This window comes from Ruditapes philippinarum, unplaced genomic scaffold, assembly GCF_026571515.1.
Source record: "Ruditapes philippinarum isolate M1 unplaced genomic scaffold, ASM2657151v2 ctg3846_1_1_1_1, whole genome shotgun sequence".
Classification (NCBI taxonomy): domain Eukaryota; kingdom Metazoa; phylum Mollusca; class Bivalvia; order Venerida; family Veneridae; genus Ruditapes; species Ruditapes philippinarum.
In genome coordinates, this window is record NW_026865494.1 from 7,840 (window position 1) to 152,018 (window position 144,179).

Genomic DNA, 144,179 nt, shown 5'->3' on the forward strand with positions numbered 1-144,179 from the left:
TATATAAAAAACGAAATGAAAATATAAAAAACACGACATGGAAATATAAAAACGAACAAGATTAATTGCTATACACAAATGGGATAAGTTTTTGCCATCAGAAAATAAAGTATGATTATTTCATCTGGCCAATCAAGTTGAATGAATACGGATTTAACAATAATAAACGCACAGAAATCTTAGTTTTTGTAACTGTTTGTTTCAATGAACAAATTGGATTTGTAAATGAAAATTTTTATTTCAAGTTTATACCAAAAACAAAGTAAGACTCATAGCTTATGAGCATGACTGAAATCAGTATAGGATTGTTTTAATGTTATTTTGTCCGGATGGTTTTGCAAAAGCAGCAATGTATACTAATTGTAATATACATTTGTAAATGTATACTTAATATATATCAATAAATCACAGTTGCAGGGGCAAGCCTTGGTTTCCTTGGGCAAGAAACTTTTCATACCCATTGCTCAGTACTGGTTGGTTCCAAGAACAGATTCGAGTGTTGACTTTTTTTAATTAGCATAAAAAAATTTGTTACATAAAGTTGTCAAAAAGTGATAAATGATAGTAAGTTAATGATACGTTTTTATATAAATACATTTTACAAACATAATTAAAAGAATCTCACGTAAAGATTTGCATTTAATGCAATATTTAATTAGTAAAGGTTAACGTTCTCTAAGATCTGATTGTAATTAAATTGACTGACACAAACTAATGGCCATTGCCGATAGAAATATGGAAAAAAGAATATGTTGCAAATAGTCTAAAAGGCATCATGATAAAATTTCCGTTTAGCAATTTTCATGTAATGTTGTTTTCAGTGCCCGATCAAATAAGAAAGTAGTGCCGTTCTGTATTATCACGAGATAACTGTGGTGTGAAGGACACACAAAAAGGGGATTGTTTATAAAATTAGTAAATGTTTGCACCAAGACATTTGATATGGTTTGCATGTAACACCTTTGGAACTCATACGACGACCGCAGTTGCTCAAGTCAATGATTTATGTATAAAACTTACTTACGTCTATTTCTTTCGAATTATGATTCTATAAAGATTATATTAAAAGTACTAGGTTTATTTCAAGCTTGTTAAGTATACTGGGTCTCATGGTTGACCTTTACTTGATCGATCTCGTAGTTCTCATTTTCATAACTGACATGATTTTACTTTAAATTAAACAATACAAAATATGATAATATGAATTACTATAATAGGCATGTGTGTTACAATTTTGTGATTATATATACGAATGAGTGTTTAAAAAAAATATTACATAAAGTTGTCAAAATGTTAATAAAGGTGATAAATGATAGTAATTTAATGATACATTTCTTTAAAGGCATTTAAAAAAAATAATTAAAGGATTTCACGTCAAGATTTGCATGTAACGCAATAATGAGTAAAGGTTAACGGTCTAAAAGATTTAATTGTAATTAAATTGACTGACACTTACAAAATTCCATTGATGAAAAGAGTAGAGGAAAAACAAGAATGTGTTGCAAATAGTCTTAAAGGTACCATGCTTAAAATTATGTAATTTTCATATACAATTTTTCCAGATTATAGCAGAATAAGTTTTGACTTATACATGTAACTGTAATAAATGCCGACATAAGTTCAGACTCGATCAAATAAGAAAGTAGTGACGTTCTGTATTATCACGGTGAAGGACACACAAAAAGGGGATTGTTTATAAAATAAGTAAATTTTGGCACCAAGACAAGCTATTTTGGTATGGTTTTCATGTAACACCTTTTGAACTCATATGGCAACCGCAGTCAGTTGTTCAGTCAATGATTTATGTATTCTTTCGAATTATGATTCTTAAAAGATTGAATTAAAATAAAATTAATTAAAAGTTTTATGTTTATTTCAAATTAGTTAAGTACATTGAGACTTATTGTTAACCTTTACTTGATCGATCTCATAACAGTCATTTGCATGATTGACATAATTTCAATTTAATTTCAGTAGTCTTAGTCAATAAGATGAATGACATGGTAGCTAGCTGTAATTATATTAACCTAATTGTGAAAAAGATATCTTTTAATAAATATGATATTCATACCTAACCAATATATTAAAAAGAGATGTTTATTAAAACAAAACTTAATACACTATTAAAATCCATCTTTATTGCACTTTAATGTATTCAGTGCAAAAGAAATAAGTGTATTTTGTTATGCAATTTGATAAACAACAACAAGCTTCCATGGTTCAAGCAAATAATTATTTCCGTAGCTTTACAGTTGCGATACGTCATTTAAACAATATAACAATGCACTTTCGGTGATATGCGTAGTATGTAAATTACAATCATTATGCATATTTGATTGATTATTGGTAAACTAATTGTTTTAGCAATATAATTACTAAACCAATTGGTCGTTCTTTTGTTAACATCAAGCCGTATGTTAACAGTGTACTATTTTTACTGGAGATACAGACTTTAATTTATTTTATATTCAAATTATTTGAATTTACGTGTGTTACTGAACGTTCATGGCACACAAGTTTTCATCAGACACACTCGCACCAACTTAGTAAAGGCCGTATTGCGCCGAAACATGAAATATAATTTTGGCCAACCTCTAGCATTCCAGACTTTAAAGAAACACAAGGGGTCAAAACTACCTCACCTGCCGGAGCTTAGAAATGCATAGACTCTGTTATTTGAAGTCATTTAGCCGCCTCTGTATGATCACGCAGGGATAGACGATGGCTGCAATTTTTATGCCTCAACCATTAAAGGCGGACCCTCAGCCACATGTGGTATAGGTTTACGTGTTTGACTACCACACAGTAGTTAAGTACTGTGAATTGTGTTACGGAAATCACATCATAAACTTTAATGTCTTATGTCTATTTAGAAAATGCTTCTGTTGCATGTAGTAGATAGAACATGTACTATAGCAAAAGTCTACCTGTCTATGAAATGGAATGAAACAGACAAAGTGGTAAAATGGAACCAAAATCTTAAGTATCCTTTTTTTGAAGTCGTTTTTTTTTAAATGTAAGTTAATGCTGATACTGAAAAACAAAACGTTTTATTTATATTCTGGACTAACAAAGGTATACAGATGTACAAGATCTCAATGTTATAAAACAAGCAATAAATTCATTATAACTCACTTCATTATTACCAACATATTTTCACACAAAAGACGTTTATATAATTTACAATTTATTAATTCAAAACAATGTTTCTGACTAACAAATGTCATTTATTTGAAAATTGAAAAAGAGCACCTGTTGCTGTTATACTGTCAGATAGCGTTGGTTTAAATCGCCGACCATTGCTAGGACAACATAACGACTTTTCGTTATAATAGTCAAATTGAAAAGTCTTACATGTAAGACACCATGGTGTCAGTGATTCAGGTGCCCGTTCGTGCCCGAAATAATGTAAAAAATTACATATACATGTATATAAAAGATAATAAATGTTCTAGAAAAAAAAAATTATTATTCATCATATTATTGTTCATTCTAAATTACTTAGACATTTAACAACATATTTTCTTCAAGCAATTTTTATAAGAATATCCAAATTGTTTTTATCAATATTTTGAATGCTTATGGAAAATGTATACATTTTAGACTTATCCACTTTGAGTTACGGTGTTTTTTTGACAGAACTGTCATGTTTATGCGCAAATAGCTAATGGACATGTATGTATTCCAACATATGTACTGTCAGATTTTTTAAACTTACTTGTGTCTTAAAAATCATCTTGGTGCAACAAAGCTCTTGTATTAAAAAGTCATTAAAAACGGATGAGTTGTGTAAACGATAGATCAGCGTAGTGATTTATGTTATAATATATAATATATTTTAAATGTAACTTTACCTGTTTTAATTGCAATAAATTTACCTTACGTGACTTTGTCTGTTTAATTGACATTTGAATGTATTACTTAACAATTCGTGATATCACTTTGTGTTTTTACATTTTCACCCTCTCGAGTCTTTACAAAAAGTCATAACAAAACTACTTTTGCATTAATCTTTATATGAAAATACGAATTTTAGAAAAAAAGGTTTGCATTGAACAGACGCTAATAAATATTTATTCCGGTAGGTGATTGGTATTTCATGCTGAGGTTACTGCTTTTGTCATATTTATGATCTATTAGAGTTTTATTTTTACTTTCAATTTTGGTCATATATAAAGGCGAAATCTATATCAGTCTACCATTTCCTATGATATTTTTCTTCTATCTTTCGTAAGGTCTTGATGTATAAAAACCAATGTCTAGCTCTCTTTGTGCAAAAGAAATTCAAAATTCCAATAAACATATTTTAGTTTCAACATCAGGAAAACTACTTGTAGTCAACAGTACTATCAAAATCTATAATTGTCCTAGCATCTATTTTTGTATCTGAAATGGTCAAAAAAATTATCTTTGAATTGTGAAGGTACCTATAGAAATCTTCTTCTTATAAGATATTAAATTGATGTTTTTGTATTGTTTTTTTTAAAGCCGTAATTATGTACATTCGGTTAAAATGACCATGAATATCATTACTCGTAGAAAAGTAGTAACTTCATAGTTTAAGCATTCAATGTCTTTCATTTAAAGATTCGTTTTTTGTATGTTCGTTTTTTCGTTTTATTTGTATGATTAAAAACGAAAATTTATTAGAATCTTATCAATAATATACATGTACATAATTTGTCAAATGTCAACACGTGAATAGATGAACAAATATTAATGTCAAATTTCAAATGTCAAAGACTATTAGTTTAATCATAATGATGTCTACAAAACTGTCTTTTTCAGTCCAATGGTAGAGCACTAAATTCGCTTACTCCATCTTTCCTGAAATGTCATGGAATCGGATCGGTTTAGTTTAATTTTGACTAAAAGCTTTGACTTAGTTTATACGAATTTATTTTAGCTCGATTATGTTGGGAGCTTATTGAAACTTTCTCTAGAATCCGTTCCTGGAACCAAGCAGTACTAAGCAATTAAGAAAAAAATTCTTGCTCAAGGAAACAACGGTATGACCCTGACCAGGTTTGAATTTACCGACCATACTAACCCGACATGTGAACCACAGTGGACTATGGCGCAAAATATCTATTGATAAGCATGAAGAGCAAGTTTTTAAGGGTATTGCTGGTTAAGCTAATCTTTTTGTAAGTATATAAAGCAATTTCAAGGTAGTCACATACTAATTTAGCTAAGCGTAGCCTAAAAAATAGGATAAACACAGAAGCCACATTTAGTATTTCAAACATAGATTAATCGATTTCTAAGTTTCGGTATGATATTTGTATTTCTTATTTTATGGGTTGACAATTTGATTTTGTATAAACGTTATAGATGAATTCGTCAAAGTTTAAAACCCGTTAAAGCTAACGAGATAAACAAAAGCAAACGCATCTTTTAAGAAACGCTTGACAAAACAAACAAATTAAAACAGCATTTTTTTGCGTGCAGTACAAATTAAAACGTAGACAGATTAAACATTGCGGATTTTATTATTATCAAAAACTATTGTTGCAAATTTATGTAAAGCATGTAAAGTGTGGGTGACAAAATTTTGTTGAATTGTGAAACAAAAAATATAAGAAACTGTTAACCCTATGTTCCATGTTCTAAATACCGTTCCAACATCATCAGGTAATGCCTTTAAGGCGTATGCAAAAATTACATATAGAAATAGAATAGAATTTGATTGGCATAAAACAAATAACAGGTTTATAGCCATATATAAACTGTGCATGATCTTAGATAATGATGCTAAAAACAGTAAATGTCTGCTATCTCCATTTTTTGGCTTCAAATTAGATGCCATTGAATTGAAAACTTGTTAATTCAAATGCAAACAATTTACTAAAAGGTAAACAATGTCTTTATTTGTCTGCATTTCAAGAAACTGACTATTTTTAGGAATTTTCAGACTCCATACTTAAACTGAATGAAAACAGCTTTCTCATACGAAAGAATCCGAAGTCTTTTGCGGTGTTTGAACCCACATCGAACCCACAGGGTTTGCAGCTTAAAACATAAACTACTCGGCTTCCGACGGTGTGATACATATTTAAGACAGATTTTAAATTTTTTATTCATAACTTTGTAATAATTTTAACTGCAATTTATTTTCATTTACAACGAATAGTTTACAACATTGACCCATATAAAATTATATAAAAAATCAAAGCATTTTATACACTCTTCCAAATAAGCGGGTCGCAAATTACCTCCCTTTGTGTGACGTCAAATGAGGACTACTGCAAAATATGGCGAAGCTGTCATAAAAACTCGAAAACAGGGCTATTGGAAATTCTTGTAGGTAGTATTACGACTTATATCAATTTTTATGGCAGTACTCGATTGTTATCCAGAGTAATTTTATTTCGGTTTTATATCGAATCGCGTCTAACGCTAAAACATTATGAATGTCACATGTTTTCGCGACATGCATAGTAAATAAAAAAAATCCGATAACGCTCTTTGGATCGTTGTGTGAATTTTACTATATGATAGAAATGAATTATTTAAAAACATCTGCAGTAGGCTCATGTATAAAATTATTGATCGAGAAAAAGTGTTACACAAATTATGATTTCAATGTTTTTGTAGGCTAATTCAAGATGGACCTAGACTATAGCTTAGACCACAACTACTGTCAATTCTCTGAAGAATCAGAAGAGATCTACATTGCCACACCAATTACTATTACCTTACCACAGTCAGCATCAGATGAACATGGATCTCCAAGAAACAAAAAGGTATATTTTCATGTACAAAAACTTACTTTATGGTAAGGGAAATAAATCATATATTGAGTGTAGGACAAAAGCCCCCCCCCCCCGGACGAAAGCCCCCCCCCCCCATCTAAAAATGACAAGGTGGACAAAAGCCCCCCCCCATGAATTTTCCACATAGGACAAAAGCCCCCCCCCCCAATAAAAAAGTAAAGGTAGGACAAAAGCCCCCCCATGGTCCATCACATTTACATTTAGTGTCAATGAATTAATATTTGCCTTTTTTTCAATTAATTTGGTTATTTTGTTATATACGTATATTTAATTAACAAATAGAAAACATATACATGTATTTGTATATGCATGTTTTTTTCAATAAAATTGTTTATTTTGTTAATTTGTTCAAAATGATACATTGTGACATGGCATACAGAAATTGTGCCATAGTCTTCTCACCCTTGTTGAACTGCTGACAAAGAGCCTTCACTCTGTTCTGGTGGATGATGAAATAACCAAATTAATTGAAAAAAGGCAGATATTCATTCATTGACACTACATGTAAATGTGATGGACCATGGGGGTGGGCTTTTGTCCTACCTTTACTTTTTTATGGGGGGGGGGGGCTTTTGTCCTACATGTATGTGGAAAATTCATGGGGGGGGGGCTTTTGTCCACCATGTCATTTTTCGTCCGGGGGGGGAGGACTTTTGTCCGTATCCCCAGTAGAGTAAAGTGATTTTATCAAAACAAACAAATAACATCAAATAAGCTGTTTTCTGTTAAATTATTCAGACTAATGTTAGCTTACATTGTATTAGAAATTTGAATAATATTAAAATATTGCTAGTCTTTTGTAGATTTCATTCAACCAACTTCACATATATATATTAATGAAAGCCATTACAATTGTTGTAGGACAGCCTTATAATATCAAAATTTTATTTTTCAGTGTAAACGCATATGCTGTGTGCCACATTGTCATACAACAGGCTACGAAGTGATAGAAGGCCATGGCAAACCCAGCTATCATAGATTCCCCCCAATTGGCAATCCTTTGCGGGAGGTGTGGTTACAGAAAATAAGACGAAGTGAAGGAGAATTTTTCAAGGTAGAAATAGTGTGTGTTTTTTAAACAGTTATTGGTTCATTAGGTTATGGCTGTACAGGAAGCATTGAAAACAAATCGTATAAAAATAAATATTAAAAAATGCCAGAAAAGTTAGAAGATTTGTTCATTAGTATGCTGTGACCAAATATAAATCTGTATAAAATTTGCCATAACATATATACAGATTTTAATCCCACACTGTTTAAGAGAAACATCACTGAATATTGTGTTAGATCTTTCTTTTTCAAAACCAATATTTCCCTAGTTTTATATATTTTCTCAATTAACTGTCATATACATTCTTACTTTGCAATGTACAACTAATTAAACAAAACAAAACACTATTTTTCAGGTTAACAGCTCTACAGTGGTATGCTCCCTTCACTTTCCTACAGATATGACAGAAGTGTCGGGTTACGGTAAAAGAAGGTGTCTGTTGACTGGAGCTGTGCCAACAATATTCGAATGCTGGAAGGACATAAAGCACATATACAAGCCAACTCGTACAAGACCACAAAACAAGATGCAGATAAACAAGACCATTAACTTAACGGAAGATGATCAGATGCCCCAAGCTGTTGAAATTAACAGTGAAAGTGACACCTTAAGTGACTTAAATAAGGAAAATGTAAACCCTATGACTGAAATTCAGACTTGTGAAGTTGAACTGCAAAATAATTACATGATTGAGCATATAAAATTACTTGAAAACAAAATTGCTTTCTTGGAACAGAGGCAGCTTAAGCTCGTTACTGATAACCAAGCTCTTCAAGATGATCTGAATCAGTCTGTTTTCTGTGTTGAAAATTTGAAGCCACAGGAATTTCCATTTTATACAGGATTTCAATCTCAAGATGTTTTTAATGTGGTACTTGGGCTTCTAAATCCAGGTGAAAATGGAGAAAATATTTCAGTTGTTCAAGAGAAAGAAAATGTTGTAAGGGATGTCGAAAGGAAAACTAGGTCAAGAAAATTGTCTCCTTCAAATCAGTTTTTCCTTTTTTTATGCAGAATTAAATTAGGATTATTTGAAATGGATCTTGCAAGGCGTTTTAACATTTCTGTTTCCACTGTCAGCAACATAATTATTTCATGGGCAAACTTTTGTTATTTAAGGCTAGGAACATTGATTATCTGGCCTTCACGTGAGATGGTAGACAAGTCTATGCCCAGTTCATTCAAAATGAAATATCCATCTACTCGTGCAATCATAGACTGTACAGAAATAAAAGTGAATATGCCTTCTTCATTGTTGTTGAAAAGTCAAACATACAGTAACTATAAAAGCACAAATACATTGAAGGGCTTAATTGGCATCGCCCCCTGTGGTAGTATTACATTTGTTAGCCAATTGTACCATGGTAGTATATCAGATAGAGAAATTACCATCAGGAGTGGATTCTTAGATCTTCCTTTTAATGAGGGTGACAGTTTAATGGCAGACAAAGGGTTTGATATCCAGGACTTATTGGATGAGAAACGAGTACGACTGAATATCCCACCGTTTCTTGGAAAGTATGGGCAAATGACAGACATTGAAGTGTTTCAGACCCAAAGTATTGCTGCTGAGAGAATACATGTTGAGAGAGCCATCAATAAAATAAAAAATTTCCACATATTTGACCAGGCCATTCCAGTATCTCTATTTGGAACAATTAATCAAATCTGGACTGTCTGTGCCTTGTTGACTCTATTCCAGGAGCCAATCATTTCATGTCCTGGTTCTGATTAAAGACAGTGATGGCTGAATAGCAACATACTAAGTGTTAGTTGTACACTGGGAAACTTACTTTAAAATCAATTTAAATTTTTGTCAAAATGAATATCAAACATTTGGTAAGGTTTAATATGACACTTGTAAGTCCTTCATTGAAAGAAATAAACAGTATTTTGTTGTTTCTACTTATTTGACTCAATGCTGTGATGTTATGTGCAAACTTTTTTTATATTTGAGCCGTGTCACGACAAAACCAACATAATGGGTTTGCGACCAGCATGGATCCAGACCAGCCTTCGCATCCGCGCAGTCTGATCAGGATCCATGCTGTTCGCTTACAGACCCTATAACAAGTAAAGAAACGGATAGCCAACAGCATGGACCATGATCAGACTGTGCGGATGCGCAGGCTGGTCTGGATCCATGCTGGTCGCAAACCCATTATGTTGGTTTTGTCATGACACGGCTCATTTCAAGTTTAACTGGAAACTAAACTGATCTATTGAACAATACGCTTGTCATACCACTTGTTTGTGTTAAATACATTTTAGTTGGGTATAAGCATGTCAATAAATAACATATAAAACAAGATTTTGTGAATTCATTTTCTTTTATTTAAAAAAACAAACAAAATTTCAATATTTACACAAAAAACTCTGTAGTTATGATGACTTTGGGCAGAAAAAGTTTATACATAAAGAAAGTCAATACATTGTGTCCCATATCTAATTGAAACCTTTATAAAGTATGAACAACAATGTAATAAAAAAAAAATACACAACAGAAGTCAGTTAGGCTAGTTTCACATGGTCAATATAGTCTACCAGAAACCTTCCCTTAAAAAAGCACATATTTACATGTATAGAAAGCACATATTTACATGTTAATTAGAAGCAAAGTATTGTATTGTACTCACACTCTAAAAAAATCACACATTTACTTAAAAAGTAAAGCACCTTTGGAAGTAAGTCATTGTGAGATAGCACATAAATAAACCAGGGTATTTACCGGCCTGGAAAATACTCCCAAAAGAGGAAAATAATGGCAAATACTACAAAGATGAGTTTTTTTGCCTTAAAATACTACAGAAATCTCAATTTAGTTGACAGTTATTAATGTATAATCATAATAATAATTCAATAACTCAGACATTTTATTTAAATATCATATGCCTAGGTGCAAGCAAGTGGTTGTATATTGGTATGACATGAGCTACAGTGTCATCTGCATGGCTTCATTCTTGAGTTTAATTTATAACAGACAGAAATTCCATTGTCATCACCATTCCTATAAGTGCACTCCATACTATTACCAAGCTACTATGAAAAAAGGGATAAAAGTGTAATACTTAAGTATAAATAAAATGGCAATTGATGGGTAAACTTGAAATTATCCATATGAATGAAGATTATTTAATAGGGAATGTTGTATTTATTATATACTTATAAATGAAATATTGAGTAATATTGATGAAATAAAATGTGTATTTTGATTTTCCGTATTTTCACTGCAAAAAAATATTTTCACTGCAGTGAAACATATTTTGTCGGACTTTCTTTTAAGTTCTGCAGTACACAAAATTTATGGATAAGTCTTTCAAATTGTAACGTCAAAAAGAAGAAAATGTATATAATAAACAGAAAATTCAAGTTTATTCTATAAATACATGATTTATTTTCATTTTGTGGCATGAAAATTACTATATTTCACTTGTGGCTACCGCCACTCATGAAATATTAATTTTCATACCACTCGATGAAAATAAATCATGTATTCATAGAAAAAAGTTATATCCTCTATATATTCCAGACCGTGGTCAATTCAATCGACCAGTATTTGCCGGTAAATACCGCCGGCATGGAAAATACTCATACATTGTATTTGCAGGCATTTTGCCAACCCTGAAAAAAACACAACCTGTGTTTAAGAACAATCAGAACATATATTACACATATATCTTGGAAACTGACATTAATTGAATATTTTGTTTCATGTGATAGCAACTACCCATCAACACCTACACTGTATTTCAATCAATAGAACTATTAATAAAAAATAAACAAATTGTATAAATGTCTAGCACTGTCATCTTATAAAGTGTTTAATAGTTATTGCGATCGAGGCAATAGCTGATGTCAATATTGCATTTGGTGAATTATATCACAACTGGGGCATCACTAAAAAATAATTGGTTTGCATTTGCGCGACCCACCTTTTTAACAGTGAGTCGGTTGGCCGGGATTTTGTTCTTCTTATATCTTAGTGAAGATTTAAACAAGCATATGGTTATGTTTTGATAAAAAAATTTAGTCCAACTTTTTTTTAAGTGGACCAATTGCATTGAGTCAGTCGAGCAACTGCAAACTAACTATTTTTTTAGTTATGGCACTGGAAACTATTTGATTATAATGTCTACCATAAAAGGTTTTGTTTTCCATATACAGTCATGTAGAGATTTTAAGAGGACACATTATTATTATTATCTAGCAAAATTTGTGTTTTGGCAACTGATTGAAAATGGTCCAAAAAGAAATCTTTCAATTTCCTAACCATATCTAAAAAAAATATTTCATCATAGAGTATTCTGTGCACTCCGAGGCCTTTGTTGGTGTAAACAATAAAGTCACAATAACTGGCTCCACAAATTCCTAGCTGGCCTTGAACTTGGGCAAAGTAGTCATGCTCTATTTTTAAGGAAAACAGGCCGTCCTTCAATGTGCAAAAGAATCCAGGATCACAACAAGCGTCTTTTGGGGTCACACTCTTCTTTGAATAAGCACATTTTACCTCCAACAGTCCAAAACCTACATCATTGTTATATACCAGTCTGTCAGGGGATGCAGCCAACCATGGTAATGCAGTATTCACGACAACACCAGATTTGTATACTGCTGTTTTCATGTTGCTTTTTGTCATATAGTTGAGGTACTTCTTTACCGCAACCTCCTCGTTGTGAATTCCATACAGAACTGCAGGAACATCCTGTACGAAATTTTCTGCACGGAAATGAGGCGGAATTCAATAGCAGATTCCGCCCAGAAATTTAAATTCTCCCCCAAATATACAAGTGTTAAACCATTTGCTTTTGGCACGGATTCCGGCCGGATTCCAGGCGGAAACAGGACGGATTCCGGGCGGAATTCGGACGAAATATGCAAATGAGTTGGGGCGGAATTTTGAAGCGGAATCTTGGGGCGGAATTTTGAAGCGGAATCTCGGGGCGGAATTTTGAAGTGGAATCTCGGGGCGGAATTTCGGAACGGAATTTTGGAACGGAATTGTCAAACAAAATTCTGGGCGGAATTTTGGGACAGAATTCATGGGGGAGGAATTTTTATGAGTTTAACATGATCACATTTTTTTGGGATAAAATTATCAATAATGTATCAGAGTTTAACATGATCACATTTTTTTGGGATAAAATTATCAATAATGTATCACATTAAATTTTCTTTCACAAAATTTAATACATATCCTTTAGTCCAAATACAGAATAGAATACCATACATTCACTATAACACAAACAGTTTTTTTCTACCTGCAGGTTTTGGTAGTTACTGGTTTTCTTAGAATCCAACACTTTGTTTTTTTGCAATTTTTTTGCTGAGAGTGTTTCAATCATAAATTTGTTTCAAATGTTTCTGATTATTTAAATTACTATTTCTTTAATTGATGTCTGTTTTAAGTCCACTGCCTGTGTTTCCAAGAACTTCTTGTGGTTGTGCTCACCTTTAATAATAAAATTAATAATTAATTAAACAAAAATGTAGTAATGAATTATGTTTGATGCATAATTATATGCAGTTATATTTCATATTTTTTGATAATATCATATTTTATGTTTCAACAGTATTAAATATTAACAGTGCTTATGAATATTCAAAAATACTAAAGCTTACGCAGTATCTTATTTCAGTGCACAAGTGTTTAAGAATTGCTCTGTATAAGAATTAATTAACTGCTTTATTTGTGACACTATTTATTACTAGTTATGTATTTTTTCAAGGAAAGATGTTGAATAGTAAAGTATTGAGATTTTAAAAATAATTACCTTTTCAGGATTAATACTGCACATCTTTATTAAAACATCTTGCATCTCACAGTCAGCACTTAACTCCCAGTCTGAAAATATGAGTGTAAAATGTAATTTTAGATTGTTCCATTGGAAACACAACACATACATGTAAAATAATAAATGATTATGATGACCCTGTTCAGCTGTACAAAACTTCTGAATTTGTACCATTTATTCAAGTTTAATCAAATTGATTTAATTTGTTTAATTTCCAGGAAATGAAAAAGATCTACTACATGCTATTATTATACAATATACACATAATCATTATATAGAATCATTGAATAATTTATATTTTACAGTCATTATACATGTATTAAAGATTTAAAACAATTATCAGAAAAAAACAAATGTATGAAGTTGAAAATATAAAAACAACATTGACCTCTGTTACAAATTTTAGTTTGCTACCATTGATAGTTTGATATAAAACTTGTTTCAGCATTGATGTAACTAAAGGTTTATAATTACCTGATTATGTTGTTCATCTCCTTGTCCCATGTTTTCACACTTATTTATCATACCAATACTAAAACACTTTGAGATCTTAAACAAAAGTATATCTCCAAAATTGTTAAAATATCAAGTAGACATCCTCTGTTATTTGCACTCTTTTTGCAGACCCAGATATCTTAGAATTCAAAATTCACAACTGTATAACTGCATGGACAGGTCAATCATTATGTAAAACAGGGTTAATTTACTCATCATCTCAACCTCCATTCATTGAATGTAACAAAAATGCAAGTAACAAATAGATATATATTTAGAATTTAAAAATCATTACATATTTCTGAACAAAAAAAAAATTGCAATGTCCTAGACAAATTCTGCATATGAAATTTATAATGTTATCTCTCCCCAAAATAATTCAATGGAACAGCCTGATCTGTTGGAATGACCAGTGGAGTAAATTAGTCATGCAAAGAGTTTAAGATGGTGGGAAACTGCTGGTCAGTTGAGTTTTATCAGAGCTCTGATCTGTGTAGTGTAAAATCTCAGTGGATATATATTGTAGTATTTATTTACCTAAATGAAAGCAATTATTGGGCATATTGGCTGATCAATTCTATATAGATTAAAAGGGCATAATATATGAGATTATTTCATGCACTGTTTTTGTTTTGTTTTTGTTTATTTTTTTATAACAAAATCATGATTTCTTAGAGTTTAAAATGGCAAGCACACTATCTTGTCCTGTGGCTGTCCTGATACTCAAATTTAAACAGCATTCTTATTTCAATGTTGCTAATTTTATAAACTTAAGCATTTTGGAGGTGAATGTTTTCAAGTTCTACACTAAGATTATTACAGTTGTTTTTCAGTACAAAAAAGATTTGCTAAATTAGTCTGACAATATATCATTTGCCACAATATTTAAAAACATTGTTTAGGCATATTTTAATGTCTAAAAAATAACCCTATTTATTCTAAAAATACACCTGTAATTATTGGTCAAGTATCAATTGCTTCAACAAAAATAATAAGTACAGTTGGTAAAATTTCAATGTCTGCAAGTGCAAAAACAAGAGTTAACAGTTATGATTTAGACATCTTATATGTGAAATTCTGTTCAAGAAAAATGTTTAAGTATAGAATTCCGCCCATAGTGAAGACCATTCCTTCCCAAGAAAATTTCAAAGTTGAAAATTCTGTCCAAGATGAAATGTTTAAGTATAAATTCTGCTCCAAATAAAATTCCAGCCGGAATTTTTCTAGTTTTCCGCCCAGAAAAGTGAACAAAATATTTTTCTTGTGAGACAGAATGACACGGAATTTGCGTTTCCGTTCCTGGTCCGCCCAGAAATCACTGATTCCGTGTCAATTCCGTGCCAATTCCGCCCAGAATCCGTGCCAAAATTTCGTACAGGATGTGACAGATTCTTTGGTGTAAACAAATAATCTTTGATGAATGTGTCTTTGTCCTTCTTTCTTGAAAGTATACGCCCAAACTTACTTGCTGTTAACCGATATTTTCTTGCTTGAAACCATGCTTCTGATTGTGCTTGTTCTTTTGTATCCTTCTCAAGCTGTATGGCATCTTGTTCTGTAATTTCTAAATTCAGGTCTCTCAATATGGTATTCTCAACACTATCTGGGAAATGTCTTCTAATCCAAGGGAAATTTTGTGCCTTTTCATCATTAACAATTGTTTCTGGATTACTTTCAAGGTTTAAAGTTACAACAAAGTCTCCTTCTGTTTTACTAAGCTGATAAGATAGCACAGAGCCAACTGGGGTGCTTAATTCCAATCTGGTGTCTACCATCGGGGTTTTTCTCAAAGCTGGTTACTTGGCACAGTCCTATCAAAGGATTAATCTCTTTCAGTTTATCCACTGCTCCTTTCACATTCAGTTCATTCCTAGCTTCTTTCAACCGCGTGTCTTGAAGAAGGGGTCTTATACCACAAAAGTTTATTTTCCAAATTTGGGCTTTACCACAGTTGCAGCCATAACAGGTTCGGCCCGGACTCCTTCTGTTCTAGCTTTGGTCCATTGTGAAGGCCTTTCAGTGCAGGTTTTCAATTTACTAAATTCTGTTAATTTTATCTTCACTGAGTGGTCAATGGTGTAGAGCAGGGCAAACACATGATTGCAGAACCCACTAGCACCTGCAACACAAGAACATTTCCCACACTTCACATGGCCCTTGGAATCTAATGTCACTCTACTGTCATGGGGTTGTTCATTTTTCTTCATAGATTTGAAACACTTACATTTTACAATAATGTTATTTGAGTTTGTACTAGTAGAGACATCATGAACATATCCATCAAAAAATAAAGTGTATCCTCGATTAATGGGTTTTTCAACAATGTCTTTTGTCTTCTTTCCTGACAGTTTTGAGTAGTCCAAAATGTTCACATAGTTAAATGTCTCTGGCAGGCACTTTGCATCTTTCGTCCAATTTACAGTCTCAGTTTCAGTTTCTTTGGAGTTTTGTTGTCTTGTTTTTGTTTGGCAGTTTGGGCAGGCAGATTTCTTTTTCTCAAGATACGGCTGTCCAGGATAAGGATCAGTGATGTCAAAAACAGCACCTGTTTCTACGCACTTCTTCACCCTAAAAATAAACAAAGTCATATTTCAGATAGGGATCACAATATATAATGAACTTAATTTATAGTAACGTAATATATCATATGATATAGCAAATATCGGTCACCTTTTAACTTTACAAATATCATATCCATAATTTTACAGATACCGAGCCCTAGTATGAATCATCAAAGACAAAATAAAATTTTTAAAATTAACATTCAAATCAACAATTCATTTCATTAACTTTTAGATCTAGGTACATGTATATCATGTCATCCCTGACTTTAGCATAAGTAACTTTAAACTAAATATATCAAAAAGACTTGTGCATAAAAATAAAGCATTTAAAATAAAACAAGCAAAACTGCACCAGCCCAGTGCAGCCTGTACAGATCTAGATCTACAAATAAATGAGCCGCGTCATGACAAAACCAACATAATGGGTTTGCGACCAGCATGAATCCAGACCAGCCTGCGCATCCGCGCAGTCTGATCAGGATCCATGCTGTTAGCTATCAGTTTCTCTACTTGTTATAGGGTCTGTAAGCGAACAGCATGGATCCTGATCAGACTGCGCGGACGCGCAGGCTGGTCTGGATCCATGCTGGTTGCAAACACACTATGTTGGTTTTGTCATGACGCGGCTCAAATGTCCTTCAGCTTTGATTTACATCCATACAGCTTCACAGTACAAGTAATATTCTATACAGACTGTAGTGTAAAACATATTCCTACATAATTATACATGAATATGTTTACACATTAATATACACATGTAGTTAGTTAAAAATTGTAAGCAACTACTTCACAAACCTGACACAAAGTTCAGCCTTGTTCTCTTTAGATTTGACTTTTTGACCTCGGCACTTTAACCACACCCTCAGGTCTGTCACTCTGCATTTCTCTGGTACAGTGCTTAATGTTGCTCCTGGTATGTCCTTTTCTGTCAGCTGTTAAAATAAAATTGATAAATAACAACCTACAATTACAAGTATAAAGTAATTGTCTATGTAAAAGGTGAGAAAATCATATACATGAATATTGTACTGCAATTAAGTTTGACCTTAATCTTTTCTTTTGATTTTCCCCTTTTTATATACTTTTATAAAACATACTTTGTAATAACTTTGAAGTATCAAGAAGTTATAAATAATATATGCATGCTATTTGTACATAAAACTTCCAACGAAATGGTATTGTCAATAGAAATTTATGTTTTCCATGTAAATACCGCTATTTAATGTCACAATACACATTCATTAATGATGATCAGAGCTGCATTACTGGTACTGGTACTGCATTATGTACAGCAGCGATTTTGCAAGTACTGCTACTGAATTACTCTTACAAAATTTTCATACTACTGGTACTGGTACTGCATTACTGTCTTAAAAAGTGGTACTGCTACTGCATTACTAGACAGTACTTTTGGATTTGATAAAAAAAAAAGCATCAATTTTTCTCATAAAATAAAGCTGTAAATTACATTATTTTACTTTTGTGAAAAAGTAAGTTATCAAATCTATAGATAATTTGCGGCAATATTCCTTCAAATGTTAACATAGTATTCATCATAAAAAAGCACCAAAGACTTTAAGTAAAAATGAAATTGAGATAAACAGACTCAATAACTCTTTACCCTAAAATATCCTTATTCAAATCTTTTGTTACTTTGTATTTACTAGTAAAAGAGCAAAATAATCACTAATTTATTGCTTCTATTCTAAATAATCCTACTTCAAGTGATATCGTTTGCACTATAAAAAGTTGTTATTTACTTTGGTGTAAATTGAACAGAGGTGTGAATGTGTGAAAGGCAACAAAACACTGTTGTGTTTTAAATGAAAGATGATTGCATTGTATTACAGTTGACTGTTTACTAAACAATAATTAAGATGACATAAATATATGTTGTAAATAGTGTTGGTAAAAAAGTATGTTAAAACTATAAAGTTGTAAAAATGTTATGATTTTTTTATATTAATGTAAATTATGATTTTATTTCTTTGTTGAATAATATTTGCAATGATTTGTAACGTTTGACACTGTGTATTTATTCCAACTGTGATGAACATATAAAAGTAATGGTTCTGATACTTAATTACTTCACCAAAAAAAGTACTGGTACTGCTGTACCGAGCTAAAATCTAGTACGGGTACTGGTAATGGTACTGCATAATTTGCCAAGTACTGGTACTTAAGTACTACACCATTAGTACTGATGCAGCTCTGATGATGATTTGTCAATTCATTTATCTGGAAATCATTATAAAGTTTGAGGTATCATACCTTTGAACAACTACATTTTTGTAGGACTCAGTTTGTATCCACATCTGCCAGGACACTTGCCATTGTCATGAATATTTATGTAGTCAGTATTGACGTTTGGCAATACAAAGTTAAAATACACAGAAAGCTTTCACATCCTGATATCAGCTGTAAAATAGAAAAAAAAAGTATTTTTACTCTTAAATATTTTTTAAGCTCATCATGCATATCATGTTGGATTCATTTAGCAAATGCAACATTTTTCTTAAGTAAATTACTGATAGGTTTCTTATCATTTGTATTGTTTTTTTTTAATTAGCTGTGGTAAAACAACCCGCTAAGCAAATATAAAAAACAACAGATCTGTCTGAATTAAACAATACAGTACATTGAATGAACATTGTTAATGATGTATTAAGCTGTAATTAAAAGAATACACACAGCAATTGTACGTAATACTCGTAATGATTTTTATCCGAATTTATTGCGTATCCGAAACGAGGGTCAGTAAAAAAGAAAACTGTTATTTTCGCCTACGAATCCTTGCAAAAACGACAAAAACACCGTTACTGGGTTGTTTGAAGTTAAATCAATGATAAAGTTTTGAAAATGTAAGAAAAAAATAATGTTACCTTGTTTAAAATTGAATAATTTAACGTTTTTCTGTTTTGAATTAGTTTTGGTATCAAGTCCTCACTCTACGTCACTTCCGGTAAGCGAAGATAACTCCGAATAGCTCACGATCGCTTATTTGGAAGAGTGTATAGTCGTCGCAGTTATATAGATAAAAGCTGTCGTTTTTTTCTATAAAAATGTGTCTGTTGTCAATTTCAGTGGATGTATATTAATGACACATAGTTTCTTTATTCTGATAAGAATGAACAAAAGGCATACATGTAACAGATTTACTAAATAACTCTGTGTAATAAGACAGGTAATAAAATAATAATTGCTCACTCGATCTTCAATACAATTTATGGGGTTCACAAGGTCTTATATCAAAAACAATATTTTTTTTTCACACAAAAGATGTTTGAATACAATATTCATTGTCAATTCAAAAAGCAGTCTCTGGTTCACATTTATTATTCATTTTAAAATTTTGAAAAAATACATGGTACAGCTGTTGCAAATATGATGTTGTTTTGTAATTCCATAATACCTCGTCATTGTTATTAGCTCGACTATTCGATAAGAATAAGTTGAGCTATTGTAGTCACCCGAGCGTCGGCGTAACCACTTATGTTAAAGTTTTTGTAATAGTTTAAATATTTTCAAAGTCCATTGACATATGGCTTTGAAACTTTGCACTCTTGTTCACCATCATTACCCAACCTGTAGACAGGAGGAGGTAACTGTATCAAGCATTTTGACAGAATAATGCCCCTTTTTCGACTTAAAATTTACGTTAAAGTTTTTGTAATAGTTCAAATATTTTCAAAGTCCATTGACATATGGCTTTGAAACTTTGCACACTTGTTCACCATTATTACCCCAACCTGTAAACAGGAGGAGGTAACTATATCAAGCATTTTGACAGAATTATGCCCATTTTTTCACTTAGAATTTACGTTAAAGTTTTTGTAATACCTCAAATATTTTCAAAGTCCATTGACATATGGCTTTGAAACTTTGCACACTTGTTCACCATCATTACCCCAACCTGTAAACAGGAGGAGGTAACTGTATCAAGCATTTTTTTTTACAATCAAGCACTAAGAATAGTCGACCGTTGCTGTCCTACCGACAGCTCTTGTTGCTGCAGCTAGTCTACTTCGGGGTTTTTCCCGATTATATGAAAAGTTAGTTTACTAATATCACACCGCTTTGAAAAACACCGTTGAAAATAATTAAGGTTTTATTTTGAACAATTCATTCAAATAATTTATCTTTTAAGTCAATATGATTATCATAAATATTAGATAACATAACAGTTCTATTTGATTCTTGATTTGTGTCTCCTGCATTTGTATTGGACAAAGTCCTTTCAGATATGAAAAAAAGTAACTTAGCACTAGCATAAAATAGATTTTTTCTTTATTTAGTGCCTAAGGTAATGCAAATGCAAATATATGAGGAAAATGGTAACTTTAGATTAGTGAAATGATTGAGATTTTATTTACATAGTGTCGTAGGTAATGCACTCACTTGTGCACAAAGTTATGAGAAAATTACCTCTTATCAATAAGAAACTGTTTTAGAATGAAATAATATATAATTTCTTTTCCGTTAAATTGTTACTGGCTTTAATAACTTTTTTATGTATAAGATATACAATTATTGTTCTATTCAATACTTGATGTTTCTATTTAATCGATCTTGAACATAACTTCAAAACCTACGTCTCAAATTCTACAATCTATGATTTGGTAAGTTCATTTTGTTATAAATGCTTTCAGTTTGATTAAAAATCAGCTGTTTTAATTGTATGAGTCACATCAATAAAATGTATATTTAGAACTACCATCACTAAATTTATATACATGAACATAATTTGTCCAACGTCATTACTTGAATATATCAATAAAAAATGACAAACTGAACATTAAAATTATACCATAAAAAATGATTATAAAATAAAAGCAAGTGTTTTATTTCTGTGTTGAATTACATATAGCTGTGACTACAAAGTATCTTGTTAATCAATTGTTCGTGAGTTAAAGACCAACGATTATCTTACCAAATGTTTCATCGAAATTAACCAGTTATAGTTCATGACGCTAAAGTGTTAATGAAATTTACCAAAAAGCAATTGTATCCTGCGTTCAAATAATGAAGCTTAAATTTAGCTAAAACTTAGCTTCTGTACGTAAGCTTTAATGGTTTTTGTGGAATACACAACTAAAAGTGCAATGGCAGTGTTGCACGTATCTCAGTATCAAAGTAAGACGTTATTATTTCAATTTCCGTCATGGTCTTCGACTTCATGTTTAATTACCATTTATTATTATAATAGAATTTTTTTTTCGCTTAAAGTTTTGATAATTAAAACGTGTGTGTGCTTCTTCATAATAATCAAATGTGTTTTGTATGGTGCATGCAAGTGTTGATCACCATATTTACAATCGAGCTTATTTAGTTTATACATCAACATATCTAAGCATAATTATGTACATTGATGCCTTTAAACACTTCTGTCTCCAAATGTTTCAAACGCATAATGATGTGTAGTATTGTCTATGTTTGTACAATTTATCTCTCATTTTTACATTACGTTTTCCTTCTTATCAAAATTATCTGAAAGGTTTAGAGTTATGTATCAACCTAAGATTGATAAGTTTTGGTTAAGATTTTTTTGTTGATTGTCAATATAAGGAAATAACTATTTCGCCAGCACAAATAAAGATATTATTTTAAAAAGTAAACAAAGTATTTAATGCCGTTAGTTTAATTTTCAACGTAAATCTATTTTACTTGTCATCCAGTAAATTATCTGTTTGTCTTGGTTTTATTTTGTCGTTAACAAAATGTAATACTAGTGTGATGTATACATAAACGTTACAATTTCAAGATCTATAAAAAACGAAATGAAAATAAAAAAAACACGACATGAAAATATAAAAACGAACAAGATTAATCGCTTTACAAAATGAGATAAGTTTTTTGCCATCAGAAAAAACAATGATTATTTCATTTGGCCAATGAAGTTGAATAAAAACGGATTTTACAATAATAAACGCACAAACATCTTATTTTTTGTAACTGTTTGTTTAAATGAACCAATTTGATTTGTCAATGAAGAGTTTTATTTCAAGTATATATAACAAAAAAATGTCCCAAGATTCATGGCTTATGATAATGACAGAAATCAATATAGGATTGTTTAAACATTTTTTGAATGGTTTTGCAAAAACAATAACGAAGTTAAGACATTTTTGCTACTTGAAATATACATTTGTTATGTATACACAAAATATTTTAAGAAATCACATTTACAGGGGCAAGCCTTGGTTTCCTTGAGCAAGAAACTGATCACACTCATTGCTCAGTATTGGTTGGTACCAGGAATCTTTCTTTAAAGCTTATAGATTCCAGGACAGATAAAGCTAAAATAAATTCAATGTAAAGTGAACTAACTAACAAGCATATACATGTAAATATCATGTAAATATATGCATAGTTTAAAAAACACGTGAAGAAAACAATACAAAATATGATAATTATATATGAATTACTTATGATATATTTTACTTAAGCATGTGTGTTACCATTTTGTGATTATATATATGAATGAGTGTTGAAAAAAAACACACAAAATGTTGTCAAAATGTTAATAAAAGTGATAAATGATAGTAATATAAAGACATTTTACAAAAATAATTAAAAGAATCTCACGTCAAGATTTGCATGTAACGCAATAATTACTAAAGGTTAACGTTCTCTAAAATTTGATTCTTATTAAATTGACTGACACTTACTAATGGCCATTGCTGAAAGAAATAGAGATAAAAAAAGGTATCATGCTAAAAATTCTGTTTAGCAATTTTCATAAAATATTGTTGTTTTCGCTGCTCCCGAGACACCACCAATTTTTCCAGATTTTAACAGAATAAGTTTTTACTTATGATTGTAATAAAAGCCGACATAAGTTCAGACCCGATCAAATAAGAAAGTAGTGCCGTTCTGTTTTATCACGAGATAAGAGTGGTGTGAAGGAAACACACAAAAGGGGATAATTTATAAAATTAGTAAACTTTGACACCGAGGCAAGCTATTTTGGTATGGTTTTCATGTAACACCTTTGGAACTCATATGACAACCGCAGTCAGTTGTTCAGTCAATGATTTATGTATTCTTTCGAATTATGATTCTTAAAAGATTAAATTAAAATGAAATTAATTATGAGTTTTATGTTTATTTCAAATAAGTTAAGTACATTGAGTTTTATTGTTAACCTTTACTTGATCGATCTCGTAACAGTCATTTGCATGATTGAAATCATTTTAAATTAATTTCAATCTTAGTCAATAGGATGAATGACATGGTAGCTAGCTGGTAATTATATTAACATCATTGTGAAAAAGATATCTTTTAATAAATATGATATTCATACCTAACCTATATATTCAAAAGAGATGTTTATTTAAAACAAAACAATACATAAGTCGATTTATGTATTAAAATCAATCTTTATTGCACTTTAATGTATTCAGTGCAAAACAAATAAGTGTATTTTGTTATGCGATTTGATAAACAGCAACAAGCTTGCATTGTATATGCAAATAATTATTTTCGTATATTTACAGTTGCGGTAAGTCATGTAAACTATACAACGTTGCACTTTCGGTGATATACGTAGTATGTAAATTAGAATCATTATGCATATTTGATTGATTATTGGTAAACTAATTGTTTTAGCAATAAATCAAATAGATAAATACAGAATCCCTAAAGAAAGCCCAACACGGCAAAATTGAAAATGTTGCAGGCTCGGTTTGATTGAGCCTGTTCATGGACGGTAATGGAAAGTGCAAGTTACCGTCCACGCCCCCTAGCACCGGCTTAAGCAGAATTCAACATTTAAACATGAAATAGTAAAATTTTGAATTTAGAAACATCCGCAGATGTGTTCATACGGCGGTTATCATGGAACCTTCAATGTGTCACTTCCGTGCCATTCCATGAAAAGCGGCGTATGGTCCCCAAGTAATAGAAAGCGTGTGCCCTAAACGAGAAAACAATGGGCGGAACTAAATAAAAAGGAATTTTGAAAGGGGATCAGAGGTTATGAAGCCTGCGTATCACAGATAAGACGTCAAAAGACAAATTTAAAAAGCAGGCAACATATCCTAAGGGTGATTCAACATTATTCAAGTAGGAATATTGGAACCACCCGACTAGAAAATGCCGAAAATTTAAAACTAAAAATACCACAAGCACAACAATAATGTCGTGCTGAACGATTTTCAAGGATCGAAAATATAACATCATTGATTAAATGTACGGGGAGACTTTTTAGAGCCGCCAAACGGCACAAATAACACGGATGTGATCATAAAATAGATAAATACAGAATCCCTAAAGAGAGCCCAACACGGCAAAATTGAAAATGTTGCAGGCTCGGTTTGATTGAGCCTGTATTAACAGTATGCTATTTTCACTGAAGATACAGACTTAAATTTATTTTATATTCAAATTATTTGAATTAACGTGTGTTACCAAACGTTTATGATACACACAGGGATAAACGATGGCGGCAATTTTTATGCCTCAACCATTAAAGGCGGCCCCTCCGCCACAAGTAGTATAGGTGTACTTGTTCGACCACCACAAAGTTTTAAAGTACTCTAATTGAGTTAAGGACAACACGTAAAAACCTTTAAGATAATATGCAGCTGTCTAATTCATTTGGCTTAAGAAAATGCTTCTGCTGCCTGTGGTAGATAGAACATGTATAATAGCAAAATTTGTTTCGGAAAGTCTACCTGTCTGTGCAATGGAATAACAGACAAAGTGGTAAAATGGCAACAAAGTCAAAAGTATCCTTTTTCAAAGCCGTTCTTTTTTAAATGCTGATACTGAAAAACAAAACGTTTTATTTATATTCTGAACCAGATGTACTAGATCTCAATGTTATAAAACAAGCAATAAATGTATTATAACACACTTCATTATTAAGTGTTCTTAAATATGATTTATAGAGTTACCATCATTTTCACACAAAAGACGTTTATATAATTTACATTTTATTACTTCAAAACAATGTTTCTGACTCACAAATGTCATTTATTTGAAAATTGCAAAAGAACACCTGCTGCTGTAATACGGTCAGTTGTCTTAGGTTTCAATCACCGACCATTGCTAGGACAATTTAACGAATTTTCGTTATAATACTTAGTCAAATTAAAAAGTCTTACAGACACCACGCTTATTTCATGGTTAGAATAAAAACGAATGTCAGTGGTTCATGTTCCCGAAATAATGTAAACATTTACATATACATGTATATAACAGATAATAAATGTTCGAGAACAAAATATTATTATTCATCATATTAATGTTCATTCGTAATTACTTAGACATTTAACAACAGATTTTTTCAAGCAATTTGTTATAAGAAAATCAAAAAGATACATTTCTATTGTTTTTATAAATATTTTGAATACTTATGGAAAAATGAGTACATTGTAGACTTATCCTTTTTAAGTAACGGTGTTTTCTTTTTACAGAAATGTCTTTTTTATGCGCAAATAGCTAATGTACATGATTGTATGTATTTCAACATTTGTTCCGTCAGATTTTTTTAAACTTATGTCTCTAAAATTCATCTAAGTGAAACAAAGCTCTTGTATTAATAAATCATCGGAATAGTTGTGTAAACGATAGATCAGTGTCAATCATCCAGTTAGTGATATATGTTATAATATACAATATATTTTAAATGTGACTTTACCTGTTTTAATTGCAATAAATTTATCTAACGTGACTTTGTCTGTTTAATTGACATTTGTATGTATTACTTCACAATTCTTTGTGTTTTTACATTTTCAACCTCTCGAGTCTTTACAAAAAGTCATAACAAAAACCACTTTGGCATAAATTTTATATGAAAATAAGACTTTTAGAAAAAAATGTGTTTGCATTGAACAGGCGCTAATAAATATTTTTTCCGGTAGGTGATTTGTTTTTTTTATGCTGAGGTTACTGCTTTTGTCATAGAGTCGTATTTTTACTTTCAACTTTAGTCATAATTATACATAGGCGCAATATTTCTCAGTCTACCGTTTTCTATGATTTTTTTCTTCTATCTTTCGTAAGATCTTGATGTATAAAAACCAATGTCTAGCTCTCTTTGTGCAAAATAAATTCAAAATATAAATCAAAATATATTCGTTTAGTATGTATGCAAGCATACGCAACGGCTTGATGCTCTCTGACAAGACGTTAAAATACGGATTCCGAAGTTTTTTCTATAAGAAGATACTGTAACAATATTAGACAAATTACTTGTACTTAACAGTACTATCAAAAACTGCAATTGTTCTAACATCTATTTTTGTATCTGAACTGGTAAAAAAAGTCGCTTTGAATTTTGAAGGTTGCTATAGAAACCTGTCCAAGATATTAAATTTAGGTTATTTTTTTTGAAACCATATATACTCGTATGTAAATTCTTTTTAGAATGATTATTGCCATCATTAGAAAAGTAGCAACTTCATTGTTCAAGCATTTAATGTCTTCTATTTCAAATTTTGTTTTCTTTATTTGATTTGTATGATAACAATATAGGACATTTATTAGAATCTTATCAATAATATACATGTATATCATTTGTCAAATGTCAACACGTGAATAGATCGATAATGTTAATGTGAAATTTTAAATGTCAAAGAACAGCTTTTTTCTGTTATTGGTTTACTCATTATGATGTCTACAAAACTGGCTTCTTTTTAGTCCATTTGTCGAGCACTAAAGCCATTAGTCCACTTACTCCATCTTTCCTCATGTTTCATTGGATCGGACTGGTTTAGAATAATTTTGACTTTAGTTTATACTTATTTATTTTAGTACGATAGTGTTGAAAGCTTTAAGCTTATTGAAACTTTCTCTCGAATGCGTTCCTGGAACCAACCAGTACTGTGCAATGAAGAAAAAAGTTTCTTGCTCAAGGAAACAACGGCTTGCCGCTGACGGGGTTTGAATTAACGCTGCTTTCAATGCAAATAGTACTAGTGCGACGTGTTAACCACACTCTGACTGATTTGGTCGACTTTGGTGCAAAATATTAAAAGATAAGTACAAAGAGCAATAATTTTATGTAATTGCTAATCTTAACCTAAATAGGTAGGTTATTTATTAAAAGATATTGATTTATTAACAAATATATCTGTATGCAACGACACCATTATTTCACTTGAATTGCCTTGCCTTGAATTGATGTTCGACTTCATTTATTAATATTTGTACTATCAAGGAAATCAATTGTTTCGATTTTGGTTTTGATATTAAACAGCGTGTAATCACTTTATGATAAGAAAACTGCCTCTCTTGTTTACAACTTGTATGATCACCCAAGTTTTATTGCACCAAATAACTACTTATTAAACGTGTGTTTAAAGCTTATTTAATTATTTTTAATAAAATTGTTTTTTAAAAAGAGCTTACATGTACCACACTATACATAATCTATTCGTTCAACATTTCGTCCAAAACTGCATTTCTGTATAAACTGCATTGTTCAATATACGGTTCATAATTATGGCGGTTCTTGCTGGTGATTTTTCCTATGTGAACAGATCCATAACATTTTCAACAAAACAACATTTAATTTACAAAAAGTAAAACCCAATGTATTTTTAAGTCTTACACATTCTTCGTTTCTACAAGGCCATTTTGTTTTCCTAAAATTGCTTATTAGCCTTAACCCAAATTAAATTTTTTTTCATGTTAAAGGGTCGGTTTTTAGTATTAAAACATGACATGTTTAATTTTTAACGTTTGATTTTTTTTAATGTTGAAATTGGCCCATCATTATTCAGTTACATTTAGAAAAAAATAAAAACAACAATATTATTTCTTGTAAATGTCACTATGAGGAAATGCCTTGTACAAAATCATGAAAAAGTAATTGAATAAAAGTAAGCGAAGTGTTTAATGCCACATTTAGCATTTCAAACATAGATTTATCGATTTCTTAGTTTAGTGTTGATATTTGTACTTCTTGTTTTATGGGTTGACAATTTGATTTTGTATAAACGTTATAAATGAATTCGTCAAAGTTTAAAGCCCATCAAAGCTAACGAGAAAAGCAAAAACATCTTTCAAGATATGCTTGACAAAACAAACAAGTAAAAACAGCATTTTTTTGCCTGCAGTACAAATTAAAACGTAGGCAGATTAAAAATTGCGGATGTCAATATTTATCAAAAACTATTGTTGCAAATTTAGGTAAAGTGTGGCTGACAAAATTTTGTAAAATTTTGAACAAAAAATATAAGAAACTGTTAACCTTATGCTCAATGTTTCTAAACACTGTGTCCACATCATCAGGTAATGCCTTTAAGGCGTTTGCTAAAATAACATATAGAAATAGCATTGATATAAACTTTGCATGATCTTTGATAATGATACTTGAAACAGTTAAAGTAGAAAAACTCGGCTGTGTTCATTTTTCGAGTTATTTCAAAGGCAAACAATTTACTATTGAGGTAAGCAATTCCTTTATTTGTCTTCATTTCATGAATCTGACTATTTTTAGGAGTTTTCAGACTCCATGAAGGAAGGTTTATTTAATAAATGTACACGTTACGAGGTATGATCAAAAAGTTCTCGGCCCGATATACTTCTAGCCACTACACTGACATTTACACACAATACGTGGATAACGATATTTCATTGAAGATTACTGACCGAGTTACACGCGATTTTACACAGATTATGTAACATAAAACACACTCTGATCAGTAGAGGGGTGTGTTCTTTAGACCAAATGGAAAAAGTTGAAATCAGAGCCCTTATTAAGTACCTCTGTAAGAAAGTGATGTCCCCAAAGGAAATCCTTGAACACCTCATGGATACACTTTTTAAGGAGTCTCCTTCCTATAGCACTGTAAAACAATGGGCTGCTGAATTTAAGGGGGCAGGGAGAGTATTGGACATGATGACCGGCCAGGGCGACCAAAAGGGGCCATCAACGATGAACCCGCCGAATTTTGCACGATCTGATCATGTTCGACAGAAAGTGACACCTGCGAATCATTGCAAGGGAAGTGGGTATAATGTTTGGTTCAGTTTAAGCAATTCTGCCTGATGTCTATGACATGTCAATGGTTTCCGCTAGATGGGTCCTCACACAGATGACTGACGACCAGAAACGGACCAGGCTTGACATTTCAAGATATCTTTTGTCTCCCTACGAGGATGAACCTGATTTTATCTACCGGATAGTAACTCAGGATGAAACATGAGTCCATCACTTATATCCAGAAGAAAAAACAGAGCATGTCGTGGAAGCACCCTAGCGCGCCCTCCAAAGAAATTAAAGAGGGTGCCATCAGCAGGGAAGATGATGGCTTTAATTTTTTGGGATAGTCAGGCGATAATCATGATTGACTATCTTGAGCAAGGTCATACCATAAACGGTACGTACTATGCAGACGAATTGAGACGTCTGCGTCAAGAACCGCGCGTAAAAGAAGGGGCAAACTGACATAAGGCGTTCTGCACCTGTGAGACCATGCGCCGCCAGCTCACACATCCCAAGTTGCAATGGCTGCTGCAACTGACTGCGGCTTTGAATTTCTTCCAAATCCACCAAATTCTCCGGACTTGGCGCCCTCTGACTTCTACCTGTTTCCGAAACTGTAATCCAAACTTCGTGGTAGACGTTTTGGAAGCAAGCAATGAAGGTGTCTTGGAGGCGGTCAATAAGTTCTTTGAGGACCAAAATAGAGATTTCTATTATGAGGGGTTAAAAAAGTTGGAGCAAATGTGGGCAAAGTGCATTGATGTAGGAGGAGATTATATAGAACAGTAAGTCCATTAGTTGACTACTGGAAGTACATCGGGCCAAGAATTTTTTTTATCAATCCTCGTATATGCCTTTGAAATGACCTTAAATAACACAAAAATCAAATTCACAGGCAGGTACTTCGGACAGGAGGTCGATTACTCTTTTATTGTTTCGGTTATTAAAATAGAATATGATCAAGCAAAGTTTGAATAAATAAAATGTAGTTTTCAATCTGCTATATGTAAAGGTAGCACAGTAATTGCGCTTTTAAGCTATTGTATTGCATATATGATAAGGATTGAAAAGGCACATTTTAGCTATTCAGAAAAACGGGCATTATATGAGATGTAAAGCGATTCATGTTGTACATTTCTATAAATGATAAACCAGTTTCGATATATACAAGCCTATTAGAAATAACAAGCATATTATAATAACAAGCATATTGAACACATAGAAAAACGAAATAGAAAATATGTACATTGCAATAAGATGAACATAACATACAGTGTAAAAATACCGATTGGTTAGTTTAAATAAAAATCAAATTAAATAAAAGTATTAGGTATACATTTTTGGAATCGAGTTTGGTCTACAACAATACCATGAAATTCATATGAAAAATTTATGGCAAGATATGCACACAGCATGTTTATAAACTAATTAAGATATGTACGCATCTTGAATACTCGAACAACACATCATGATAGTTGCCTCTCCGAGCATCATTTCAAGTTCGAACGATTACCTTGAGTAGAACCACTGAAATCCAGTAATCTTGTCAGAAAACGTTCTCGCACGAAGGACAAAATTTAAATGTTTTATTCATAACTGTATAATACTTTAAACTGCAATTTATCTTCATTCACTGCGCAAAGTTTACAATATTGACCTAGCATGCCTCCTAAAATAACTGATTATTAACGATATAATGATAAAATTTTAATTAAATATAAATAAACACTCTTACATTTTATGATAAATGACGACCCGGTTTTAGACACAAGCGTTTGATCTGACGAACAGCTGGGTACAGCTGTGCATATCAAAGACATTTTGATTCATACCTTTCTCAGAAAAAAGATTGTACAACTGTAATTAGTTTCTAAATCTTTTAAAAGGATATAAGTGTGACAGATTATTTTGAAAGTTTTGAGTAGCCAAGAAAGCAGTAGATAATAGTGATAAATAGGTTTATTACTTGTTTGTATTAAGAATAAGTGTCTATTCTGAAAGATGATCAATAACACCGGAAGGCTATTTTTATAAAATATATAATTCTTATCTCCGAGAAGTAAGTTCAGACACCATAAATTGAAATCAAATTTTTAAACTAAGTTTTGAACTTTGACCTGGCTTTGAGATCGTTGTCGATTTTAGTTGAGAAAAATTTCGAGCTTTTTTTAAATACCGAACCAGCTCTAAAATCGAATTTATTTTTAAATATTTTGCGATTATCATGATTGCATTTTCAGATCGATATTCACAAGTCAATAAAAGATTATATGACGCTATGCAATATATCGCCTAAAATTGATGGAAAGTGCATAAACAATTGATCAGCGTTCATCAGTTAGGTTGGCCAAATTGCTCACCATTAAATCAAAGTGCTGAGACATCGATTGTTTTAAAAAGTACATTGATGTCTAGACTTTGTATTTTCTGCATATTTGTATTTAGAAGTAAAATTTAAGAAAATTTTGCCCTGCTATAACATTTAAAACAGTTAATTTTTTCGATATTGACTTTGTTTGTTTGGGTCTTACACCGAGCCGACACAGCAGAGGTCAAACGGTGAAATTCCAGCTTTAGTGAATGAGGAAAGCCCCAGGTGCCCCTCCATGCATTTTTTCAGGCATGAGCGGAGGTTTTATACTGTACAATAATTGTATAGCCATTTAAGTGATTGTGTCCTTTGACAGAAAATGTCTTTTTTATGGGTAAAGACAGATTAAATGTATGTTAATGTAACATTAATTTTGTCCTATCAGATTTTAATCTTTTTCCTTGTTATTGGTTTCTTAAAATCACTTCGTGATCCAAAACTTTTGTTTTTTTAACAAGTCATTGAAACAATGAAATGTGTAAACGATAAATCAGTGTCAATTAACAAATAATGCAATCTATTTTACTATATATAATTGTAAAATTTGACTTTACTTTTTTATAGTAATTAATTTACCTCACGTGACTTTGTATATGTGTGTATCAATTCCACTCTGTATTCTTTTATTTTATCCCTCTCGAATCTTTACAAAATTCGTAACAAAATTACTTTGGCATTGTTTTTATTAAGGAGAGACTTTTGAAAATTTTTTGAAAAAAAAAGTTTTCATTGAACAGACGCTAATCAAAATTTATTCCGGTAAGTAATCTGAATTTTATACCGAGGTATTTTTTTTGTCATATATATGACCTCTTGGAGATTAATTGCACATTCAATTTTGTCATTATATAAAGGCGCAATCCATTTGATAATACAATTTCCTTTTGTTGTTTTTTCTTTCGAAATATATATTTTTGTGTTGAAAACAATTCCGACCTCTCTTTGTATAACCGCATTCGAAATACAAATAAAAATATTTTCGTTTAGTATAAACAAATGCATACCTAATTGCTATATAATCTGGAAAGAAATTACAATAGGGAAGTTTTTTCTCTAACAACACCGTGTAAACTTTTTGGTTGGGTTTTATGTCGCACCAACACAGTATAGGTCAAATTGCGACTGCTAGATGAAGACCCCAGGTGTCCCTCTATATTATTTCAATTCGTTAATGATGAGAAATCTGCGTCTTTTGGGGTTGCTTATGATGACCTGATATTTTGTTGGAATAAATTGAAAATAAATGTGTGATAAAAGCAAATTTAATTCTTTTTACAGAAGAAAGAGCTAATCGCTCTAAGTATGCATGAATAGTTTACTAGTTGAACTTTCGTCCTTAGCAAAACTGCAATCTACAATGTATATGGTTCATAATTATGGCGGTTTTTCCTTGTTAACTTTCCTATGTGAGCAGATTTATAAAATATCACAAAAGTCTATTCCCAATGTATTTGAAATCTACACTTTCCCTCTGATTATACAGGAGAGTTTGTTTTTTTCCTTCTCGCGTATTTTGCTAATAACCCCATTTCCCTTAAGTTTTTTCAACCCTTAATTTTTAAAAATTTTTAAAATTTTTTGTTTTAAAACGTACAAATTTAGTTTATTTTTTATTTTATTTTAAATTTTTAAAATTTGCCCCTATCTTACTCAATCATTAAAACAATTTTGTGAACGTCATTATGAGGAAATGCCTAGTACGAAATCATGAAAAGATAATTTAATTAAATGTAAACAAAGTGTTTAATGCCATATTCAGCATTTCAAACATAGATTTATCGATTTCTAAGTTTAGTTTTGATATTTGTACTTCTTGTTTTATGGGTTGACAATTTGATTTTGTATAAACATTATAGATTAATTCGTCAAAGTTTAAAACCCATTAAAGCCAACAAGATAAACAAAAGCAAAAAAAGAAGATCTTTCAAGATACGCTTGACGAAATAAATAAATAAATAAAAACAGCAGTTTTTGCCTGAAGTACAAATTACAACGCAGGCTGAATTCATTATTTCTCGCAAATTTACTAAAATTGTGAAACAAAAATCATAAGAAACTGTTAACCATATGCTCCATGTTCAAAATACAGTGTCAAAAATGGACAAAATCGACTGTCATTCGAGTTATTTGCCATTAAATTGAAAACTTGTTATTTCAAAGGCAAAGAATTCACTACTAAGTTAAGCAAATGTTTTTTATTTGCCCTTTTATTTATAAGCTACTACAATCGAGATGATTTGCAAAAAATTTTAAAAATTTTTTAAAACGGTTTTATTTTTTTAAACCCTTTAAAATGTATCTAATTGTCTTTAAGGAATTTTCGACTCCCTACCCCCAAAAGAATGGGAAAATTTTTATTAGATTTTTCCTTCGGCTACGAAGACAAACAAATACGGTACGTATTTAAGACAGAATCTAAAAGTTTTATTCATAACGTTCTGCAATTTATCTTCATTCACAGCGCAAAGTTTACAATATTGACCTAGCATGCCCACTAAAATAACTGATTGTTAACGATATAATAATAAGATTTTAATTAAATATAAATAAAGACGTTTACATTTTATGATAAATGACGAGCCGTTTTTAGACACAATCGTTTGATCTGACGAACAGCTGGGTACATCTTTGCATATCAAAGGCATTTTGATTCATAACTTTCCTAGAAAAAGTTTTGTTGAAATGCAATTCGTTTCTTAATCTTTCACAAGGATATAAGTATGACCGATTAATTTGAAAGTGTTGAATGGCCAATAAAACAGTAGATAATAGTGATAAATAGGTTTATTACTTGTTTGTTTTAAGAATAAGTGTCTGGTTCGACAGATGATTTATCACATCGGAAAGTCATTTTTATAAAATATATACTTTTAGCTCCAAGAAGTCAGCTCAGACATCGTAAATCGAAATCAAATGTTTAACCAACCTTGGAACTTCGACGTGGACCTGAGATCATCGTCTAATTTAAATGAAAGAGGAAACTTCAAGCTTGGTAAATAGGTTATAGTATACAGAAACGCGGTAACGTTATATCCTGAACAGGACCATATTAAACAGAAGAAGAAGAGAAAAGGAAAAAAAAGAAAGAAGAAGAAAGAAGAATCTCCTTCCGTGAATCATCTAATTAAATTTAATTTTTATTTTCATCATATATATCACGGGAAATTTATTTAGAACTATTCATTAAATCGACTCAAATTTTTATGGCAAGTGTAAGCAATTGATCGGCCGGCAAAAAAAAAATTTTCGTTGATCACCACTAAATCAAAGTTTGAAGACAATCGTTGTTTTTAAAAAATTTCATTGATTTTGTTTTAAAATGAATATTTTTTTACTTCGACTATTTTGGCCTGCTTTAAAATTTGAAAACAGTCATGTTTTCCATATTGTTTTTGTTTTGTTTGGGCTTTACGGTCCGACCGAACCAGCAGAGGTCAAACGGCGACTTGCAAGCGGTATTGATTGAGGAAAGCCCAACGGGACTCCTCATTGCATTTTTAGGGCACGGGCGGGCGTTTTAGAATCAACATGTTAAATACTTTCGTTTTAACATCGTGGAACTATTTTATTTCAACTTTATTGTGCATTTCCTCATTTTGTTTATTAAATTCATATTTATATTCTTTCTTCATACATTGGTAATAACAATAACATATATATGGCTTTTCCTTCGGTTCAGTCAAGTAAACAAAGCAATGAGGAAATAAATAAATAAATTTATTTCTCAGCAGCGCTTCTTTCTTTGAGAATAATTGCTACATTCGAAAAGATGATTGGCAAGTAGAATTTATACAGTTTTGTGTGAGAAGTTATATAATCCATCACGCTCTTTATATTCTTATATCTAAAATGCAATATGCTCATTGGTACGTTTTTTTGACTTCAATTACGTTCGTGACGGAACGTTTTGGGATCTTGAAGTTTTTGTTATAGCAAGAAATAAACAATGATAAATCTTATTTATGTTTGATTACTTTTTCAGGGTTGATTGTGTGCAACTGAATTTAATTAAAGTAAAATTTTACAGGTCGGAAAAGTTCCCATACATGAAAAATGGAATTGATTAAAAGGAAATAAACGTCAACAAAACAAAAACCCGTAGTAGCAGTTTTTGGTTGCCAATACGTTTGTTAGAACGTCAACTGTGAAGTATGTACCTTAAGAAACTAAACATTTTCTACTAATAGGGAGCGGTGACCTAAAGGGACGGTTTGAGCCGTACTGGGTCACCATTTAATGCCTCAAAATGACACTAGAAAAATGTTAGTTAAATATGGTGGCTGATTTGTGCCATGTCGTTTTTTATTTGCTCCGCGGGGCGCCAGACGCAAACACGAAAATATGACGATATGACCACTTTAATGCCGTTCTGTCGCTCTACGGGGTGCCAGGAAGCGGATCACAGCATGGTGTAAGGAACAAGTTTTAGTCATTATTGAGTTTGGAATAAATGACATTAAAATTAACTGAATACCTCAACTCCCTAGTAAAGTGAACATAAATTCGGGCGAAGGTTATATAAGAGACAGCTGTAATGATGTAGTCGTATATACGGACAACAAAGAAGAATTATTATCCAATGAGAGACGACATTTTAATCGCACAATATTTTTTTATGTTTTTTTTTCCACAGGTCCAGAGATAAGGGATATCGACACTTACATCTTGTATGATTTTATAATCCGAAAATGTATACAAAATGAGATATTGAGTGGTAAGAAAATGGCAAAAAGACATTTAAGATACTAAAAAGCAACGTTTATAATCTAAACAGCATTCTTGTTGGGTGATCCCAGTATTCCTCACTTGATTACTGTTGAATGACCCTTAGGATATGTGACCTGCTTTTTAAATTTGTCTTTTGACGTCTTATCTGTGATATGCAGGCTTCATAACATCTGATCCCCTTTCAAAATTCCATTTTGTTTAGTTCCGCCCATTGTTTTCTAGTTTAGGGCACACGCATTATTTTTTACTTGGAGACCATATGCCACTTTTCATAGAATGGCACTTACGTGTCACATTGAAGGTTCCATGATAACCGCCATATGAACACATCTGCGGATGTTTCAAAATTCAAATTTGTACCAGTTTATGTTAAATGTTGAATTCTGCTTAAGCCGGTGCTAGGGGGCGTGGACGGTAGTTTGCGTTTGACAGTACCGTCCATGAACAGGCTCAATCAAACAGAGCCTGCAACCTTTTCAATTTTCATTGCCGTGTTGGGCTTTCTTTAGGATTTCTTATTTTCTCTATTTTACAAATGGAACATTCGTTGTGTTTTTACTTAAACTAGGGTGAAAATCAAAATGAAAAACGTTTGTTCCAGTCCACGGACAAAATAAATTTCCATTACATGCTGTAAAAGGCATTATAGAGCTGCATTGCTTATTTCTTAGATGATTTTATGTACTTTTAATGTTAAACAGTAGTGTAAGCGTTTAAATTACAAACACTAATGCCCATTAAGACATTAAATATTTAAATTGCTTGACAGCTACATTGTTTCACTAGGACATTTGAGTTCACAAATCACCTGTCAAAAAAGAACTTAATATAACTTAAGGTGATAGTGTCATAACGTGAATATATTATAATTTATTTCAGTTTACTTGAACTTTGGTGATTTAATTTATAAAAAAAATCTTCATAACAAATAAAGAATACAAGACATCTGACCGATTCTATGTTGCTACGTTCACATTTATGTAATTTTAAGCTTAAAGGCCCATCACGCCCCTACCTCCACCACCCCGAAGAAAAAATGTAATTTTAATTTCTCAAAACTCCTTTGTTTTATTTTCAAAACTATATCAATGGCAATAAAGCCGAGCCATAACTGGCTTCTGTTGGACATTGGCCAGCAGTATAGTTTTAGTGATATTAAGTATTTTGTATGGAAGTCAAAATACTACTATGCTTACACTTTGCTACTTTAATGAAACATTTCTTTCACATTGAACGCCATTTTTTCCCAATTGATAAGCATCTAAAATGTCCTTTATTCATTATAATAAAAAAACAATATTTAACACATGTTTGCATTATCTGGAGGGCTTCTGAGGCTTTATGTACCTTTAAAATATCTTTTTGTCTGTATACGTATCTATACACTAAAGAATTGTCCTAAATCTTTAGTACCTTCTTTACTATGTAGGCAATAAATGTAATGAACTTCAAAGAGTTCATAATTCAAATTCATACTGCCTATCATAACAATGAAACAATAGACCACAAATAAGCAAAAAATTTGGTTATAATTACGCTGGCTATTCAACTGACAACTGTACGCCTGAGGACATTTGACGGAGTTTTATACGTCTTCACGTTAACAACGTTGACAGTCCGCGATTTTACGTTGAAGACAGCGAAAGATTCTCTTCAGCGTTCTCATAAAATAACAAGGACTGCATATATTTATTTATTTATTTAACATATCCAGTTCAGATAGAAATAATTTAATTGAAGTTAAAAAAGGGAATATTTCGAATTTTGTTATAAATTAAGAACGGACTAAATGTGATTTTAACGGATAATTTAAATTATAAAGGTAGGAAATGTTCAGTAGAACCTTTATTTTAATCTCTTTTTGTTATATTAATATTTTTTCTCGCTTATTTCAACACATTATTATTTTGGTAATAATTCGGCGGACTCTACCTAACTGGGTTTTCTAGATTACTAACCAGTAGTTACCAATTTCTCCTCAAGTGATCTACAACTTATCCCACATTCCCTTTTTTAAGAGCGGTGAGAGGGCAAAAAAAGAAAACCCTTTAGGGCTTTAATGATCCCAATTTTTCAAGGGAAAAAATTTCGTCTTGGGGAAAGGAATTTTAATAAACTACCCCTAAATAACTAACCTGATGTTCTTATTATTTAACTAAACGCGGATAGTAGCAGTGTCAAAATAATTTTGTATACTCAGTTGTATATTAAATAATAACAAAGTAGTTACTCGTACATCTATGCTTTTGCTTAAAATATCGCAACCGAGTTGTACACAATTGATAAATTGATATATGTTTTTGATACTAACCAACGACTCTGTAAATGTGTTTGATGAGAACTTTGTCACATGTGTTGATGCCTTTTTCTTTATAAAAATACACCTTGTCATAATAACACAATATGACGCTACGGACTTCAAGAACAGTTATTTGATAATTTGGACATAAAAAAATAATGTCACAGAAAAAAGTTTTCCTCACATAGTTTCACCTAGAATCATTTTATGACCATTAAAATGTTGTCCCAATTGTAATCAGTTGTGCACACAATAACAAATATTTAATATAATGAAATTCCGATTACAAATTATTTTGTATTAAATGTTCTGAAATAATAGCTGTTAAAATTGTATTGTAACTTTCAAATCATTTATGTTAAACGTTCTGAAATAATAGCTGTTAAATTGTATTGATAACTTTAAATATTTTATTCGAAATTAAAAACATTGTAAACTTGCTATTATTATTTATTCTTATCTTGCTTTTGATTATTGTTAACTTGCTATTAGGTAATGTTATCTAGCTATAAAGTTATGTAAACTTGCTTTTAGAATTTGCTATCTAATAAGTACAAGGAATTGTTAACTTGCCATTAGGTTATGTTAATTTGATATCTATAAAGTGGTATTACATTGCTATTAAGTGACGGTATCTTGCTATTAAGTGGTGATATCTTGCTATTAAAGGCCAATTACGCCCCAGAAATGCTTTTATCTTATGTCACAGAACAGAATTAATTTCGGTCTCTTGTAACAGCTTCCAAAACATCTTTAGCACTGAGACAATTGCAAAATTATAGTGAATTAGTATTTTGTATGGATGTCAAAATACTACGTGTTTACATCGTGATACATTTCAACACATAACTGCATGTTAAACAATATTTTGCAGTTGAAAAACATCTCATATGCTCTTAATCCATTCAAAATTCAAACATTTTGACATTTAAAAAAAATATTATTGAAACATATTACGCGACAAGAACAAAGAACTTTAGCTTAATAGGGCAATAATCCAGTAGTTACATTTTGTTTCTTTATTGACAAACTATAATATATTAAGAGCTATTTTCTTCAGTTGTTCAGCATCCGACGTGACCCAAGACTATTATTTAAACATCATAAAACTAGTGTTTGCCTTTTTTTTTTTAAAAAAAAGAAACATTTTTTTTGTTTACTAGGCATAATGTGCCTTTAAAGACAAAATATGAATAATGCATGATTGTTTTAATTTCTATATTATGTTAGCGGTCAAATAAATATAAATTATTTATTAATTAGCAATAAAGCGTGAAATTTAAATAATTATAAACAATTGACACTTGGTAATAAAGCATGCACGTGGTTTAAATTTGACTAAAATTCAAAAGTGATTTACAATTGTAATGAACTTGAAATGATCAAAGCTATAAATCTTAATTAAGATAATTTAAATATCTGTCAGATACATTACTCATAATTATATACTGGAAGCATATTGAATACATTTAAATACATATACTTGACCTTATGGCATGTCAAACAATGCATTTCTCCAATCGTTGATGTCAGTAAGCTTTCATAAAAACTGCATTAAACGATAGACTGAATTTCTGTTCGTAAAATTATAATATTATGCTAATTTCTATTTCCTTTGCATCATTACACACCAACCATTTTATATGCATACTTTATACATACATGTGCTCGTATTATAAGTTAAAACCTAATTCCGATTTAAAACAATCAATTTCAACACTCATTCCTCCACCATTAAACATAACAAGAATATATTTCGTTTTGTAGAAAAGTATTGAACTCACCAACGGTTATTTGCAATGATGCGTTGTAAACATCAAATCTTAGCTAGCTGTGGCTTAAACCCAGTCTTTCAATTGTCGATTTTAAACAATGTGTCTTTTACCCAGGATCTACTTCATTTTAAACAATGTGAGTTAAACCTTGGCTCTTCTCTGTTTCATGTTCTTCCCCATATCAAACAATACGGCTTTAACTTGGTCTCCACTCAGTTTCAAACAATTTAGCCTTAACTGAGGCTGTGCTCTATTTCCAACGATGTAGACCTTCCAATAATTTATGAAGATAGATTGACATGCTGTTTTAGACCATGGCATTTTACAAAAACAATGAGTTGATAAAGTGAGCCATGTCTTTCCTCTCAGTTAATATGTGTGGCTCTCAACCAAAGTGTAATGTTTTACTCGGGTCACGACCATGGATTCTTATAGATAGGATCAGGAAGCGAACTCGAGATTGATTCATATGAGCCGCGTCACAACAAAACCAACATAATGGGTTTGCGACCAGCATGGATCCAGACCAGCCTGCGCATCCGCGCAGTCTGATCAGGATCCATGCTGTTCGCTATCAGTTTCTCTACTTGTGATAGGGTTTGTAAGCGAACAACATGGATCCTGATCAGACTGCGCGGATGCGCAGGCTGGTCTGGATCCATGCTGGTCGCAAACCCATTATGTTGGTTTTGTCTTGACGCGGCTCATATTAGCTTTCACCGCAGACGACAATACGAACATGTATGTTAAAAACAATGTCGTCCTTGCACAAATGATTCAACTATTTTTGTAAAACGTGTTCATCAAAAGGGAGCAATAAGTGTCGTCTGCCCCAGCGTCGTTTGTAAAGGTTCTTGATAGTATCTTTACTTTGTCACAAAAACATATAGCAGATGATCTTTATAGGTGTCTTTATATACGACTGTCTCCAGTCATTTGTCGTTAATATTCAGTTAACACCTTTACTCATGTAATATGTCATTTACTTGACCATAACAAATAAAAACATCATTAACAATTATGCTGGTATTAGTGCATTAATGAGATACGCTCCAGGCATATTTACACATAATAGACATATAGGTCAGAATAGTATGTCAAGAATGACTTTTACACGTGTAAAAATAAATTGAACAATCCATGTATCTACATTATAAATACATCTGTGCATTTAGCTATTTCAATCTTTTAAAAAGAAATAGCTTTCTAATCACTTATATCTGTTTGGGGCTATATAAGTATAAGATATATTTAATTATTTATGTAGATATATCAGACAAAACAACCGCTGCCAATCAGGTATTTGCCGCGCAATTAAATTGGCAAAATGTACACCGCTGCATGACTGTCTCTAAGAACTAAGATAACTTAAGCAATACGATTTACTGGGATAGTATGTCCTAAGAATGAAAAGGAATTTAACAAACATATTTATTTTATTTATTTCAGATGTCTACAGTTTTATCACTAGTAACTTTAGTGTCAATACTTTTACAAACAGTCGTTTCACAAGGTATGTATGATTTGAAAATGTATGTACAAAACACAACTTATTTGTCGTTGTCTGTATGTGGTGTAGCAAGTAGGAGTAATTTATGAATTCTGCTTACACTGGTGCTAGGGGCGTAGACGGAAGCAACCGCTTCCAGTACCGTCCATGAACAGAACAGGGTTTTCAAACCGTGCCTGCAATATTTTCAATTTTACCGTTTAGGTATATCTAAGGTATTCCGTTTTTTCTCTATTCTAACACAAAACTCTTACTTGGCTGTCAATTCATGAATTTATAATGTTTAAAACATGTACTAATATGATAAATCATTGGGCTAGATAGGGGATTGGGAAATCCCTACCCGTTGATGATGAATTCCATCAGGAACGCGTCTTTCCATGCTTTTGTTTGTTTGTTTCATTTTGCGCCTTTTCCCAACAGTATTTCAGTCATATAGGCGGGAAGTTTCCTAACCATCAAAGTGTCAATAATAATGTTTATGAAGAGTTCTGTCAAATCAAAAATTGTGCAAATTTTAGTAACAACCGGAAGGAAAATACTGTAGGATAAAAGTTAGAATTAATTTGCTTCAACTCCGTTGACCCTCTAGCACTCACTTTAAGCATTTAGCCATAATGAAGTTTTATTAGTGTTTAAAGAGAATTGAACATTTCGTAAGTGTAGCAGATTATATAATGTAGCTCCTATGAGATATATCTTTAGTAACATTTCCGGTTTTCTTTGCCCGGTTAGTGAAAATATATAAATGTTGGTCAAGGTTATCCAGTTTGAACTTTGTCCTTTAAGTGCTTTTCGTAATAAGAAATAAACGATCAGTCTTTCCACACAACAAACATTTATCTTATGACTTCGCTGCGGTCACTGAACATTGCGGTAACTATGTCGGTTGATACCAACTCATAAACAATGACTATGTCGATGAACGCTTTCTATATATCAGTTATATTTGAGCCGCGTCACGACAAAACCGCTTACAGACCCTATAACAAGTAAAGAAACTGATGGCGAACAGCATGAATTCTGATCTGACTGCGCGGATGCGCATGCTGGTCTGGATCCATGCTGGTCGCAAACCCATTATGTTGGTTTTATCGTAATGCGGCTCATTTAACTTTCTTTGTAATGAATCTACTGGAAAATGAAGTTTAGGTTTAGTAAAGAGATAATTTGCCAGAAAATTGACATTGAGAGAAACCCCTTAATATATATGTTTACATAAACAGAAAGTAAAAATTCAAGGAAAGCTGTCCTTATAAAAAAAAGGTTGTAAAAAGAAAGAAATTGAAGGAAAGCCCTGTGATATAAGAAAACGTGTTATCCGGAAATATTAATTGACGTAAAATATAAATGAAAACCCGTCAGCATATAAACGTGTTGTTAAAAATAGATGTTGAGGGAAACATGTCTATATATAGATATGTTGTCAGACAAAAACGGAGTTGAAGAAAAACATTGCGCAATGGACTATATTTTATTGTTACTTTAAATTACATCTGAATGTGACATAATACTGACAATTTAAAGCTTAAACATTGAAAATAAATGCTTTCTTACGTTGCCTATGACATATGCAGTCATCTTTTTTTATGATCATTTATGCAGAAGTTTGCATACATTTGCATTTTAAATACAATTATTTTTGATGATTCATTTCGGGATTATTCGGAACTATTTTAAACATACTTTTGCTTATTTATAACAAAGAAACCCACGTTTTACCATTTATATTACACGGCTATGACGCAACTAAGAACGATGGGAAGGAGAATTCCCCTAGAGCAGAGTACACATGCACGTAATCGACGCGATTTTCTCTCTAGTTGTTTTCAATAAAAAACGAGTTAATACAACAATAAACTGCAGATCACATTTAATTCAATAAAATGAAAATCAAAAATGCATAATGAACTCAAAATTACAATATATTTGACTTAGAAACGTCTACATCATCGTTGAAACTAGCTCTTGCATGTTCAGCCTTGTCACGTGATTCACTTAATATATTGGTAGACCGTAGAACCAATAGAATGTTGGTCATTTCTGAGGATGAAATGAAACATATTTCGCATTTTCCCCATTGAACAGGTTTCATTTTTCTGTACGCTTTGTGCGGCTTTTATAGTCGACATACACATAAATAAAGAACAATAAACAAAGAAGTGAAAAGCAACACTCTCCGGGAGGCAAGGATTTAGGTTGTTCATGGGAGGTATTTCTCTAGAGAAGTTAGATATAATAATTATTGTGAACCATAATTTTGGGAAGAAATGATACTGTTGTTGTAGAGAGCCTACGGCTAACGGCCTACAGAAGGCCTTGCAGAGGATGTAATGTAAAATACAAATAATTAATCACGAACAATGTTTATGTTCCAAACTGTAATTTATTATTATACCTTGAAATATGCTAATATAGCACGCTTATTTTCAGGCGGATACAAACGAGTATGTTATTACACCAACTGGGCTCAATATAGACCAAAGGAAGGCAAATACCTGCCAGAAGATGTCGATGCAAACCTATGTACACATATTGTCTATGCATTTGCAAAGTTGAAAGGCAACAGACTTGAACCTTTCGAATGGAATGACGACTCCACAGACTGGATGAAAGGAATGTAAGGAATTATTGTTATCTATAGATTTTATGGATTGATTTCTCAATTTATATAATTCAGTTTGATTAATAAAACACATTTCATAAAACTTTATAGGTTTGATTTATACTGACAGAACAGCACTGTTGGAATCATATTAGAACGGCATTTTGGTCAATTCCAAATATGTTAAGAAGTGTCATATTCACTGAACAAATTCCAAACAAAAACGTCGACATATTTGCGGAAAAAACAGTTGTATCATTTTCATAAGTTTTTATTTTTTGCCTTTGTCTGTATAAACTTTCAAAATCTTCTTTAAAAGCATTATGCTTTCTTGGATTTGAGCACCTTACGTCATTTTCGACTTTTCGGCCTTTTCCGTAAATAATCGGATAAAAAAATACTCGCATCATACGTGGGGAAATATTTTAATAACATAGATCGGATTCATTGTTTGCATTAAAAAATAAACTCAACTTGTAAATATCACTAAATTGAATTGTAGTTTTGCATAATAAAATTAAATTTATTTGGCAAAATTTACTTAATAGTTGCAATTATGATAAATCATTGAACTTTACGAACTGAAGTATATAAATATTATAGAGGATGATAGAACAAAATGTTCTCCCGAGACAAAGAATGTCTATTAAGGAAAAGAACATCTTCATTTACCAATAAATTCATCTTTAATTGTTTGTTTGATAAATGTATTTGACAAGGAACTAAAGTAATAAAAGGAAAACTATGAAAAGATGTATGTATTAAATTGACAAGGAACGAACTGATAAAAAGAAGAAAGCATGTATCATTTTGTTTATCACGATCCTTCATCCGAAATATACCAGGAAGCCATCACTCATATGTTCTCAACAATTTCTTACCTAGATGTCCAGATGTTCAAGTTACACATTATTTAATCCTTATAATGGTTAAGAATAACTTGGAAATAAATAACATCAAACGAAACTTCGTAAATGTCATCCAAATTTTGGTATGTCCTGGCGTTCAACTAATAAAAAAATCAACAACGCCACAAGCAAAAAGGAAACAAAACTCCATCTACACATAGCCTTCGTTTTGTTGCTGAATTTGCCGAATATAAACGAGCTAGTTAAAATGATATACTTTGAAAATATGCATTAAATATGCTAGTTCAAATTGAAAATTCATATTTTTGGTCTCACATTGTGAAATGAAGAGGCGGTGTACTACCCTTAGGTTATAATATTAGATTCCTTAATAATATACCAAACGATCAAAGAATATGTCCTCTTTGTTTTACGGATCTAGATGATGAATATCACATTCTATTGATAATCATTCGCTTGCTATTTATCGTTTAACAGGTATAATAGATTAAATGACCTGAAAATGAAAAACCCAAGTCTGAAGACATTACTGGCAGTAGGTGGCTGGAACATGGCATCTAAACCTTTCACAGCAATGGTTGCCACTCCGGCAAGCCGCCGGGAATTTGCAACAACATCTGTACAGTTTCTCAGGTAAGAATTTATCACTCTATCTTTTTAATGCAAATTAGCGGTTAGTGTGTCCTTAAGCATTGTTTTCTTAGTATGAAAAAGTAAAATTATAAATGTAGTATACCGGGAAATGGTTTAAAATGCTTGAAGAATACTGTCCTTCGTGAAGTTTGTGTCATCCTTGTACTTCAAATTGTGATAAATTGTTGCGTGTCCTTAAAAATACATAAATATATAAATTTCATGTGAAGGCAAGAAAGAGAATATTACACTTTTTATTATAATTAAATAGATACTTTTAAATACAATTCTGAAAATTAAGCATTACAAAGAAAATCTTAAATATTACTACGTCACGAGGATAAACCTCATTCGGAGTAAATTACTCTAATGCTTGTAGTATTTTAAAAAGCGGGATAGATAAGGATAAGTAAATGATAATGTTCTCCCACAACCTTCTCCCCTGTAATAGAGAACTCGGTTGACTGGCAACTCGTAGTCATCCTAATAAAATAATAATAATAATAATAATAATAATAATAATAATAAAAGTAATACTTAGTGATAATAATAATAATAATGAAACAACACAAAACGTTACAAAAACATTTTATTGGAAACAATGGCTACCTGTTTCAAACTGTTACCGATTAAAGAGTCAAGTAAATTTCTTTTTTCATTCAGTTTTGTTTTGTTTAATGTGCGACTTTTATTGTTTTCCATGATTACCTTCATTTGTCACTTCAACAAAAACATGATGAATTTGCATGTTACAGAAGTGACAAATGGTAGAAAGTAACAATTGGCAATAAATTGTCTACCAAAAAAATTGTCTACCAAAAAGAAATTTTCAAAAGACTGGCTGAATTTGTACAAGTTTTGGTTGTGTAAGCCTTGGTTTTTTTATGTTTGTTTTTTGTGTTTTTTTAATCCTTGCATAAACATAAATAATAGTTAGAGAATAACAAGTTTCCCTCAAGTCTCATTTCTAATCATCTGGAAAAAATATGTAAATTGCTTTCTATTTTTGTATTTTGATTGACTGCATAGATTTCTATATAATCTGCTTTAATAAAATTTTAACTGTACAATTTTAACTATTTATCACTTTCTATAATTGGCCAAATAGAAGCACTTCTACGTAAATGAGTGTATGCATGCTACAGTTATATAATATTCAATAAGATACCTTAGAAGTATGGCTTTGTTAAGCTTATGCCTTAAAATGTCTCATTCAAAATCAAGGGCAGATAACTCGGAAACAAGCTTATTTACCCGCAATTGATTTTTCCCTTACATGTAGAAGATCATGCAAAGTGTAAATAAAAATTTTGTTATTTAGTTTTCAACATTTCTTCATGTCTATTATGTTACTTAAGCACATACATTTTACACATTAGTTCAATATCATCTCTAGCAGTACAACTAGACTAGTACTACACCAAAACTGTTACTATAAGTGTACATGGTGTATGTTCATTGTAATAAAGTGATGAACCTAATTGGCTACATTGCTTTTCTTTCTTTAGATGTAATTTATTCGTATTTTTGTTTCAACTTAGATAGATTTATTAATGTCTACTTATTTGGTTACAATTGTTGAACATGCAATTATGATGTAATCGAAAAGGCAAACCGTCACATAAAATTTTATTTGAAATTGCATAAATTTTACTTCCTGCTGCAACCTTTTGTTGCAGAAATGTCAAATTTTATAATCAGTTTAAATGATATAAAATCTAGAAAGGTAAGCGATAAGTAAACTCTTTAACTTTAATGAATGTTTCTACATTTGCATTTATAGAATAGGAACAATAGCATTAAAACTGAAATATTGCTTCCATGGCATTTCAAGAGGAAACAATGCAACTAAGAGCGAACGAATGAAAAATCAAACTTTATGATATTGCATTTTAAATTAATTAAATATTTTTATAACGAGATTTCGTGCCGATATGAGTTGTCTTAAGTCAAAGGCTAAACAAATTTCTTACGTACCATTTTGCTAATCTATATCAAACATCACATGGCATAATATATGTACGTAGTTGCTATATTGTTGGTACTTAAGATGTTTAGATGTATTTATATGAATTTGTTTAGATGGATAACGGTCTGAAGCTTTGAAAAAAAAATAACTTCAAAAAATACGTTTAAGCAGCATGCCTTCAAATTAATGCTTATTTTTCATGAAAAGTACTAAAAAGAAAAGTGTGAACATAAAAAGTAATTTCTCATATTGAAAGGCACTTGCAATCCATGTAAATTATCGGAAATAGGTTAAAATATTCAAAAAAGCCATAACTGCGTAGTAGAAATATGGTAATAAATACGATAAAATCAGTCATTAATTGCCCATACCATGTTAAATATTACCTAAATCTTGAATCTTTTTTACTATTTCTAAAATCTTAGTACATTTTTCTCAAGTGGCTTATTCTGGAGGTATGGAGCTTTACAAAAAAAATAGACCATTAATGTTCATATTGTGTAAATAGAAACTGGATAAGGAGCAATTTAAATATTGTTTCTACATCAGTTTTTTTATTACGTTTGTGTGTGTTATTTCGGTTCTATTGGTTTTATACAACCACTTGATTTATTGATTTCCGTTTAAATTGCCTTTATGAAATGCTTTGTCAATTTGACGAGAATTATATGGTAAAATTGATAACTAACATAGCTATTTGCCTTTACAGAGACCGTAAATTTGATGGTTTGGACTTGGATTGGGAGTACCCTGCAAACAGAGGTAGCCCGCCCGAGGACAAACAAAGGTACTCGGAACTTGTTACGGTAAGTAAAGACTTTTATCACATACATTACTCAAATTGTAGATTAAAATGAGAAATTTTGCAACCAGGAGTAAATAATTGTTCGCAATTTCAGAATTCTACCAGACTCTATATACTTCCGGTTACTCAAATTTTGCATTTTAATATTTCAACCCCTAGCAATGATAAATATACTGTCCAAAGTAGGACTCTTCCGTTTCAAGAAATCGTGGATAAAAATTTTAAACGCAGTGAATAAGAGGAAGCGAATTTACGCGCTTACGATTTTCAAATAAAAGCTTTTTTATTTAACATGTGAAGAAAGCTGACAGGTCACGTCAACTTTATCTTTATATATTATTCTCATAAAAAATGTATAAATAATCGCAACCAAAATGATTTAGGAGAAAGGCTGCTAGGGTTAAATGAAAGAACTAATTTGTTAATTTGAAATTTTAAGAAAACTTTGAGGCAATAAACCTGTTAAAGGAACTTAGAAAAAACAACAATTCTGATGCAATATACGGATTAAGAAAACTCATAACTAATTGAGAGCGGAAACTTATTGCGGAAAATAAACAACAAGGCTTTAAGAAAAGCAAAACTAAAGAAAGGAAGACAAACATAAACACATAAACAACATACCCCCCCCCCCCCTCAAAAAAAAAGAAAAAAAAGAAAGAAGCCCCCCCCCCCAAAAAAAAGACAGAAAAACACACCAAAACAACAAACAAACAGAAAAAGCTAAGTGATATATGTACATGTATAAATGCCTGTAATAAGAGGATTAACTCGGGTTCAATTAAGACTATGTTATGTATATAAATAAACATAATTTACGTTTTTCTTTTATGACAGCGTAAGTTATAACTCTGCATTATCCGGTGTCACTGTGATAAATTGATGTATGTATTTACTTTGCTTTCCCGTATTTAATGCATATCTGCAATAAATTGCTAAGAGAATACGAAAGACCGGTGGTGACATTTCAACTTCTTGAACTTCAAAAATTCACAACTGTAACTTCACAAATTCAACGTCGTGAATTAACATTTTGAACTTCACGATTTCTACTTCGAAATTTACGATTTCAACTTCGTGAATTCACTATTTCAACTTCGTGAATTCACGATTTCAACTTTGTGAAGGTGACATTTTGAATTCATGTAGTTGAAATCGTGAAGCCCAAACCCTGAATTTATGAAGTTAAATTCATGAAGTTGAAATCGTAAATTCGTGAAGCTGGAATCAGGAAGTCACGAATTTTAAATGGTCGTGAAGACCCAATGTATAACACAGACAAAAAACGGATAAAAAATTAAAAGAATTAAAAAATGACGTCACCCTTAGTACATCCAATCCATTATGTCTGAAACAAATTGTTTATTTTTTGTAGGAAATACGCCGAGCTTTCGACGAGGACGCCAGGAGAACTGGTAGAGAACCTCTGTTGCTGACGTCAGCTGTCGCCGCCGGGAAAGATAAAATTGATACAGCCTACGATATTCCGTCCGTCTGCAGGTATAAACCTTAAATATTTCATACGCAAAGACGCCTAAAACCCACCTTCCCCGCCCTACAATCCAATGTGACTGTAACGTAACCCAACCAAACCTTGCGATTACTCGGACAAGAAGAAAAAACAACAACAATATTGACATTCAGTTTTTTATTCTATATAGACAACGTTTTATAGGCAACAAAATTTTTATATTGCCCAATAGGGTGTTTATTCCGTTAAACTACTATTACATATTATTGAAAACAACATCCAAATTAAGTGCATTATTGTTGTCTGTTGTTACGTCTTTTAATTTCGATTCTTCGGTATTCTTGACAACGAATAGCGTCATTTTTAGACACTAAGCATGCACCAAAGTTTGAATATAATCTGTTAAATCAAGTTCATGGAACTAAATATCATAATAAAAGTACATATATTTTAATATCTGTTCAGTTATTAAGACATTTATGTTAATCTGAAAATTTGTTTAACCGCGCATATTAATATTGATTTTTGTAAATAATTTACTTTGATCTCGAAAGCCGCAAGCGTCACCAAATCAGCATTAACGTTTCCTGTTTGTTAAGAAAATGTAAATGTTTTGTTTAAATTTAATCGTAAATCTTATTTACCGCAATACCTAATGCAATATTTTCCCATTAACCATCTCTTTAAATTCATGAATTGCATCGGTTCAAAAGGGTAGACTGATCCCCAGGTTTATTTATTTCCTGTGTGACGTGAAGGTCAAAATTAAAACCCATTTGCCTGCCTACATAAAATGTTTACCTATTTACAACGAGACATATTTAAGCGTTCACATAACCCATTGCTTGACGGTTAGGGTGAAATAAGGAATAAATAATAAACAACACGTTTAACTTAGCTGTAAGGGCCTTACTTAATCTGTTTTGACGTGCCTTTAGTAGAATGATGACATCAGGAACGTTTCAGTATACACTTTTCAATAAATCTTATTGTTTAAAATTTATGACTATCATTAATTGAAACCAAAAAAAAATATGAACGTCATTTGCATGCATCTAATGGTTATAATTAGTGGATTCAAATATGCTGATAAAGCGTTTTTGAAATGAATGGCACTGAAGTTCAATCGGTCCTTGTGCATATTTTCATTTATTTTATGTGCACATCATATATTAAACGCATGCGTATTAATTTTTTGAGACATATTTTAACAGTAACATTTACAAAAGAATGGTAAACGAATGGCACGTCAAAGTTAATAAATGATGTAAGCGTGTAAGTAACGCAATCATAACACCAGGCTTAACTATCAAATATATCTTAATTTACGGCTACTGAGTAAAATGCAATCATACAGCACGTTTCTCTGATTTTATTTGCACGTGCGATATATTTTAACGTGACATCTCGTGCAGAAAAAAATAAGATAATAATTATGAAATTATAATATTATAGTAAACATGATGACAACGTACATGTAATATTTGCGATGTATAATGTTAATAAAAATCCAACCTTTGCCATTTGGTCACTAAGCATTCCGGCTTGGGTATACAAAGGAAACTTATGTCAATTACAGTCCTCTGTAGTCAATTGCTGTAAACGGTTTATATATCGCATCGAATCACATCTAACATTAAAATACGGTAAGTAATTAAGTAATATGGTTATTTATTGAAATTATAATCTTATTAAATAAATCTTTTCAGAGATATGGATTTTATCAGTATCATGACGTATGATTTACACGGCAGCTGGGAGGACGTGACAGGACACAACAGTCCATTATATGCTCACTCTGGTGAAACAGGCAAACAACGTTATCTCAATATGGTAAGACTGACCTTAACACTGACCCATTTTTGTTTCCAAATACGTTATAAGATTGTTCTTTTAACTGATTTAGATTTAATTTTAAATTAACTATCACTACATTTCTAATTTTAGCCTGTTTATCTGTTTTTGGAAAATATATTGACGTATATAAAAGTTTCAGAAGCTTTCTTGTCACATTGTCACGTTGTTATCACACCCTTTTAATTATATCTAGCGAGATTTATAATCAAACGGGAATTCATTATATAAAAAAACAGAAGAGAAATTAATGTTTTTCAAAATATTCCTTTGTTATCTTTTTAGAAGAAACGATGATATTGCACATGCGCAACACACATTTCTCAATCGAAAATATGTAAACATATTTCTGTCAATTGTGATACTAGTAGTTTAGTGTAGTAATTTCAGGATGCAAACAAATCATCTACCAATTGCATGAATCCAATTTAATACATTTGTTTTACCTTTTTAAGATATATAACTATGTAAGGCATTAGTCTGCATCTTTTAATACTTTTCATATCCTTGAATACATATTAAATGCATTAATGACAACATTGTTTAGATAATTAATTAGTATACATTTCACGTTTTGTAAACCTTCTCTTTTTAAACATAATATTTTATTACAGGATTGGGCGTCAAATTACTGGGTACAAAGTGGTTGCCCAAAACATAAACTTGTTATAGGATTGGGTCTATACGGCAGATCATTCACACTTAGAGACCCGACAAAAAACGGCCTGATGGCAGCAGCTAAAGGCAAAGGAAAGGCTGGAAAATACACACGAGAAGGCGGATTCCTTGCTTACTACGAGGTAGGCGCTCTGATTTCAGATCTAAATTTTGATCAATAATTTGCTCACAAAACAAAAACTTTTATGTTCTTAAAGATATGTTAAAAATCTGGAAACAAAGTGATTCCTCGGAAGCATTAATCACAATAAAATTACACGAGAATTGCAGACTCGGTTTGATTGAGTCTGTACATGAGGGATAATGAATATGTGCAACATCCCTCACGCCCCCTAGCACCGGCTTGAGCGGTACTCAATTCTCAACACTTAATAGTGCTGGCATCAATGATCCCGAAGGACCAGAGAAATATAACAACACTGAAGTGAAGTACGGGGCAACTGTAAACCCTGCTCAATATTTTGGTCTGTGACCTTTAAAAAACATCTTTAACAAGGAAAAATGTACATTGCTGTCAGAATATATACAAATGTATGTGACATGTTGTTGAACGTTCACTTACTGTTCACAGATATATGACATGATGACAGTATACTTGTTATTTACAGAATGATATGTAACACAATGAAAATATTATTAAGAGGTTTGTGACAAAGTGAAAGAAAACTTATAATAATTATACATTTATGTGCCATGATGAAAATATTATTTACAGATATTTGACAGAATGAAAGTATCATTTAAAATTTTACAATCGGACATGATCAAGTATCATTTACAGATATGTGCCATGATCAAAGTAGTATTTGCATAGATGTGACATGATGAAAGTATCATTGATATTTACAGATATTTGACATGATGAAAATATTATATATAGATATGTGACATGACGACAGTATTATTTACAGATACATGTATGTAACATACTGAGAGTATTATTAATAGATATGCAACATAATGAAAGTATCTTATTATTTACAGATATGTGATATGATAAATAAAGGTGCACAGTCACATTACATAAAAGAACAAGAAGCCCCATATGCGGTACAGAACGATCTGTGGGTTGGATACGATGATGTTGACAGTCTTAGAATAAAAGTAAGTAGAGACATGTCAATCTTAATTATGCATTATAATTTACTTAGGCTAAATTTTCATGCAAAATTTGTCACTCTGTGAATAAACTGGAAAGAATGCTTTTGCATGTTGGCCATACATACGGAAATATGTGTCAGGTATAATTCCCAGTTGCATATGACCTTATCAGTCAGTCAAGCTGGCCCAAAAGATATAATCTTTAATTTTGGCAGCAACACATTATTTTTATCCATGACACTTATAATGGTCTCAAAAAATAATACTGATTCAAAATTTATAGGTCACTTTTTGACATGAATGTTGACATGTCCGGGGTTCCTACTCGCAGTGCCTGAAAGGGCGGATGGGTGGCGGATCATAAACAATAGAATACACACACAGAAACATGTTAATCAGTCAACTTAACGTAACCTCATTACAAAGAAAGAAATTTATTTGACATGTTTCAATTTTAATCACAAATTGTCTTAATACCAAATTATTTACTACATTGATCGTCAAACAACAACATAAAATTAAAAAAAAAACATAACCCATCAAACAAACATTTTATTTGAACAAAACATTTTATTAGAACGACATTGGTGGAAATTAGCGTGACACGCAACATTAACGTCACAACAAGAAAACACGCGCAAAAAAGCAAGGAAAAGCCCGAATCAAATAAGGAAATTTGCTGAAAAATGTGTTTCTATAAATTATTACAAAGAATATAAATCTAATTTTGATATTGACTTTAGACTTCCCACAGATCAATCAAGTAAAAAAGTCCTTGTAAAAGTGAAAGGTTACCATAATGTTTAAATGACAAATCGAGAGTTTTCTGACATTTGACGCTATATACGTCTTCAAATAAATATTGAGAATTAAAATCACCAAGCTGCGAATATGAATGATGTAAAACCTTGTTACAAATTTGCTTTTAATGTACGTTTTTCCGGTGACAGATTATTTTCCTTGTTTGATTCGGTAACCTCTTTACATCAATAACCAATTGCTTTACAGACATAACCACAAATAGAATATAACGCTATAAAAACCCATTTTATATGTATTTCAAAATTAATATTATTTTTGTACCGGTTAACTGACAGTTTGTGTTAATTGCCTATTTATAGATGTTTTGTAAATATATTTAAATTTATAAGTTAGAACTATTAAATACACGTTAAATACATTTAAGGTATGTGTGTCACATGCTTTGTATTTCAAAACGTTTGGAACGACACATTTCCTGTTGGCAATGTTTTTTTTCTTCTGGTTGATATTCTTCTCGGGGTACACATCCATGCTTTGGCTAAGGCAACAGGGGGATCAGCGGCAGTCATGTTATGTAATCCACGAACTATTGCATGGAAATAATTTCTCGTACAAGTTTTTACCTCAGGCTATCACGGGCGATCCGTCTATTCAAAACCGGTGAAACTTATTATTCAATCAGTACTAATTGCCTAACCTATATGTTTCATCAAATAGACTTATTGGATTTCTGTTGCGTATTTAGTGAAGTCACAATGCTTGAAGATTTTATCATCCAAAATCAACTTCTTCCTCTTTCGGTTATTAGGTCCAGTGGATGAAGAAGAACGGATTTTCAGGAATAATGGTTTGGGCACTGGATCTTGATGACTTCAAAGGGACAACCTGTGGACAAGGACAATATCCGCTGATGAATGCAATCAACCAGGAACTAATGGGTACAAGTGTTGTACCTCCAAAAACCAGACCGTAAGTACGATAAGATATTACTTTGTCCTTCCCCATACAAAGAACACATACAACATACAGTAACCATTCAAAAAATGATAATTATTATAGTAAAACTCAAAATGATCAACGTTTTAATCAGTTTCTTAAATATATTCTTAAATTCTTCAACATAAGAAGAAATTAGAGCTGCGGTTTGTTATTGCTTGGATATAACCTGACGATTTGGAGTTATGTAACGAAGTAGTTAACAAAAATCGCGTTAAATAATTCACGTACAATGTAAAAGAAGCTTTGAATCATGAACACAAACACTTGAGATAATGCAATATGCTCTTCATACTGATATTTATATATATGTGTGACGGAATCAAAAGGTCTAATAGTACTTTTTCTACTAATAATTGTAGTAACAGGGTGCAACCAGATTTGTCTCAAATGCAAACAAACGAAAACCATAACAATAACTGGAACAATAATGAGCAGAATGCCTGGGAACAGCATCATCAAAATTATCATCACCAGCCGACTAACAACTGGAATCAGGCTTCCGTCAACACCAATGTAATGACGTCACCTCCAACAACACCCCCAGCAAGTAGGTGTCGCTTTGTTTTTTGTTTTTTTAAATAATTGACACTTTCTTTCTCTCAATTGACGTAAACACGTATAATTATTATTTGCTGCAACAGACAGACAACATAGCAAGCGCAGATTCTTTTCAGTCACTTGATATCACAACAAATGCTAAGGCCATTTGCTACCCAATTTCAACCATTTCTTTTTGTGAAAATGTTCATCAATCCATCGAGCAATAAACGAACATAATCCGCATCATTGAGAATAAGATGTAAAATACCCTCACTCAGCTTATGTTCAGGCAAAAGCAAATTCCACTACAGTGAGGCAATAAATAGTACTGCACGCACTTCGTGAATATTTCTGCCGTGCCTTCACTGCTCCTGTGTTGACCCACACTACTTTAAAACTATATGATTATAGATTTTTTGTATTTTATTTGTGTTGTAATTTAAAGATATTGGTTTTAAAGGATCAACATTATTGCAAATGATGTTCGATATAAATACCCTTAATAGACCTAGTTGGTGTTTGTAACAAAGCATTTCCCCCCTGAATTTCATGGAAAATGCATTTGTTAGCAATCGTCCCTACATACCAGATGGTTTGATTTTGTGCATTGTCCCCAATTGTTAAATAAAGTTGGCGTTCGTGTCCGGGTGCTTATGATCGTTTACTTTTTGAAACCCATCAGTTAATGCATCTTGAGATATTTGATGTTAATATAGTACAGCATGGCAAAAGTACGAAGAACGCATTTAAAATATGTGCCTTTTTATTGCAGATTTACCTCATTTAACAAACGAGTTCAAGTGTCCACCAAATGAGAATACCTACTTCCCAAGTCCAACGTCATGCGAGGACTACTTCATCTGTGCCAGCGGGTTATCATTCAAGTTTACCTGCTCACCGCCACTAAAATGGAACGCTGTAAACAACTTCTGTGACTGGCCGGAAAATGTTCAATGTAATAAGAAACCAGTTAAAACTAGACCGGCGCCAGTTCCAACCAAACCAGCACCAATTCCAACGAAACCGATTCCTCCGGTTTTGACACCTTCCACAAGAAGGCCAGTACCAAGGAGACCACCTCCAGGAAGACGAATGCCAAAACGTCCGACACGTCAGACAACGCTACCTCCAACCGTACCAACCACACAAGGTAGTTTTACACAACCAACACCACCATGGGTAGACTGGTCAGCATGGATAGCAGAATTTTGGAAAGCTTTAACATCGATGACAGGTGGACAGAGCGACTGGATGAGTAAGTTATCGTTAACATTCAATAAAAAGTTTTATGTTTGTTTTAAAAGTTTTCGTTCAGTCTGTACAAATATTTCTCAGGTCCGTTTACAAGGTGCCTTTACAAACTTATATACTAAATCATCATGATTATTCTTCAGTGTTCAATCTAAATTATTAAAAATAAGCAATTATGAGAGTAACTGTACAAGTATTATTGTCTCCTTTTTTGCAGAACAAACCTTGCAATCTGCAGCAAACCAGGCAACATCTCAAATGATGGGTCCAGGTGGAGCGCTTATTGGTCCTGATGTTCCAGCAATAGGCCCTAATGTTCCACCAGGTGCTATTGTCCCACCGGTAATGGGTCCCGGAGCAGCACCAGTGATTGCACCTGTTCCTAAAAAGTTTTGTGACGGTAAAAATGATGGAATACACCCAGACCCAACCGATTGCAGTAAATATGTAGATTGTGTACAAGGAAGAGACTATCAAGGGTCCTGCCCTTCAGGCACATCATTTGACGCTACAAATGGAGTTTGTGATTATACTCATAAAATTAGCAGATGTGCAACTCAACCTGCGCCAGCATGGTAGTGACTGACTTTTATTTATGAATGGTAAACTTAATACTTAACGCGGAGACCATATGTCCCTGTTTCACTGTTTACCTTTTATAGGCTAGACACAATATTTTGAAATAACATTGTTTCAATTCAGTACACCACATATACTCGGCGGTAAGCCCTGATAAATGAGCTTACGGCCAAACCAGTCACACATGTGCCTATTAAACCAAACGTATCAAGAAAGACATTAAGGAAAAAGTTCCTTTTGATTAAATACAGATATAAATATTTGAACAAATTAAGCGTAACAAGACCATGATAAGCCGTTGAAATATCTTTCGTTATCTTAGCTTTAAGTTTATCAGATGCATTTGCTTTTGTAGTTCAGTAGATTTAAAAGCGAAGCTTATTCTGTGTCCTTTGATCATCAACCCACATTGTTTTGTATGACTGGCTTGCTAACATCATGTTTAACATATTGGTCTGTATATAACGCCCTCGTTGCTTGAGATCCTCATGTCGCCACCTGGAGACATTGTTGTTTAGATGCAAAATGTATTTTTTTGTAATTTATTTTCCGACTTGAAATATGTTTCTATCATTGTTGACCTGCTTTTGTTATCTGTTGGCGAATTATAAATGATTTTTTTTAATTACAAGAGAGAAATATATTTCTTGGGTCCTCATCATTCCTGTGTTGTTGTCATGTTTTAAACCCATCAAAAGTTCATAATCGGGTTTCAAAATTAATGTTCGACAATTCCTCGAAATATTGACGTCAAAATAGTACATATAACAACCTAAGTACTGAACTTAATATTTATTTATTTCATATGTAAATCTCCATGATGTATATATCATACATTTAAAATAATGCATGGAATATGTATGCAGCAACTCAATAATAACTTATAAGCATTAAAAAGTGACTTTAATAGACTTTGTTGCTACTTTTTAATTTTGTTTAAATCAATCAAAAGTAGTACATTTACACGAACAATCTAACCATATTGTCTTCTTATGCATCTTTCGTCATTGGTCATTTTCTTAACCCCATGTGATAGCTTCAAATTACTTAAGAGTTTATGATAATCTTCCAGAAAAATCACAACATAATTGTCGACATGTACATTTTATTATTTTCCGGTTTATATTATCTCAAATGCGTCTTATCTTATAATTCGTAATTTATGATAAGCAATATAAGGATAATTTAAATGTCAACAGACATTTTAACTTATTGTCCGGTTTTATACTCAATGACGTCCTTATCTTATAGATATCGCAATAATTAGAACAGTATAAGGATATTTTGAAATTCAACAGCTGATGGATAGCCTTTTCTTTTATCTCGCATTCCGCCCAATGTTGAGTATTGCAAAATTTAGCCCATATACATGTAAATCTTACTTATCTGAAGAACAATATCCATTCATGAGCTCATCTGACTTGAAGAATACGTAAAGTATTTCGTAATACAAAACTTGCAAATTGAAAACAAATTGAATGTACAATTTAAAGGAAACCAAAAATTTCTTCCAATGCACCAAAATGTGATCATGACATTAAAAATCGTCATCATAATACGAGATATATTTGTCGTATTAACCAGGTGTTATTAATCACGAAGTAGACTAAATATATCCCCTTTTGCCTCACCTTATTATAAAAATAGCACGTTGTCTTTATATATATATGTGTATGCATGTACTCTGCTAACGCACTTTCGAAAGCTTTGTAACCTTTGTTTTGTTGGATTCCAAGTCACACTTACACTGTAAAGATCATTTAGCGACTTTCCCAACTCTACAGGTAGATAGAGACCTTAGGTGCCCCTTCTGGCAGTATTTAAGAAACAAGCAGGCATTTGAGTAGAGCCACCGATATTTCGTTAGCAAGCTGGACGCCTTCCTCAAATAACAAACAAATCTAAGTCCATGACGCGATACCAACCAACGGCGATGACGGACAAGCGATTTTTAACCGGCAACCTAAAACACTCGAATAATATAAAGGGCAACGAAGATCATATTTTGTTTACTCTTGTTAAGTTTTATAGTACATTTCAATTACATATAGAATAGAATGAGTCCTTTTTAGTACTGGTATGGATAACCAGCCTCCTCCATGGTTTTCTTGATCCACTCAGTGTACATGGTTACGTCCTCGAATATTCCTGGTTCGTCAGCTGTAGTACAGTTACCACCCGAGGAAGCGATTCCTGAAATGGATTGCAGAATGCAGTTAATAACATATGGATCTTACACAGGCTGTCGGTACAGATCGAATATCTAGCTCGAGAGTAAATGTTTACTGCGGTAACGAGAGCTTGATATTCCAGTCTGTTATGGCAGTCAGTGTTTGACTTTTACAGCACGCACCTTGTCTTACACGGTGAATGTAAGACAGGGGATGTAATACAGGTATTTCTAGCACCGGTGAAAATAGCAGATAATCCTGTCATATAAACAAGAACATTCCTTAATGCATCAGGTCGAATATCAAAGCTGCTAAAGACAAGTGTTTATGCAAATTAACAGCATGCATGGTAGTTTAGCACGGAGGAAGGTAGTCTTGTACTGGTGTAACTCTCCAGGAACGATGGTTAGGAAACTACCCGCCTGTATGACTGAAATACTTTTAGGAAAAGGAGTAAAATGAAACAAACAATCAAACATATATACATGTATAGATACTTCTTAAAAGCATTCCCCACCATTACATTGCTTCACATGTACATTTATGATAATGTTTAAAATGGCAAGTCCATGTTGACGCTAATTATACTCTCAAACTGATAACGTAGCAATTCTAAAGGCTACACTGTAAACTTAAATATGAGTTTACTATTATAACGATTTAAATGAAAAAAGAAAACAATAATAACAACAATAACAACAAAAGAAAATAAAAAAGAAACAAACCAACAAAAGAATCGGAAAATTGTTAACTTACCCATTGCATACCATGGACCATTTTGGCTCCTGCACATCAAAGGGCTTCCAATATCATCCTAATAGAAACAACAGACAATTAAAGTAAAATGCAACATTTGGTAAAGCATTCAATATAATAGAACTAAATACATCTTTTACTGTGTAAGAACCACATGTTCATCGCTTATTTCGAGAAAAATGGATCTTACATTAACCAAAGGGAATTTCCTTTGATGACTGGAAGCAAATAGTTGTACCAATAGAGAAAAACAGAGTTCCTAAAGAACGTTCCAAAACGATAAAATTGTACATTTGCAGGCTCGGTTTGATTGAGCCTGTTCATGGGACGAAACTGGAAAGTGCAAGTTACCGTCTACGCCACCTAGTGCTGGCCTAAGCAGAATTCAACATTCAACAAAGAGGGCTGTGTTCAGAAACGTTGTGATGTCATTTAGATCACCTTTAATTTATCACTACCAAAATGACGTCAACTGGCAATACCTAGAGATTTAGACACTAGACATTTCAGAAAAAATAGACGTATGATATATATGTTTATGAGTACAGTTTATTGTAAGGCGTGTAATTCAACCATCATAAGAAGCTCATTTCATTTCCAGGTTACGTTCTGTGCCTTTATAAGCAAAATTGAAAAGAAACGTACATTCAGTATATTCAATTTGTATTTGAAAAGAGTTAAATATTTACCCCACAGAAGTCTTTTTTCTGGTTTTCGTATCCAGCACAAATCTCCGTGTTAGGTAGGAAATCATCCCAATGATTTGCGCAAATGCTGTCGTCCAAAATAGGGTACTTGAGCTGGTTCAAAGTTTCTTCATTTCCGGTTGCTTAAAAAAGAAAATTATACAGAGTTATGCCTTTAAAATTTACATTTCAACCGTTTGTTTTGAATTAAAAGTTTAAAGTTACAGCTAATTTGATACCCATTAGTGCGTGCTTATCACAGCCAACAAACACTTTTTTTAAAATTTATTTATAAAGATTTTAACTATTATTATTATTATTAATTATTATTTTTATTATTATTATTATTATTAATCGTATACTTTCGGTGCTTCCCCAGCCTGGAAGGTAGCACTGGTCTCCTACAGCATACGTGTGAGAATAGTCGGCTATACATGCTGGACGAGTATGATCATTCCACCTGTTAAGTTTATAATTATGTTATTAGCAAACAGTCTTTACTTGATTTTAGCAAAATGAGCTTCCATAGTTTGTTCTATGCTGTATGTTAACTGGTTAATGGAACTGAGTCAATCTAATATTTGTTTTGGTTTGAATGTGTCACTAGGATATTTCAAATCAGATTATCAAGGTATGTTCTGGCGGTAAAGAGGCACCTAGGTAAGCTTTTACTATAACCTTTATCATTTCGAGTTAACTTATTCAGTTAGAAGAAAAAAAACATTTCAAAATGCAAACAGTTATCTTAAGCTAATACATATTTTACGACCATCTTGTTACATAGAAATTCTATTATTTAAAAGGTTATACATTCTAATGCTTTATGCAATATTTGATTATCAAGCTATATATATAAATTGTCTCTAAAGCCTACAGACACATATATCTCGTAATGAAAAACTGATACGATGACTTTTCTTTTTAAAATTAATTATATAAATTAATCTTTATTATCCCATTATTTTTTATATTAATCAGGACTGTAATTGTAATGAAGTACATGTAACTACATTAATAAGGACTGTAATTGTAATGAGGTAACTACATTAATCAGGACTGTCATTGTAATGAGGTAACTACATTTATCAGGACTGTAATAGTAATAAGGTAACTACATTAATCAGGACTGTAATTGTTATGAAGTAAATACATTTATTCAGGACTGTAATTGTAATGAGGTAACTACATTAATCAACACTGTAATTGTAATGGGGTAAGTACATTAATCAGGACTGTCATTGTAATGAGGTAATTACATTAATCAGGACTGTAATTACAATGAGGTAATTACATTAATCAGTACTGTAATTGTAATGAGGTAACTACATTAATCAGGACTGTAATTGAAATTGTAGTGAGGTAACTACATACATGATAGGTTCAACAGTGATGATAAGGGCAATGTCGTTTTCGAGACTGGTCGTATTATATCCTGGATGGAGAACGACACGTCTAATGTGGTATGACTTCTCATGAGGATCATTTACGTTGATGTTGTATTCCCCGGCCCACACACGCCACAGATGTAGGTTCAAGTCGAACACACTGTATCCAACACTGTGGAGAGAAACTATTACGTATGATTATGATATTTGGTTATGATATTGGACTACGATATATGACTATGCTATATAATTATGCTACATAAATTATTATGTATGGTTATGATATATGATTATGATAAATATGATTATGACAATATGATATGTGATTGTCAAATATGATTATGACAATACGACTATGATATATATCATATATGACAATGATATATGACAATATGACAACAAGTTTTTTCCAAATTTGCTGTAGTGAAAATATATTTATAGTTAAGACATGTTCGGCATAAGGCAATTCCTTTGGGAAAGTTGTATATTACTTTGACGTTAATAGTGCGCCAGGCTTTCGGACCAAAGGTGTAGATCCAAATTGTCAGAACTAGCACATGAGCCATATCGCATGGCGATATTCGATGAATTCAATTTCACAATACTAATTTGGCATGCTGTTATTGATACGAAAGAGAGTATTTAAATCGACTTAATTTAAAGAGCTTTTAATCCTAAGATCTGTGTTTGATGCGTATTTACATCATGTTAACAATATTAACACTTCAACAATTATATTTGCTTAAATTTGTATACAGTTATATAAGCTAAATACAAACTGTACCCTTCAAAGTGCTGTGCAGAGGTGAGAATGACATTTGAGTCAATGATAACACCCGATCCGGAAATGAATCCTAAACTGTCTGCAATCAATGTCTGAAAGTATAAACAAGAGAACCCATAAGTAAAAAAGGGGCTGTTTGTGTGGAACAAGAAAGGCGTCCATTAGCGTAAACAGTTGCTTTTTAGAAGAAAGGATGCCCATTAACGTTAACAGTTGCTTTTTAGAAGAAAATGTGCCCATTAACGTTAACAGTTGCTTTTTAGAAGAAAATGTGCCCATTAACGTTAACAGTTGCTCCTTAGAAGAAAAGGTGCACATTAACGTTAACAGTTGCTTTTTAGAAGAAAAGGTGCCCATTAACGTAATCAGTTGCTTCTTAGAAGAAAAGGTGCCGATTAACGTTAACAGTTGCTCCTTAGAAAAATTTGTTGTGAACATTTGCTCCCTAGGCGCCCTTTGGCATAAGAAAGACACCAATTTGCACAAAAAAGCATTAGAAAAAAAACGCTTTTTAGCAAATGACTGTTGCACACACTTAATATATAGTTCCACGAACAGTTAAAAATATGTGTAAAATGAATGTTTATATCGAGAAGTAAACTATAAGTTAACTTTAACTAAATTTACAATATCTGCAATTGACCTATACTATTATGAGTCCAAACATTTTAATCTTTAAACATGAATTATTTGAAATATGTTCTGGTTAAGCTGTAAGATATAAATATCTTACGTGTGCAGTATAGAAAGTTAATGTTATGCAAGCACCATTATACGAAAGTACATGTATTAGTAAAACAAAGTTGTTTCTTTTAAATACGTGTGTCTTCTACATAGAAATAAAATTGCAATCATTGGTATATGTACAATAACAAGAGCTATATCGGTTCGTGATAAGGACCTAACTAGCTAAATTGACTGTCACAGTTTGCATTAATGATAAGAAATCATGTTCTACTAAATATACTGTAATACATACCACCCAGGGCCAGGAGCCAGGCACGGCAACTGTGCCTCCAACAATACGGCTCATTTGTGGTTGTACAGTTGGCACACCGCATTGCACATTCACTGAAATAACGTACAATATCAACTAAGTTATTTCTTACATTAAGATAATCATTTCTGTTTTCTACCTAACTTCTGTACACTTATTAGTGCACAGATTTCGTTATTTTGAAACAATACATATTTGATGTTAAGTGCTCAGCTAACATTAAAGGCCAATTTTGCCTCAGAAATGCTATCATTTTTATTTCTCAAAAATTCAAATTTTTTTTCTCGGTATCTTGTTAAGATGCCAAAACAATACATATTTTGCTATATACATGTAAATTTACTGTCTTTGCTCTTTTAGCTCTTTTGGCAATGGATTATAGTGGGTTAGTATTTTGTATGGAAGTCCAAATACATGTACTACAATGTACTTTATTTACATTTTGCTACCTTTACGACACATTTCTGCACATTCAGAGCTATGTTTGTTTTTCAGTTGATAAGCATCTAAAATGTTTTTAATCCACTATTTAATCATTATTATACACATGTTTGAAAGTCCTAATGAAATAAAAAAATGGATTTCTGAATCATAATTTGCCTTTACTTCCACATAGAAATCGTCCAATATAACTTGACGTCTTAAGTTAAATCCAGTTTAACATTTACAAATGCCTAGTCTAGCAATATTTATAATCACATATATTTTTGGTGTTATTTTGGACAGGAGAAAATAACAAGAACTGTTTTTGTTTTTTTTTGTTTTTTTTTTGGCTTAGTGAACTTTACCTGTTTTTGAAACAATGAAACGACTGAGCACTGACAAAGAACATAATAACGCTGCATAACCAAACACGTCTGAACATTATATTTATAATATACTTATAAATAAAATATTTTTAAAAAAACGGCGTGCTTTCATTTTCCGTATTTTCACTTTAAAAGTAAATTTTTCACTGCAGTGAAACATAGTTTCCGTATTTTCACTGGTGTCTTGCATGACTTCTTTAACATAAATTAAGCCAATTCACAAAAATTAAAGTAGAAGTGTGGTGAAAGAAAATTATCACATTACACTGGTGACTCCTGCAACTCCTGAAATATTTATTTTCATAACACTGGATGATTATAAATACTGTATTTATAGATAAACTTGAATATCTTCAATATACAAATGAGCCGCGTCATGACAAAACCAACATAATGGGTTTGTGACCAGCATGGATCCAGACCAGCCTGCGCATCCGTGCAGTCTGATCAGGATCCATGCTGTTCACTTACAGACCGTATAACAAGTAGAGAAACTGATAGCGAACAGCATGGATCCTGATCAGACTGCGCGGATGCGCAGGCTGGTCTGGATCCATGCTGGTCGCAAACCCATTATGTTGGTTTTGTCGTGACACGGCTCAAATGTATTATCAATATTGTAAATATATGATACATGTATATAAGAATACATACTTTGCTGAGCTTGCGCAGCAGCGACAAGACATAGGATTATTACTGCCTTCATATTTCTGAAAATGACAACATAAAACATGAATTATAACAGTGAAGAAACAATATTACTCTTCTACTGTACAACAACATTTTCCGGCACCAACACTTTAATATATAAACTTATCTTTACTTATATAACATGTGGAGGGATCAAATTGTATATTATAGATATGTAAGACAAAAAGCAGCAATATTGATAGAAGCAACATCAGCATCAAAATAACAGCAGGAGCAGGAGCAGCAGCAGCAGCAACAACAACAACGACAACAACAACAACAACAACAACAAAAAACAAAAACAAAAAATGATAACAGCAATTACTATATAGAAATGACTATGTGTAATTAAAAAAAGGTTATTTTTCATGTATCAAAATTAACAAAACAATGTAACTGAATTTACACACGACAGACTTCCCTAAAAGATATAAAAAAAACTGAAATACCATGCCAACGTGTGAATAATTTCGCAAACCTCACCTTATCCCGTGTATAAATGCTCTGTATAACCTCTATCTACTAAATGAATGATTGTATAAAATATGTAAAGATAAGAAACTATATTACAACATGTTACACTCGTGATTTCAAAATGGCCTTTCATTATTTAACATCCAACATGAATCGCATACAAAGTTTGGATACATATCTGATGCTAAAATCATTGGCAAATTCCCCAATCAAAAGTCATGCAGTATCAATATGGTAACTGCTGTAGATTCAATTAGATTTCTTTTGGCCTTGTCTGTTTAAGCAGAAATAGTTTTTTGAACATTCTCAATAACAGCAACAGATATGGCAGCATTTTGAATTAATGTTTAACTAATTGAAAGAATAAATGTGCAGTAAGAACCAAAAGCACTGTATGATTTAATAAGTTTCATAACTATGTGCATTTGAATTTTCGTCACACTTTTACTGTCAAGAGAATGATAATGACACGTTTGATGGATTGTTGCAGTTCTGGCGGGAATTCTAGGGTACTGGTAAAACTTCAACTATAGCCAGGCTAGATGGGTAGAACTCTCCTACCTCGAATACAAAGTCCTTGGTGAATTCCCCCCCCCCAGTAAACCTAGAAAGTCGAGATATGATCTTTACCATGCTGATGCGACGTAAAAAATAATTATTATTTATATTTAAAACTAAATAAATTAGCATGTGGTAACAAGCATGTCTGGACTCAACTCTTTGCAGTTTCCACTGAGCATTGAGTAAAACATAATCTGCGATTTTTTTACAGTTTTACTACATGCTTTCGTCAGGAATTCTGAGGTCGTTTTCTGGGCTTAACTATGCAGTTAATACGTATACTTACTTATCAGTGACATAGTGTCTACCTCAAAGGTCAATGACACATTTGGTTTGTGATAACGATTAGATATAAAGAATCCGGCTTTCTTTCTATTGCACGAACTTCAAGGGATAAGGTTGGTTCTTGTTTCATATTTATCTATTTTTAAAAGCTTCATGACAATCCGTCATTTATTATACAAGACAGAAATAAAAGAAAAAATTGACACTGCTAAACATTTTAATGATGATATAAGTAAACGGGAATTCCATTTATAACATAAAAATTCTTCTTTAAATACTAGTCGGTATGTTTGTAAAGAAAGGTCCAAGGTCAGAACATACGTCCGCTCTAGCCGGCTGATTTTTTGCCATGCCGTGCTTTCACTTCGCAGTGCTTCAGGAAAAAAAACAGAACATGCGTTAAAATGACCACTGCTCTGCGCTCTGCCAGGCAAAACATGGAAATACGTTAAATTGGTCACACTGTCGTATTTTCGTGTGACGCCCTGCAAAGTGAAAATACGAAGTGGCATAAATCAGCCACCATGAACAATATTGTTTTGTAATTCTAGAGCATAAAAAGAAAATCATGATCAAAACAATTCTAGTGTGTCTGGTAGCCACAGTGATAGGACAACCAATTAGTAAGTACTTCTTTGTCTTTAGCTTGGTAAAGCTTAAAATCGAATATTAAGTCACACATACAATACGAATGTTTACTGGCAAATAACCACATAATGTGTTTTATGTACATAACAACTTGCAACAAAGTGCAATCACTTATCTTCCGTAGACTAGTTATCGTCTTTCCCACATACAAAAGCCTGAAGTCTCAAGATAGTCACCACAGTGGCATAGGAATAGAAATGATCCGAAATCAGCAATCCAAACTGATCTGCACGATAAACAATATTTATATTACTTAGGAAGTACTGACTGTGCACAAATTTGAAGCACCATGTGTTTTAAATGTGACAACGACTACATGAGAGAATTTGCAAATTCAAATTTGCATTCGCTTAATAAACTGTGTTATATACGAAAGTTGTTGAAAAGTAATATAACTTCTCATACGGCTTTTCTCAATCCTTAATACAGCTTATTGGTATAAGCTAGTTTCCGAAAAAGAAAAGAAACATATTTTATTGTCCGAAAAACAAAACCCATTGAGCTAAAAGGAATGCAGGATATTTCGGATATTAAATTATAATTCATAATTTTATAAGTTACATATTTATATTTATATTAATTTTGCGAATTAATTATAAGATTCAGTGTCTTACTTAATGAAATAAAAAAACAGCATCAAAGTGCCGCATGTTCGAAAAGGTGAAAAGGTGTACAAGTTCACAATAATTGCACTGTCAAAGGAGATGCCTCTTTTTACAGATCCAGTTAATGTACCATGTGGTGTACCAACAGTTCAACCTATAACAACAAGGATAGTAGGTGGTGTTATTGCAAAGCCCGGATCCTGGCCCTGGACTGTATGAACATGATTTATTATAATTATTTTTAGTTGTATTACTTACTCATTGTTTAACTTTTTATAGGATTCAAATAACTAAAATAATTAGTAAAAGAAATATAACCATTTCGTGGAAAAAAAATATTACTAAAGTAATTGTTTTTCTAAATAAAAAAAGTAAAGGTGTGGAATGATATAGTTATAGTGTGGCGTCGGACTAGTAATCTAAGGATTGCTGGTCGCGTGGGTTTAAACCCAAATCAGCGACAAGCCGTTGTTTCCTTGAGCAAGAAACTTTACACTCATTTCTAAAACCTGATTAGTTAGTTCCAGGAACGAATTCGAGAGTGTTTCAATAAGTTAAAATCTTCCAACACAATCGAACTAAAATACATTCGTATAAACTAAATGAGTTATAAAAATCGACAACTTCTCATATTTTAACTGAACATATTTAAGCATTCCGAATAAGATATAATACATTTATATTCTAACTAACAACAGAAACTTCACAATTCTCTCTGAACATTTATTGTTAGAGTTGGATTTGAACACATATTTTACTAGTAAACTTTTACAAATTCTGATAAGAACGCAACAGATCATACTAAATGTATTTTTGATATATTGATAAAACTTATTTCATGATTCAAAGGTCTTGCTTGCTGATGCCATTGGTTTTATTTCGGGATCAGGGGCACTAATTCATCCACACGTCATTCTTACTTCCGCTCAGCACTTCGAAGGGTATATATCTTATCCTCGCCTTTTTATTTATAATAATAATAATAATAATAATAATAATAATAATAATAATAATAATAATAATGATAATAATGATGATAATGATGATGATGATGATTATGATGATAATGCGCAGAAAAATAGTTAAGTGATTTAAGAAAGCGCATGACCAATTTCAAAATACTCAAAATAATTCACTATTAACATTTATTTACTCAAAATGAAATGATGCACATCGTTTTTATGTTACTTTTTAATAGTTTTATTTATAATTATCATAATCAAAATGTAATTAATGTAATTAATATAATAATGATGTAATCAAATAAGCTGATCTACAGTTCCTCTTAAAATACTTACTTATACAATTACTCTGCTTTATAGCCCAGGATTCTCCATATTTGACCTTGACCTTCACTACTGGAGAGTTTACGCTGGAGAATACAACATCAGTACCAACGACCCTCACGAGAAATATTACCACATTAACAGAGTCGTCCTTCATCCCGGCTACAACATCTCCAGCCTCGAGAATGACATTGCTTTAATCATAACCAGGGAACCAATACAGTTAATATCACAATTTGCTTTTTCTTTTAAATTTGATTGTTCTACAATGGGCACATTTTTATTAGTTTTTGAAATATTGATAAAAACAATAGAAATGTATCATTAAGATTTTCTTATAAAACGCTGCCTTAAAAAAAATGTTGATAAAGTTCTAATTACTGATTTAGACTGACCATTTATCTGATGAATAATAATATTTTGTTCTATATATAGAACACTTTATTTATCTGATCAGATATCTTGTCTACACATACTCTTATTCGTGTACTCATATCTATACATGTTGTATTTGTCCACACATATTCTTGTCTATACATATCTCTCTACACATATACTGTTTCTCTACACATTTACTTATCTGTCTACACATATACTTATCTGTCTACAAATATTCTTATCCGTCTATACATGTAATTATTTGTCTACTGAATATTCTTATCTGTCTACAAATATGCTTATATATCTTTAATTACTATTACAAATGTACTTGTCTAGTCATACACATATCTGTCAACACATGTTCTTTTCTGTCTACACATATTCATATCTGTCTACATTTATTATTACATATCTACACATACATTAACGATTTATATTATTTAAGGTACAATGATCATACCCGACCTGCATGTCTTCCTGACGCCAGTCATACATACACTGTTGGAGAAATGTGTTATCTACCAGGCTGGGGAAGCACATCAAGTAAGTCTTTTACAATTAAATATTTGGGGAGCGTTGGCCTAGTGGTTAAGGTTTCTACCTCTCAACCCAGGGATCTTGGGTTCGAACCCTAATCGGGCTACGACCATGTTTCTTCATACGAAACCAGTACTGGTTGGTTACAGGAAGCGGACATGAAAGTGATAAATATAATTTGCGAGAACTCGTTTCGCAATCGAGCTTGGATAAATATGTTTGAACCAATCAATTATTTTCTTAAACCATTCTTTTCTATGCTAAACAAACATTATATTGAAAATTATTACTGTCTGACTTAATATCTATTGTCTATCAACTTAAATTTGAATAGTTCATATTGAATTTTCATGTCGGTGTTTCATGTGCGCTGGTTAATAAATGATAAACGGCATTCTTACGGCATTATTCCGAATTCTTTCTATATTTAGACACCGGAAATGAAGAAGTTATGAATCAAGTAGGTCTTCCAATAATTGATGATGCCACGTGTCAGAGTCACTGGACGGACTTCCTTCCGGCAACAGAACTTTGTGCTGGTTATGAGAATGGTGGAAAAGACTTCTGTTCAGTAATATATCTTATAAATACTCAAAGATAAAACGGACAATTCGGGCACAAAATTAAAACGGAAATATATGTAAAAATCGATATCAATTGCGAAATAAGCAAGATTTGAGTTAAAAGCGTATAACGCATTTATTTGTACGTCTTTTTTGCAAATAGATAAATGAAGGAATAAATAAATAACTGTATGAATGAATGAATGAATAAATAAATAAATAAATAAATAAATAAATAAATAAATAAATAAATAAACAATGGAGTACGCGAATGATCTTAAATTTTGCACACGAGTTATAAGTATAGACCTATATATAATAGTATATATCAAATCACGTAAAGATAATGTAAAAATATCTCATTTGGGTTACTTTAAAATAAAGATAAAATACCGTCAGTTCGAACTGCAAAGTAAAACATGATCATCAACGTTAAGGCCTAGTATGCCCCAGAGATGCGTTTATTCTTATTTCTCAAAAACTTAAATTTTTTTTTTTTTCATTCAAAGAAGTTACTCATTTGTTATTTATCTGAACCATCACCATCATTTGCTTCTGTTGCCATTTTGAAATAAGCACATTTATAATAGTTTAGTATTTTGTATGGAAGTCAAAGTACTGCCTTGTTCACGTTTTGTCGCTTTAATGAGAAATTAATTCACATTCAACGTTTTTTCTTCCTATAATAAGATTTAAAACAATGATTTTAAACATAATGAAACGAATCTTTGCCCTTTCTTAAGAAGGGAAAAATGTTCATTTATAAGGTATAGTGAGCCTTTAATAAAGAGATGTTGATTTTGTATGTTACAGGATGATATAGGAAGTCCACTGATGTGTAAGGATCAGAACGGTGCTTGGTACATTCAAGGTGAGATATAGAAAATTACGAAGAGTGTTTTCAAAACATTTATAAAACATTTATAAAACAATTATGTACGGGTTGAATAAAACACGTAAAATTGTCAAAAGCGTACACATAATGTAGATAATTCTAAAGATACTGTTCATAGTATTTAATTAGTTAATATTTTGGCGCTAAAATTTGTAAATGAGTTAATTTTAAGTGTGACATGGGGTATCTTATGAAAGCCACTTGTCCTTCGTTATTACATATTCTTCAAGCGGCCATCAGGTTTCTTCCCTTTTTACCAATTTACATATATACATGTATAAGAGAGCGGACCGGAAGATACGATGGATCAAGGGTTTCCTTTATTCATTTTATCGGTGGCAATTTTCATATTCCGTTGACAACTTCATGAAACGATTTGTCTAGAAATAACAAATTATAAAGCTTAATTACAAACAAAAATCGCTAAATATTTGAAAATTAGACATAATAAAAATAATAACATTGTATTGCATAACATATGTGTCTCATTTTCATAAAAGGTCTTGCATCATCCGGCGGGGACTGTAAAAAGGCTAATGAACCCGGAATCTTTGAAGATGTTTCCCAATATTCTGATTGGATAAAGAAAACAATGGAAGACGCTGGTTACCCATACCCCTACTAAATAACTTGACGGACACATTGAGTTACAAGAATCTATGCATATAATTGTATAACTTATAGACAAAAATAAATATTGATATTGGACTACATGTATATACAGTTGTTATTATATTAATTATATGGTACATGCATTTAAAATAGATGCATATTACTTATCGCGCATTTGAAGCACATAGAAGAGGCTGTCAGGAGCACATATAAGAGGCTGTCAGGATTGCCCTGTTCTCCTCTCAAAGCATAAAACCAGCCAGTCCGCATAGTTCAGTCAGTTAGATCGCAAGACTTGTAATCTCGACATTGTGGGTTCGATTTCGGGGCTGGCCAACTAAAATTTATTATCAGTCTTTCGGATGAGACTTTAAGGGGGCAGGGGACATATTTGTATGATGGCCCCGGTCAAATTTGTTAATAACTCAGACATGGTGTTTTGAAGGTACTGATAACTTCTGATATTTCTCTGTCATTGTAATTCTTTCTTGTTTGTGTGTAGGAAATGAGATATATTTTTGGGTTTTTACACGAAACTAAGCATTTTGGTAGCTTTGTATGTATTTCTGACTCTCCGAATGGAGGTGAAAAAGTTAAAAATCAAGCTTTGACAGTCGGCGCCAAACAAGTAAGAAATTTCAGATAAATTTTGTGAAAAATCTAAACGTATGACAGACACTTTATTTGTCATTTCTGAAAATGCTATAGCTTGCACTGCGTGTTACTGATATTTTTAAAGGAATCAGGCGGATTCTGGAGTATGCTGCACCTTCATGAAGATTGCCCATATTGGTATATTTTAGGTGTGATTTTGGCTGGGTGGGGGTAAATATAAATTGCTGTCAGTCATTTTTTGAAGGAGCAATGCATGCAAACTATTATTTTCTTCAATGTATGTCATATAGCATTGAATAATGCTGTGCAACTGGTTATCTGCCTGTGAAACAGATTTTGAAATATTTGGAATTGTGTTTCTGGTCACACTGAAATACAAAATTTTTCATTTTTAGGTCCCCTGCCCCCTTAAATCGACGTCCTGTGTAGGAGTGCTTAAACACTTGGCACCTTAGAGAACCAGGGGAAGCTTCTGGAATTGGGACCTCGTTCTGTATCTTTCTGTCTTTCTATATCTTGCACCATCCTCCGAAATATAAAATTAGTAATATACTCTTCTTGAGGTATCGCCCATATGGGCAACCGGTGGCGAGTATTAAAAAACACTCAAAAACTATGGAGGGCGTTCGTTGCCAAAATTCCAGACATGTAAAGTGTTCCTTTTTAAAATGACTTTTGAAAATGCGAACTTGTATGCCTACCATTTTTATTGTAAACCTCTTAATTCAATCTTTTAATTGAAGGTTACCGCCTTTATATAACAAGTTTACATATATATCGTAACAACTGACCTAACATCTAAAACGACAACAAATTTACAAGTTCGTATCTTCCATTGCATGCAATACATATGCATGTTTGCACACTTATAGATCTGAAATATACAAATGAAACGTAAAACTCGAATACGGAAAATAGAGTTTAAGAAAACGTGTTACCAGTTGTAGAACTACAAGAGTACGTTAACACAGTAACATGTTTAAAATGACAAAAGTAGATTCACAAAGTTAAACGATTTTAAGTCAAGCATAACGCCCCGCTCCTCTCGGAGTATTTACGAACTTCTATTGCGGACAGGTATAAAACGGCGCCTCTCCCATATTTTTAAATAAAACTGAAGGACAACATACGGCATTTTTCATACATTTGTTACAAAAGTTTTGTCAGTAGCAACATCACTTTAAAATTGCTGATTTTACCATTTATGATGAAGATAACTTATGCATTACCTTATTTTTAACATCGTGTTCTTATCAGTTACAAATTATTTATCATTTTAGTGATTAGCCTGTCCGTGCTCTGCCTAGTGCCCTGTCCTGTGTTTTGTTTTGGGTCCGCCTTGGCTTCTTGCCACTTGTTCTTGTTGCTGGGTCATGTGGGGTTGCGTTCATTGAGCGCCGCCTTTCCTTGTTGATCTTGTTTATCATATATTCCTGAGAAACATCGGCGATTGGGAAATTTTTAGGGGAAACAATGACCAACTTCAAGGGAGTAATTTTATTAATAATGTAAAAAACCACCCAATATTCTTATTGGTATCATTGAAAAATGTATTGGCACAAATTTCATTTTCAACAAAAACTATGCAAGTATATTTTAAAGCGGCCACCGAGATTTCCTTTCCGAAATCAAGAAAATACTTATCCGTAGCACATATGTACAATCTTTAATAAGGTATTTTCAGTATGAATAAAAACTTTTTGCACTTGTTCATTATCCCTCATGTACAGACTCAATCAAACCGAGTCTGCAATTCTTATGTAATTTTGTAGTGATTAATGCTTCCGAGGGATCACTTTGTTTCCAGAATTTTTTACTTGAGTCTAAAATTATCAACGCCGCCTTTCCTTGATGATCTTGTTTATCATATTCTAAAATTATCAAAATTGACCAAGAAATAAAAAAAGTAAGTAGGGGGCGCCATGTTTCTCTTACTGAATTTCAGAGTGTGTTTTGTTTTTTTTTACTTGGGGATCATATGCCGTTTTTCATGGTATGGCACTTACGTGTCACATTGAAGGTTCCATGATAATCACCATATTAACACATCTGCGGATGTTTCAAAATTCAAAATTGTACCAGTTCATGTTGAATTTTGCTTAAGCCGGTGCTAGGGGGCGTGGACGATAACTTGCTCTTTCCATTACCGTCCATGAGCAGGCTCAATCAAACCGGCCTGCAACATTCTCAATTTTGTCGTTTTCAGCGTTCTTTAGGTATTCTTATTTTCTCTATTTTACAGAAAGTAACATGATAAACTTTTTAACGAAAAGTTAATTCATTTTGATTTAATTCCTTTTTATTTTGAGGCACTATATAATTATATATCATAAATCGTATTAATCACACTTTTATTTCAATCCAAAATTATCAAAATATATTACGAAATAAAAAAAAAGTTTGGAGGGAACGCCGTGTTTTTCTTACCAATTCGAGAGTGTTATTTTCAGACTAAAAAAAAACAACAAAAAAATCAATACATCTATTTAATTCATTTTTATTTCCGAGGCACTCATAGAAAGCTTATGGAGTAATCTTTCATTTGATACAAATTATATTGGACTTTTTATAGAAATAAAAAAAAGTTAGAATGGACGCCGTGTTTTCCTTCACTTTATTGAGAAATAGGAGAGAGGCGACGGGTATTATACCTGTCCGTACATTTCCGTGATAGAAGATCGTAAGTACTCAGAGAGGGGCGGGGCGTCATGCATGACTTAAAATCGTTTAACTTTGTGAATCTACTTTTGTCATTTTAAACATGTAACTGTGTAAATGTACTGTTGTAGTTCTACGACTGGAAACACGTTTTATTAAATATATTTTCTGCATTCGAGTTTTACATTTCATTTGTGTTTTTCAGGTACATATATATATCTACAAGTGTGTAAACATGCTTATGTATTATATGCAATGGTAGATACGAACTTGTAAATGTGTGTTAGGTCAGTTGTTAAGATTTACATGTAAACTTGTTATTTAAAAGCGGGTGCCTTCAATTAAAAGATTGGATTAAGAGGCATATCATTTGCTGTGCACGAATGCATTAAAAAATGCTAGACATACATGTTCGCATTTTCAAAAGTAGTTTTCAAAAGGAACACATTACATGTCTGGAATTTTGGCAACGATCGCCCTCCATAAAAAACACACTAGTCACGTGGTCCTTCTCACGACTGATCTTGAAAAATTTGTCTTGTTTGGATTTGCGGTGCACTTACACATTTTAGGTCATATGTCGCTAATTTTGACTAACCTTGTTGTGTGTTACAAACTGTAAGCAACACCAGGGGTCAAAACCAACTCACTTGATGGGGCTTAGACATGCATAAACTCCATTAATCCTAACTCATTTAGTCGCATTTAACGATCACGCAGGAATAAACGGTGGCAGAACTTCTGATGCCTCAACCCTTAAAGGCAACCCCTAAGCCACAAGGCATATCTCGAAATGTAAACCCTTCTCTGGATATATTTGTAATGTGACTTCAAGCATAATGTCTTAGCGATCGTGCTAATTCATTTTTATACTATACTAGCTCAAAATATGTTATGAAATAGGTAAACGAGTCCAAAACAAGGATTAGTATCTAAATTTCTCTCCAGTCAACGTACAGTATATCTAGAGAAATAAAATTAACCTTTTTTGCGTAATATAAATACACCGAGCAAGTTTGTAAGTTTTAACACGATGTGGTCATATTCGCATTTTTCGCTATGACTTAATATCTTTTCATCATAATTATTAAATATACTTTTCAAATTGTAATGTCGCAATCAAATACGCAATAAATGACAGAGAGGGGTCCTGTTGCAGAATGCTGCCCAGGTGTTCAGATGGTTTATGCTTATTCAAAACTAAGGGACGAAACCTCAACACGAAATGAATTTTTAGAATATAAGAGTTATTCGAATAGAGATAAGAAACGGAAACAAAAGAAAATATACCAGTGTGTAAATCGGATTAAAGTGCTATGCTTGCAGATATAAAATAGTTTTCGCACACTTGAGTGACATACGCAAATAGTGAGGTCTGTGTTTATCCACAATTAAGTTTTTTTTTCAATTGGCTAGAGGTGAAATAATCAAAATAATTTTCACATAAGCATACCGACACAAATTTCGACAATGCTATATCACTCACGGTTTGAATGATACATGAAACTTAACTTTCAAAATATCTGTATGAAAGCAAATGATTGTTTATTTCTGTTAAAGCAAATGGAGCATGAACATTACCATTGCTTACAGCACCTCAATTTATTTTGTTCCGAAAAAATTATTCTATTAATGTACAAAAAAAAAAAAATAACTATGGTGGCTGATTTGTGCAATTCGTGTTTTTGCCCCGCCAAACGAAAAGTCGAAAATCAACAAGTTTAAATGGCGGGGGCGCGGAGCGAAAACACGCTAAATAGCGGGGTCGCTGGGCGAAGTTTAATAAATAAAAAAGTTTGCCGCGCGCTCCGACTAATTAGCGTGTTTTCGTTTAAAGACCCAGCCTTGCGGAAAATCGAAAATTAACAAGTTAAAATGGCGGGGGCACAGAGCGAAAACACGCTTATTAGCGAGGACGGGGAGCGAGATTTAAGAAATAAAACGGCAGGGTCGCGGGACGAAAACACGCTAATTAACTGGGGCGCGGGGTGGAGTTTAACGATTAAAACTTCGCCGCGCGAACCCTCTTATTAGCGTGTTTCGTCCCGCATCTCCGCCAAGCGAAGAGTCGATAATTTATCAGTTAAATGGCGGGGGTGCGGAGCGAAAACACGCTTATAAGCGGGAGCGCTAATTAGCGTGTTAAAGCTTAATATCTTTCCTAATTTATAAATACTGTAATCTGCATTTATTTCATTTACATTTATAATAAAATCATAAGACTGTTATATGAAAAAGTGCTTAAAACAGTGAATAAATTAAATTTTTATTCGATCATTTAAAGCAACAAGAAACAAACTAAAAAAAACTACATTGGCCTGATCCGTTAAACCGATCAATCAATATCGACTTTGTAGTACAATTATTTTTGTAGTATTATATTAACGAATGCACCGTACTGAAACCTGAACTTCTATCTTTCACAGTGTCAATATTCCATACTTCACAATCATCCGGCACTATAATTATAAATCGTACTGAATTATGACAACATGATCAGTTATTAAAGTGTCCGGTTCTGAGAAAGGATATTTGAATAGTAAGTAAGAAATTTAAATTTTGTTCATATTCTAATTCATACATTATATATTCTTATCTGAAACCATTTTTCCTCCCATACGCTATTTTTTTCTGTCATTTATTAAACACCTACCCGCTCACTCTAACTTTTAATGTGGCAGCGCATTAACTTACTACAAGTATTTGTTTATTGGTTGATAGATTTCATTACGAAATCAAGCTCTTTAGACCTAGACTTTCTTATTGTTGATTTTGATAAATGTACATGATAAAACAGTAATATGGCACGTATTTAATTTGGATTAAAATTATCAAAGTCAAATATCATATCTGTTCGTAAGAGGATCGTGGATATGTAAACAATATTTAAAAAAATAATTTAGTGCATTTTACATGTTCACTTATTCTGTAAATTAATTTCTTTGATGTTTCTGAACTAAGTATATCACCGTTATTAAGACATTTCTTTTTTGCTTTTTCAGAATATTTCTCACAAAAGCTTCGAGACAGCTGTAGAGACGATGGCGAAGGTTTTTGTAAGATATGGTCCATTTATGGTCAGATGACATATAACTATATACACAGACAAGCATCTGACCCCTCTTATAAGTAAGATTATATTTAATTTTTAAAAATACTCGTGTAAATGCTTTCAAAGGTTATCAAATAAGTATTTTTTCTGTAATTTAACATCTATTGTTATGTCGAGTTTTTAAGTGTCAAGCGCTTTTGAATTATACTAAAGTTTCCGTCAATTCTAAATTAGTGTTGTTACCTTTTTTGGTCCTTTTGGGTAATTTCTATACTAATGTATTTGAAAATTAAAAACTTTTTGATACGGCGCATGCGCAGAATGTATAAGTCTTACGTTCCTCACCGGTCTTACAAAATTCACGCCACACCGGTATAAGTGGTCGTGGGAGATGAGTCGCCGGTTATTGTCTTTCATTTTACGATCGTAATAAAACTGAGTATACATATTTTTCTTTTTTATGTTATAAGGAAAACCATGATATATTTTTCAGGAGAGTTGGAGTCTGCTGGGTTTGTGGTAGTTCCTGTGGAAATAAAGAGGAAAAATCATGTTGAAATTGCCATTGGAAAGAAGGTGGTGTGGTCATCCGAACTGACTTTGTTTCAAACATGTAATTTATCCTTTAAAATAAAATAGATAATGTTTGATTTCTTGTTTATATACGGTATTTTTTATAAAAAGATTGATATGTTATGAGATATTTAAGACTCTTTACAGAACAAATGTTTTTTAAACACCCAGTCAATTTTCATAGAGTACAAGACAGGTTCACTAGAAATAAGTTTTTGGAAGGCAAAATCCGTCTTTTTATGTTGTCGTCGCCTAGTGGTTGAGCAACATTCAAAACTTATCTCTTCAGTTGTTATTAATGCTATGTTATCATTGTTTTTGTTTAACGGGCAGAAATTCTTTGCCCAGCCATCAAAAGAGCCACTTAAAGAAATATTTTTTCTTTAGAGGGACAAATAAAAAGTCTGAATCTGATATTATAATAGTAGTATTTATACATGTATATTAACTTACAAAATTCACCCCCTTCCCATCAGTGCTGTCACTACTTTGATTTGTTTGTTTTTTGCAGATATTCCAATGAAGCGAAGTGATCCGGTTATAAAAGAAGCTGTGGCAGCTTGTACATCTGCAGTTGGAACTGTGAAGATATAAATTGACAGAAAAAATAACAACGCGGATACATATGTCTTTCCCGAAAGATATTGCTTAGGACTATACAGTAAAAGATCAGCCAAGTTTTGTGACAATGGTCCAACTCATATGCTGAGGACAATGAGGACAATTTTGTTAAACTATAGCAAAGACTGAAGTTACTGTTTGATAAAAAGGAGTAGGTGAATCAATGGCTCTGAAAATAAGAATTTTTAAATTAAAACCATAAAAACCCATGCATATTGACCACGGGACGCATGTATAATTAGTTTTCCATTACACATCTGTTTGTTTCAGATATTTATCTCTCTACATTTTACAAAAAAGAGAAATTATTTGATTTTTCATTTATCTTCATTAGTGTTGATTTTTCATGACGCAATTGTTAGAAATCTGGAATAACAAATGCTGATGATTTGTTTATCATACTAATTGAAGCCATGTAATGATTGATTAAAAAAGAGATAATAAATAACTAAAAATATAAAAATAGATAAAAAATGAAAAAAGAAAGAATAAAAATACAAAATAATTAAAAATGAAATGTAGCCTTTATGTTATGTATGATAGTCATTATTTTTTTGTGACGGTTCATGTATGGCAGTGTTCTCATGGAATGACTATAACAGATTGCCTGTGTTTGTTTGTTTAGACTTACGGCGCACCAACACAATTTAGGTCACATGGCGCCGAAAGGGGAGATATACTTTTGGCTAACCTAACCAATGGTTGTTACAAACTTAAAGCAACACCATAGGTCAAAACCACCTCACCTGTATTGTCATCGAACTAATAGTTTATTTAGTAAGGGACCACTCTGGAAAAGAGATCGTCCGTCCTATGTTAGAAAGTGTCGGCGGATCCATCTTACTGGCGGCTGAATCCCATGATTTTTTGCAGAAGACCAATATGAATATTGATACTCTTTAAATATTGAACTTTGTTTAAGCCGTCGCTTACGGACATAAATCGTTAATTGCATTCATCACTTTCGTCAATGAACATTCTCAATCAAACCGGGACTGCAACCTTTTCATTTTGTTTCCGTTGTCGTATATTGCGTTGTCCGTCATTCTGTAAGCCTCATGCATGCCACTTGCTCATTAAATTGATAACGTTTATCCCTAGGAAGGTTGTTCACGGCAAGTAGATGACCCCTTTTGATTTTGAATTAAAGATATTTTATTCGTCACATAAGAACATATTTATACACATGACATTAAAAATCAATACAAAAAAGCAAAAGACTGGAAGCAACCTAATGCTTATTGAAGTATTTTACCTATTGATTCTTACGCAATTGATTACAAAGGTCAAGGTTATAGTGGCACTTTGAGGTAGCGGTTAAGTATATAACAATAGATGTCCGAGGTAGATCTCAATTAGGTTAATTGCACACTGTAGTGAGCTGCATATTAAAATCGGCTATACAACGGGATTACATATACTTTATGCCCCTGGCAAGGCACCACACACACAAAAGCATACTCAAAGAGTCACTTGCCTTTCTTTAAAAAAACACGTTTAGAAAGAGCTTACAGCTTTATGTGTAGTTTATGCAATTAAGTAAATATATCAAACTCAAGGCCACAGTTCATATATTGCAGTTTCTATGAGCTTAACTGGTAGAATCATAGTTGTAGCTGCATTGATATATACTGGCAAATAATAATAAGGAAATAACAACTGACGGAAAAAAGATAAAACAACAATGTATGAAACATAACATAACTGTATTTTATTATATATAATGCATTTGCTATACAAATCTGAAAGTCAAAGACGTTTTTCAATGTTTGTCACATATTTTAAGACAACCATTTCATTTATGTCCGTTTTCAGGTTTGTATATTAGGCATTTCTATATATAGTACAATAAATCAGCTATGCAACTTCAATACATAAATACGCTTCTCTGAAGAAAATGGGCTTCCTCTTATAGGAAACCAGGAGGAATAATAGATTTGAACACATTTAACACGGTCATTGTTAAAATTTACAAGGTAATGGCTTATTGGCATGACTGTCGACAAAATATCAATTGAATTGTGCTTTGATTGGTAAATAAAATGTGATGTCCAAAAATGCTATTTTACACAATGTTTAATGGAATATTAACATATCTAATATCTGTACGTATTTTTTTTTTAAATTTAGGCTTTTTTTGGTGTTAATTCGCAGGCGTTGACAGCATCTTTTACAAACGGGGACTTCTCGTCAGTAACTGAAATATATTTTATTATATATTTAGAGTGTTAAAGGTTTTGACAATTAAAAAGATTCTATGCTTAAATTTGATATTTCAAAACATTGATAATTGCTACAGAGTCCCTTTGTAAATATAGAATTAAAATGTTTTGACTGAAATGGTATGTCTACTATAAGTGGTCACAGTATGAATATATACATGTAGTGTTATTAAAAATCTGACAGTTTTTAAAGAAAAGATGAACTTTACTTGACCTGTTACGGGGAACGCAGCTTCCAATATAGTTAATTCATTCTTAAATTCAAATTAAGCATATTCGGTATGAATTTCATAAATTGCAATAAATTTCTGTGATAAAAAATATTTTACTAAAAGATAAGCATAACATATCTTTAAGTAAAAACAAAACTACAATAATTATTATATATTAGTTTATCATACAGAGTTTAAAAAAGGGATAATTTTTAAAAGTCGAAAATTTCGAAGTTTGATTCACATGACTGTACTCACTTGATAGAAAGTCGTCTTTATCACATGTCCAAATCACTTTCTTGTCGATCACAAGCTCGCATGCATGGCGTCGCTTGCCTTCGGCTGCGGAAACGGTACAACCAGCGGACGTCAGAGCTCCTAATTAAATAATAAGAGAAACTTGCGCATGACATATAACCCTTCGACGTTTTAATACATTAAAGGCCATTGCCTCTAATCTATTTTTTATTTAAACCGTTTTGTTATGAAAAAACTTTGTAATTGATACGACAATAATTGTCTAACTTTCGTGAAAAAATACAGCATCACATAACAGTTATTTTAAAAGTTCTAGAATTATAATATTTAAAGAATTCGTAAGGCAAAAGAACTAATGTTTGGTACAGTGCGAAAAAGAAAATTATATGGTTAATCTGCCATAAGTGATCTGTATTTTATCAAAGTATATTATAAATCACATCATGAATATTTTTATAACAATATTTAATATTAAATTTTGCGAAATTTTTATTTTGTGTTTTAAATAATATTATATCTTATAAGTAAGTGATTTCAAATACGTTTTTAATAAAAAATCACGTTTTGGTATTTTCATAAAAGTTTGTGCGATTTAGATTTGCATTAAGGGTAAATGAAATTGAAATTTCAAGCTTACGTTTTAACACGGCTACCGGCTTGTCCGACTGGTTGATACCGCTTCATGCCTTATAGGGGCTATAATGCAGCGTTACTTTCATCTTTCCTGAAATATGAGTCTAAACTTATATCATATGAACCCATGTTACATCCGTATGAACTAACATTTCAACCGTATAAATCAGAATTAACCCGTATGAACTAAGATTAAACCGTTCTATTCGCAGAAGAAAAATAGTAAGACATTAATGAAAAAGACGTTATAGATCTACATTAAATTTTAGTTTTTACTTCGTATTTAATCGTATAGGGAAAACATATATTCGAAGATCATAATAAATTAAGACATTTTATATTCACATTGAATTTTAGTAAAAATATGTATATAATTATCTTACTTCGTATTGAATCCAATGGGGGAACCAGGCACCTTAGTAAAGGTATGAATTGTAAATGGCTTGTTATAATAATCGAGTGTTTAACTTATTTGTCTAAGGCTATACAAAATTTAAAATTTGGTGTCGTACCGAACTGAAAACAGAACATTTACTGCAAAATATAACATAGGTTAAATATTTGATTTCAAAACTTTTCTTTTATCTGAACCATTATCTGCTTTTATAACAAGTAAAACTACTTGGTTATTAACTTCTTTACAAATATTTTATTTAGCTTTTTTAACTGTTCCGCTTTGATCGTACATAACAAAAAGCGTCGGAACATTTATTTTCTATTCACTACCTTTGGCCTGAAAATATATATTCTCTATTGATAGTTTTACTATTGACAATACGTACGGAATTGTGAAACTCGTATTTTTATATTTTTTCCGATATATTGACTAATGCACAGTACTTAATTGTGCGATAATTCTTCGAACAAATACGAAAGCGGCAATAGTTACTACTTTAGTATATTAAAATACTTATACGTTAAGGTAATAAAATTTTATGATGTTAAAAAGATTAATATTGAATTTTACAGATTATTGAACTAGTATCGATGAAATATTTTAACATGCTGAAAATTGATAGCATCAAAATCGAACTTTAACTTAAATTATCCTATTATTTATTTAGATAGATAAGTGTATTACATTTTATTATAATAATTACATTTTCTTTTTATCTTGATTTACAAAGAATTAGATTACATTTGATCCTCAGCCGGTTAAAGTTGTTTAACATTGAATTGTATTATCTTTAATCTTTATACAAGCAATAAGGTGTACCAACAATAAGATTACATTTGATTGTCAGCTGGGATCCACTCGACGAAGATGGGAAAGACGGTGACTTTGAAGTATGGACCATTCATGAAGAGATGAGACGTAACTTTATACTCAGACAAGCATTTGACCCCTCTTATCAGTAAGTTGCAAACATTTATTAAATAAGTTAGTGTTTTGCAATAGTTTAAGCATAATATTTGCTTTATATGTAAGTTTCTCGTATAGTACGGTTACGTAGAAATAATCTGGCTGATTCCAGAAACGATGTAGCTGTATCGAACAACTGTGTTAAAGCTGTATGCCTCCAGAAGAGCCAAAATTTATCTTGAAAAACTATCTATCAAGATTTTTAGACAAGTAAAATGAATTCAAGATTCAATTAACAATTTACATGTTATGTGCGATTATTGACTGATTTTGCAGCATTTATCAGCATATCTTACTGCGTTACTAACTAACTAACGCAGTAAGGGCTACTTGTTTGCATATTTTGACATCCTTTTGATAATTTACATGGATTGTGTGAATGCAATTTGTAATGTGTAAATTACTTTCTTTGTTCACTTAACGAAATACATTTTTAAGATTCTCAGAAAAATATCATGAATTTGGAGGCATGTCGCTTAGTGTATTGATTTCATCATTTATTTGCTTAACAATGATGTTATCATGTCATCAAGTGGAGCAGATATTTATTGTCACTTGTTATCATGTATGATGTAATTTATAGATATGTAATTCTAATATAATGGTTTATTGTTTAAAACAGAAGAGTTGGAGTCTGCTGGGTTTGATGTAGTGGCTGACAAGATCGCAAGAAAAGATCATTGTGAACTTGTCATTGATAAACAGGTTGTATGGACTTGCAGCATAAATCTGTTTCAAGCAGGTGTGTATTATACTTTTTCGGTCGTTTGCTGTTTGTTTTCACCTTGGCTTCCGGTACATTACCGATGCCGAAAATCTTATCCGTTTGCTTTGTTAAAATATGACGAATATCAAAATCAAAACCCTAACAATCCTTACCGCGTCTAGTGATAGTTCAACTATTATGATCGAAGATTAAATTCATTTCGTCTTACGGACCCACCACATGCAAAACGACAGATACCATACGTTTGAAACGTTGAATTTCATTAAATTTTTTGTTTGTTGTTTATTAAAATATTATAACACCTGTTTCAGCGAAATCTGCCAAGCTTTTGCAAAATCCCTATAAATTATAATAACCCTTACTTTGCTGGAACAGAAATAATGATGAGCCTTAATCACCAGATCCTTTTAAAAACATCCTTTATAATTTGATATCTACACCATTTAGATTCAATTAGGCTGTTCCGAATTCAAAGTAGTGAAAATCAATTACACAAGTTCATCATATAATAACTATCTCCTGTCATAAATGATATAGGATATGCCATTACTTGTTTGCACGGTCTGTATGGTAAGCAATGAAATGTTCTATGTCTTTAATTTGCAGTAATGAGGAAAAGGAACGACCCAATGATTCAAGCAGCTGTAAAGGCATGTAGATCTGCATCAGGAAATGCAAAAGCTTAACATTGTGTCATTTAATAACAGCGACAAGAGGATATGAACAAAACAGCAACAACAACAGCGTTACACTCTATAGGCTGAACTTTAAAGATAACTTGTTCATCAATCACAGCTTTTTGAACTCTTAGAAAGTCGAACTTCTCATTTTATATAAAATAACTATGAACGTTTTAACAGTCTACTCAATGTATTGTGAATAAACCTACGATTCATTTGTCATAATATCTCGCTAACTATTACTTATGAATGGCCAACTCATATTGGACTATGTATCGCTTTTGTAGCTATTGTAGCTACGCATTGTATGTCTATGATCAAAGTAAAAAAGGTTATGTTTGCGAACGATTTTCTTTTCTATTTGACATAAAAAAGATTATGTTACATATTGTGATATATAATAGAATTATACATGCTATAAAATACAAATATTTGGCTTTAATTTGACCTTCTGATATATGAATGACGTGTTTGTTTTAAATGTGAAGTAACAAATACTGATGTTTTGAATTGACCAGAAAGGTTCAAATGACGTCATATACAAATTTAAATAAATGTTTATTATAAACACAATAAATAACAGTGTTCTCTTCTATATTTGTCCAAACAATAACAACAGGTTGTGTGTTCACATTTATGATTGTTACGATTTTGAAATAAGCTGACTGGACTACAGATTGCTGTCATCTAAGACTATAAATCTTTTAAAAACGTAACGTTTGGTGCTCCGAATATCAAAATTAGTATAATTGCTAGGGAATATCGACCTAAGGCTGTAGAAATATTTTGTGCAAAGATTGTTCATTTTAGAATGTTAGACAATAAAACGCTTTAAAAACGTAACGTTAAATTATCTCAAGACTGGTATTTCTTGGCAATACCGACCTGATGCAGTAGAACTATTTTGTGAAATCTTATCGGCAAGAATTGCTTATTTTTACTTTAAAGCGCTTTAAAACGTAACGTCAGTAGTGACGGTACGACAAAGGTAGTAGCTCTTTATCCCAAGATTGGTTTTGATAAATATCGACGCGAGTCAATTAAAATATTCTGTGAAATTTTCTCGCCAATTGTTGGTTTCAGAGGAACATAAATGTTTATTCAGACTTAAAAATAGATAACACCAGAATGAATGCTTATTCTTATTTTGTTATTCAAATCTATAACCAATTGGGTATAAAATGGAGGTTAACTGTTAATGCTGCCACATTGTGCATATAGTAGTAGACAAAACCCTCAGAATCCCTAAAGAACGTCTAAAACGGGAAAATTGAAAATGGTACAGGCTTAAATATGATTGAACCAATAAAGCATCAAAATGAACATTTTATTTATTTATTTATTTATCTACAGATAATTTCTAATTATTTTCTTCAATCTTTTTTTCAACTTTAGGGCCTACACTTTTAAACAACGTAATGTTTGGGTTTAAATACTCATGTCAAATGGGATAGCATATCTTTGAGAAATGGGTGGATGAGGCGGAAAAACAGAAGAACAACACTAGAATATCAGAACAAAACATTTAATTTATTCACTTAAGTAATGAGCCAATATGACTCCTATTCTACATACACATACATCGTATCAACATTATAAGAACGTGTTTTTTAAAATAATGCATGTCATTCAAAGCCAATGGATCAGCAAAGCCATCAATATTTGTCCATTCTTTATTTCAGACAACCATGTCATATATGCATTTCCATAGTTTTCAATAACATGAATTATTTTCAAAATATGTTCTCACAGGGGGTGTAAAGTTTTCATCTTGATAATTTCTATAATGATAGTTAGCTAAGATTTAATTTGTCCTTTCGTATTCTTCACAGCTTCTAATGCACTGATGGCACTGGTGGTAAGTGTATGGTTCTTTACTGTATCTGAAATATGAAACAGAAATGTTCTATTATGCATGAAAAATAAAGTAATAATATTTGAATAACTTGTCAATGCCTCAAACATGTAAAAGACGTGTTCATGATTTCATCACGATTACAACTAAATCAATATGAAATCGTGCCTATAAACTTTCCAATTCCTTTACATTTAATGGAATAAATCGGTACTTTTATTCTTAGGAAGATACATAATTGAGCCGTGTCACGACAAAACCAACATAATGGGTTTGCGACCAGCATGGATCCAGACCAGCCTGGGCATCCGCGCAGTCTGATCAGGATCCATGATGTTCGCTATCAGTTTCTCTACTTGTAAGAGTTGGTAAGCGAACAGCATGGATCCTGATCAGACTGCGCGGATGCGCAGGCTGGTCTGGATCCATGCTGGTCGCAAACGCATTATGTTGGTTTTGTCATGACGCGGCTCATAAGCTTTCAATCATTCTTTAAATAACATCATGCCCATCCAAGTGTGTAAAGTAGTTGAACAGGTGAAAGTCAAAATAAGTTTTACAATAATACCTTTTAATTTTACAATTTATTTATTCACATGAACGAAAAATAAGTCACATGGCCCGAGAAAATTTCTATAAATTATATCAACCGGAATTTACCTGCAACGTTCAATTTATCTTAAAGAGTGCGGCAGACTTTTTAAACTTCAGGCAGATTTATATCTGTTTTATTCTGAACATTCTCGAGGTCAATCACCATTAAAACAGTCTTTTTTTTTTCTTTTTTTTTAAATAGTCACTCCAGCTCAACTTGGCAATGAAAACAATGAGCATTATGTCCCATTTAAACGAAATTTAAATGAATTTACTAAATTAAGGCTAAGAAACTCAGCATATTTTGGATATTTTTTGTTCAAAATGATAGTCACACATATAATTGTTCCTATTATGTCTTACCTAAAAGAAGATCGGGTATCGAGCACTTCCAAACAACTTTCTTGTCTACAACCAGCTCACAGGTATCACGTCTCTTTACTTGAACAGGCACCACCGTAAAACCACGTGACCCCAGACCATCTTTATGAAAAAATCAAGGTGGTATTGATGTATAATAAAGAACGGATATAATAAGTAATAAAGTGGTACATAAAATTTAAACATCTTACGACAGACACTTATTCAACACATTTTTATTTTGGTATTCTGCTGATATAGGTACGCTAAATTTATATAAAACTATCGAGCATAAGTTAACAAAAAAGGTCTTACTCAATCTGATTAAAATCAGCTTCTAATTAACGCTACACATTAAAAAATTTTGGCAAAATATCAATAGGTCTGAACTTGAGAATCAGATTGAGGTCTTACTTATCAATGGAGCCACAGGTTTCTGCGAGTGGTAGACACCGTTTCATCTTTGGTAAGGACCGTAATGTAGAAACACCTTCATCTTGTCTGCTGCAATGAAGTGAAGAAATAATGAACGTTACGTTACGTTACGTTCTGATAATGACATTATGATTTGTAAATTAACCTTTATGTTCGTCAAAATGCTTTCGAAATACAGAATTTGATATTTTGTAAGATACAAACTTTTATCAGATCTACACAAACAGAAACTATTTTTACTGTATAATAGGTTTCTAACTTTGCTCATTTAAACAATTAAGTAATAACATTAAATAGACTAATCTAATTTTGAAATCGTATTTAGCGTCACAAATAAACTTTTCATTTTTATCCATCGGTATCGTACTCACTCTTCCATCAAAGCGTTTACTGTGTTATAACCCGAGAGATACAGGCTTTGCTGACATGTATTTAAACAATTATTTTCTCAACCGAAGTCACTTAAACAAAAAAAATCAAACTTTTCAGATTATGTTTTTTATCAATGTAATAAGTATAATAAATTAAAGAATATCAAATAATATATACACTAACCTTTCTCTGAGATCTACTTTTAGCTTTTAAATTAAATAGTTTAATAACAAATAGTGGTAAATATCAGTACACTTTTATAGTTATAAATTCACACGTCATACAATTCAGTTAATACAAATCGATCGTCAATACTTGTAGTTAAATAGGCCAACTGTTTAAATATGAGATTAACGCTCATTAAACACAAATTTATCGACTTTTTTTACCAGATCTTTCTTTTTCGTATGGGACAATAAATAAAAAAATAACGTTTGTAATGCTGTGTTCTCACCGCCGATCAGATCAATTCGATCAAGCACGATCAAGCGATCGGGTACCTGTCTAGCTCGGTCTGCATGCGTGATCGGGAGTAATTAGTGAGCGGTCTACCTTGGTCGGCATGGCTCGTGCTTCCTACCCGAATTTTTTTGACATGTCAAAAAAATTCGAGTAGCGATCGAGTAGATAAGCGGTCGAGAAGCGATCGTATTGTAATCGAGTAGAAGATTTAGTTGATCGAGAATAAATCGTGTAACGATCTAGTTTGGTCGGGTATACATCTCTTACCCGATCTGTACACGATCATCTCGACTTCTACACACGACTATTTACGACTCGATTACGATCATTACGATCTGGTCGGGTGGAAATTTGGAGACGATTAAGCACAGGTCCAGTTAATCTAGTTGAGATCGTGTAGGTCTGGGTGATCGAGAAGAAGCCGGGATGTTGGTCGGGTTGTCGTCGAGACATCGTGTAGGGTCGACTTGAGGTCGTGTAGGAGTCGTGAATGTGCATTTAATCCAGCTTGGTCTGGCTTAATCGGTGAATTAATGTGATCGGGACGATCGAGTTGATCTGATCGGCGGTGAGAACATAGCATTAAGCACGAGGATCATTAGCACGAAATAATACAACAATTAACTTCCATGACTACGGTGTCTCGTTGGGGTTATCTCTACAAACGCACAACTCGAAACAACGAAGACAAGAAATACGATGGTGAAAGGTCGAAGTAACGAAACCACGATGGTGGATAAGGAAGTTAACTGTTGTATCTAAATAATTATTTCGTGCAAATAATCTTGAAAATGTGTTTGATGCTTGATCGTATATAAATATCATTTGATAAACTTTAATATGATGGCGTTTTAAATTACTTTATCGGATTTGCTCTACTTATTAGGTATATGTGTAGATATGTTATTAGAAAAAAAACCCAATCGTATCTGTTCTTATTCATTGGTATCAGTATTACAGTAAAATGCATATCTATTTTAATGTTTTAGTTGCAATTTATTAAGAAAGTTGTGGAAACGTGTTGATATCTTCAGGGAACTATGCATAGTTATCTATAGCTCAGTTAACTTATATCGCGAGTCACTTTATGAAAAAAAAATGATATCAATAGTTTGACTTAAAGAATGTATGAATATCGCATCTTCTATATTGTTAATTAATTATGAGTGCAGGGGAATTTACTAGTACACTATAAAATACGAAGGCATGTAAGAGTTATTTGTTCTTCTGCGATATAAAAGTATCCAAAGTTTTTCAAATTTTCGTATTTTTATCTGTTCGTCTGAAGCCCCGTGGGGAAAAAGGCAACGTGACCCTTGTATACGCTTTTTCATGTACAAAGTTCAATGACAACATAAAAAAATAATCTGTAATCTTAAGGAGGGAAATCTCACATCTTATCACATTAAAGGGTAAGGGCGATACCTAACAATTTTAAACACTTAAAATAGATTGATTCATTACGATACAAAAAATAGTCTAGACAGATAAGAACATCCCATAAGATTAAATAAAACCCTACATTTGAACACAACACGCATGAACCTGCCTTGTACTGATCGAAAACAGGTAAGATAACTTGATTTAATTAATCAATTTTTTTGTTTATTTTTTAACATTAATTTTGCTCAAATATATATTTTGCATGTTTTGTTAATGAAATCACGGATTTATATGTAATTAAAATCCATGGTAAAATTAACCGTGCATGAGCATTTTGTAAGACTTTAGTTTTGTTCTTTTCGGAGATTACTTAATTCGCAATTTAAAGGTACATCATGCCGAAGAAAAAGGATAATTTTTTATTTTCTTTAGAAAGGGCAAACATGAATTTTATTATGTTTTGATAATGGCTGTGAAAAACGTAAGATGCATGTAACCTGAAGAAAGTAGCGATAAATATAAAATAATTTGTCTTTAAATTAGCAAACTGTAAATAAAGTAGTATTTTGACTTTCATACAAAACAAAAACTACTTCACTATTAATAAATAAAAAGCAAAAAGCAACAGATGAAATATATAATTCAAGTAATCGGCCAGCTAACTTTTTAGATATACTATAAAAGCACACAAAAATTTAAAAGCTTTTGAGAAATAAAAATGCAAGCATTTCTGAGGCATAATGGGCCTTTAAATTGCAATGAAAGAATTATTTGATGTAAGTTTATGTATTATCTTGATTTTTTACTTGGAAGATGTATTGAAATGATAAGGTCCGTTCGTTGCATGACATAATCTGTTCGAAAAATGAAGCTTGTTGATGAGTAATATATTTTTACATTTAATAGTTTGGAATAATATTAAAGTAAATTAAACTTACGAACTGTGAGAGACAGTAAACTGTAAGGCAAATTCATTGCTAATACATGTACATATTATTCAAACTGCATATCGTTCCAAGTTCTCGCAAAGTTAATATATAGTCATTCTCGTGAATTGTAAATATATCTCAAATTCGTTTAAGGATTTTGTGTTAATAAATCTTTTTGTAGTTTTTTTCTGATTTCTTTATTTATTCATGCCGATATCACGAGGTCTCACTTTTATCAAATACCGCAGTTAAACTCACTCAACGCGTGATACCTATCCTTCGGAAAATGCATATAGTAAAACCTTACATAAATTACTGTTAAAATCTAATTTGTATAAGGATATAAAGTTTATCAGTATACATTTTAACCTGAAGTGTCAGCTGGCTAAATACAATCTAAAATAAATAAGGACAAAAGTTAATTGAAAATGTAGTTACTGCAATCTACGGAAGCTTATCAGGGCCTCCACTTATCTAAAAGTTTCACGTCATGTAAACTTGTTTACGAAAGCCTAATAGTGTCAAATGAAATAAAAAATAAAATTGCGTGAAATATAACGTGAATAAAAGCGTCATTACGCGAATCAAAAGGCGTAATAACGCGAATAAATGCGTTATAACGCGAATCAAAAGGCGTAATAACGCGAATAAAGGCGTAATAACGCAAACCAAAAGGCGTAATAACGCGAATAAAGGCGTTATAACGCGAATTAAAAGGCGTAATAACGCAAATCAAAAGGCGTAGTAACACGAATAAAGGCGTAGTAACGCTAACCAAATCGCGTAATAACGCAAATTTAAACGCATTTTAATGCAAATTTAATACCATATTTATACTAATCAAATGGCCTAGTAACGTGAGAAAGGAAGACCAATATTGATCTGAATTTATTGTTCAAGATATAAACTCGTATAGAATAATATAATATACATTTACAATAACTAACATTCCATTTGCGCAGTAATAATGCAAACTATTTGTCATAAACTAATGAAGACTCTTTAATATTTGCCAATTTAAGGTGACTTGGTGCCTTATAGGTCCATTGGACTGGACGTAAATACAGTTAATCTGAATTCACATGTATCACATCATTGATTTTACACATGTCACTATAGTAAATGAATTTTTTTTCTTTTCTTATCTTATCTTATCTTATCTTATCTTATCTTATCTTATCTTATATGTGCGTCATATGTTCAATTATCTTCGGATATATCCTATTTGATTACCTTATAACCTCTAGTATCTTCTAATTATGTGAATGCCATTCCTAATTAAGTTATAGGTAATAGGCTATAGGTAAACGTAAGGTATAAGTTAGTCACATTAGGGTGATTATTGATAGGTATGCTTAAATGGGGGATAGTGTTTCAGTTAAGTCACAATTATAGGAGACATTGCCTTCTTTGTCTATGTAGAAAAGTATCTATAGTTGGGTGATAGTTAACCTCTAATCTCACGAAATCATGTCCTAATAAAAGATTAAAAAAATCAGACTGTGGCTTTAGGACGTATCCGTACAGAATTGAAAATAAAACGTACGTCTTGGATCAACATTGTTCTTCCTATCTTACATTACTAGGCCACTGTTTGGAATTTATATGGTATTAAATTAGCGTTATAACGCCTTTTGTTTTGCGTTATTGCGCCTTTTGGTTCGCGTTATTACGCCTTTTGATTCGTGTAATTACACCTTTTGATTTGCGTTAAAACGCGGGTAAAGGCGTTACTACGCCTTTTGTTTCGCGTTATATCGCGAATAAAGGCGTTACTTCACCTTTTGATTCGCGTTATAACGCCTTTATTCGCGTTATTACGCCTTTTGATTCGCGTTATAACGCCTTTATTCGCGTTATTACGCCTTTTGATTCGCGTTATAACGCCTTTATTCGCGTTAGTACGCCTTTTGATTCGCGTAATTACGCCTTTTGATTCGCGTTTAAACGCGAATAAAGGCGTTACTACGCCTTTTGTTTCGCCTTATAACGCGAATAAAGGCGTTACTTCTCCTTTTGATTCATGTTATAACGCCTTTATTCGCGTTATTACGCCTTTTGATTCGCGTTATTACGCCTTTATTCGCGTTATTACGCCTTTTGATTTGCGTTATAACGCCTTTATTCGCGTTAGTATGCCTTTTGATTCGCGTAATAACCCCTTTTGATACGCGTTATAACGCGAATAAAGGCGTTATAACGCCTTTTGATTCGCGTTATAACGCCTTTTGATTTGCGTTATTACGCCTTTTGTTTTGCGTTATAACGCGAATAAAGGCCTTATAACGCCTTTTGATTCGAGTAATTACGACTTTGTTTCGCGTAATAACGCGAATAAAGGCGTTACTACGCCTTTTGATTCGCGTTATAATGACTTTTTTCGCGTTATTACGCCTTTTGATTCGCGTAATAACGCCTTTCAATTCGCGTTTTAACGCCTTTATTCGCGTTATAACGCGAAACTAAAGGCGTAATAACGCGAATCAAAAGGCATACTAACGCGAATAAAGGCGTTATAACGCGAATCAAAAGGTGTAATAACGCGAATAAAGGCGTTAAAACGCGAACATAAAGTCGTAATAACGCGAACCAAAAAGCATAATAATGCGAAACGAAAAGCGTTATAACGCTAATTTAATACCATATAAATTCCAAACAGTGGCCTTGTGATGTAAGATAGGAAGAACAATGTTGATTTAAATGAATTGATCAATTTCAATTCTGTACGGATACGTCCTAAGGCCACAGTCTGATTTTTTTAATCTTTTATTAGGAAACGCTTTCATGAGATTAGAGGTTATTATCACCTAACTATAGATACTTTTCGATAAAGATAAAGAAGACAATGTCTCCTATAATTGTAACTTAACAGATACACTTTTACCCCTCTAAGCATACCTATCAATAATTAGAGATACTTTCACCCTAATGTGACTTATGTATGCCTTACGTTTTTCCAAATCTTGTTACCTATAGCCAATTACCTATAGCGTAATTAGGAACGACATTCACATAATTAAAAGATACTACAGGTTATTAAGTAATTTTACAGGACATATCCGTAGATAATTTAACATATGCCGCACATATAAAATAAGATAAGATATAAGAAAAAATAGAAATTCATTTACTATAGTGACATTTGTAAAAATCAATGATGTGAATTCAGAGTAACTGTATTGACATATAACCCAATGGACCTTTAAGTCTCCAAGTCACCTTATATTGACAAATATCAAAGAGTCTTCATTAGTTTATTACAAATGGTTTGCAATATTACTGCGCAAATGGAATGATAGTTATTGTAAATGTATATTATATTATTCTATACGAGTTTATATCTTGAGCAATAAATTCAGATCAATGTTGTTCTTCCTTTCTCACGTTACTAGGCCATTTGATAAGTATAAATATGGAATAAAATTGGCATTATAATGCGTTTTAATTTGCGTTATTACGCCTTTTGGTTCGCGTTACTACGCCTTTTTTCGCGTTACTACGCCTTTTGATTTACGTTATTACTCCTTTTGTTTCGCGTTTCTACGCCTTTATTCGCTTTACTACGCCTTTTGATTTGCGTTATTACGCCTTTTGGTTCGCGTTACTACGCCTTTATTCGCGTTACTACATGTACGCCTTTTGATTTGCGTTATTACGCCTTTTGTTTCGCGTTATAACGCGAATAAAAGCGATATTATGCCTTTTGATTCGCGTTATAACGCCTTATAGGCGTTATTAGGCCTTTTGATTCGCGTTTTGATTCGCGTTATAACGCCTTTATTCGCATTACTTCGCCTTTATTTGCGTTTCTACGCCTTTTGATTCGCGTAATAACGATTTTATTCGCGTCATAACGCCTTTGCATTTTTATTTTTTTATTTTATTTGACACTATTAGGCTTTCGTACTTGTTCCTTTCCGTTTTGACCAAAAAGATTCCATGAAGACGTAATGATTAATACCTGATACGTAGAAGTTTTTATCTTGGCGAAAAAACTTCTATTGAATAACGTGAACTTACGGGTTAGTAGACGTTTTTTTTTTATTATTTATGAATCAGATTGATGTGTACGTCAATTAAAAATGTTTGAAATGTGCTACCACTCCCCTTAATTTTGTAATTGAGCATTTAGTAATGGAATATAAAGATAACGTGTGCTTAAAACATGTGACTTCTTGTCGACGCAAACATGTAACAATAATCCAGAGAAAACATTTGATTCCGCAATGATCTTCTAGCTTAAACACTGGTGAAGTGCATACTATAGAAATAGAAAACCTTACTTTAGATGAGCACAGTGAACTGTGATAGAAGGCATCATAAGGGAAATAGGTGACATATTCATGTAGTGAAGTAATCATAAGATGTCCTTAACACATTTAAAAACCTAATCGAAAATGCTAAATTCCATTAATTTAATTTACACTGGATAAATCCTCAATGCGAAAAGAAGTATAATGTTACTTTAACTTGTAAATCAGACTGAACTAGAAGTGTTTACAACAGCTACATGTGCTAGTTAACAAACTTTATTCAAACCTATATATATATGCACCTATCTTGATAACAGTTATTCAATATGGCAAATATATCAGTAAAATGCTTCAATTGTACGTATACAGATGTTTTTATTTTGTTTTACAGAAGAAACAGCATCTATATTCAATGACAAACGAACAGGAAAAAGTGAGGTATAAAAGAACAAACTTTACATTTGAACAGATTGAATACATCAGTAAAGATGGCGGAAAAAGAAATCAACGTGTTGCTGTGTTTAGTATTAATTTATGCTAGTGCTCGGTGTTGGAATGTCGAATTACTGAACAGTACACATTTTGTGTGTGATTACAGTAGTTACTACTCAAAATTAGTCATTAGAAATGGTTACGTAGAGCAAGATGTGAAAGAATGTTTACAGTCACATCCAGAGACCAAAACATTGGAATATACACATAGCAAATTGAAAACAGTTCCCATATATCTAGGGGTTTTAAAAGAACTTACTAATTTAGATTTATCTTACAATGAAATATCATCCGTCTCATTTACTGGGATGGAAAATACCTGCAAAAGAATATCGAATCTTGTTCTTGACAGAAATGTCATTCGTGTTTTACGTAAGGGGAGCTTAGACTGTCTGGAATCTTTGGAAAAACTTTCTATTGCCAACAACACCCTTGAACGAATCGAGAATGGAACATTCAATACCAAGTTAAAGTCATTATATGACATCCATTTAGCTTTTAATAATCTGACTCATATTGACAGTAGCTTGTATAGTAAATTTTTATTGTCTACGGATACGAGAGTGAAAGTTAATGCATCTTTTAACAATATAATAGGCTTTACAAATTCAATAAACATGACAATAAATGATATAACTGAATCCTCCAGCATGATAGCTATACTTCTTCATAACAATTTCACAGGATTTAATATTAAATACTATTTCAACATGTTCAATATCACACAACCTAAACGACAATTGCCAAGATTAACGAAAAGCGGGTTTGATTTAAGGTTTAATCCGTTTATTTGTGACTGTGCGCTTTATCCGTTGTCGCAAGCACTTAACGTCTGCCATGCAATGGATCCGGACGATCCATATTTTTCAATCACCTGTGGTTCTCCTATCAGCTTACAGGGAATGATGGTAAGACAAGTTAGAAAAGAGCAATTTAACTGCTCAATTACACAGAATTGTCCGGCATCCTGCACATGTACCGAAACTATTGCCCTTAACCTTATCACGATTCGTTGCAATGATGGTTTCCTTGGCAAGGAGTTACCTTTGTCAATCCCAGCAGCCGATAATTTATATATCAGTATGAAATCTCAACACATGACAAAGCTCTCCACCAGGCAATATCTTCAAAACGTTACAGTTCTTGACGTGTCGGACTGCTCAATTAACGACATTGATCCATCAGTTGTACACACCCTTGATGGCGGAATAACAAACACGGTATACCTTCATGGCAATAATTTAGAATACATTCCTAGGACATTTCAAAATTTTAATTTCAGTAAAGGAGACATTTTGACCATTGATGGGAATCCATTCAAATGTGATTGCCATTCATTATGGATGAAAAAATGGCTTCTGTCAAATACAAAACATGTTATTCACCAAGATAAAATAAGATGCTCTGTTGGACCTGATGCTGATCGACCAGTGGTTGCAGTACCGGACAATGAATTTACATGTGAAACTGGACTTACCTTAAAAGAAATAATTATTATTACAGTTGCTTCAATGGCAGGCACAGTATTTCTTGCTATGCTCATAGTTTGCAAATTCAATAGCATTCAAGTAATTATGATATCAAATTTTGGAGTATGTACATATTGTTTCAGGCGAAGAAAAAAGCGTCGTTTGCAATACGATATATTCATAGCCCATTCATGTGAAGATGACGTAACGATAGGAAACATCGTTGATTTCTTGGAAAGTCAATCGCCATCTTATCAAGTTTGCCTGGGTGAGAGAAACTTTCAACTCGGTAGAACAATATCCGAAAATATACTCGATACGATCGAGTCCAGCCATACTACTTTGATGGCCATTTCCAATAACTTTCTCAGGAGCAGTTGGTGTAGCATGGAATTCCGTGAGGCTCACATGAGATTTTTGAGAGATAGAAATGTCAATATGGTTTTGATTGTCTTGGAAGACCTAGACGAAGAACTAATATTCAAAGAGTTACGTCTATACTTACAAACACATGTATATCTTAAATTCACAGACAGATATTTTTTGGCGGAACTCTTACAAAATATTCCTATAATGATACCAAGTGACAAAGAAACAGACCCATTACTTTCGAATTAGTTTAGAAAAGAGGTCATCAAAAGAACAAAGTAGTATACATTAACATCTGTAAAGTGGGCATATTCATCGTTGGAACGCACGGTAGACATTCCGTATATACTACATTTAATATTTACCCGATACTGGTATACGGTAAATAGCCTGGCTTGCCGATGTAAAGGGCGTATTTCATGTTACTTTTATTCCAGGAACTATATTGTTACAGACTTAGTAACAATTACATGGGAAGCATTCAATTTTGTATGTATATTTTTAAGTAATAGGAGCTTATCTTTTCACTTTGATTCACTTAGCATGGCAAAAGATCTCAGTAAAACACAAAAGGTTTTACTTTTATTAAAAAATTACTATTATAAGTAAATATAATCCATTTTGTTCTGATATTATTTGGATTTTATTATATTATCATTTTAATGTATTAATCATTCAAATTTTTTTGGTATTATTTTAATTTAAACGGAGTTGTTTGTTGATTAATTAGTTTTTTTTTCTGTATACATATGATGTATATCAGACATTTTCTACTAGTAGATAGTTTTGTAATTCGTTACATTTGATACTTTTTTCTGTTTTCATTCCATTCATATTTCAAGATAAAATTCCAAAATAGATCTACTGTTTGATTATTATCAATATTTTATTGCGTAGTCCCCGACATTTTATCTGTTATTTGGATTTTATAATATTATTATTTTATTGTATTACACGCTATTAGCATCACTCGTCATAGAACATTCTCCCATAAAAAGATAGTTAGTATACTAAAAGCATTGATTACAGCAATGTTTGGAAGTGAATGACTATTTCAAACGTACACATATGGCAGCTTCTTATGCCGATAACGTTTAAAATGAGGTTTGGGTAAGTTAAAACGCCTTGTCATTTGTTTCATTAAAATTATTTCAAATTATTCAACCCCTTGCTACAATACACATGTATTAGTATTTGGCATGGATTATTTGTCGCCATAGAGTACCTTTTTTTATAAAATATTATGTGAATACCTCTTACAAAAAATCAAATTAAAACGGAAACAGAATATAGATATAGCTTAGATATTGTAATGATGGCTTTATGGTAAAATTGCCCCGCCCCATTGAAGCCTCGTGGCTTTCTAGTAAAGGACTTCGGGGCTATTGTAGATATATTTTGCGAAGTGCTGATGGAGTGTTATAAAAGATGTATTTTGGATAAAAAAGGCAGTTTCTATAAGTAGTATTATTTGTTTAAAGCGTAATCTATGTTATATCATTCAAATAATGTTAATACACCGGTATAACATTTCAATAAAAAAGTAGCAATGAATATTTCAATGCAATGGCTTTGCTATGTTGCATGGATGATAATAGGATTCTAGCTTTTATATATTTTTTATATTTGTAAATGCTTAAAACAGATGTAGTTGAGACCAGAGTTCGATTGAAACTGCTAGTATCAGATAATATATTACATGTACCATGACGATTAAGGGGAAGTAACTCAATTACAAGTCTGAAATGATTTTAAATAAATTACGTTTCTTGATTGCATGTTAACTGTTTGGTATTCGACCATATTTGGGACACCTGTCATATGACAGCAGTTCTACAACACAAAAACTGTCAATAAGATTTGTTTTAGAATCGTTATTGTCACATTATTTATTTAAATAAATCTATGGCATAATTCATTCTCCAATAGACCCTCAGAATGTTGTTGGGGATCATACCGGTAGGGGACTTATGGATTGCTTGCAATAACATGATAATTGCTTGTTTTACGAATGTTCTTATATCTTATATACAGAAAGAAGAAATCGCCAAACCAAATACGACGGTCACAATACTCTGCGGGCCTCGCGAGGCCATCTTTTGGGGTTATACCTTTGTGTCTAATATTGCTGTAAAATTTACGAAAAGTCTTACAATTTTATATTATAAACACAAGAAACAAATATGAGCCGCGTCACGACAAAACCAACATATAGCGTTTGCGACCAGCATGGATCCAGACCAGCATGCGCGTCCGCGCAGTCTGATCAGGATCCATGCTGTTCGCTTACAAACTCTATAACAAGTAGAGAAACTGATAGCGACCAGCATGGATCCTGATCAGACTGCGCGGATGCGCATTACGTTGGTTTTGTCGTGACGCCGCTCATATATTGTTTTCTCTGGAGAAGGGACACATATGTGATGAAATAAGTATGAAGTATCAGCGCTGAATGTGAAATAATTTATCATACAAACTACATAAAGATAGGGCACTTAATCAGTAAGTCGAACAAATTATGCCTCAGAAATCCATATTTATTAAATTCTTTAGAAATGTAAATCACATGTTTAACAATGTTTTAATAATGGATTTAGAACATGTAAATAATTTAACAGCTGAAGAAAGTTGTGCTGAATGTGCAGTAATGTGTCGTAAAGGTAGCAAATGTAAACAAATAGTATTTTGACTTCCATACAAAATACTAATTCACTATAATTATACCAATTGCCAGCAAAACAAAAGATGCAAAGATAGTTCATTTATATGGCAAATAAGTATTTTTTGTGGAAACTGTAACAAGACACCAAATATTTAAAGTTTTTACAAAATAAAAATGATAGCATTTCTGAGGCATAATGTGCCTTAAATCTCTACAACTAGTACAATGTACTATACTAATTGTTAACAGCAACAGAGGAAATAGATTGTTAGGCTAATATATGACCATTGAGTAATCTATCGAAAATAAGTAACAGAATATCAAAATTTTATAGATTATATCAATTTTGAGCATCAGGGAACTTAAAACAGATTGAAATTCAGCCAGGACTGGTTGAATCGAAACTCGGTTATAGATAAAGTAGCTGTTTAAGTACTCATCAGGTTTCTAAATATTTACACAAGGAAAAAAAATGCTGTTGCTTTGTGTTGGTATTTCAGCGTGTGCAGAACACTCCTGCAATTTATCTGAACAAACACATGCCGAGGGAGAAAATACATTGTAATAATGGGGTTACTCCTGTTTTTTTCCCCATTAACAACTTTATCATGAGGATAAAAACATATTAAATATCGGTTTATATGACTTCTCTGGTAAATACCTAGATTATCGTTTTAAATCACATCTGAGTACTTAATGGTAGTGTGACAAATGTAATTCAAATCAATTTATTGACTTCATACAGGCAGTAGATAAAAGATTTGTAGCATCTATATGTCGTCTGGAAGCGGCGCATCAAAACAGTGTGTCACTTGTCGTCTGCTATCATGAGTGGAGATATTTACCATACGGTTTGGCACGTGCTATACGTCATAATTATGATACCAATCGTAGTTGGGAACGGGTTAATTATTTTAAGCATACTTAAAGATCGGAAACTTAGGACGAATATGCATATTTTGATAGGTAATTTAGCGGCGTCTGACTTGATTACTGGTTTGTTTTTAATACCATACGATCTCGGCTTTGAACGTGTTCTTGACCACAATATGTACATATGTTTCGGAAAACTGTCGTTATTTGTGATAAGCCTTGGCTCTCGTGCTATAACCTGATGCTGATTTCGTTTGAAAGGTTTATTTGTATAGTATTTCCGCTGACACATAGGCACCACTTTACAACAACCCGGATGATAATTTTGATCGCAGTTGGATGGATGCTTGCACTTTTGAATAGTTCTTTACCATTTATGGGATGGAATGTGTATTCTGACAATAATACAGTATGTATCAGTGACACATTGTGGTCGCCAGGCTACAAAATCATGGGTAAACTGGGAGCTTATTACAGCACTTATATTCAACTTTGTTTTGTACACAATTGTAATGAAAATTGCCGTTCGTAAGGCTTGCGACAAAAACCATATAAAGGGAGGAATAAGGAATACAGCTAAAATAGATAAAGATGTTTACCAAATGATGACGATGGTGATAGTTCTGGGCGTATTTGTCATCTGTTGGTTACCATACGTCTGCGCGGCTGTTGTTGTGACGTTCTATGAAACGCCTTATACGCAATATATCAGAAGATGTACACTTATTCCTGGAGTAATAAATTCGGCTGTTAATTGGCTTATTTATGGATATAGAAACAGTGAGTTTCGGAAAGCGTTTAAGGCGTGGTTTCAATGTCGTCTGCTGTGTAAAAAGCCAAACAATGCTACTGCTACTGTAACTTCAACACAGTTCACAATTACTTGATTTTTGATTTCAGTACAATGCACACATTTCGAAATGTTTAAGTTTAAAAGTTTGGGAAATGCCAATTACAAGTCACGTGTTATTGTATTGTGATTTTTTGTGTGTGTTTTTTTTTGTTAATAAATAATTTCATAGAATCATTTATATTTTATCGAAACATAACCGATGTTCAGTTTCTAGATTATTCATTTCAATAGTGAATTTCGAAGCTTGTTTAGGTGTCAAATTTAATGCCCTAGTTTACTGATACTTTACAATCAACAAATCTATTTAAAAATGTACTAATTTTAATTGACTGTGAAGTGGCTTTCTTCGATCGGATCTCTAATTTATAATAGATCTAAAATTACGAAAAATTAGCAAAAGGACTTTATCTTGGATTTTTATTAATTGTTTGAATCTGAAATGGCCATGACTGGATTTTAAATGACCATGTACGGTTCTAAGATACAAATGTATTCAAGTGCAAATCTTAGATTTTCTTGCATAAATCTAAGATAGTCAGGTATGAATCTAGGCACAGACACTTGGGGTGTGGAGCTTAAAACGCCTTTAAAATCCAAATAAAATGTATATTTGTCAATCCCAGCACATGTGCTAATCATATATATCAAAAAAAAACTTAATATAATCCGCTTTGAAAAAAATCATATTTCAACGTCTATAATAATTATAGATGTTGAAATATGATTTTTTTTTTCAAAACGGCTTATATTAAGTTTTTTTATATATATGATCAGTACATGTGCTGGGATTGACAAATACCGATATACATTTTATTTGGATTTTAAAGGCGTTTTAAGCTCCACACCCAAAATGTCTGTGGATCTAGGTTCGCTATGTATGGTTTAAAGATTAACATCTAATGATCTTAGAGATTCGATGTATTTGTAACTTGATTTAAAGTTACAACAGGCATTTTTTCCTCTATTTGGGGAAAATGCCACATGGCAAATTTGGGGAATTTGTATAGTAGAATTTTCCACTTTGGGAATTGAAACGTTTCATTTTTAATGCAGCACTCTTGCAGAGGAAATATTAGTCCATTAGGGCCTACTCATTCAAGAACATTTATATACGACCCCGAGTGTACGGGATTCGCAGGATTTTTCCAAACCACTGTTGTGACACGTGACCATGTTGAATAAATTATCTCCCCTACCTATATTGGCTACTGCGCTAGTAACGCACTAATTTTTGCAAAGAAGAAAACACGATATATTGACGCTTGTGTCAACATTCTTTTCGGAATAAGGACGACATTTACATAGTATACCAAATAAGACCAGAATTAACCGTTTACTTGACATTTTATTTCATTAATCCCATATTTTTATTATTTTCTACAGTCAAACGTGTATTAAGCGACCGCGCGAGGGAAACAAATTAAACGGTCTCTTAAGACAAAGCATGATAAAAAAGTCAAAATTTATACAATTGATTTTGCGGTGGGAACGTTTTTCAACTTCATTTATACAAATGTTTAATAATTAGAACGCTCCGATATTCTAAATGGATGCTAATGTATACAAAAATAACTTTCTGCTATTTATTGACAAAACGGTTTTGAACCATTACGTACATGTTTGGCATTTTTCCGGAAAATTTAAACTTCTCCGTTTTTCCTTGTCTCCAACACGAAAACCTTAATAAGTGAAGATGTTTTCTGTAGGGCATTTTTCATTTGAAATAAACAAACCACATCTGATTGTAACGATAAATTTAATTGCTGATCAAGTTCAAGGTCAATTCATTTCAGTTTAAATATCAACAGCGAATATTGAAAATGAATAAATAAAATTGAAAATTGAATCCTAATAAAATCAACAAATTGAAAAATAAATATAAAATTAAAGATTAAACACCCACATAAAATAGCGTATGACGTCAACAATAAGTTTTCACGTGTCCCCTTTTTTGTTGCGCACCGATCCGTCGGACGTTTTAAGAAAAACATCTATTGCACAAATTTTTGTTTTGAATGCCCCTTAAAATTTTATTTAAGCCTAAAAATTTCCAGTTAATGAAACAAATTTAAAAAGTCCATAAGAGAACCACTCTATATAATACAGTTTTTTGCAAAACATTTCTCTGAAGGTGATAAAATTAAGTCATGCCGCTATGGAGACCAAAAATGCCCAAAAAAAATCCAAGGAAAGCCGCCATTGTCACCGTCTTTACATCCGCGGATTTAAAAAGATTTGTGCTGGGGTTCCCGTTTTTACGTCCTGCTCTTTTACTTTCTTTTTGCAATAACAACCACACAAATATAGAAACCAACGTTCAGAGAAAGTACCAAAACAAAATTGACATTCATCCCGAATTTGCACCATCCTCCCCAGATGATACTTGCGTTACACTGTAAATTAGATACGTAACGTGAATCAAACGTATTGCAGCCGAAGATTGGCGAAAGAGTCCAAAACAGAACATAAATCCATCCAATGCAGACGACAATGCCAAGTTTTTGTTTTGTGAAGTGCGCATGCTTGAGCGGAAATGCTACAGCTGAGAACCGTTCAACGGAAATGATAAACAGTCCCATGCAGGATCCGCCTAACGTCAAAGTAAAAACTGATAGTTTTATCAAGCAGTAATATTTTTCCTGGTCGACGTGAAAAGAGTCACCAACTGTTTCTAACGGAAGTAGTGTTGCTCCAACCAGTAGGTCATTAACAGCAAGGTGACCAATCAAAATGTGTATTTTGGTGCGTAAACGCCGGAAGCGGACAATGCTCAGGAGAATCAAAGTATTTCCAAACACAGTCGGTAAGAACATAACGGCATCTATTACGTTCCAAATAATGTCGTATTCTTGTGTAGAAGTAAGTCCATAGAACAACATCTTGTCGCAGCTTTCATTCTTGAAGTGAAACATATTTGGTCCTTTCTTTTAGGAAGTAATTTACAGGTATAAAATGTCAAGCGAACGCATATGGCATAACATTGCAAACTGTGACACATCTGTTGATATTAAATGCCCGATGCCAAATGGTAAACTTATGAAAATATTCTGAATCAAACTTGATAACACATTACTAATATAAACGAAAAAAGATGTTAAGAATTTGAGTGACCTCTTCACTCATGGCAAGATAACCTCAAGCTTTAAGACACTGGTGTCAACAAATGAGGAGAAAATAAACACATTGATGTCTAAGGAACGATAAGACATGTGATAATGCTTGGCAATTCTGTTAGAGTGACAAAAATATCAATGTTTATCTCTCAAGTGGCTGCTATTTAAGCACTATTTGTTGACATTTAAAAGGACGTTATACGTCTTGTAATCTATATTATCTGTCACAGTTATAAAATCTTAAAGGAACTCCACTGAGGTCCAAAAGCCTAAAACGTAAAATATGAATTTCTTACATAGATCGGCTTAGACACTTAAAATAGAAAGATATGTTTAAGATAGTATAAAAGTATACTCGGAAATACATTGAAACTCGTATTTTTGTGTTTTTCTTAGCAAAGCGTTGCAACGTGTTTCAATTTCCGGTCATTTTTCACATTAAGTTTAATCATTCTAGTTAGTTATATGACTAGACCTTCATCAAATGAAAATTTAATCTCAAGAAAATATTTCCATTTCCGTCATGTCAAAAGACCTCAATGGAGTGCCTTTAACTTCAATCTGGAAGTCAAGATCAAGCCGGAAATTTTTCAATATTCTTTATAACAAGGCTATTTTTTCTGTAGTTTAAACGAAAGTGTTCTTGACTGAAATCTCGTTTTAAGCGAATGAAAATGTTGAACGCTAAGATAAAGCAAATACATGCTCTAAAAGTAGAATTGTCTGAGTGGACAATTTTCTTTTCCCTGTCAAAATAGGATTAAAAGCATCAAGTGAAATGTAAAACTGATTGACATGGCCGGAAGTTAAAGCGTCGTACTAGTCTAAGGATCTTTAGCCACCTGGGTTCAATGCCCATAAAGGACAAGCCGGTGTCTCTTCTAGCAAGAATCCTTACACCTATTGCTCAATACTAGTTGGTTCCAGGAACGAACCTGAGAGTGTGTCTAAAGGTTTATAGCTTGCTACACAATTGAACTGGAATACATTTTCTATAAACATATAAACAAAACTGATTGGCAGAAAGACAAGTTGATACAAGATTGGCGTGAATACCTTTCTCCTGGTCATTTTTTCTACCGAAAAAAAAACAAAAAAAAAACTAAAACACTAACAAAATGTCAATGGTAGGACAATGCCCTCAGTCAACTGTTTTTGTAAACATCCCGTCGTCGGTCGACCCGGTAAAAAAGTAAAAATAAAATGTTAGAATATTAAAAAATAATGTATCGCACCAAAGATTGGATTAAAGTTTATTACTTCATAAAATTATTTTACTGCCTACTTTAGTCCTGCAAACGGGATAAAGTTTTTCCCCCTAATGTTCCCACTTGAACTCCCAAACAAAAGTGCTTGAAAATACTAATTAAAATTATTTTAAACAGGTCACAGAAATCAATAATATCCGGTAAATGATACTGTTTATGTCCATACATTTAATAACAATTACGTGCATTTTACTAATTTACAAAACAGACACTCATATCGCAATATTTGAACGCTTTTGGCAATCAATTAATTATACAAGTAGTATTTATTTTTAATTTAAAAGTAGCGTTCGGGCGGAACAAAGGCATGGCGCCGAAGTAAATATTAAATGCCCATTACTGCGTTTTAAGCAGATTTTGTTTAGATTTTTACCTGTACTATTAATTGATTCTGGATTAATAACGCACAAACAATTGAAATACCCTTTTGAACGGAATTAAATAATAGAGAATAATGCATTTAAAGTACGGTTATGTACACAGTCATATAAAAATATTTTCGTACTTAACAATGAACAAGCAATTACTTTAACTAAATAGTACAACGTTCGTTAAATTAGTTATCTTACATTTCAATCTCAAATACGAAATAAAATCTGTGACACTACATACATGTAACTGATTCGGATTTCGGGTAATGGCTCGGATAGTGTGGATACTTTTTCTGTACACGATTTTTCCTGGAGTTGTAGGTTTTTCGGGGTCGAATGTAAAAGACGTCATCACCAAGTTATTTACTACAGACGGATACAGCAATAAGGTCCGGCCACTGCTGAGCCAGAGTCTTACACTCGTCATTAACGTGGAATTTTATTTGAATTGTAAGAATATTAAAATATCAATTATCATTATAAACCTGCGGTGGAGGATGTTGTAGTTGTTTTGTTCTTTTGTTTTTGTTTGCTTTTTTCTGTTGTTTTGCCGTTTGTTTGGGTGTTGTTTGTTGTTGTTGTTGTTTTTTGTTTTTTTTGGGGGGGGGGTCTTTTAGGGTTTGTTTGGGTGTTTTGTTCTTTTCTTTTTTTGTTTGTTTTGATTGTTTTTTTTTGTTTTTTTTTGTGTTCTTTTGGGGTTCGTTTTGGTGTTTTGCTCTTTTATTTGTTCTGTTGTATTGTTTGTTTCCTTGTTTTTTTTGGGTGTTCTTTTGGGGTTTGTTTGTGTGTTTTGTTCTCTTTTTCTGGTTTTGTGTTTGTTTGTTGTTTTGCGTTCTTTTGGTTATTTTTGTTCTTTTTTGTTTGATTTTTTGTTTTGTCTATTAATTGTTTTTTGTTGTTGTTTTCTTTGTGATATATTTATTAAAATTGTGGGAATGTCAATTCGAAATATGGGATAACAAAAAAACCCCACTGGTTTGAAAGCAATCTTTTGCAGCATTCCTTAGTTTTATTTACTGGTGGCAAAGGCTTTACATTTTTTTTTATTCAAGCCGACCACGTGACTATTTATAAAAACGTCTTAGAATAAAATATTCAAGACAATAGATACAAAATTTTGTTCCACAGTTTATCTTCCAGGACTAAGAATATCGAATTATTAGTATCATAATTTTTAGTTTAAATAAGTTTTCATTACACTTAGCTTAAGGAAATTTGCTATAGTTGTTTACCTGTATATACTCGTAATTAATAAAGAACTGTTACACAGAAAATATCTAAATTTTGCAAGATATAAGAACATGCTAAAAGAAGAATTAATAGGCACTGCGTATCTCATTCGTGACATATGTTCCCTTGAATCTATTATAATAAATTTATTTGTTAATTCAAATTTATTCAATGTTTTTGGTTTATGTTTGAAGTTCCTATTTATTTTGAAAACACATTTTATGTAATTCTAAAAACATTTGTGTTTTTTTTTCAGTTTGAATAAAGAGGCTGAACTTTTAACTTTTAAAGTATTATTATACTATTAGGTAGAAAAATGCAATTATCAGTCCGAGAACTGTCGAACAATCACCTGAAAGAAAGTTTGCTACCTAAAACTTTACGGTAGAAATTAAATCGTCTTGATTACATTAATTAATTAAGAATTATATTTCTTTAAAAATAAGTGCAAAAACTAAACAAGCTAAAGAGCAGATAACCCAAAATCAGATCGGCGTCTTATTTCCTTTTCGCTGGGATGTTTCAATCGATTAATAATATGTTAACAGCTTTCCGCGTCTTAATGAAAAACAAATGTAGTTAGCATCTTTAAGGTTCTTTTTGACATAAATTTGATTTTGAGTGAACTATTTGGAGTTGCTGTATAATCTTATGTAATATAACTTTATTGCTATTTTTAGCCGTCATTGACTTTGATGAGCAAGATGAGGTTTTAACAACATCCGGGTACTTGGCGCTCTCTTGGACCGATGAGTATCTTACATGGACACCGTCTGATTTTAACGGAACAACGGAAATATTTCTCGTAAGCGTGTTTTATGCATACAAGGTTCACAGTCCAAAATAAACAAGTAAAAATAGGTTTCATGCGGGGGGAGAGTTTTCATAATTTAAAGCTATTTCATTTAACTGTTTTCAAAATTATTTGAAAAAAAAAATAAATAAATAAAAAAAACGTTTGTGTCGAGAATATAGTTGATAATAATCAATCAATAGAAGGTCTTTGATTGTCACGTCATAGTATCTTGTTAGGTAAGGGTAGTTTATCACGTCGTACTAGTGTTAGGTCATAGAAGTTTGTCACGTCATAGTAGATTGTTAGGTCATAGCAGTTTGTGACGTTGTTATAGATTGTAAGGTCATAGAAGTTTGTCACGTTATAGTAGATTGTCACTTCATAGTAATTTGTCACGTCATACAAAATAGTCACGTCATAGTATCTTGTAAGGTCATAGCAGTTTGTAACATCGTTATAGATTGTAAGGTCATAGAAGTTTGTCACGTTATAGTAGATTGTAACTTCATAGTTATTTGTCACGTCATACAAGATTGTCACGTCATAGTAGTTTGTAATGTCATAGTGGATTTTCACATCATACCAGATTGTCACCTCATAGTATCTTGTAAGGTCAAACTAGTTTGTCACGTCGTTATAGATTGTTAGGTCATAGAAGTTTGTCAGTTATAGTAGATTATCACTTCATAGTACTAGTACTTTCACATCATACAAAACTGTCACATCATAGTATCTTGTTATGTCATAGTAGTTTATCACGTCGTAATAAATTGTAAGGTCATAGTAGTTTGTCACGTCATAGTAGATTGTCACTTCATAGTAGTTTGTCACGTCATAGAAGACTGTCACATCATAGTGGTTTGTCACATCATAGTGAATTGTCAGGCAATATAATCTTGTCACGTTTTAGTATATTGTCACTTCATAATACATTGTCACGTCAGAGTCAATACCAATGTTTAACCTAAGGTTTTGTTCGTCTGTACTTAGTCTAGTATATGACAGCACGAAATGGATAAGTCAGTAATAAGTTTAATATTCATTTTCAAATATTTGCAGCCGCAAGATGATATATGGAAACCGGATGTCTCTCTGCGAAACACTTACAACAGTTTTAAGGGTTTGGGCTCCACTTATCTCTACGTCAAAGTTCAACATAATGGCGAAGTAACATGGAAGCCGTTCCAAGTAATTTGCATGTTGTTTTCTTTTCTAAGAAAATTTGCTTAATGGAGAATACCTCTATGGCCAAAGGGTTACGATCGATTACTTTAAAGCGTCCTTTTTGTACTTCAGGGCATACAATTTTTGTCACTGTCTTTTTAGTTGCTTTTTATCGGCCGGAAACTGTTCAGCTACTTCACAAAAGGTCGGTGGTTCTCCCCAAATGTCTTTTCTTGCACGGAGTTTACTCGGAACCTTTTCATTCAACGGTCGACTTTGTCGTTATTTGACAAATATAGCGTACGTTTAACATATAACAGTTACTAAACAAAGAAAAAAAAGATCAAGTTATTATTTTTGTTATTTACGAAAGGCACATTAATGTGACATTATGCCCAAGAAATCCATATTTTTAAATACTTTATAACTGTTATTGTCAAACATGTTGTATAATTTAATGATGATTTAATAATGATTCAGAATAACTATGTTTAGTGATAATCAGCTAAAGAAATTAACACTGAACATGCAGTAATGTATCACAAAGGAAGCAAAATGTAAACAAAGTAGTATTTTGACTTTTATACAAAAATAATTCACTAATATTAACCCAATTGCTAACAGAGCAACAGAAGGAAAAAATAGTTCATCTATATGGCAGATGAGTATTGTTTTGGAAACTGTAACAAGATATTAAAACTAAAACGTTGATAAAGAAATTAAAAACGATAATATCTGAGGCATAGTGGGCCTTTAAACATACTCAATAACATATTTAAAGCATTTGTTGAAATTGATTAAACAATCTGAAAACAGATGGTTTATTTTCTTGAATAAATTTCCTCCCGCAGATTCTCAAATCAACTTGTGCTGTTGATATCAAATATTTCCCATTCGACAAACAGTTATGTGAGATCAAATTCACTGCATGGAGTTACACTCGTGAAGACATCGATTTGAATGCTGGAGCAAACGGTGTTACACTGGAGGATTATTCGACGAATGCCCAATGGGAGTTAACTAAAACCAGCTACAAGGAGGTCAACGATGATTCTGATGAAGCTGCCGTGATCTTTGAAATAGAACTTAAACGGAAATCAAGTTTCTACGTCATCAATATCATTGCACCTGTCATTTTGTTGTCTGTATTAAACGTTTGTACTTTTCTACTTCCGGTAGCGTCTGGTGAAAAGGCCGGCTACTCTGTGACAGTTTTCCTGTCGCTGGCTGTATTTCTTACTATAATTGCGTCTGAGCTTCCGAAGAACTCCGATGTTGTCTCGTTTATGTCCATTTATCTACTTTTAATGAGTATTTTGAGTACATTAATTGTAGCCTTGTCCCTTTTGCAGATACGTATGTCTGAGTGGTCAACAGAGCAAACACCTATTAATAGATTCCTTGTGTTATTTATCAAAATGTCACTGTTCTTTAGATGTAAATCTTGTTCAACAAAAATTGGTCCACGTTCTAGCACTGTCAAAGTTGTAGAAATATACGATGATGACAAAAAATCGCTTAAGTCTGTAAGTGACGACGATTTTGATTGGTCAGATGTTAATGACGCAATAGATTTTCTTTTTTTCTGGCTTTCGATGATTTTCACGTGTGTGTGTACTGTTGTCATTTTCTGCCTTTGTGTAACGCATGGTTAACCACGGATTTATGTTAGAAGGTAACGTGACTTGTTACATACTTAGTATACCTATTACACCCTTTATTGATAGGAGGGTATCTATCCTAAGAATGTATTTGCCAGGAATATAATTCGAGACATGTTGATACTTGTGTCACTAGAAGTGATAGAAGATTCTATTCTTTGCCAATGTTTTCTTATTGATAAACATACTGTGTAACTTAATGATATATGTATTATAAAGTGTAGACGTTGACCATTTCACTGTATTATAATTATGCTTATTGGTAATACGTACTGTGTACGCATAGGCATATTGTCCGGATGTTTTATGTATTAAACCCTTGAACCTCTTGTATTTTCAAACAAAGGCAAATCTTTCCATACATAAAGCAGGCATTGTATAAAATACTGATAAAATTTTGTGAAAAACAAGTCAGTTGTCGCTGAAAAGATTGTCATTCGTTAAAAATCACAATCAATACTATGAAAATGCAGTCCAGGTTAGCATTTTAATGTTACACAGCCATGTTAAAACGCAATTTATTGTTACTTTCTCTTAAACGGCGTTTGCGTATTAAGTTATACTATTGTACAAAAATGTTAAGGAACTTGTAAATCATGACTTATTTAGACAAAATACTTCGTTTTCTTGGCCGCCCTTTAATTTTTGATTTCAATGCACATTGTTACTGGCTCCTGGTTAACTTGAATTTATTTTTTTCTTCATTTTTGTAACTACATAAAAATGTTATTCTTAAAATTTATTTCTATATTGATTATATTAACAATTTATTATATAATTATAATACTGTTCATTTATAATTATTATGCTTTATATAGGACCAAGACCAATACTGTTGTAGACATTTTCGGCCGAAATGAAATTTGGTAAACATTCTTTTCTGTTGTGCTCATTGTAGAGTGGTATTTTTATCAAGCATTTTAAAGTTAAATTCTAGGGTCTAGATAGTTACCGTTTTTCTTTGATTTTAAATTTGAAATATACGAAAAAAGAAAAGAAAAATAGCACTCCCACTAAAAAAAAAACGTAATGTTGTTTATTCGGTTACATTGTTAGCCGTTGCACTGAGACGGAAAGTCCAGCAAGTAGAATCAAAGATCAATGATTATGCTAAATAGGTTCTACTTGAATTCTTTTAAGAATAGTTTGAAATTCGAGACGTTAGTAAAAAAAGTATATTGTGAAGTTTCAGAACAAATTTTCTACTAGATTTTGTTTTACTATAGTATTATGATAAAGTATATATTAAAAAGTTGAATACTTGCCAGATTTAAAGTATAAATATGAAAAAAGCTCTTAATCCGATATAAATTAAAAAACTTCATGATCTTGAAATTAGATTACAATTTTCTATCGCTTTAAATATTTATATGGCTTTTATAATTTATAATTACGCAGGTGTACACAAAAAAGGAACCAAAGTATTTTAAAGACTTCTATTAAAGCGAATTAGTCTATAATGGAATACACTGAAATACACTGACTAATTACGTTCAAAGAATTTAGTATCAGACATGATAACAACAGACCACAAAATAACTACAATGTATTCATTGTTTATGGAGGTTGTTGCCAAATGTGAGATACATGATCCGATATTACTTATACATGTACATATGAGCCGTGTCACGACAAAACCAACATAATGGGTTTGCGATCAGCATGGATCCAGACCAGCCTGCGCATCCGCGCAGTCTGATCAGGATCCATGCTGTTCGCTTACCAACCCTATTACAAGTAGAGAAACTGATAGCGAACAGCATGGTTCCTGATCAGATTGCGCGGATGCGCAGGCTGGTCTGGATCCATGCTGGTCGCAAACGCGCTATGTTGGTTTTTACGTGGCGCGGCTCAAATGTATTTATATAGCAGATGAACAAAATAATACTATTCATCTAATAAATGTTCATACCAATTCACTTAGAAGTATATAAACATTTTTTGTCAGACAACTTTTAAGAGAATATCATAATGATGCATTTCTATTGCTTTTATCAATATTTGATAAAGATTTGGAAAATGTGCCCATTGTATACCTATCTATTTCAAATGTGATATATTACTCAGCCTATATCATTCTTAATCTAATATGACTCATGTCTTAGATTGAATATTCTGAAACAGGCATTTATTTGGTACGATTTATATATTGTTTCATTCATCCTTCGATTTTGTTGATATATATCAAGAAAAAGGATAAAATGTGACATTTAAGAATGTCAGTTTAACAGTTGTTAGGAGTAGTTGAAATGAAGTTGATAGGAGAATAAATGTCACTTTATAGATATATCTATACAAAATTATTTTTTTTTCTTTTCCATTATAATGCAATGCTTGGATAAAATATAGTTTAGCAGTACCCTTTGTGCATACGTTTTTGTTACTATTCTTTTATATGTTTTCTTAGTGTTATTCTGAATTTCGTTATAGTTGTACAAAAGCGCGCGCGGATGAGGTCAACTGTACTGGTATTATTTTTCTTCTAGTGTCCGCTAAACTAGATGTGTTCCCAATACTTTAGACCTTTCCAAAGTAATGAACAAAAAGCCTTTTTTTTCATTTGAAAGGATTGTGTCAATGAAAATGACAATTTAATGGTATCTTTGACGTCTCTATAATTGCGGCTTATCCATAACATTTAGGATTCTAACTTTGATGTCTAAATTGTTTTATCTACGTCATGTTTTTTATTCAGTAAGTAAATCTGTTTGCCATTAATACATCATACTATTTAAAAAATGATTTTATAATTAATTCAGTTTCACCAAATTATAATTAATACTCATAGCATTTGTTAATCTGTAACATCAAACAAAAATAGTTATGATAGCTTATTTATATGTATAGAAAAAACAAAATTGATCGGTTTTCCTTACAAAGAGTTTTTTCGCTTTGATGTCACAGTATAATTTTAAATAAAACTTATGTAATTAATTATCAATTTAAAAGCTTACTGGTATTTAATGGTCTACAAATGGATTCACTAATGTACATTAGTATATAGTCATGATTGTAGCTTTAGATCTGCCATTCCGAAACCTACCGAAATTGGTATAATTGGAATAAAGCTAAAATGAAGAGAGATATTCTGTATACTCCAATTAAATTGGACTTGCTTGACACTGGAAATATTCGCATTATTATAATATAAGCATAAATATTTTCCCGAGAGTTAATATTCTTTATATTTCATCAACCTATCAATCATTCTAAAATATATACAACTTGAAAGTATCATATTTGCAATATGGTAAATTCATTTCAAAATTTATATTTTATTATTATTTGCATTGCCTTTTTTATACAAGACTTAGTATAGTGTATAGTGTTCTAGTAAGCTAGTAACGTCATTTAAAAGCAATGCTGGTACATCAATTGTTCATCCAAATTTGTCTAAAATTTAAACAAATTAATGTATATATACACAATAAATATGCAAACAATTTTTGTAATCACAGCCAAGTCAATTTAAATTTGAGACGCATGCACATCCGCACGTTTTCAAGTATTGTTAGATTATCATGAACACGTCAAATCAGTTAAGCAAAATTTTTCCCTTTTGTTGTTCTGTAAAATACATAATCTATGTATTGATTAATCCTAACTTCAACCTTTATACGAGAAAAAAATACATGCAGTCTGTTTTTGAACCATGATATATTTCTTGCTCACATTTTAACTAAAAACAATCACATGTTTGTGGTGATAAAGCATCAGTCAATGATACGTGACAATTGCTTTCTCTTGTATGTGTAATGTTAATCAAAGAACTAATCCTGCAAACGCTCGTAAAGTACAAACAACTTGGAGATAACAAAACTGTAAATATACACTGCTATGGAAAGCCATGGCTGTCTGATATTGTTCTTTTTCAATTTATGTAACCATTTGGATAATATATGAGTTCACTTCGACTATATATGAATTGAAAACACCTTCTTATTTAACCGGAATCCATTGTATTAATCCACAGTTACAATATATGAAACCATACCGTCAGTGTATGAAACCGAGTTAGCAATATATAAGTTGATTTTCTCAATATATGATTCCAATTCTTCAATATATGGTACCAAAGTAGCCATGTATGGAACCAGATGTCCTTATATGAAACCGAATTATCAATATATTAATTCATTTTTCAATATATGAAACCAATGTATCAATTTATGAAACCAAAGTAGAAATATATAAGTTGGTTATTACATTATATGATTCCAATTCTTCAATATATGGTACCAAAGTAGCCATGTATGGAACCAGATGTCCTGATATGAAACCGAATTATCAATATATTAGTTCATTTTTACAATATATGAAACCAATTTATCAATGTATGGAACCAAAGTAGCAATATATGAGTTGGTTATTACATTATATGATACCAATTCTTCAATATATGGTACCAAAATAGCCATATATGGAACCAGATGTCCTTATATGAAACCGAATTATCAATATATTAATTCATTTTTACAATATATGAAACCAATTTATCAATGTATGGAACCAAAGTAGCAATATATGACTTGATTATCACTTTATATGATACCAGTTCTTCAATATATGGTACCAAAGAAGCCATATATGGAACCAGATGCCCTTATATGAAACCGAATTATCAATATATTAAGTCATTTTTACAATATATGAAACCATTTTATTAATGTATGGAACCAAAGTAGCAGCTAGTATATAAGTTGATGTTACATTCTATGATAGCAATTTTCATTATATGGAACCAAAATAGCCTATTTTCAAGTAAAGGCCGAGGTCACTGGGTTCTGTTATTACAATGCATACACTTTTTCATGAAATCAATTATTATGTGACTGAATATTAAACTTTGTGAGTAGATTAACCTTGATGTGTCCTACTGGCCATGCCTATTTTTGATCAAAGGTAAAGGTCGAGATGAACTTATTTTTTAAATATGTTTTTGTTAATGGTCAGTACGACTTAATAGCTTAAATTATGACATACAACTCCTACAAATATAACGATAAGTTTTGCCTGCCCAGCCCATTTTAAGTGAATGTGACGTTAAATTCAAATATTTCCTTATTCAGAAAATGTGCAGTATGCAGTCAGTGAAGCACGCTGTTCTTTACAAGGAATATTGGCGCGAAACTGTAATACCGGTGCAAGGATAGAATACAGCCTTTAAAAAAAAGTCCCGTCAATATAATGACATTTTGGTTCAATATATTGCTACTTTGGTATCATATATTGAAGAACTGGTGTCATATAATGTGAAAATCAACTCATATATTGCTACTTCGGTTATATATATTGATAAACTGGTTTCATATATTGTAAAATTGATTTAATATATTAATAATTCGGTTTCATATAAGGGCATCTGGTTCCATACATGACTTACTTGGATCCATATATTGAAGATCTGGTATCATATAATGTGATAATCAACTTATATATTGATACTTCGGCTCCATACATTGATAAAATGGTTTCATATATTGTAAAAATGAATTAATATATTGATAATTTGGTTTCATATAAGGACACCTGGTTCCATACATTGTTACTTTGGTTCCATATATTGAATAATTGGTATCATATATTGTAATAACCAACTCATATATTGATACTTTGGTTCCATACATTGATAAAATGGTTTCATATATTGTAAAAATGAATTAATATATTGATAATTTGGTTTCATATAAGGACACCTGGTTCCATACATTGTTACTTTGGTTCCATATATTGAATAATTGGTATCATATATTGTAATAACCAACTCATATATTGCTACTTTGGTTCCATACATTGATAAAATGGTTTCATATATTGTAAAAATGAATTAATATATTGATAATTTGGTTTCATATAAGGACACCTGGTTCCATACATTGTTACTTTGGTTCCATATATTGAATAACTGGTATCATATATTGTAATAACCAACTCATATATTGCTACTTTGGTTCCATACATTGATAAAATGGTTTCATATATTGTAAAAATGAATTAATATATTGATAATTTGGTTTCATATAAGGACACCTGGTTCCATACATTGTTACTTTGGTTCCATATATTGAATAATTGGTATCATATATTGTAATAACCAACTCATATATTGATACTTTGGTTCCATACATTGATAAAATGGTTTCATATATTGTAAAAATGAATTAATATATTGATAATTTGGTTTCATATAAGGACACCTGGTTCCATACATTGTTACTTTGGTTCCATATATTGAATTATTGGTATCATATATTGTAATAACCAACTCATATATTGCTACTTTGGTTCCATACATTGATAAAATGGTTTCATATATTGTAAAAATGAATTAATATATTGATAATTTGGTTTCATATAAGGACACCTGGTTCCATACATTGTTACTTTGGTTCCATATATTGAATTATTGGTATCATATATTGTAATAACCAACTCATATATTGCTACTTTGGTTCCATACATTGATAAAATGGTTTCATATATTGTAAAAATGAATAAATATATTGATAATTTGGTTTCATATAAGGACACCTGGTTTCATACATTGCTACTTTGGTTCCATATACAAATGTATTGAATAATTGGTATAACCAACTCATATATTGCTACTTTGGTTCCATACATTGATAAAATGGTTTCATATATTGTAAAAATGAATTAATATATTGATAATTCGGTTTCATATAAGGACATCTGGTTCCATACATGGCTACTTTGGTACCATATATTGAAGAATTGGAATCATATATTGAGAAAATCAACTTATATATTGCTAACTCGGTTTCATACACTGACAGTATGGTTTCATATATTGTAACTGTGGATTAATATAATGGATTCCGGTTAAATAAGAAGGTGTTTTCAATTCATATATAGTCGAAGTGAACTCATATATTATCAAAATGGTTACATAAATTGAAAAAGAACAATATCAGACAGCCATGGCTTTCCATACACTGCAATAACGGCGCAATTTCTTTACTGCATTATTTGATATTATTATACCTCAGTAAACCCTAATGTGACGTCACATTGTGTTATTTTGATCTGTCGTCCTGAAAATGAATATCACCGTTCTATAATCTTTGCTTTGCAATATTCACCATGGGCGAGTAATCTATTTAGTAGTTCTATTTCTCTCCCCTGGTCGCTCTGCTCGCGTTATTTAAATGTTCTTTCTGTAAAATAAACTTTAGACCATAATATTCTCGAGGCAACTATGAAAGAGCATTTCGCGTGATTCCAAGCAGATTTGATTTTGTACAAGTTTGTTGGGTTTTCTTTAGAGTTATATAAGACCCAAAGCCCTATCCTAAGTAAAATATCCAGGAGAATTCTGCATTTCATGGTCGTTTTTTTGGACCGGCGATTTGTTTTCTTTCGGTATATAAACTGTAGAAAGTTTCATTAAAACCAGAATATTCTCGAGACAACCATGAAAGAACAATATGTCTGATTCAAATGTGGATTCGATATTGTACAAGTTTGTTTGATCTTCTTTACAGTACTATAAGGCCCAAAGCCATAACCCAAGTATAATGTCCAGGGGAATTCCGCATGTCGACAACGTTTTTTGAACGGTGATTTTTTTTTTGGGTGCATTAACTGTAGAAAGTTTCGTTAAAATCAATATTTTCGAGACAACCATGAAAGAACGATTTGCTTGATTCCAAAGCGGATTCAATTTTGTACAAGTTTGATGGATTTTCTTACAGTAATATAAGACCCAAAGCTCTTACCGAAGTAAAATGTCCAGGGGATTTCTTACCGGCGATTTGTTCTTTCTGTATATAAACTGTAGAACGTTTCGTTAAAAACCACAATATTCTCGTTAAAAACACTTTTCTCTCGAGACAACCATGAAAGAACAATATACCTGATTCCGATGCAGTTTCGATTTTGTACAAGTTTGGTGGATTTTCTTTATAGCAATAAAAGGCCAAAGTCTCTAATCGAAGAAAAATGTCCAAGAGAATTCCGCATGTCGTCTTCGGTTTTTTGACCGGCGATTGGGTATATAAACTGTAGACATTTACGTTCAAAAACAAAATATTCTCGTGAAAAGCATAAAAGTTAAATGTCTAAGAAAAATTCGCATGGGTGGTCTGTTTTTTTGGCCGGCGATTTGTTCTTTCTGTATATAAACATAAGTACAGTTTGAAAAGTTTCATTTTTCTATATTTACTATCAAAACTAAATATATACGTATTTTGGTATTGCTTATCGTAAATCTGAGTTGTATAAGTGTGACATGTCATTCTATTTTTTCAAAAGTCTTTTAAATCTCATAATGATGATACGGATAAAGATTTACCTTATTTAGATTTCTACTTATCGCTGTGGAAAAATATCAATCAAGGGGACCTTTAAATACTCAAATGCAGTTCAATATAGATTACAGGACTTAAAAAATAACCACTCAAATATGATTAAGAACAAAGTTGGTGTTACTATTAAATTCTGACAAATCCGCAAAAGAGACAATATCAAGTTTAGTCTAGAATATGATTAAATCAAGTAGAACAAATATTTGACATAACAAATTAAAGATGCTGTCTGTATATTCTTAAAATTTTGTATTGAACCTGTCGCCACGAAAATCGAATTTTTTCCAAACATATAAACGAAGCTTCGAGATGAAAACGGGTACAATGTTCTATTATATGATAAAAACAATTATAAAAAAAAAAAAAAAAAAAAAAAAAAAAAAAATAGAACATGGATATTAATATTGGTTAAGTGATTAAAAAACATGTATTGTCATTTGATATGACATAAATGCAATAAATTGGTAGAAAATAAACGTTCATAAAGGGCTAATTACACCATGAGAGTATTATATGTATAATGTGCACACAGTAGAGCACAAATTCTACGTGTACCAGAAAGAACAATAATTATATATTTCATAATAACCATGAATTTTGGAATATATAAATACAATCATACAATCATATATAATTTATGAATTATGTCAATTGTGATTATCTTCTTTTTGACCTCTTCTCTTCAGCAACAAAACATAAATACTGCGGACATCTCAAGTCCTTCAGTGGAAGAAAATACTTCAGGATGCTGTGAAAATCAATGAAACAAAACCATTGTTATAATTAAATGTACAATATTTGGGTTTATTTTCTCGCACGCGCTATATGCCAACAACGAATAGATTTTGTGCGTGATGCGGTAGATTGCTCCCAAATCTAATTTTCTTTCTGTCATTTGAAAATTATCTTTGTGAAGAGTTTAACAAGAAACTGACAAATATGTGTGGCTTTGAGTTATCCTTATCTCGTTGTAGTAAATATGCGTGCTAGAATTGTTAAAACAATAAATGTACTTTTCTTCTTTCGGAAATATTGATTTACTTCTGATTGTTTTAGAATTATCGGTCGCTTATAGTAAAAGTATTGCAAACGTATTTCTATTTCACAAGTGGAATATTAATGGTTGATTACTACGCTTTTTAACTGTCAAATAGCAGAAAACTACCTAACGAGGGCACTTTGTCAGTAAGTTTCAAGAGTTCATTTACAGTTTTTAAATCTGTCTACTCATCAAATAGAATTCAGAATTGCACTTAATAATGTATAATAACCACAAAGTGTTTATTTTAACAAGTATTATACTTTTTTTGGGATAAAATATATACATTTATGTTTTATATTTATACTATATCAGGTTCAAGTCTGTGGTACTGACGCAGCAACATATAAAACAAGTGTAACTGACTTATATCGAACAGATTTCTTTTCTATTGAAATGAACGGCGCATGGCGAAATATTTCTTATGTTTAAATACATTATTTCTCCGACAAGTAACTGTTTGTTTGCTTGATAAATAATAAAGGTTTAATAATAAATAGAATATTTATGTTAAAATGATCAGTTTAAGTAAATGTTGATGAGAAGTTAGTTATTTTGATCAATCCGGGGTTCTTTTGCGAAGACAATAAAATATTACGTGCAAACATGTTCAGACTATCAGAGGATCGCAAGAAGAAAATTTAAGTGTGCTTACTTTCACACTACATTTATTGTGTAAACGTGATAGCAAATATCGCGTGAATTACTCCTTTGTACCTAGATATTAAGGTCTTTGGCTGAAAAACTAATTCTGTATGGGTATCTGAATGTGCAAATCTTTTGAATTCTAAGCTATCCTATCCACCCAGTCTCAGTTTAATTAAAGAAGAAAAACAACAAACAAAACATAGTAGAGCTACATCTTTCTTAATTCTTTCGAAAATGTTATGTCATTACCTTTAAAATCAGAGCCTTGAAAAACTAAAAGATTTAAAAGGATATGTCTCGGCATGCAACCATGATTCTGAAACATCACACGCAAAGATGATGCAGTGTTTGTTTAATTCAATGTCAATTGATAAAAGTATTTTCTTGTTCTTGCAACTTTATGACATTTTTGAGGTTTAATTTCAAAATTATTTTCTAGATAAAGGCGCAAAACAATGCTATTTAATGCAACTTCATAATATGTCATTTTACGTGGGCTGCAAAATAGGTCTGATAAGAGATTCTACGTTGCTATGATGTTTGTTTGTAAGTAACATAACATGTACGTAAGTACACAATTTCACCGCGATATTTCTTGAATGAATTTTTCTTTTTAGGTTTATATAAATCTTAATGCTGTGATTAGAATAAGTCATTATTGTAAAATTATAATTGTTACCACATGCTTTGAGAGAAATGTAATTGTTTATAAAGAAATGCAAAATTGCCAAATCAGCTGTAAATTAGAGAGGAGAGAAGCTGAGATGTTTTACTTATGTCATAATACACGTTTAAGTCTCAAATATATCATTCTTTCTCCTTCGATTTAAAAAAAGCAATCATATTCCACAATGCATCGTAATAAAGTTTTCGCATTTTATAAAATGGAACTTATTCCCTGAGATAAACTTTATATGAACATGATTTTGCGACTCGTTTTCATCAATCGTAATTTTTCAATATAAACCAACAGACTTTAGTCACAAAAACATTAAGAATAGTACGGTCAATTATTTTATGTGTCTTGATTTTGATTGATCCTATTCCAGATATAACTATTAAGCTCAATTATGCTCAATGAAATATAGTTTGGGCTGCTCCTAATTAATTCCAGTTTATTTGTCAGTTTCAATATTAGAACCAAAGGTAAAATAAGTATTTTAGTAATTAGGAATGTTGGAAATGCATGGTTGTTGCTCATTATTATAAATGATTTAATATAAATAAATGTTTATAGACCTTTTAACAATACGATTTTTCCATAGCAACCGATGTTGCATTTCGCGCATGCGCATTCTGCGTAGGACAAAAGCGCAATAAAGATAGACAACATTGAGCGTACTTAAAGGCTTTAAAAGACGTGATTATAAGTAATGTCACTCAGAAAACAGATTTTTTGGGGGAGATTTATTAAAGCGATAAGTACTTAAAACGTGAATTGATATTTATGACAGATTTACAAAATTAGCGGGTTTAATAATTCAATGGCCAAAAGTCCTCTGTTCAAGGTATCATACACTTACTTTTTCATCAGTAATTTAAATTTAAACAGCAGGGTGTTAAAGATAAAATTTTATTACCCATTTATTACATAATATTACACAATCGGTATTCTTTTGAAAGTGGATTGGCAAGGCGGTAAGTGTCAAACGGATTGACACGTGATCGAGTGACCGCTTAATTGTTTGTTTCCTTATTCATATTTTGTTTTTGCGTACACATTTAGCAACGAAAACTAGACGAAGAGCGTTATTGCAAAAATGCATTATGTCTTAACTAGGGCTTTTCCGTTACTTGTACAATGTAATGTTTATTTTCAGGTGCGGTTCAACTGAAGTAACTATGCATATCCATAAATTGTCGTTTAATGAAGAACGACTTTAAGGAAACGAAATTGAATGTTGAATAATACATGAAAATCAGCTGTTTTAGATGAGCGTCAATTACAGCTATGTGAATATAAAAAGCAAAACAATTCATTAATAGAATGAACTATTGCACAACACTCTATAATAATTATACAATGAAAAGTCTTTGAATGATTTTCCAGTAGCCGATTTTTCTTTTTATATTAAAAGAATGGTTTAAACATATTTATTTAAGCTCGATTGCAAAACAAGTTATTGCAACTTATATTAATCACTTTCGAGTCTGCTTCCTGGAACCAATCAGAACTGGTGTCATATGAAGAAACCTGGTCGTGACCCGAGTAGGGCCCGAACCCATGATCTCTGGGTAGAGAGGCAGACACCTTAACCACTTGGCCACCGCCCCCCTTTTTGAAACGAATATGATAAGTACCAAAAGAACCCTTAAATTATGATACAAGTTCGGGGATTTGAAATTGTATTTTAAAGATTTATTTCTTACCTTCATAACCATTCTCTACAGACTTAATCATGGTAACATGTAAATTCTGATATTTGTCTGTTTGACCTTGGAATTTTGCTATTTTAGGTAAAACTCGTGAAAAAACAACGGCCAGATTTGGAATCAATGTATCAATGCGTCACGAACATAATCTATTTGATACTGACAAACAGTGTTAATAGAGAAACACAATCCAAATATTGTTTTTCAATTGTACCGTCGGTTTGTTTTCACATCATCCCGACGATGTCATTCTGAATGATTGAGTTCCCTCTGAACCATCATATTCAAATGATTTTGTCAGACAATTTTAATAAATAAGTCAAAGAGAGGAACAACCTTTCAGAATAGCTATTATAGGGAAAGCTTTGCTGACATAGTAGATTTTCTATTATAATACTGTAGTTGTAAAAATCAGAAAAAAATAATATAGTATTTTAGTCTTTTGTTTTTAATTGGACTAAGATTGATATTAAATGGTATGCAATTGTTTATTAGGTACAAGTATATTTGCCTTACGTATATGTTTGAATAATTTATATTTTTGTGTTTGTTAATTCGACAATATCGTAAATTTGTTTCAATGATTTTCTCACTCCCCTTGATTTCGATCTGTTCTCTTTGCCGAGTCATCATGTCCATTTTTATGTTATTGTATATTAGAAGTTTCTGCAAACAGTGTGTTTGATTTCCTAAATGAACTATTTATTTAGGATGGTCCCCTAGGGTACCACTGTTCTTATTATTTCCAGCAAATTGTACACATGAAAAGAACTTGTATTTACTATTTCATTAAATTGTGTTTAGCTGTCGCATCTTGACTTTAGAATACACATGTCATTTATAGAATAACTCAATGGTTTCAATTATAAACATCTATGGTCATTTAGTCATGTTTTGAATGGGAGCTTAATCGGAGAGCACTATGGTACCGTGGTATGTAAATTGATGGCCCTTTTTGGCTTCAGTAGATTTGTTTCAACAGAATATGGCGTCACTGCAGTTTAAGCAGACGACCTTCATTTGTCAGAACATGAAATTATCAGTTTAACCGTTAAATATGAGATCACGTAAAAAAGTATTTCCAACACACTCGGACAGCTTTGGATTTTCCTATCAATGACAGAAATTTATTTGAAATAAAAATATTTCTAACATTTTTTATCCAAATTATAAAAGCAGCACTTCAATTTTCACTTTAATGGTGGTAACATTCGATTGGTCGCGTCCAGTGTGTAAAGAAACACATTTTCTGATTGCACCGGAATGGGCAAGGACGCGGTACCAGCGGGGAGTACTATAATTTTATTTAATCAAGATTGAGTCTAAACTTTTGTTTTGCAGTACGGTTTTGTTTGAAATAGAAAACAGTGTTCGCTGCTGTAATGTCTTACCCACTTGATGCCACTATCTTGTATGTTCAGCTGTTATTGTTCAATATTGATATCAAAACCAATTTTGTATTTGTCGTTGGAGAAATAAACTTCTGATTGGGTTAACAAGTGTCTGACAAGTATTCGTGACTGTTTGTTTTTGATTATCTTGTCTGACTAAATTTGTAAGAAACATAATGAATTTGTTTGTAGTCAAGACCGACTATTCGCGAAACCAATATATGATATAGATTGATTCTCAGTAATTAATCAAGAAATTGATATATAGCTGTCAAGTGTTATTTGAATAATAAATTACTTGGCTACGTTTGGAGAGAACTTATATAAAATATACATAATATATATAAAATTTAGCAGCCAAACATTTCAAGTGGGGCTAATAACGGTTTAGAGATAAAGTATATAATTATTTTGACAACTGAATTCATCATTAAGTGTTTTTGACATTGTTTTTAATTAAACCGGACCTCCTGCAGTTCTGTTCGGCCAAAAATTGTGCACAAAGATAAACTATAAAATAAGATCTAAATCCTTAGCTACTGTATAATGCTAGTTAAATGATACAAAGATTAAGTGCAGTTATGACAACAGAAGTTTTGCCGCATGTGTAATAAATATCTGATTTTATTCCAACATGAACTTCCCTTGAGAGAGTGAATAACACATATTATTTTTACATCTGAAGAAAATCAAACATATAAGGCTTTATATTCCTGAAAATAGTATCAAAATTAAATGTAAACTTTCGAAAATAAATCAAATATTAAGATACTTTTAAAGTGATAAATATATTCCCGTAAGACCATATCATATTTTACTTAAATTCAACTAGAAGTCTAGAGAAATATTCATAACAAATCTTAAAACGGTGCAAGTCAAATACAACCCAAGACAGAGGATGTGTCTTCTTGATGCATCGTTGAATATAATATTCTATGCCAAAATATATTTTGTTTATTTAACGACCAGGAATACTTATACATTACAAAGACAATGTCAAGGTTACCAAAAGTTTTCATTATTCTAAATGTTTTTTTCTAAATTACGCATTAGTGAAGTACGCATGACTAAAGTGCCTTATAATATGTTGTAAAAAGTACATCTTGATAAGGTACAACATTGTACAAGAATAGAGTTTACACAACGTTTGATTCATATAATTGTTCGAAACACTTTCTAGAATGCCAAAAAGATAGGATAATAAAAGGTCTTCTTTCAACACTCATCCCCATTTGCATTGAACACGCAACACAATAAAATAACACTATACATTTTCGGAACATTTCAATAAACTCGTATATTTTGTTGTATGAAATAAGTTTCATATAAGCATGCATGGAAGACTAATATGACATCGTCAGAAAACTAAACCACTAACTTAAATACATCCATTTGAATTGCAAAACACAAAACCTGGTTTAACTATTTTCTGAAAGTCATCTTGTAACGTAAATATAAGAAGAAACATAATAACAAACATACTTTTAAAGTGTCGAGAAGACGAGCCCTACACAGTAGGCAGGGATGTCGAGGAATGTGAGCCAGGGTGCTTGAGCTCCTATGGCATGAAAGACCGGCCCTTTGCCGGCATAACAGCCCTTTTCAGGGCCACCTCCTTCCCAGATAGTCTCAGTTTAAAGTTTATTTAAGTTCTCATTAGCCGCCGTACAGTGACCTACGTTTGGCTTAAACTTTATATCTATGGCTTATGCCCGTAAAACTTGCATGGAGGTAAATTATCATCACTTTGTGCTTCAAAATTAATCCTTTAAGGGCACGACTAGTGATATTCCGGGGTTTAGAAGCTGGGAAAGCTGTTTTTCGTTTCCTTACGGGCGGCCGAACCCTCATTTAGCCTAAAACGCACCCACCACATACACTCGCACGCACGCACATACATACACACACGGTTTCAGACATTTTCTCGGAGGGATTGACTTGTGATACGCCCAAATACTTTCTTCAAGACAGCAGGCAGTATCTCAAATATGTTTATGATAACAAATATTTAAATTTCCTGATTAGGTTATAGATCATGCAAAGTCTGTTCTAAAAAGAAGCATCCAAATGTCTTTATGTTAAACCGTTATATATTAATTTTTATATGTTTTAAAAATGGCAAGAGTTTAAAAGATTGGGATTATTACTATAGTAATTTATTATACTTATTGTTTTATTGAATGCAATATATAATTAAAAATTTAATTCTACACTCCTAACTTTTCCAAGCCCTCACACTAGAAAATTCTTTGCAGGTAATTTTTCGTTTAATGTAATTTCTATATGTATGTTAACATCAGAAAATGATGTCAAATGACAAAACAAAGAAAGAAATCACCAGCAAATTATAATAAATTATACCCCTGTTACGTCGTGCTGACAAATTTGATTTATCTTCAAGCCGTATTTAACTTTATGGGCGTCTTGGGGATTTGTGTTCTGACTGATATTCAGGTTAGAACAAAAACAATCGTCAAGCCTTAATGACGGATGTTTTATGACCACAAGAATGTGATTATGTCTAAATTTATTGAATGCTTGAAAAAAGGACTTGCTGCTGTTTGTTATATAAAGTCAATAAATAACATCAAAATTGTATTATGGGTTCACAATGATTCGTGATGATATTTTCAAGTTATTTTAACGTAACGAGACTTTTGAGGATGATTTTGATTGGTCGTTGATGAATCCGATTACTGTCTATAGCTTTTATAGCCACTACCTTTTGATTATACTCAAATTTGATTATCTTCTGATTATATTGTTATTGATATTTCATTTTGTGAGATGAAAAGGGAAATTAATTATTTATCGTAATGGCTCCTTTAAAGTATTGTATGAATACATTATTTGAACTTTTATAATTACAATTACTTTTAAAAAAAGAAAATTATATTGTTTTCTAATACAAATTTATCTAAATATTGCATAAAATAATTTTGTATGTCAATAAGAATGAAATGTGACGTTATCGGGATACCCATTCTTACTTGATATATCATGAACTATTGTTAAGGTGATCGTTTGTATCATATATCTTTATAATAATAATGTTATATCACATTTGCTCCACATAAGTGTTATGTATTTTAAAGTTATTTTATACAATTTCATTACAACAAGTGCATCATTTATTAATGACATCTACACATATATCACATTTGCTTGTTCAGTTTTTTTCCAATACCACTTATAAATCATATCCGGGATAAGGGAGATCACTCGAGAGTAATGTAAACAAAGTTAAAAATTGAAAATAGCAGACTCGGTGTCATCAAGCCTCTTCATGATAGATAATACAGTGTAACATGTCTCACGCCCCATGGCGCCGCCTTAAGACAGTATCGAATTTAAACACAAAAAATATCGCAATCAGTGAGCCCGTAGACCAGAAAATGTTAAAAAAACACTTATACTTAAAATTACGGGGCAACGTTTTACAGCTCTAATACAAAACTCAACACATGCTGTTGTGAATATTAAAATCTAAATTAGAGAGCGTCCCTCGAGACCAAATGTCAAGAAAATTTATAACCACAAAAAACTTGCTTCCGGGTAAGCCAAAACAGAAACTACTGTGATATTTGTTATGCTTGTCATGTTTTTTTTAATTTATTTTATTGTGTGATGTTAAAGCTAGTCGTGGACATAAATAGCGTATAAAAATATAATGTACAGGGAAGTGTTATACATTTTATGTCCTATACGAAGTCTATGATTAGCTGGATTATTTTATTATTGTTGTAAAAAGTAATTAAAAAAATTCATCATCATCTTACAATTTAAGTTATGTAACTTCAGATTTTCAATTTTTTTTTATATTTTCCTATGTCACTGTTGACTACTGAATAAAATTCAATGATCTTTCATTCTTTAAAGAAGCAAGTAATTTAGTCTTTAATCCATCGAAACATTGACATAGTCATTGAATACATGCAGTATTTTCAATGTATTTCTGATTGAGAGTAGATTTTGTAATTTTTCTTTTTAATTTTGGGGCCAACCTTTTTGTTTTTTAATGATCCAAACATTGGAAAATTGACTTTTATGTTTAGGGTTTTTGGGCCCATGGAAAATTTTTAAGATTCAACGAAGCGGAAATTTTAATTTAAAAATTTTATCTTAACTTCATCCATGTTTTTTTTTAACGTAAATATAAAACCAAGATGTAAGGAATATGGGAAATGGTTTTTCAAAAAAAAAGGGTTTTTTAAGGTAAAGCCCTGAAAAAAAGTAAATTAAGCATTTTTAATTTTACAACGATTTTAAATTTTTTATCAAACATATTTTAAAATTGTCAGCGCTTGATAAATTTTAAAATCCCTTTTATGCTTACGGGGGGTTTTCAAAGGAAAAATGAAAACAGTTTCCTTTTCGCACAATAAAACCCCAGAAAATAACCCAAAAAAGCATAAAAGATATTTTTATTTCTTTTCCCTTTTTCCTGTTGAAAAAAGTAAACCCCCAAAAAATGCCAAATCAAAAGGGCATGCCTGGAGTGCGGTAATAATATTGCACCCAGTTTTGCACAGTTTTAAAGTAAGATAAACTCTACACATTTTTAAAAAAAAGGTCCTACACTTATGGTACAATAACACGACAAAAAATCGTATATTTACTTGATTTAGTTGCATTTAAAGTTCAAGATTTTAGGTTGAAGCAGTATTATTTAAAAGAAACATTGCTTTTTCTTTTTTTGTTTGTTGTTTTTTCCCAGCCGATAGAGCACATCCAACTGTGTATATAATGGAGTTAAGGACAGAAAGTCTGCAAACCAGTTTATTGGTTCATTGAAGAAAATTATATGTCATTTTGATTTTAACCCTGCTGTGAAATTGTAAGAAAATGTTCAAATTGACAGTTGAATTGTCTCGTTCATTTTTTTTCTGCTTGACGTTCACAAGATATGGTATGCTCAAATTTGATATTAGAGAATATTGGTAATTGCTACACTTTCTCTTTGTAAATATAAAATAATAATTGTTGACTGCTCATGAAATAGGTATGTTTAAGACTCTATAGTGAATAGTAGTGTATACACACTATAGCTGGTCACAATATGAGTATAGTGTCATTAAAAAACTGGCATGTTTTAAAGAAAGGACCAACTTTACGTAACCCGTAATAGGGAACGTAGCTTCCCATACATAGTTTATTCCTTCTTTTATTCTAATAAGACATATTAAGTAGGAATTTTATATATTTCATTTAATTTTTGTGATTAAAATATTTTACTCAAGATTGAAGAATGTACATTTCTTCTTTCGGAAATATTGATTTACTTCTGATTGTTTTAGAATTATCGGTCGCTTATAGTAAAAGTATTGCTAACGTATTTCTATTTCACAAGTGGAATATTGATGGTTGATTACTTCGCTTTCTAACTGTCAAATAGCAGAAAACTACCTAACGAGGGCACATAGATAATCAATTTGTCAGTAAGTTTCAAGAGTTCATTTACAGTTTTTAAATCTGTCTACTCATCAAATAGAATTCAGAATTGCACTTAACAATGTATAATATCCACAAAGTGTTTTTAACACGTATAATACTTTTTTGATAAAATAACTACATTTACGTTTTATATTTATACTATATCAGGATCTAGTCTGTGGTACTGACGCAGAAACCTATAAAACAAATGTGACTGACTTATATTGCACATATTTCTTTTCTTTTGGATTGAACGGCGTATGGCAAAATATTTGTTATGTTTACATACATTATTTCTTCGACAAGTAACCGTTTGTTTGCTTCATAAATAATAAAATGTTTAGTAAGTAATAGAATTGTTATGTTAACAGGATTTGTTTAAGTAAATGTTGATCAGAAGTTTATCTCTCAAGATTTCCGTTCAAGGGACCTAAAATATTAGGTATAATTATGTATAATCAGACTATCAAGCGATTGCCAAAGGAACATTTTAATGTGTGATTACTTTCACACTACATTTTACTTTGAAAACGTGTTAGCAAAATTGATATCGCGTAAATTGCTTTTTACATTGGCTGAAAATACTAATTAAATTTTGTATTGGTTTCTGATTGTGCAATTTTTTTTAAAATTTATCTCTAAGCCATACAGTCATCCAGTCTCGGTTTAATTAAAGAAGAAAAAACAACAAACAAAACATAGTGGTGCTACATTTATTTTGCGGAAATGTAAGGACATTGCTTTTCAATAACTGATTCCTTTATAAAGCCTTGCAAAACTAAAGCATTTTACGGAATGTGTCTCGGCATGCGACTATGATTATGAAACATCACGTAAAGATGATGCATTTTGTGTTTAATTCAATGTCAATAAATAAAAGTGTTTTCTTGTTCTTGCAACTTTATGACCATTTTAAGGTTTATTTTCAAAATTATTTTCTAGATAAAGGCGCAAAACAATGTTATTCAATGCAACTTCATAATATGTCATTTAACTGGGGCTACAAAAAAGGTCTGATAAGAGGTCTTCTATTGCTAGCGTGTAAGTTTATTAATAAACCATGGCACATGTGAGTAACTTGTGTACAATTTTCCGTGATAATTCCTCAATGACCTTTCCTTATAAGGTTATATAAATCTTAATACTGAGATAAGAAAAGGAAGTTTTTTTTTAAAAAAACTAAAGCTAATCAAAAGGTAACCTTTTATTATATGTTTCCTGAATTGCATGCTTTGAAATAAATGAAAATGGCTGTAATGAATGTCGTATATATACGACTGAAATGTAATTGTTGATAAAGAAATGCAAAACTGCCAGATCAGCCGTAAATTTCAAAGTGATGAACTTTGTTATTTTACAATGTTTGATAATTTATGACACTTTAAAATGGAAGAAAGTATTGATTGTATATTACGTAAGATGTTTACATTATCAAATATTACATCATTGAACAATAATGTTGTAGGAAGAATATTGTATTGAACAAAAATTCAGGTTTCCACTAAGAGCATAAATTATCATTTATACACTTATATATGAGAGATTCCTGTATATTGTTAATTACAAAACAATTACATTTCCAATCCTTATATAATAAAAAAACAACCTTCCCCATTTTACTTAATGATTTAATGCATGAGACCACAATATGAATGAAATGGCAAATCCGAGACTTTATGTCTTCAACATTGAGTAATAAAGTAGGAATAGAACAAATTATTTTAATTGCTTGCGGATAATTTTGGTGGTAAGATAGTTATTTATGATCGTTGGGCTTTTACAAAAGACAAAATAAAAATCGAAGAAGAAAACTTTGACAACATGTTTTGTAGTCGAATTTACATTCATTTGGTGGATATTGTCGTAATATGTATAAATAAGTTAAATGAATATAAAATTCATATTAAATATCAGCCTTTTACAGATTCAAGTATTGGTAAATGAAACATTATCTTCTAAGAAATCACTCTTTTGCTAAAATATAAATAAATAAATAAATAAATAAATAAATAGATAAATAAATAAATAAAGAGAGAAAAAGCAGTAGAATCTGGTTGATGCAGACGAATTCAGTAAACTAATTTTTTAAACAACATGTGAAAAGAAACGAAAACAACAGCAATACAGCAACAACAACAACAACAAAAACTAAACCAGAATTTTTATTAATAAACATCAATTAAAATCCTTTTTAATCAGATTTGTATGCTCATTTTTGTACTCTTAACAACCTATATTTATTACAATCACATGTTATGTCCCTTACCAAGATGTTTAATGTATCATTAGTGTCATAATTCATGACAACGATTTGTTAGACATTATTTAACACTGCTGAATTAATGAATCGTGCTTATTCGCATACACATCCATTCTTGTTTGTTTCCTTATTCATTTTTTTTTGTTTTTGCGTACTCATACAGACAATTTAGAAACGAAAACTAGACGAAGAGTGTTATTGCAAAACAAAATGCATTATATCTTAATTCGGGCTTTTCAGTTACATGTACAATGTAAAGTTTATTATTATGTGCGGTTCAACTGAAGTATGCATATCCATAAATTGTCGTTTAATGAAGAACGACTTTAAGGAAACGAATTTGAATGTTGAATAAAACATGAAATCAGTTGCTTTAGATGAACGTCAATGAAAACTATGTGAATATATAAAGCAAAACATTTTTACAATTCATTAACACTATGAACCATTGCACAACAATTTATAATAATTATACAATGAAAAGTCTTTGAAAGATATTCCAGTAGCCGATTTTTCTTTTTATATTAAAAGAATGGTTTAAACTTATTTATTAATGCAAAACAAGTTCTTGCAACTTATATTAATCACTTTTGAGTCTGCTTCTTTGAACAAACCAGTACTGGTATCATATGAAGAAACATGGTCGTGACCCGAGTAGGGCTCGAGCCCATAATCTCTGGGTAGAGAGGCAGACACCTTAACCACTTGGCCACCGCCCCCTTTTTGAAACGAATATGATAAGTACCAAAAGAACCTTAGATTATGATACAAGTTCGGGGATTTGAAATTGTATTTTAACAATTTATTTCTTACTTTCATAACCCTTCTCTACAGATTTTAATCATGGTAACATGTTAATTCTAAATTTTGTCTGTTTGACCTAGTAATTTGCTATTTTTGGTAAAACTCGTGTAAAAACAACGGCCAGTTTTTATCATACATAAAAGACAAAACAATTTTTCATCAACAGCTCAGGACTATGTTTAATTCAACAGGTTGAAAATCCATTTCTATTTAATATATGAAATGATTATATCTTAATCTTAACAAATATTTGTCAGTTTCTCTTAAATTCATCACTAAGTTAATTTTCAAATGACAGGAAGGTAATTAGATTTGGAATCAATGTATCAATGCGTCAAGAACATAATCTATTTGATACTGACAAATAGTGTTAATAGAGAAACAAAATCCAAATATTGTTTTTCAATTGTACCGTCGGTTTTGTTTCATAGGTTTTCACATCATCCCGAAGATTTCATTCTAAATAATTGAGTTCCCTCTGAGCCATCATATTCAAATGATTTAGTCAGACAATATTAATAAATAAGTCAAAGGGAGGAACAACCTTTCAAAATAGCCTTAGGGAAAGCTTTGCTGACATAGTAGATTTTCTATTATAATACTGTAGTTGTAAAAATCAGAAAAAAATAATATAGTATTTTAGTCTTTTGTCTTAAATTGGACTTTGGTTGATATTAAATTGTATGCAATTGTTTTCAGGTACAAGCCATATAGATCTCTGGTATATTTGCCTACGCTTATGTTTGAATAATTTATATTTTTGTGTTTGTTAATTCGACAATATCGAAAATGATATTTTCAGTAAAAATGGATATGATTACTCTCTTTGTCGTTGAGTTGTACTAATTACGTTAATGTTAAAATATTGTTGTTTCTTTAAATTTGTTTCAATGATTTTTTCACTCCCTTGATTTCGATCTGTTCTCTTTGCCCGAGTCATCATGTCCATTGTTATGTTATTGTATATCCGAAGTTTCTGCAAACAGTTTGTTTGATTTCCTTAATGGCCTATTTATTAATTTGATTTAATCAAGATTAAGTCTAAACTTTTGTTTTGCAGTACGGATTGTTTGAAATAGAAAACAGTGTTCGCTGCTGTTATGTTTTACCCATTTGATGCCACTATCGTGTATGTTCAGCTGTTATTGTCCAATATTGATATCAAAACCAATTTTGTAACTGTCGTTAGAGAAATTAATTTCTGATTGGGTTAACAAGTGTCTGACAAGTTTTCGTGACTGTTTGTTTTTGATTATCTTGTCCGACTAAATTTGTAAGAAACATAATGAATTTGTATGTAGTTTAGACCGAATATTTGCGAAACCAATATATGATATAGAGTGATTGGGTTCTCAGTAATTAAGAAATTGATATATAGCTGTCAAGTGGTTATTTGAATAATAAATTACTTAGCTACGTTTGGAGGGAACTTAATATATAAAATATAAATAACATTTATAAAATTTAGCAGCCAAACATTTCAAGTGGGGCTAATAACGGTTTAGAGATAAAGTATATAATTATTTTGACAACTAAATTCATCATTAAGTGTTCTTGACATTGTCTTTAATTTAACTGGACCTCCTGCAGTTCTGTTCGGCGCAAAGAAAAATTTATACCCTTAGCTACTGAATACTGTAGTTAAATAAAAGATTAATTTGAGTTATGAAACGGTTACAAAAATTTTTTGCCGATGTGTAAAAAATATCTGACTTTTTTCCCAAAAATAAAATTTCCCCTTGAGAGAGTAAAATCACATATTTATTTTTACATTGAAAAAAAATTAAACTTTAAAAGGTTTATATTCCTGAAAATAGTATCAAAATTAAATGTAAACTTTCGAAAATAAATCAAATATTAAGATACTTTGAAAGTGATAAATATATTCCGGTAAGACCATAATCATATTTTACTTAAATTCAACTAGAATTCTAGAGAGATATTCAAATGAAAATGGTATGAACAAATCTTAAAATGGTGCAAGTCAAATACAACCCAAGACAGAGGGATGTGTCTTCTTGATGCATCGTTGAATATAATATTCTATGCCAAAATATATTTTGTTAATTTAACGACCAGGAATACTTATATATTACACACTTTCTAGAATGCCAAAAAGATAGGATAATGAAAGGTCTTCTTCCATTTGCATTGAACACGCAACAGAATAAAATAACACTATACATTTTCGGAACATTTCAATAAACTCGTATCTTTTGTTGTATGAAATAAGTTTCATATTAGCATGCATGGAATGCTAATATGACATCGTCAGAAAACTAAACCACTAACTTAAATACATCAATTTGAATTACAACACACAAAACCTGGTTTAACTATTTTCGGAAAGTCATCTTGTAAATATAAGAAGAAACATAATAACAAACATACTTTTAAAGTGTCGAGGAGACGGGCCGTACACAGTAGGCAGGGATGACGAGGAATGTTAGCTAGGGTGCTTGAGTTCCTACCGCAGAGAGTGATGGCATGAAAGACAGGCCCTTTGCCGGCATAACAGCCCTTTTCAGGGCCACCTCCTTCCATATAGTCTCAGTTAACAGTTTTTATTTTAAGTTCTCATTAGGCCGCCCGTACAGTGGGCTACGTTAAGCTTTAACTTGATATCTATGGCTTATGCCCGTAAACTTGCATGGAGGTAAATTATCATCACTTTGGTGATTCAAAATTAATCCTTTAAAGGGCCGACTAGTGATATTCCGGGGTTTAGAGAAGCTGGGAAAGCTGTTTTTCGTTTCCTTACGGGCGGCCGAACCCCTCATTTAGCCTAAAACGCACCCACCACATTCACATCGCACGCACGCACATACATACACCACACGGTTTCAGACATTTTTTCGGAGGGATTGGACTTGTGATAGCGCCCAAATAACTTGTCTTCAAGACAGCAGGCAGTATCTCAAATATGTTTATGATAACAAATATTAAATTTTCCTGATTAAGTAATTGATCATGCAAAGTCTGTTCTAAAAAGAACCATCCAAATGTCTTTATGTTAGAACGTTATATATTAATGTTTATATGTTTTAAAAATGTCAACTTAAGGCAAGAGTTTAAAAAAATTGGGATTATTACTATAGTAATTTATTATACTTATTGTTTTATTGAATGAAATATATAATTAAAAATTTAATTCTACACTCCTAACTTTTCCAAGCCCTCACACTAGAAAATTCTTTGCAGGCAATTTTTTCGTTTAATGTAATTTCTATATATATATGTAAACATCAGAAAATGATGTCAAAAGACAAAACAAATATAGAAATCACCAGCAAAATATAAAATAAGTTATACCCTGTTACGTCGTGAGTGATGACAAATTTGATTTTATCTCCAAGCCGTATTTAACTTTATGGGCGTCTTGGGGATTTGTGTTCTAACTGATATTTCAGGTTAGAACAAAAACAATCGTCAAGTATTACTGACGGACGTTTTATAATAACCACAAGAATGTGATTATGTCTAAATTTATTGAATGCTTGAAAAAAAGACTTGCTGCTGTTTGTTATATGAAGTCAATAAATCACATGAAAATTGTATTATGTGTTCACAATGATATGTTCAGGTTATTTTAACTTAACGAGACTTTTGAGGATGTTTTTGATTGGTAGTTGATGAATCCGATGATTGTCTAAAGCTTTTATAGCCACTACCTTTTTGATTATACTCAAATTTGATTATCTTCCGATTATATTATTGTTGATATTTCATTTTTGTGAGATGAAAGGGGAGATTAATTGATGTATATTTCGTACTGGCTTCTTTCAAGTATTGTTACGATCTAATATTGAACTTTTTAAAAATTAATTCTTTTAAGAAAAAAAATCAATATTGTTTTTAAATCAAAATTTATTAAAAATTGCATAAAGAATAATTTTGTAATGTGAAATTTAAGAAAAAAATGTGACGTTTAAATCGGGAATTACCCATTCTAATTTGATATATATCATAATTAATATTGTTAATGTGAATTTTTGGTATATATAATCTTTCTATAATAATAATGTTTATTCACATTTGGCTCCAACTATAAGTGGGTTATTTTAATATTTTAAAGTTAAATTTAATACAATTTTCCTTAAACAAGTGGCATTATTTTTTAATGAACTAATCTATTTAAAATTTTGGTTTTGGGGGTTTCGTTTTTTTCGCAAAATACCACTTCTTATTATTATCTCCGGAATAAGGGAGATCACTAGAGAGTAGTGAAAACAAAGATAAAAATTGTAAATAGCAGACTCGGTGTCATCGAGCCCCTTCATGATAGATAAAACAGTGCAACATCCCTCACGCCCCATGGCACCGCCTTTAGGCAGTATCGAAGTTAAACACAATAGAATATCGCAATCAGTGAGCCCGTAGACCAGAAAATCATAAAAAAAACTTAATTAAAAGTCGGGTCAACGTTTTCAGGCTTCTAATACAAAACCTCAAACACCTTGCTGTTGTGTATTAAAAATCAAAATTGAGAGGTTTCCTCGGAGCCAAATGCAAGAAAATTTATAACAAAAAAATATTGTTCGGGTAGCCAAAAAACAGAAACTATGTGATAATTTTTTAATTTTTTTTTTGTGTGGGAATTTAAAAGCTAGCCGTGGACGTAAATAAGTTAAAATATAATGTACACGGGGAAGTGGAATAACATTTTTAATGTCCTATACGAAGTTCTATGATTTAGCTTTGGATCATCTTTTTATTATTTGTTGTACAAAAGTAATTAAAAAAAAGTATACATCTTACATTTAAGAATATGTAACTTCCAGATTTTCCCACAAAAAATAAAAAATTTTGGCCTATGTCATGGTTGACTACGGAATAAAAATTCAATGATTTTTCATGCTTTAAGAAAAGCAAGGTAATTAATTCTTTAATCCTGGAAAAATTGGACATAGTCCCATTGAATTTACATGCAGTATTGTCAAATGTATTTTTTTGATTGAAGAGTAGATTTTGGGTAATTTTTCTTTATTAATTTTGCCAACCCTTTATGTTTAAGTGATCCAAGCTAAGCATATGGGAAATTTCGCCCTTTTATGTGTTAGGCCCTTTTTGGCCTCAGTGGAAATTTTTAAGCTATCAAGACGCGCGGGATAATTTTCAATAAAGAATGTTTGATCTTAATTCTTAACTGCGATTGCAAATCGTTTTGGGTTTTAGAAAAAAATATCAAAATCCAACTGATGGTATGTTTAATGGGGTTTGGCGTGGTCCCTCAAACTATGGGGGTTTTTTAAGGTAATGCTCCTGAAAGAAAGTAAATTCAAGCATTTTGAATTTTACAATCAATTGTAATTTTGCATAAAACACATATTTTAAGATTGTCAGCGCTTGATAGTTACCGCAGTGTGCATGTACATGTATATGTATACGATATAACTCTGACACATTTTCAACAAATAGGTCCCAAACTTATGGTACAATAATAGGTAAAAGACTAAAAAATGTATAATTTTATTTTTGAAGTTTTAGTTTGAATATTTTGTTCAAGATTTCAAAGTTGGAAATGCGCATCAGTTATTATCAAAGAACAGTGCTGTTTTTGTTTGTTCGGTGGGTCTTAATTTCCCCAGCCAATAGAAGCACTCCAACTTGTGTGTATACAATGGAATTAAGGACAAGAAAGTCTGCAAACCACTTTTTATTGGTTCATTGAAGAAAATTATAATTGTCATTTTGATTTTAACGCCGGTGTGAAATTGGTAAAAAATGTTTCAAATTGACAGTTGAAAATTGTTCTTGTTCAGTTTTTTTTTTCTGCTTGAGTTAAATTTTACAAAATATAGTATGGGCTCTCAAATTTGATATTAGAGAATATTGGTAATTGCTAACACTTTCTCTTTGTAATATAAATAATGTTTTTGGACTGGCAACATGAAGTAGATATGTTTAAGACTTTAAAGTGAATAGTAGTGTATTTAACACTAATATTATGAGTATAGTGTTAAATTGAAAAAACTGGCAAAATTGTTTTTTAAAATAAAAGACCCATAACGTGACCGTAATAGGGAATGTAGCTTCCCATTCATAGTTTATTCCCTTCTTTCTATTACTAATAAGGTTATATTAAGTAGGAATTTTATAAAATTCCATTTAATTTCTGTGATTAAAATATTTTACTCAATTGAGCTTGGGTATATCTTTAAAATACAACTTCTTTTTTTAAGTAAAGAATCATAAAGATGACGAATATATTTCTCTGGGTTGTTATGTTTTCTCTTGTAAATACCATATACCGTGGCTAATTGTAACATACATGTTGGAAGAGATTGCTGAAATAGCACTGTTAGTTGATTATTTTTACAGTGAGAGCTGAACTATGACATAATATAGGTGCATTCTAATCATTGTACTGATACATACACATCGATATTGTAATAAATTTTATTATCCAAGCAAAAAATAAATAAATAAATAAGTGAATAAAAAATAAAATAAAACAAGTAGGCATGTGGCCCTGAGGGTTTTATGGCCCCGGGAGGGAAAAGGGAGTTTAAACCCCCGGGCTTTTTTTTGAACAAAATTTAAAAACCTTGAAATGTTTTTGAGTTAAATTTTTACTACAGACTATAATGAAAATAATGACCTCTGCCCTCTCCCACTCTCCCGGCAGGGGCAATTTTTTATCCCAAGGGACTTTTATTTAAGTAAAAACTTGGTCGACACCATAAGAAGATGTTTCATGCTAATCTTAAGCTCTAGCTCTTTTGGGGTTTTTTTTAAAAGAAGATTTTTTTAAAGTTTTTTACTATACAATATAGTTAAAAACCATAATAACCCTGGGGCATGGGCCAAGTTTGACCCAGGGATTTTTATTTGAAAAACTTTGGTAGACACTTATCAGAAGATGTTTCATGCTAAATGATCTTAAACTCTAAGGAGCTATTTGGTTTTTCAAAAAGTTTTGCTATAGTACACATATAAGGAAAATCAATGACCCCGGGGCGGGGCCAAAATTTTGACCCAGGGCTTTTATTTGAAATTCCTTGGTAGAACCATCCATTAGAAACATGTTCTTCATGCTAAATATTTTACCTTTGGGTTCTTTAAAGAAGAGTTTTTTTAAGTTTTTACTATTACATATAGGGAAATCAAATGACCCCCTGGGGGGGCACATTTTGACCCCAGGGCCTTTATTGAACAATTTTGTAGACACTCATTAGAAGATGTTTTTCATGTTAATATCTTAGCTCTGTCTTTGGGTTTCTTTAAAAGAAAGATTTTTTTAAGTTTTTACTATATGCATATAGGGAAAAATTTTATGACCCCCTGGGCGGAGCCAATTTTGACCCCAGGGCTTTTATTTGAACAAACTTGGTATAACACTCACTGGAATAGTGTTTTCATGTCAAATATCTAAGCTCTAGCTCTTTCGGTTTTTTAAAAGAGATATTTAAATTTTTTCTCTTTGCGGTTGCACAATGGGAACTAGAGTTCTCCATGGAATTAAAATTCTTTGAACAATTTTTAAAAGGTGCCACAAAGGTACATTCCTGTGAAGTTTGGGGAATGAAATTGGCTAGAGTGGTTAATGAGGAGATGTCATTTAGCTAAAAGTTTCGGACGGAGGGACGACGGAGGGACGGACGACGGACGGAAGCCGGACGAAAAGCGATCACAAAAGCTGCCCCTGTCACTTTGTGACATTGAGCTAAAAACTAATAAAAACTAACAAAAAGCAACTTATAATAAACATGACAAAAAACGGTTTGTCACAAGAAATAGTTTTCATACTAGTTTCCATCGTTTATCATCTACTTTATTTTTTAGAT

The 144,179-nt window shown here is 31.9% G+C and overlaps 8 protein-coding genes and 4 long non-coding RNA genes across 16 annotated transcripts; 8 read left to right on the forward strand and 4 right to left on the reverse strand.

Moving 5' to 3' along the window:
* Positions 1-6,175: 6,175 nt before the first annotated feature.
* Positions 6,176-10,138, forward strand: LOC132729368 (uncharacterized). 2 transcript variants are annotated; one of them, XM_060715135.1, is made up of 4 exons: positions 6,176-6,303; positions 6,598-6,746; positions 7,672-7,830; positions 8,183-10,138. In XM_060715135.1, exons 2-4 carry the CDS (start codon positions 6,609-6,611, stop codon positions 9,560-9,562), a joined length of 1,677 nt encoding a protein of 558 aa, XP_060571118.1. In that variant the 5' UTR covers positions 6,176-6,303; positions 6,598-6,608; the 3' UTR covers positions 9,563-10,138. The 2 variants fall into 2 exon arrangements, with proteins under 2 accessions (XP_060571118.1, XP_060571117.1); XM_060715134.1 differs by having other exon boundaries at positions 6,182-6,307.
* Positions 10,139-16,036: 5,898 nt separating this feature from the next.
* Positions 16,037-17,613, reverse strand: LOC132729374 (uncharacterized; the record flags this gene model as incomplete). Its single annotated transcript, XM_060715138.1, has 2 exons — positions 16,037-16,682; positions 17,474-17,613. Coding segments are annotated over 2 exons (786 nt in total), but the record flags the coding sequence as incomplete, so codon positions are not given.
* A 20,703-nt stretch (positions 17,614-38,316) lies between these two features.
* LOC132729363 (chitotriosidase-1-like) lies at positions 38,317-59,075 on the forward strand. The gene is made up of 13 exons (XM_060715131.1): positions 38,317-38,536; positions 42,238-42,301; positions 44,732-44,918; positions 46,250-46,405; positions 49,084-49,180; positions 50,555-50,679; positions 52,360-52,483; positions 53,119-53,304; positions 54,167-54,286; positions 55,854-56,014; positions 56,404-56,591; positions 57,357-57,839; positions 58,053-59,075. The coding sequence occupies exons 2-13, from the start codon at positions 42,238-42,240 to the stop codon at positions 58,412-58,414; spliced, it is 2,253 nt and encodes a 750-aa protein (XP_060571114.1). The 5' UTR covers positions 38,317-38,536; the 3' UTR covers positions 58,415-59,075.
* A 1,332-nt stretch (positions 59,076-60,407) lies between these two features.
* On the reverse strand, positions 60,408-67,276 carry LOC132729364 (chymotrypsinogen A-like). Its single transcript, XM_060715132.1, has 9 exons — positions 67,176-67,276; positions 66,657-66,712; positions 65,176-65,267; positions 64,197-64,288; positions 63,399-63,584; positions 62,390-62,487; positions 62,031-62,170; positions 61,342-61,399; positions 60,408-60,607 (listed from the first exon to the last, which is right to left on the reverse strand). Exons 2-9 carry the CDS (start codon positions 66,706-66,708, stop codon positions 60,483-60,485), a joined length of 843 nt encoding a protein of 280 aa, XP_060571115.1. The 5' UTR covers positions 66,709-66,712; positions 67,176-67,276; the 3' UTR covers positions 60,408-60,482.
* A 771-nt stretch (positions 67,277-68,047) lies between these two features.
* Positions 68,048-73,640, forward strand: LOC132729365 (plasma kallikrein-like). The gene is made up of 9 exons (XM_060715133.1): positions 68,048-68,125; positions 68,564-68,635; positions 69,381-69,478; positions 70,115-70,206; positions 70,588-70,773; positions 71,378-71,475; positions 71,901-72,040; positions 72,846-72,903; positions 73,428-73,640. The coding sequence occupies exons 2-9, from the start codon at positions 68,581-68,583 to the stop codon at positions 73,550-73,552; spliced, it is 852 nt and encodes a 283-aa protein (XP_060571116.1). The 5' UTR covers positions 68,048-68,125; positions 68,564-68,580; the 3' UTR covers positions 73,553-73,640.
* Positions 73,641-79,203: 5,563 nt separating this feature from the next.
* On the forward strand, positions 79,204-81,446 carry LOC132729369 (uncharacterized). 2 transcript variants are annotated; one of them, XR_009625607.1, is made up of 4 exons: positions 79,204-79,351; positions 79,815-79,941; positions 80,358-80,477; positions 80,949-81,446. It is a non-coding gene; the product is annotated as an uncharacterized LOC132729369 (long non-coding RNA). The 2 variants fall into 2 exon arrangements; XR_009625608.1 differs by having other exon boundaries at positions 79,217-79,355.
* Positions 81,447-82,747: 1,301 nt separating this feature from the next.
* Positions 82,748-93,575, reverse strand: LOC132729372 (uncharacterized). Of its 2 annotated transcripts, none has more exons than XR_009625609.1 (4): positions 93,553-93,575; positions 84,388-84,474; positions 83,751-83,870; positions 82,748-83,255 (listed from the first exon to the last, which is right to left on the reverse strand). It is a non-coding gene; the product is annotated as an uncharacterized LOC132729372 (long non-coding RNA). The 2 variants fall into 2 exon arrangements; XR_009625610.1 differs by lacking the exon at positions 93,553-93,575 and adding an exon at positions 84,767-84,805.
* LOC132729373 (uncharacterized) lies at positions 85,603-87,191 on the forward strand. Its single transcript, XR_009625611.1, has 3 exons — positions 85,603-85,738; positions 86,369-86,488; positions 87,080-87,191. It is a non-coding gene; the product is annotated as an uncharacterized LOC132729373 (long non-coding RNA).
* Positions 88,778-91,097, reverse strand: LOC132729366 (uncharacterized). Of its 2 annotated transcripts, none has more exons than XR_009625606.1 (4): positions 90,953-91,021; positions 90,377-90,463; positions 89,966-90,085; positions 88,778-89,036 (listed from the first exon to the last, which is right to left on the reverse strand). It is a non-coding gene; the product is annotated as an uncharacterized LOC132729366 (long non-coding RNA). The 2 variants fall into 2 exon arrangements; XR_009625605.1 differs by having other exon boundaries at positions 88,782-89,036; positions 90,377-90,466; positions 90,953-91,097.
* On the forward strand, positions 91,914-100,971 carry LOC132729370 (protein toll-like). Its single transcript, XM_060715136.1, has 2 exons — positions 91,914-92,800; positions 98,188-100,971. Exon 2 carries the CDS (start codon positions 98,285-98,287, stop codon positions 100,373-100,375), a length of 2,091 nt encoding a protein of 696 aa, XP_060571119.1. The 5' UTR covers positions 91,914-92,800; positions 98,188-98,284; the 3' UTR covers positions 100,376-100,971.
* Positions 100,972-103,476: 2,505 nt separating this feature from the next.
* Positions 103,477-104,616, forward strand: LOC132729375 (histamine H2 receptor-like). The gene is made up of 2 exons (XM_060715139.1): positions 103,477-103,889; positions 104,025-104,616. Exons 1-2 carry the CDS (start codon positions 103,616-103,618, stop codon positions 104,546-104,548), a joined length of 798 nt encoding a protein of 265 aa, XP_060571122.1. The 5' UTR covers positions 103,477-103,615; the 3' UTR covers positions 104,549-104,616.
* Positions 104,617-109,355: 4,739 nt separating this feature from the next.
* LOC132729376 (acetylcholine receptor subunit beta-type acr-3-like) lies at positions 109,356-113,982 on the forward strand (the record flags this gene model as incomplete). The annotated part of the gene is made up of 4 exons (XM_060715140.1): positions 109,356-109,716; positions 111,177-111,301; positions 112,352-112,480; positions 113,308-113,982. Coding segments are annotated over exons 1-4 (1,113 nt in total), but the record flags the coding sequence as incomplete, so codon positions are not given.
* Between the last annotated feature and the right edge of the window lie 30,197 nt (positions 113,983-144,179).

What these genes read in the sequence shown, in the direction of transcription:
- LOC132729365 (XM_060715133.1), top strand. Translation starts at nt 68,581, where the DNA reads ATGATCAAAACAATTCTAGTGTGTCTGGTAGCCACAGTGATAGGACAA. An exon ending in AGTGATAGGACAACCAATTA is followed by an intron (nt 68,636 to 69,380) that starts GTAAGTACTTCT and finishes CTCTTTTTACAG; the next exon opens with ATCCAGTTAATGTACCATGT. An exon ending in AGGCTGGGGAAGCACATCAA is followed by an intron (nt 71,476 to 71,900) that starts GTAAGTCTTTTA and finishes TTCTATATTTAG; the next exon opens with ACACCGGAAATGAAGAAGTT.
- LOC132729364 (XM_060715132.1), bottom strand. Translation starts at nt 66,708, where the DNA reads ATGAAGGCAGTAATAATCCTATGTCTTGTCGCTGCTGCGCAAGCTCAG. An exon ending in TCTGCACAGCACTTTGAAGG is followed by an intron (nt 63,585 to 64,196) that starts GTACAGTTTGTA and finishes TTCTCTCCACAG; the next exon opens with TGTTGGATACAGTGTGTTCG. An exon ending in ATCACTGTTGAACCTATCAT is followed by an intron (nt 62,488 to 63,398) that starts GTATGTAGTTAC and finishes TAAACTTAACAG; the next exon opens with GTGGAATGATCATACTCGTC.
- LOC132729363 (XM_060715131.1), top strand. Translation starts at nt 42,238, where the DNA reads ATGTCTACAGTTTTATCACTAGTAACTTTAGTGTCAATACTTTTACAA. An exon ending in GATTCCTTGCTTACTACGAG is followed by an intron (nt 53,305 to 54,166) that starts GTAGGCGCTCTG and finishes TATTATTTACAG; the next exon opens with ATATGTGATATGATAAATAA. An exon ending in GTACCTCCAAAAACCAGACC is followed by an intron (nt 56,015 to 56,403) that starts GTAAGTACGATA and finishes TAATAATTGTAG; the next exon opens with TAACAGGGTGCAACCAGATT.
- LOC132729375 (XM_060715139.1), top strand. Translation starts at nt 103,616, where the DNA reads ATGAGTGGAGATATTTACCATACGGTTTGGCACGTGCTATACGTCATA. An exon ending in TGTGATAAGCCTTGGCTCTC is followed by an intron (nt 103,890 to 104,024) that starts GTGCTATAACCT and finishes ACTTTTGAATAG; the next exon opens with TTCTTTACCATTTATGGGAT.
- LOC132729370 (XM_060715136.1), top strand. Translation starts at nt 98,285, where the DNA reads ATGGCGGAAAAAGAAATCAACGTGTTGCTGTGTTTAGTATTAATTTAT.
- LOC132729368 (XM_060715135.1), top strand. Translation starts at nt 6,609, where the DNA reads ATGGACCTAGACTATAGCTTAGACCACAACTACTGTCAATTCTCTGAA. An exon ending in GATCTCCAAGAAACAAAAAG is followed by an intron (nt 6,747 to 7,671) that starts GTATATTTTCAT and finishes TTTATTTTTCAG; the next exon opens with TGTAAACGCATATGCTGTGT. An exon ending in GTGAAGGAGAATTTTTCAAG is followed by an intron (nt 7,831 to 8,182) that starts GTAGAAATAGTG and finishes ACTATTTTTCAG; the next exon opens with GTTAACAGCTCTACAGTGGT.